Below are 139,935 nucleotides of genomic sequence, written 5' to 3' on the forward strand. Positions count from 1 at the left end.
GGAGGACAAAGTATAAGGGCTTTGCAGGTTTTTATGGGGCACTCCTCCCCAAAAAGGATGGATCCCTGCTCCTTTCTTGGGGGCCTCTAGATACTACTGTACGCTTTCCCCTGCTATCCCACAGGTGTGCAAGCTGATTGGCTTGTAGGTGCATGCAGGGGGCAGATAGGCACTTCAATTGCGCATGGGTGACACCTGACACACAGGCATGCTGGAACCTTGCTTCTACCAACCTGCCCCCATTGCATGCATTGCAATCACACGAGCCTAAAATGCAGGGTGTGTGTGTGAGAGAGAGAGAGAGACAGCGAGAGTGTGACCTGGTCTCTGTGGGAGGCGAAGGCCTCACACAAAACCTCCAGAGGGCAGCGTTCAATCTTTTGCCTCCCTTTTTCAGGGCACTGTTGCTTTAAGCTGCAGCCGGAGAGAGACCCAAGCTAGCCTGTGCTGTAGCCAGTGTGGCGGCCAGGCTAGGCTGGAGGAGGCATTGCGGAACCACTCGATCCTGCCTCTCTCGCTATTTTCATGACCTAGTGATCTGACATTTTATCGGATTGTATTTTTTGCGGTGGCTTTGGCACAGGTTTCTTTCTTCCCCTCTCCTGGTACCCCCTCGGCTAGCCCTGCCCGCCGCTTGCCCAGACACACACAGACACACAACTCAGGAAACAGAAGCAGTTGTCAAGGGGGTGGGAGATCAGCAAACCCGTAGCCGCATCCACGGCGAGGCAGGCCCGCCTCTCCTGCAAACACGCGCGGCGCCTCAGAGAGGAAGGGGAGCCGCTCGCAGAGGAGGCGAAGCTGATCAGAAATAAGGAAGAAGTGGAAGGGGCTGTCGCTGCAAGGCATCATGTGGATCTGTTGGTGAAAGGGGTGGGGGAACAACACCCCCCCTTCTTTCCCACCCCACCCCTCCGGCATCTAGAGGGGCAGAGAGGGGGCTCGGTCGGCAGCTGAGGCCGGAGACGCAAAAATTAATAATCTCTTAAGGTATTTAAAAAAAAGAGAAAAAAAAAAGGAAAGAAGAAGAGACAAGATTGACTGGCAAGATGGCCGACCTGGAAGCGGTGCTAGCGGATGTGAGCTACTTGATGGCTATGGAGAAAAGCAAATCCACCCCTGCAGCCCGGGCCAGCAAGAAGATCCTGTTACCTGAGCCCAGGTGAGCTGGGGGCAGGTGTGGGGCAGCCGGCTGTGCCTTGCTGGCCCTTTGGTTGGAGATGGACCTCTCCCCCAGCTCCCTGCAAGGTGTCTTCACCTAAGCAGAGTGGGCGCCCCAGGTTGGGCATGGGGAGGGTAGCAAAGTGGCATGGTTCTGTGAGTGTGTGTTGGGGGCAGCTGTGTGTTACTGGGGGAGGCTGGCACACTCTGCCCTGTTCAGGTTGTTTCTTCCTGATTGTTTCCCCCCTGTAGCCTGGATAGTTTCCCATTATTCTGTTTTCTTCCTGGCTCCTGTGTCTTGCTCTCCAGTACCAGGGAGATGGGAGAGGAGGGGCTGAGTTGACCTCCCCACCCCCTTTAAAACCCAGAGACCCTTCCCCACACCACCCCCTCCTCCTTTGTATCTGTCAGTTCCCAGTACCAGGGTTGGGATCTCCCTGTGCTTGGGAGGCTCTGAAAAACAGCCCCTTTGTGCCCAACACAATCCTGGCAAATCAGATGCACTGTACCTGCCATAGGCTGATCTATACAGCTGGCGACATGCAGGCATGCATCAGACACAACCGTGCGGTAGGGCTGCACTGGCGCCTGTCTAATGGTTGGGAGACACACGCAACGGGGTTTGAGATGCAATCTGTGCTAAGGAGCATCTGTGCCCAGCACCATACTTCCAGCCCCATGCCCAGTATCCATGCTTTTTAATGAGTTAGTGGCACTTAACCCGTGCCTGGGGGCCAGGGCAACTTGTGGCACAGCAGACATGTACAGCAGCATGCGTGGCACCTTTTTGGCCTTTGCTAATGCTGGGCATCAAGGGGGAATGGGGCAGAGAAAGTCATTGAAATGCAGCTGGCTCTGGGGTGGGAGGGAAAAGCTGCAGAGCGAAGGGCTGACCCCCTCTCCTATTGCATCCATGCCCCTATGGGGTCTGCAGTGCCTATGGTGGACAGACAGGGACACTTGGGTGTCGGAGGGGGTCATGTCAGAACTGGGCTAGGGCTTAGTGTATATAGCTGGGAAGGGAGGGAGCAGGGTTGGGTAGAGGGGAATGGATGAGTAAGGAGGAGGGTGGATGGATGGATGGATGGGGGCAGAATCTGCCTCGCTGGGGCTGCTTTCCTGCTCTCATGGGCTGTTGATAGCACAGCACAAAGCTGGACCCATGGAGGCCCCCATCCCCACCAGTCCCTGCTCTTGAACCCCATCCCTTCCAGAAAAGAGCCCGGCCTTACGGGGGAACAGGGCTGCAGGGTGAGGGAGAGGGGAGCTCAGAGTCAGGGCTCCTCACTGAGGTATTCCCCCCTTCTCCCCCCGGCCACCCAGAGTAGAGGCTGTTGGCTCCAGCCCCCGAGCTCATCTCAGGCCCACAGCGCAATGGCAGACAAGCCCCAGGCTGGGCGGGGTGTGACTTGGCTTGAAGTGACACCTGTGAGTGGAGGGGAAGCCAGGGCAGCACGAGGCCTGGTACTACCTGGCAGTCACACAGGCCCAGGCCACTGGCATGGGGCTGTGGGTTTCCACCCTCGTGAGCGCATGTGTGAGAGCATCCATCCCCTGCCTGCTGAGCCCCCTCTGCTCCCATGGCCTGAGGGGAGCAGGCCCTAGGGCCAGCCAAGCTCCAGTCCCCTGTTTCCAGCTTCTCCACAGGGGCAGGTGCCCACCGGGATGGTAGGGAGACCCTTTTTAGCTAGGAGTCCCTAGAAGCACTGGGGACTTCCTGGACTCCAGATTTCTCTGTGCTGGGCCCATGGAGGGCAATGGCTGGATGGTGCCCCCTTCCCTGCTCCCCGGAGCCAGGCCTGTCTGACCCCAGACTCCTGCTTAACTGAAGATTCCCCCACCCCAACTACGCTGCTCCCCGTCACTGTGTGAGAGCAGGGTAGGCCTTGTGGGGACTGGGCCTGTGTGCTGGGGTTCAGCGGGGGCAGGGAGGGGCCAGGCCTGTGTCCTGGGGTGCAGTGGGGGTGGGGAGGGACTAGGCCTGTGTGCTGGGGGGCATGGGGAGCAGAGGCATTTTCCGTAGCTGTGATAAGATGTCTGGGATGGTAGCCTAGGGCCCCCCCCCCCGTCCTGGAGAGCGGTTACAGCTGGGCCTTACCCAGTTGCCCCCTCTGGGGAGGGCTATGGGCAGAGACTGCTGCTGAGTCTCGGTGCCGCAGGGAGCTGCTCCCTGCACTGCCCTACTCCTACGTGGCCTGTGAGATGGCCATCCCAGCGCTGCGTAGTGCCCTTGCTGTGGGGGATGGACCTGGGGGGGGGTGTTGGGGGCTGACCATCTTTGTGCATGGGGGAGCTTTAAGGGGTGCGGTGGGGAGGGGAATGGATCTCTGGGGGAGATGTAGTGGGGGAGGCATATCTCCTGTGTGGAGGTGACCTTGGGTTTGTAAAGTGGATGGGAGGCTGGATTAGGGGCTGGGGTCCCTCTCCCTTTGATCCCCACAATAACCTCGTCTGTGTTTTCCCTGGGAGCCTCTGATGGCTCACACCTGGGCCAGCCCAGCCCTCATTCCCCCACATCCCACCAGCCAGGCCTGTGGGAAAGGCACTGCCAGCTGCTGCCTCGGGCCGGGACCCTGAGGGGATGGCACAGGGGGCCAGGGACTAGTAGGGGCATGAAGGGCAGGGCCTGGGGTTGGGGTCTGAAGGAAGGGGCATGCCGAGCCAGCTGTGACCCCATGGGGTCAGGAACTTGGTTGAGAGGGACATGCTGCCTTATGTCCGATCTGACTGTGGTGTGGAGAAGGGGGTGCAGGGGCTTCTGTGTCACACACACACACACACACACACCCCTAACCTGCTCCCCCACCCCTGTTGGGTTCGGGTTTACACTGGCCACAGAGGTGGGGACGGGAAGGGTCAAGCATGGGGGGAGGGATAGCTCAGTGGTTTGAGCATTGGCCTGCTAAACCCAGGGTTGTGAGTTCAATCCTTTGAGGGGGCCATTTAGGGATCTGGGGCAAAAATTGGGGATTGGTCCTGCTTTGAGCAGGGGGTTGGACTAGATGATCTCCTGAGGTCCCTTCCAACTCTGATATTCTATGATTCTAAGCCTCCTGGCCCCTAGGCACTCCTCCCCCGCCGTAGGGCCCAACCAGAGGAGTTCCTCTTTTTCGCCTGCCTCTACAGATTGATTTGGGGAGGTTAGAGAATAAAATCCTGGAGCCAGAGCCAATCAGGGAAACAGAACCCTGCGCCATGCCGGCATTGCCCACAGCAGCCATGGGCATGCAGCAAGGCACTGCCAGGTGCGTCTGGGTGGAGGTAGCAGGGGGTCATAGGCTGGGGTTGAGGGACATGGACAGAGCTCAGAGAGGAGCCCAGAGCTGGGATAGCAGAGGGGCTGCAGGGTGGGATGGAGGGGCAGCGGCAGAGCTGTGGGGGGAGCCCAGGGCTGGGCTAGCCCAGGTCTCTGGGTCGGGATTGAGGGAAGATCTGCCAGGAGATTGGCAATGACTGTGAATGACAGATCAAGCCCAGAGCTCCTGCTGCAGGGAGGTATTGAAATATCTTGACAGAGCCAGTCTTTAAGGTTCGGACTGGGGCCAGAACTGAAATGTGGCTCCCAGGGACCCACCACCCCATCGTGCCAAGGCTGAGGCCCTCCTCCATCATCAAGGGAGCCTCTGCCCCCTGGCCCAGCTTTGAGGGAGGTCCCTCCCTTTTTCCCATTGGCCTGTGGGACTAAGGAGAGTTTTTGGTTCCAAGTTTTGGTGAATTCGCCCAAGATCCTGAGACCTGGGAGGCTGGAAAGATGAGAGGTCGAGTCCCTCTGGATGCCCAGTAAGAGGGCGAGGCCAGAGGGCAGAAGTGGAGTTGATTAGGGCTAATCAGTCCTGGGGCCAGGTTTCCATTCTCTTTGGTGACATCGAGAGCAGCCTCAGGGCTTCTCCAGTACCCCGTAGGGCCTTGACACCAGCTCTGGCCACACCCTCAAAAACCCCACAGGAGCAGGTGGGGCAGAGCTGCCTCAGTCCCAGCAGAGACCTCCCCCTCCCAGGCCAAAGGAGCCCTTGGCTGCCCCAGCACGAAAGACCTGGCCCGGGCAAGCACCTGGCCCTAGTTCTTTGGCCCATGGTCTGTTAAAGAATCAGAGCACTGCTGCCCTTGGCAGGGCCAGGAGAGGATGGCACCTTCATGGGCAGGGCTTCACTGGCCAGCAGAAAGGCCTGTAGCCATACGGGCATGTCCAGACCAGGGGCCCATCTAGCCTGGTATCCCGTCTCCGATAATGCTCACATCTGGCTGCTTCATGGGGAGGTGCAAGGAGCCTCCCAGTGGGCAGTTCTGGACCAGAGCTTTCACTTTTATCCCCTTTCCAGTAGCCACTAGGGAGCCCCAACTGCAGCCAGGGCCCTGCTGTGCCAAAAGCTGCACGGACATGTGTTGAGACAGCCCCTGCTCCGAAGAGCTCAGTCTACATAGACCTGGCAGACCATGCCAGGGTTGTCATCCCCGTTGTACCAATGGGGAATTCAGGCACCGAGAGACGATGGTCACATGGAGTGTCTGCCATAGAGCCAGGAATAGGATCCCAGCCCACCCTACTGTAACCTCTAGACCCCAGTCCCCTCCCAGAGCTGGGAGAGAACCCAGGAGTCCTAGCTCCGAGCCCCCCCTGCTCTAATGATGAGACCTCCACACCCTTTCCAGAGAACCCAGGAGTCCTGAACAGCTCAAGTTCTTTTCTTTGCCCTGAAAACTGTCAGGCCCTATTTGTACAGATCCCAGAGGAGGATGTTGCAAACCCCCACCCCTCCCTGTGGGTGGGAATGGAGGCAGCAGCCTCTCTCCATCTCCCCATTATTCACCTGACTTGACTTTCCTGCTGGTCTGAGATGTTCCTTGTGCCACAAGGCCTGGTGTCTTCCTGCTCAGGTCTGCTGGGTGCCAGCTGCTGTCTTGCAATGGCATTCATGCCCCTTGGGGAGCTGCCTATGGATACACTGGGCAGGTGGGATGTTCCCTAGGTTGAGATTTTGGCAGCCTGGTCAAGCATCGTAGAAGCACCAGCTGGATCCCGGTGGGGCTAAAGGACTTGGGTGGGGCTTTTAAGACTTCAGGGCAGAGCTGCTGAGCCCCACAGGACTCCAGCCACTCTGACTGCCCCATGACAGAGGTCTCTGGCCCAAGCCCTGCAGGGACCGGCTGGACTGAAGGACATTACACAGCCTGCAGGCCTGGCTTGGCTGGGCTGGGCCTCGTGTTGAACTCAAGGAGCCCGTCTGGACTCAGTGGCCATGCCACTGAAAGAGGGAGTGGCTCAGGTGTTAAGCTGGGGGGCAGGAGACCTGCTTTCAATTCCTTCCTCCTCCCTGTGTGACCTTGGGCACATCACTCAGCCACTCTGTGCTTCAGTGTCTCCACCTGGAACATGAGGCTACGAGCACTTCCCTCCCTCCCAGGGACATTGGGAGGCTAAATCCATTAAAGATCACGAGGTTCTCACCTGGAGCAGCGTAGGGGCCAGATGAGCCTGAGACAGATGGAAAACAATGGAGTTACGCTGGAGACCTGGACCCAGTTCTGGCACTGCTCAAAAACAAACCATGATTGTTTCACGAACATAAATTGTTGTGCAAAAGTCAACATGGCTTCTGTAAAGGGAGATCATGTCTTACTAATCTATTAGAGTTCTTTGAGGGGGGTCAACAAACATGTGGACAAGGAGGATCTAGTGGACATAGTGTACTTAAATTTCCAGAAAGGCTTTGACAAGGTCCCTCACCAAAGGCTCTTACATAAATTAAGTTGTCATGGGATAAGAGGGAAGATAGTTTCATGGATTGAGAACTGGTTAAAAGACAGGGAACAAAGGGTAGGAATAAATGGTAAAATTTCAGAATGGGGAGGGGTAACTAGTGGTGTTCCCCAAGGCTCAGTCCTAGGACCAATCCTATTCAACTTATTCATAAATGATCTGGAGACAGGGGTAAGCAGTGAGGTGGCAAAGTTTGCAGATGATTCTAAACTGCTCAAGATAGTTAAGACCAAAGCAGACTGTAAAGAATGTCAAAAAGATCTCACAAAACTAAGTGATTGGGCAACAAAATGGTAAATGAAATTTAATGTGGATAAATGTAAAGTAATGCACATTGGAAAAAATAACCCCAACTATACATACAATATGATGGGGGCTAATTTAGCTACAACTAATCAGGAAAGAGATCTTGGAGTCATCGTGGATAGTTCTCTGAAGACGTCCATGCAGTGTGCAGCAGCACTCAAAAAAGCAAACGGGATGTTAAGAATCATTAAAAAAGGGATAGAGAATAAGATGGAGAATATCTTATTGCCCTTATATAAATCCATGGTACGCCCACATCTTGAATACTGTGTACAGATGTGTTCCCCCCATCTCAAAAAAGATACACTGGCATTAGAAAAGGTTCAAGAAAGGGCAACTAAAATGATTAGGGGTTTGGATTGGGTCCCATATGAGGAGAGATTAAAGAGGCAGGACTTTTCAGCTTGGAAAAGAGGAGACTAAGGGGGGATATGATAGAGGTCTATAAAATCATGAGTGATGTGGAGAAAGTGAAGAAGGAAAAGTTATTTACTTGTTCCCAGAATATAAGAACTAGGGGCCACCAAATGAAATTAATGGGCAGCAGGTTTAAAACAAATAAAAGGAAGTTCTTCACTGTGGAGGTTGTGAAGGCTAGGACTATAACAGGGTTTAAAGAGAACTGGATAAATTCATGGAGGTTAAGTCCATTAGTGGCTATGAGCCAGGATGGGTAAGGAATGGTGTCCCTAGCCTCTGTTTGTCAGAGAGTGGAGATGGATGGCAGGAGAGCGATCACTTGATCATTACCTGTTAGATTCACTCCCTCTGGGGCACTTGGCATTGGTCACTGTCGGTAGACAGGATACTGGGCTGGATGGACCTTTGGTCTGACCCAGTATGGCCGTTCTTATGATGTGGCCAGTTCGTGTGTCAGCGTCAAGAGGCAGCAGGGGCTAGTGAGTGGGGCTGGGTGACCTTGGGCCAGTCCCTTCCTGTCTCTGTGATTCAGTTTCTGTTCCTGGCCTTTGTCCTGTGTAGCTGGATTGGGAGATTCTAAGGGTAGAGGCTATTTCTTACAAGCGTGTACTGTGCCCGGTACAGTGGGGTGCTGATCTCAACTGGGGCCTTTGGATGGCTACCTAATGGATGTGCTAGTGAGTGACTAATGCTCCCCCATGGCTGTTGTTTAAACAAACAAACAAGGAAATTCCCACCCAAAAAACTTGGTGAAGCTGCAGCTGGAGGCAGCTACTGAAGGGAGGGAAGGGTCTTAAAGGGAGCTGGAATTTAACAAACTAATAAATATGGGAAAGTCAAGGAAGGTTCGGTTCAGGGGAAAAAGCATATATTAAAATCCACAATATGGGAATGCCTGAGGCTCCGGTGGGGAGATGCCTGTTCAGACACCCCCAGGCGTATAGATGCAGAATCCAAATGGGCCCAGGTGGTTTCTACTGGGGGAGAGAACAGGAGTGAGGGGTGGGTATCTCAATTAACCCCTTGTGTGCTGTGTGTCTCACCAGCATCCGCAGCGTCATGCAGAAATACCTGGAGGACCGGGGCGAAGTGACCTTTGACAAGATCTTTTCTCAGAAGATCGGTAAGTGGAGGGAGTGGGGGTGAAGTGCAGCAGGGGATGCACAGACGCACATGCAGATATACCTATGCACATCCCCCTCCCCCCCGCCCTTGGTATGACTGTGTGTCTGGGAGGGTTGGGATTGAGGGACAACAGCAGAGCTGTGGGAGGGAGCCCAGCGCTGGGCTAACAGGGGGCTGTGGGTTGGGATTGAGGGGCACCAATAAAGCTGGGGGGGGCTCTGTGCTCACACCTGTCTCCAGGCCTGGCCGTGCTCCTCACTGAACAGCTCCAGCCCTGGGGGAGGCAAGAGACCGGCTGTGAACACGGGTGGAGGGTGTTGAAGCACAAGAGGAAATTCTCCTTCCTCTTTGTGTGGCTTGGGCAGCTCCCATCCCCGCGCCTCCTCCCCACCACCCAGGCCCAGATCCCTTTCCCGGGTCTCTGGCTGGGGCAGGGGGCATGGACTGGAATGGGGAGGCGCTTGGTGAGATTTTCCAGTTGGGGGAGAATCCCAGGGTGGGGGTTGGAGGGAAGGGTCAGGTGGTGACTCCAATCAGGTGGTGAGTTGGGAGAAGGGTGGGTTTGGGATCGGGGGGGTGGGGGTGGGTTTGCTGGGTGGGTAGAGGTGTGTGGCAGGAGTGGGGGTGGGGGGAGTGTCATGTTTTGGTGCGGGATGGGAGGAGGCTGGGGTTCCCCAGTGGGTTTGGAGTTTGGGTTGGGGGTTGGGTGGGCGTTAGGAATCCAGAGTCTTCCCAGTCACTTGGGGCTTCCTGGGAGTGGAGGGTACCTGGTGGATTGGGGTCTCTTGGGCAGTGGTGTCAGGATTGGGAGAGGGGAGGAGTCCCTGGTGGGCTGGGTTTGCGATGGGGATTGGAGTCAGGGGCTGGGGTCTCTGGTGGGTGGGGATCCCTGGGGGAAGGTCAGAGATGGGGATTACCAGGGGGCTTGGAGGTAGGGGCTTCTAAGGGGCTGGGGGCCCCCGTGGTCTCTGTCTGGGCCCTCTGGCTGGCGTGGTGGGACACTTCCCCTTTCTGTCATTGGTAGCTAACGGTCTCCAGCAGGAAGCCCCTGTCACTTCCTCCCCCGCCCACGCTTGTGTTTGTGGTTTCCGTGCCAATACGCCCCATGCTCCCCTGCCTCCTCCCCCGCGCTCCCCTGCCTGCTCCACACCACCTGGCCTTTTGCCCAACTAACCCTGTTAACTGCAGCCTATCCAGCAGGGTGGGAGCTGGCAGCACCTGGAGCCATTTAACCGCAGGGCCCCCGGGGGTAGGATTGAGCCATCCGGAGAGCCTTGTGGCCCAGCCTGGCTCTGGGGAGAGGCCTGCTGCTACTGTCACCCTCTCTGGTGGTGACTACAGTAGGGGTGCTGGGCAGAAATAGCCCACTGTTGCTACCACTGGTATAGACAGGAGCTGGGTTTGAGGGAGTCAGGAGGGATTGCATGACTTGGGTGCAGGGAATGGGACATGAGGCCTTTGCCCTCTAGAGGGCACTGGCTGCTATCCAGCCCCAGGAGGTTAGGGGCCAGGTTCAGGGCTCTGGGGCCCTGACTCTCTCCCTGTTTCCCAGGGTACCTGCTGTTCCGGGATTTCTGCCTGAATCAGGTGGAGGAGGCGAAGCCGCTGGTGGAGTTCTATGAAGAGGTGAGGCCCTGGGGGGCTGACCCCCATGCCATCGTAGACACACCGGAGTTTCCCTATCCCCACCCAGCAGGAAGGGGGAGGGGTAAATTCCCACCCTGTGGGTTGTTAGGGTGGCTGCTGGAAGGCTCCCCTGCCCTCTGGGATGTTGGGAGATCACAGCCATGGCTTTGCAGCCTGCCCCAGGGTGACACTGTGCCCCCTGTCCCCAGATTAAGAAATATGAGAAACTGGACTCGGAGGAGGATCGAGCCACCAAGAGCCGCCAGATTTTCGACCAGTACATCATGAAGGAGCTGCTGTCCTGCTCCCATGTGAGTGTGCCACCCCAGAGGGGACCCAGAAACCACCACAGACCTTGCACTGGGGGGGACCTGAAAAACTACCACAGACATTTCCTGGGGGGACTCCAGAAACCAGCACAGAACCTGCCCAGGGGGACCCCAGAAATCTCCAGAAACCCCACTCAGATGGGACCCTGAAACCATCACACCCCTTGCCTCAGAAGGGACCCCCAAGACCTCCAGGAGCTCTGCCTCATGGGTGACCCTGAAGCAGTCACAGACCCTGCCCCAGATAAGAACCCTGCACTGCTCCCCCGGCCCTCCCATCCTGGCCTGAGAGTTGGATTTCTCCTTGTTCACATAGTCCAGAGTCTCCCCTGGTGCCCCTGCCCTGCCCTGTAGGCTACCGTGGGATGGGGGTGGGGATAACCTAGACCCAGATCCACCCTGACCACCTGAGAAGGGGTGTGAGGACCACACAGGCTTTCATTGCTCCACTGCTTTCCCCATAGCCCTTCTCCAAGAGCGCCACAGAGCACGTGCAGAGCCGGCTCAGCAAGAAGCAGGTGCCACCAGACCTATTCCAGGTGTGTCTCCACCCCCCACCTTCTCCCTACTAACCCCACGGGGTCAGCCCCACGGGCCCCTCTAGGCCCGGATCCCCCCTGTGGTGCCGGTCCAACCCCACGGGCCCCTCTAGGCTAGTGCTGCACCAAATCAGTCCAATGAGTCCACCTAGCTCAATATTTCCTCCTCAGCTGCACCAGATCAGAGCAATGAGCCCCTCTAGCCCGGTCAACTGCCCCTTCCTGATGCTGTGTGGGAGGGGGTTGCTGTCGGGGAGGGTAAGGGGGGTGGGGCTGCCCTGGTGGCTGGGGAAGGGAGAGATACGAAGAAGCTCTGTCCCTCCCTCAATGCAGGGTGGGTGGGGTTGACAGTCCCCAAGAGAAGGGTTTCCCATCCCACTTGCCACTGGGGGAGGATGGGGGGAAGGAATTTCCTGGCATGGCCCATCCCACTGGGGGTGGGTGGGGTTCCCTGCTGACCCCTTCTCTTTCCCACCCTGATCCCCATGTCTCCCCCAGCCGTACATTGAGGAGATCTGCCAGAACCTGCATGGAGCCATCTTCCAGAAATTCATCGAGAGGTGAGAGGAGCCATCTGCTGTGGGGACTGGCTGGGGGCCTGGACCTGGGGGGATGTCTGTCGAGGGCTGGAGGTTCTCTTCCTGCAAGGACTTTGGCAGGTGGGGGATGGGGAGGTCTCTGCACAGGGCTGAGGGGGACTCTCTGGTTGCGGGGATGGGCAACCTCTCTTTGCAGGGGTCTCTCTGGGATGTGGTATGGGGTGTCTCTCTGCAGGGCTATGGGGGTCTCTCTGGGTGGTCTTGCTGCAGGGCTATAGGGGCAGGGATCTCTGCATGACTGGGGTGATGTAGTCTCTGCAGGCCCGTGGGGCGGGGGGGTCCTCTCTGTGGGGGCCTCTGTAGTTTTTTCACCTCTTTCTGCTTTGTTGTAGCGACAAATTCACCCGCTTCTGCCAGTGGAAGAACGTGGAGCTGAACATCCATGTGAGTGTCTCCCAGGGCATAAGAACATAAGCACTGCTACAGACTAGGGACCAAGTGGCTAGGCAGCAGTTCTGCAGAAAAGGACCTAGGTGTTACAGTGGACGAGAAGCTGGATATGAGTCATCAGTGTGCCCTTGTTGCCAAGAAGGCTATTAGCATTTGGGCTGTATAGGTAGGAGCATTGCCATCAGATCGAGGGACGTGATCATTCCCCTCTATTAGGCATTGATGAGGCCTCATCTGGAGTACTGTGTCCAGTTTTGGGCCCCACGCTACAAGAAGGATGTGGAAAAATTGGAGAGAGTCCAGCGGAGGGCAACAAAAATGATTAGGGGACTGGAACACATGACTTATGAGGATAGGCTGAGGGAACTGGGATTGTTTAGTCTGCGGAAGAGAAGAATGAGGGGGGATTTGATAGCTGCTTTCAACTACCTGAAAGGGGGTTCCAAAGAGGATGGAGCTTGGCTGTTCTCAGTGGTGGCAGATGACAGAACAAGGAGTAATGGTCTCAAGTTGCAGTGGGGAAGGTTTAAGTTGGATATTAGGAAAAGCTTTTCCACTAGGAGGGTGGTGAAGCACTGAAATGGGTTACTAGGGAGGTGGTGGAATCTCCTTCTTTAGAGGTTTTTAAGGTCAGGCTTGACAAAGTCCTGGCGGGGATGATTTAGTTGGGGATTGGTCCTGCTTTGAGCAGGGGGTTGGACTAGATGACCTCCTGAGGTCCCTTCCAACCCTGATATTCTACGATATAAACGGCCACACTGGGTCAGACCAATGGTCCATCTAGCCCAGTATCATGTCTGCAGACAGTGGCCGGTGCCAGGTGCTTCAGAGGAAATGAACAGAACAGGGCAATTATCCAGTGAGCTATCCTCTGTCATCCAGTCCCATCTTCTGGCAAACAGAGGTTTAGGGACACCCAGAGCAGAGGTTGTGTCTCTGACCGTCTTGGCTAATAACCACTGATGAACCTCTACTGTTGGCTGTCACAACATCCCCTGGCAAAGAGTTCCATGTGCTGACTGTGTGTTGTGTAAAGCACTTCCTTATCTTTGTTTTAAACCTGCTGCCTAGTAATTTCACTGGGTGACCACTGGTTCTTGTGTTATATAAAGGGGTAAATTACGCTTCCTTATTCGCTTTCTCCACACCAGTCATTATTTAATAGGCCACCAGTATATCCCCCCTTAGTTGTCTCTTTTCTAAACTGAACAGTCCCAGTCATTTTAATCTCTTCTCATACGGAAGCTGTTTCAGACCCCTCATCATTTTTGTTGCCCTTCTCTGAACTTTTTCTAGTTCTAACATACAATTTTTGGATTGGGGCAACCAGAACTGCATGCATTATTCAAAGTGTGGGCACACCATGCATTTATAGAGTTGCAGGTTCTATCTGCGGGGAGCCTGGCCTGGGCAAGGGATGGGGCTGTAGTCCATCTTGGGGGGCTTGGCCTGGAAGGGTTGACAGTTTGTATTTGGGGGGTAGACTTGCACGGAACTGTATCCCATTTCCATGTGCCCCTTGCACGGCACAGCGACCCCCTACTGCCCGTACCCCACCTCGCAGCTCCCTATGGAGCCCCTGGGTCCCAACCTAACCCCACTGCGACCGAATCATCCCACCTCCTGGGGCTATGCTCATTGTGGGGGAGACTGTGGGGGGCAGTAGCTGTGGGCAAGGGGTCTCCTCAGCCCTGACTCACTGCGAGCTGGGGCTCCCTGGCTCGTATTGCGCGAGCCCCAACATTCAGATGCAGGTTGAGATCCAAGCCCCTCCCCCCCCGCCCCTCCAGGGCTTAGAGGGAGCATGGCACAGAGAGGAGTTTTCCCCTCAGTTCTACAATGAACGTGCTTGTAGCGGTGGGAATGGCCAGGGAACAGGTGCTGTTGTTCCGATGAATGGTTGTCATTGTGCTGTGTACTGTGCATACATGCACACACAGAGAAAAGTTGGGCCTGCCCTCCCCCGAACATACAGTCCAGACGTAGGACGGATTATTCTCTCTGCTTTGTATCTGTGGAAACCGAGGCACAAACAGGGCCGGGGGGCAGGGGGAGTGACTTCCTCCACATCACCCAGGAAGTCAGTGGCAGAGCTGGGAACTGAATCCAGGAGTTCTAAATCTGAGGCCTTAACGCCAAGCCCAGCCTCTTGCTCCCTGCCTAGGCGTGGTGTGCCCTGAGAGCCCACACTGCACTGTGCACTGTGAGATGTGCCATGAGTTTGCAGCAGTACAATACAATTAATGTGTGGATTTCTCCCCACCCTCACCTGCTCTCCCATTGCCATGGGCCCAGCTGACCATGAACGACTTCAGCGTGCATCGGATCATCGGCCGCGGCGGCTTCGGAGAGGTGTACGGTTGCCGGAAAGCGGACACGGGCAAAATGTAATTAGCCAACACCGGGGGTGGGGCCCCCGGGGAGAAGAACTGTGAGGGATATTATAGCCAGGAGATGGAGGGGTATCTGCTGGGATTCTGGGGTATTATAGCTGGAAGGTGGAGGGATATCTGCTGGGAATCCGGGGGTGAGGGAGTGTGTGTGTATTATAGTCGAGAGGTGGAGGGGTATCTGCTGGAGGTTGGGGGCGGATATTATAGTTGGGAGGTGGACGAATATCTGTTGGGTTTTGGAGTGGGATATATCTGCTGGGATGGGGGGTGCTGGAGCTGAGAGACACCTGTGAGAGCGAGGGAGAGTTGTTGTGGTGCAAGGGAGGATACCAGTAGTGCTGGTGTTGCCCTGGCCGGCAGAGGGATCCCTTCAATGAGGAGGAGGGTACTGTGGAAGTAGGAGAGATGAACGGATACTTGTCATTACAGAGGATACCGGGGTGAGGGAATTTGCTGTGGGAGTGGAGGGATATCAGCAGGGATTATTTTCTCTCTCGGGGCAGGTATGCTATGAAATGTCTGGACAAGAAGCGCATTAAGATGAAGCAGGGGGAGACACTGGCCCTAAATGAGCGCATCATGCTGTCTCTCGTCAGCACCGGGGTGAGGACAGCTCTCCACACACCATGCACTGCAGCCATGGGGCCTGCCTGGCTGGGCCAGCCTCGCCACAGGGCATACAAGGGGTGGTGGGGGGGTGTCAGAACAGGGCAAGCCTGATCTAAGGTAAAGGGGGGGGCCTGTGTCTGAGGACAGCAGTGGAGGCGGTTAGCACAGGGGAGGGCAGGAGTGAGTGTGTTCAGAGAATGGGGGATGCAGGCAAAGGGTGGGGAGCACATGGGGACAGGGAGCTTGAGGGGGCAACATGTAAGGGGTGGGAGCACACGTAGAGAGGATTGAAGAGGGGTGGGGGCAGCACGTGGGGTAATGTGGAGGTTGGTGGGGGGCAGCATGCAGGGGAGCATGCAGTGGGGTGGGGGCAGCACGTGGGGCAGTGTGGAGGGAGTGGGAATCTGTGGGAAGGCAGTGCAAGGGGGAATGTAGAGGGCAGCATGTGGGGGAGAAGGAGAGCCTGCGGTGGCACAGTTTGTGGGGTTCCCTTGATCGGTGGGTGACCCATCTCGACCTCTCACCCCAGGACTGCCCCTTCATCGTGTGTATGTCCTACGCCTTCCATACCCCTGACAAACTCAGCTTCATCCTGGACCTGATGAATGGTGAGAACCCCCTGCTATCCTTGGGGGATACCCCAGCCCCCACACTGCCCACCCCTTACAATTAATAATACACCCTATCTCAAGCTAGGCGCCACTATCCGGTGCTGCACATGCTTAGTGAGATAGTGCCTGTCCTGAAGAGCTTGCTGACCACACAGGCAAAGAGTGGGAGGGGAACCGGGGCACGGAGTGGGGATGTGATTTGCCCAAGGAACCAGTGGTAGGCCTGGGGATTGAACCCCAGAGTTCTAGCGCTCAGCCTGGTGTTCTAGCCACTAGGCCACACTGCCACCCTGTGCATGGCCCACACTGTATTTCCTGTGGGGCAGGGCCTTGTGTTGACCAGGAAGTCGGCTGTCTCTCGTGCAGGGGGCGACTTGCATTACCACCTCTCTCAGCACGGGGTCTTTTCCGAGGCCGAGATGCGCTTCTACGCTGCCGAGATCATCCTGGGCCTGGAGCACATGCACAACCGCTTCGTGGTGTACCGGGACCTCAAGGTAGCCCCACCCCCTCCCACCACGGAGGGGTGTCTCCCACCCTCCCACACCAGGACCTCAAGGTAATCCCATCCCCTCCTGGAGCCCTGCCCTATCCCACCATGGGTGTCCCCTCTTCCCACACTGGGATCTCAAGGTAACCCCTCCTCCTCCCACCACGGGTGTCCATCCTCCCACACCGGAACCTCAGTGACACGCTGGCTGGCGTTGTTCACGACCTCAGGGCAGAGACCCATGGGGGTGGGGGTGTTCTATAATTATGTTTCACCAACCCCATAAACAACTGTGAACTCCTAAAGCACTATACCAGTCTTACCATGGAGTCACAGCCAGTCACCTTGGGCATGCCAGTCTATATTGCCGCCAGGCCAGCTGGACTTAGTGATGATTCGTTGCTATACACCAAAGCTCACAAAATATTCAGGTTGCTTCTAGTCCCGAGAGATCAGACACTTCCCCCAAGTCAATCTGTACCTCAGATCTCACACCAAAGACAACGCCTGTAGCCAGTCCTATAGTAAACAAACTAAGGATATATTAACTAGGAAAAAGAAATGAGCAAGTTACTTACAGATTAAAGCAGGCAAACATGTATACACCAATGAGTTGCAGTCTATGGTTCCAAAAGCTGACAGAGATGTAGTAATCTGTCAGCTCTGAATGTCTTTTAGGGCTAACCCAGGTTGATCCTGGGGATCTCTGCTTCTGTTTCCTGGCTCCAGTCCTGTGAGAGGCCAAACAGCAAAGAGATCAAAAATTTTCATGTTTTCTATCTTTATTTTCTTCTTCCAGAATTCAAGCTGATGGGACAAGCCTTTTGCACATAGCCTGTGCAGGGGCAAGTAGCAGTCTTTGTATTGTGATGTCCCACAGTGGGCCATTTAGTTTTGATAGCCCTTCCCGATGGGCAAGAGGTAATGCCTTTCATAGAGATTTAGCATTTTGCACTAGGCAAAGTTTTGTTCTTGTCTGGTGAGTGACATAGTTCAGAGCAAACATGTTAGAGCTCTATAGCAAACACTTAAGTTTCACCTAACAACGTGGGATACCGACATTATAAGTAGGGTTAATACATGTAGTAATGTACAAGCGTTTCATGAAATCTAAATACATTGTTGTAAGTCTGACACGTCTGACCCATACTGACACACAGGTGAGCTGGACAGGTTTCCAACAATGAATATATCTATGCTCGGCTGAGGCCCAAAGCCTTGGCAATAGCTGGCACCTGGTTTGCCAACATCACACCCTCCTCCTCCTCCTCCCACATCTGGACCTTAAGGTAAACTCACCCCTTCCACCACAGGGTTCCACCATGCCAGGGCCTCAGGGTAACCCTGTCTGCTCCCTCCTGGGGTTCCTACCTGCTCAGATCCCCTTGGGGGGTGGTGCTTGGAGATCTTGGGATGAGAGCAGAGCCCCCATTCCAGGACCCCACTTCCATGGGTAGTAAAGTTAAGGGGAGAAGGGCAGGAGTGAGGGACTGGCTTTGCCCAGCTCCCACCTGCTGGCTTCCCTCCCATTCACAGAGCATTTCAGATGCTGCACTTCACATGGGTATCGCCACCACCTGTGGTATAAATGTTTATGTGGAGCTTAGAATATCAGGGTTGGAAGGGACCTCAGGAGGTCATCTAGTCCAACCCCCTGCTCAAAGCAGGACCAATCCCCAATTAAATCATCCCAGCCAGGGCTTTCTCAAGCCTGACCTTAAAAACTTCTAAGGAAGGAGATTCTACCACCTCCCTAGGTAACACATTCCAGTGTTTCACCACTCTCCTAGTGAAAAAGTTTTTCCTAATATCCAACCTAAACCTCCCACACTGCAACTTGAGACCATTACTCCTTGTCCTGTCCTTTTCTACCACTGAGAATAGTCTAGAACCATCCTCTCTGGAACCACCTCTCAGGTAGTTGAAAGCAGCCATCAAATCCCCCCTCATTCTTCTTTTCTGCAGACTAAACAATCCCAGTTCCCTCAGCCTCTCCTCATAACTCATGTGTTCCAGACCCCTAATCATTTTTGTTGCCCTTCGCTGGACTCTCTCCAATTTATCCACATACTTCCCCTCCATCCCCACCCTGGGTCTCCCCATCCCATCACCCTGGCTCATGGGGCTGCTCTTCTCTCTCTGCAGCCAGCAAATATCCTGCTGGATGAGTTCGGTCACGTCAGGATCTCGGACCTGGGACTGGCTTGTGATTTCTCAAAGAAGAAGCCTCATGCCAGTGTGTGAGTGTCCAGGAGCTCCCTTCATAGTCAGTGCCCCCACCCTGCTCCCTACGAGTGCCCCCATCTGGGAGAGGCTGGGGCTAGAGTAGCCAGGAGCGCCTCCCAAAGCCAGTGCCCCCACTCTGCTCACCGTAGCGCCCCCTTCTGGGAGAGGCTGGGGCTGGAGTAGCTGGGAACGCCCTTCACAGCCAGTATTTCTGTCCCGCCCTCTACAGCGCCCCCTGCTGGGAGAGGCTGGGTGTGTAGTGGTTCTGTGATGGCTCTTTGACGCCCCCTGCAGGGAGAGTGGGGCACTGCAGCTCCTGGGCTGGCCATGGCTGTTGTACTCTGACCCCCTTCTCTATCTCTCTCTCCCCCCACAGTGGCACGCATGGGTACATGGCGCCGGAGGTGCTGCAGAAGGGTGTGGCTTATGACAGCAGTGCCGACTGGTTCTCTCTGGGCTGCATGCTCTTCAAGTTGCTGAGGGGGTGAGTGAGCAAGCAAGCTTGGGGGAGGGAGGGGGCGCATGTGGGACAGAGGCACCCGTGGGGCAGGGGTATGGCATGGGCAGCATCTAACCACCCTCTCCCCTCCCATCACAGGCACAGCCCCTTCCGGCAGCACAAGACCAAGGACAAGCATGAGATCGACCGCATGACCCTGACCATGGTGAGTGGGGGATCTCCGGTGGGGGGATCAGGCGCAGACAGGATCTCTGCTCTCCTCAGGGCTGCGCGGAGAGGGGCCCCGACCCATCTGTCGGTCCAGGCCAGGAACAGCCCTGCTTTTCAGCTCTGAGCCCATTGTACCTGCCGCCCGTCCCACTGGTCCTCAGCCAGGGCCCTGTCTAGCCCAGCCATACACACCCAACTCCATGGACCCGAGTCTGGCCCTGCCCTCCAGCCCCTGAGCAGAGTGGAGCTCCAGTGTGGCTGTGTGGATGAGACTGCCCCTGCAGGCTGGGATTGTGTACGTGTACACAGCTGACCCGTGCTGGCTAGGTTTGGAACCTCAGTGTCCCTCCAGCCCCAAGAAGGGTCTGCCTAGCTCCCAGGGCTGGGGATTGGCTCCTCCCCATAAAATAATCCTATCCCCACCCCCACAGCCTGTAGAGTTGCCCGACTCCTTCTCGCCTCAACTGCGCTCCCTGCTGGAAGGGCTGCTCCAGAGAGACGTCAACCGGAGGCTGGGCTGCATGGGACATGGGTGAGTCTGTGACTGGGGAGCAGGGGGGTTATGCCACATCCTGGGGTGGCACTGGGACCCAGCAAGCATGTGGCGGGACCCAGCAAGCATGTGGCAGGAGCCAGCCCAGGAAGGATGGGTGCATTGGGCTACCATCCCCCAACTGGAAGAGATCCATCCTTCAGCCTGAGTGGTGCTGTTTGCATAGGACCTTCAGATATACAGTCACTGTGTTATTAGAACAGGTAGCTCTGGAGTTCCCCCTGCTGGTGTGGCAGCATCATCTCTCTCTGCCTATACCCCCATGCTCCAGTCCTGCCCCTGCTAGAATTGGACCCCTTGGCTCCCCTCGCCTTTGCCCCTCATGTGGGGGGCCAGAGGGACTCTAAGGCCAGCTCTGCTGATTCACCCCACCCCTGGTCTTCCTCCCCAGGGCACAAGAGGTGAAGGAGGATCCTTTCTTCCAGAGCCTGGACTGGCAGATGGTTTTCCTGCAGAAGGTAAGTGGGGTGGGTAGGGAGAGTAGCTGGGTAAGGAGAGGGACAGGGGCATGTGGCGGGTGCTGCTGTCCTGTCCCCCCAGATTCTCTAACGCCTCCCCTGACCCCGCAGTACCCACCGCCCCTGATCCCGCCACGTGGGGAGGTGAACGCGGCTGACGCCTTCGACATCGGGTCTTTCGATGAAGAGGACACAAAAGGGATCAAGGTACCAGAGGGACCTCACGGGGGTTAAAGGGCAGGGCAGGGCTGGGCCATGCAGGCTCCTCCCCCTCCCTGGTACAGGCTCCCATCCCCTCTCCCAGCACAAGCCCTGAGTTTGAGCATTCCCAGTGCAATGCGCAGGGACTCTGGTCATTAGGGCTTAGTGGGGCTCAGCTCCAACAGTAGCACAGGTGTACAGTGGGGCTGGGGTCCCTCAGGGCACAGTGCCAGCTGCTGCCATTGGAGAGCGCCCCTAATGTGGCTTGGGGGCTGCAGGACACCCAGCTGCCCCTGTGGGAATTCTGACACTGTAGGCAGCAGAGGGAGGAGGCCCTGAGTGGGGTTATGGCATCACACAGTCCCAGCAGCATGGGGAGTAGATCTCAGCTTAGGGGGATGGATCTGTGGGGGTGTCTCTGAGTGGGGGGGGAGGGAGGGGTGGGTCTCACCCCCCATCACCCCACCCAGGGTGTCTCTGAGCGGGTGAGTGGGAACCAGGGGTGGGTCTTGGTATGGGGGGTGTCTGGGAGTGGGTAGGAGGCATGGGTCACAGCCTGGAGTGGGACACACTCTCTCTCTGTGTGAGGGGTGTTTCTGAGTAAGGGGAAGGGGAGGAGAAGTGGGGTTCAGCCTGTGGGTGTCTGAGCTGGGAGAGGTTGCCTAAGCAGTGGGTGGGTGGGGCATGTTGGAGGATCTCAGGGAGGAGGGGACAGGGCTGAGGCTGGAGTCGCTTGGGGTTGGCAGCAGGAACTGGCTGGTGCTGGGATGGAGCTAGGAGGGGTCGCAGGGAAGCATATGCAGCATGCCCCACCTGAGTTTCCTCTAAGCTGTGTGGCTGCCTATTAAGCCCCATGTAGGGGCTCAGGGCTGTGGTGGGGAGGGCTGCCTCTCCCCCAGCATGGACCTGCCCTGGACTTGCTGAGGCTGGGGTAGAGGCGTCTAGCCCCAATCCAGCCCGGTACGGACCTGCCGCGGCTGGGGGAGAGGCGCCTCTCCCTCCACAGCCCAGATGCTGCTGCAGGGAGAGAGAGAGCTGAGGGGGGTCCTCTCTCCATGCTGTAGCCACCAGGCAGCGTGCACCCCAAACCCCTCAGCCCTGGCCCTTCACCTGTCTGTCCCCCCGTACCCCAATCCTCTGACCCAGCCCACCACATGAGTTTTGTTATGTGCACCAATATTCATTCTGCACATGTGTGGGAAAAATTAGAGGGGGAACACTGCCCCCCACCCGGCCCTTTACTCTCTCTGGAGCCCCAGTTCCCAACTGTGGAGGGAGAGGAGGCCCCTTCACCTTGCCACCAGCCTCCCACCACCCAGCCCTTCCCCCAGAGAGCTTGATGCCAGGAGAGGGTGTGGGGGATACCCAGTCACCTGGGTTGGGGGAGCTCCCAGGTGCCCATGCACCTGCCGTCTTTCTGTCCGTTCCCAGCTGTTGGATAGCGACCAGGAGTTGTACCGCAACTTCCCGCTCACCATCTCGGAGCGCTGGCAGCAGGAGGTGACGGAGACGGTCTTCGACGCTGTCAATGCTGAGACTGACAAGCTGGAGGCCCGCAAGAAGGCCAAGAACAAGCAGCTGGGCCACGAGGAGGGTGAGTGGGGGGAGCCCCCTCCCCACGGTGCCCCCTGCTGGGAGATGCCTACTATAGCCGGCCCCCACTCCCCACAGTGACCTTGTTGGGAGATCCATCCTCCACCATGGCCTCCCCTGCTCTCTACAGTGTCCCCTGCAGGCACTTCCCTGTGTGTTGATGGCTGGCTGGTGCTGCGATCTGACTCTCTCTCTCTGTCTCTCCCCGGCACAGACTACGCCCTGGGCAAGGACTGCATCATGCACGGCTACATGTCTAAGATGGGCAACCCCTTCCTGACGCCATGGCAGCGGCGATACTTCTACCTGTTCCCCAACCGGCTGGAGTGGCGAGGGGAGGGCGAGTCCCCGGTAGGGAGCTGAGGGCAGGGCCTGGGGCATTGGGGAGGGGGATTCTTGGTGCGGGGGATGAGCCATGGTCTCTCTCTGACCCCCTGGCGCTCTGTCCTCTGCAGCAATCCCTGCTCACCATGGAGGAGATCCAATCCGTGGAGGACACTCAGATCAAGGAGCGCAAATGCATCCTCCTCAAGACTCGGGAGCACAGGCAGCTCATCCTGCAGTGTGATGTGAGTGTGCCCCAGCACCCCCCTCTACTGCACCAGGGCTGCTCGATGTGTCTGCTCCGCCCCCTCCCCCCTCCGGTTGTCTGCTCCCTAGGGCTGCTCCTTCCACATCTTAGGCTCCCCTGGTTAATAATGCATCCTTTTTGTGACCTCTGACCCCTCCGTGTTGCTCCTGTGGCTGACCCCACCCCTGACTGTGACCCCTGACCCCTCCGTGGTGCCCCCGGCCATCACCTCTGACCCCTCCATGGTGCTCCTGTGCTAACCCCACCTTGTCACCCGGCACAGAGCGACCCTGAGCTGGTGCAGTGGAAGAAGGAGCTGCGCGACGCCTACCACGAGGCCCAGCAGCTGCTGCAGCGGGTGCCCAAGATGAAGAACAAGCCGCGCTCGCCCATAGTGGAGCTCAGCAAGGTGCCGCTGCTGCAGCGCTCCAGTGCCAATGGCCTCTGACCCCCACGCCCCCCTTTTTCCCCTGGCTTTAATTTATTGGGTTGGGTTTTACTCGCACCCCCAGCAGAACCGTAACTGTTAATTTGCTGATCCTTGTGACTCCCGCCCTGCCCCCTACTGGAGGGGGTGGGGCATCTGGAGGGGGTGGGGCAGACTCCGCCCTCTCCCTATTTGGGGATGGTTCCTACATTCTGGATCCATTTCTCCCCTCCTTCCCATCTCAGCTCATGGGGCAGGGGCCATGCTGGCCCTGCCCCCAGCAGGATGCGGGGATCACAGGGAGGAACTTCCTCTTTGGCACTTAACTTCCTCCTTTCTCTCTCCATTATCAAATCGTTGCTGGTGCTGGAGAGCTCTGGGGGGGGGGGGCATGGCCCAGATCCCTGGCACACTGGAGGGCTCTGTCAGCGGGGGGGGGTTATGGCCCAGGGTATGCCCTTCCCAGCCTGTAGAATGCAGTGAGTATTGGCGAGTAGGGGACAGACCTTGCCTCCCGCCCCTTCTCCATGGGTTACCAGCTCTTACTGGAAGGGAATCCAGCCCCAGCAATGCTGTCCCATGGCTGAGGACCTACAGTGCCATCTGAGAGCCTTGGGGCTCAGGATTGGTCCTGCTTTGAGCAGGGGGTTGGACTAGATGACCTCCTGAGGACCCTTCCAACCCTGATATTCTATGATTGGCCAGGGACCCAAAGGGGTGGGGGCTGGGTGTGGGAGGAGCTTCACTGCCTGGCCAGGATCAGGCTGGGGTGGGAGGGGGGACCACCGATTCCAAGAGGAAGAGTTACATTAGGAATGAACAATGAATTATCTAATGGAGGCAAATACCTTCCCCCCACCGCACCCCTTCCCCCGGCAGCCTCTGTCCATGCCGACAGCCCCAGCCCTGGGCTCCTGCCCCCACTGTGCCAATGCCCCTCAGTTCTGACCCCACAGCCCCACCCTCCCCGCTATTGCATTGCTAGGATGCCTGCCTCCCAGGGTATTTATAATAAACTGTGCCAAAGAGCAAGATGCCAGTCCCTGCCCTGGCAGACACGGGCAACTCGTTTCACCCATGAGTGACGCCAAACCCAAACCCAGGTCTGTGCAGGCGGAGCTGCCCCCGTTGTGCCACGTCTCTGCCCTCCCAAGGAGACAGGCGCTTTGCTGGGCCCTAGCCTTAGGGGCACCTGGGCCTTGTGCCAAAGGAGAAGGAAGAGTTGCCTGATGCCAGTGCTGTCCGGCTGGCTGGGGTGGGGGCTGAGCTTTGCGGGGGGAGGGGGGCGGTTGTTGCTCAGCTAGCCGGAGGGCCAGTGCCAACACCAAGTGCTGTGTGTCTGAGTCCGAGGACAGCCAATGTAAATATGTCTGTGCCATGGAGCCCCTGTGCCCAGGGGTGCTGGCCCTGCTGCCCCCTCCCATCCATAGCCCCCTGTATTATTGCTCCAGCCAGCCCCCCAGCTCCTCTCCCCTCCCCCACTCAGTGTTATAACACCTCCCCCCCCCCGGGGCAGGGGGCTCTTGGGGTGACTTAACCCTGGGTCCCTTTCCATCCCCTCCATGTCTGGGTAGGAGAGAGGGCAGGGTATGGGGGGAACATTTGGCAAGGAGACTGGGGGAGAGGTCTCCCTTCCCCTGTTCCCCCACATCTCCATGGTCTCCCAGCCCCCAACCGCATGCGAACCTGGCTGTACTGCATGCGCCCCCCTCCCCCGCCCCGTGTGATGAGTTCTGCCCGTTCTGCCAATGGCTCTTTTTTTCCCCCTTGGGGAGCGATTTCCTTGGGGGGGGGGAGGTTGCCCCTCCCCCCTCGCAGTGTCTGTAAATATTGGTTTCTGGACCGTCTCTTCTCGGGGTTAATTTTTTGGCCGAGTTTTGAATGTGATTTTAACGAGTGGAGAAGAAAAAAAGACAACTGAGTTTTATAATAAAAAAGTGAAAAAACAGGGCTCTGCCTGTGGCAGCCAGTCCATGGGACGGGCTGGGCTGGGGTGACTCAGAGCCAGTGTCCCCACCCCTTCTGGCAGCCTCCTAGACAGGGGTCACTTGGGATCCTGTTCCATGGGGGTGGTACACAATGGGGGGGCTCAGCTGGGAGACCCTGGGCCTTGGGGGGCAGCAAGAGTTGTTGGGGGATCCTGGGCCTTGGGGGGCAGCAAGAGTTGTTGGGGGATCCTGGGCCACAGGGTTGTACATGGATGGGGGTATATGCTAGGGGATCCTTTGCTTTCGATGCTGAGCCGCAGCTCCCCCAGCTCTGCCAATACATCCTCTTCCCCTGTCAGTTTCGGTTCCCCTCTGCTGGGCCTTGTGGCTGTATCAAAGCCACCCCCTCAAGGCAGCTGTTTCTGGGCTACAGGAGCAAACCCCTGCCTACCCAATGTGGGCCCTGCTCCTAGTCCTAGAAAAGGGTCCCTGGTCCTCGCAAAGAGCTCTGCGTTCCTGCCGGGAAGGCTCAAAGTCAGTGGGTCCCAGGGACAGTCCCTCTGTGCCCAGTATCCCTCCCCCAGCATCCCAGAGCCAGCTCCACCCTGGTTTTTAAACCCCTCAGTGGCTAATGAACTGGCAGTGAACTGTTCCCATGGCTCATGCCTGGCTGGAATGGGAACTGCAGGGCTGTGTGTCAGAGATCCTATGCTGCTCCCCACCACTGGAGATTCTCCCTGTTCTCCCCAGGCCTGTGTTCGGTTTCAGAAGCTGCTGGGCCCTTGTCCTGCCACTATTTCCTCCTGAGGGATTCGCTTCAAGGCAAACAGTGGCTCCAAGATGCTGAATGGGGGAGGGACGTTCCAGCTGAGAGGTGGATTTAACCAGCTGTAATAGAACAAGAAAACAACCAGGCAGTGTTATCCCCTTCTCCAGCGCTGGCAGTAGACAGGCAGGGCTGGCACTAGGAGGTGCTGTGCTGTGCTGAAGGGAGCAGGGTGGGGACTCAGTTGAGGGCATTTTGTCCCCTTGCAGTCAGTGCTGACCCCAAAGTACCTGCAGAGTGCCATGCTCTGGGGGAGGGGGGGTGTCTTTCTCATGCCTAACCAATCTGTGCCTTGTGCGCCTTGTGGTGGGTAAAGATCCCTGGCACGTTTGGGGAGAAGCAAGTTCATCATCCTGGCTTCCCGGCCAGCTTGACTGACTCCAGCCTGCCTCCCTGCATTCCTTCGTCGGCATTCCCCATGATTCACCATCACTGCCTTTCCTAACCTCTCATTATCCCTGCAGAACGTGGTGCCCTGTACCCCGTGGGGGGGCACCTCCCCAGATCCAGATGCCCTCGTGCCAAACCAGCTCTGCCTGCAAACAGGAAGCACAGATGGCAGCAGGGCTTGCATCACAGCAACTGACCCAGCCTCCCTAAGATCCTCCAAGCTGGCCTCAAGCAGCCAGGATGCCCAGGGTAGCCAAGTCCCGGGCTTGCCGCGAATGCAGGACCCCAAATTGGGAGATGCCTCAGCAAGCTCCCAGGCTGAGGTGTATGGGTGGGAAGCAACCAGAGCAAAATGTAACCATTCCTGCTAGCCAGATTCTTGTGATGGGGGTTGCTCTGGTCTTTTAAACTGCCACTATGGCTCACCCCAGAGGTGACTGCATCTCATTGTTGGGTAATGCTTATAAATATGGCTGCTGCATCCCACCCCAGAGGTGGCTGCATCTCCATTTTGGGTATTATTTATATATATATATATGGCTGCATCTTAGTGCCTGGTTTTAGTTATATATACAGCCACTGCATCCCACCCCAGGGATGGATACATCACAGTGCCTGGTATTACTTACATATAGAGCAGCTGCATCCCACTCCAGAGGCACCTGCATCTCAGCACCAGGTGAGGGATCCCAGTGTAAACAGCTACTGCACCATGCTCCAGAAGAAGCTGCATCTTAGTGCTGCTGGATTAAGCAATTCCACCCTCATGCTATGTAGCTGGTTAAAGAACTTTCTGGTCGGTTAAGATGAACAGTGCTGCAAAAAGGGGATGAGCCAATTTGAGGCTGATTTCACTGGAAACTACATTCCACCCATAGGGGCAGCGGTAAGGCTGCAGGTATTTATTTGCATGGTAGTAGCATAAGAGCCCAGCAGTGTAGCAGGACCCCTGTTGTGCTAGGTGCTGTACACACAGAACACAGTCCCTGCCTCAGAGAGCTGACAGTCACAGGGTACAGTGTTACAGCCAGTGGAGGTGGCAGATCTGTGCTAGCCCTAAACTAGCCGGGGTAGGGAAGAAAAGCCATAATGATATGGCGGTTTGGGCTAGCCACCCCAATACCAGCCTGTGCTGGAGCCTGAGTAAACAGGCTGCGGGTGCCAAGAGTCCTGCTATGGCCAAGACTCCATGCATCTGAAAAAGTGGGTTTTTTACCCACAAAAGCTTATGCCCAAATCAATCTGTTAGTCTTTAAGGTGCCACCGGACTCCTGGTTGTTTTTGTGGCTACAGACTAACATGGCTACCACTCTGATAAGAGTCCTGGCATTGCTAGTCCTGCCCACATGACAATTGCACCTCCACTTTGGAGTGTAGATGCATACTGTGTGCTTCCACAGTACAATAAGGTATTACTATCAGGGCCTTATCACAGGGGGCGGCTCAGGTGACCTATGGGGCAGGCAGGGCTAAGATGCCACAAGGGGGACAGTTAAGATGCAGGGGAGACAGGTGGCCCATGGAGGGGGGCAGTTAAAATGCAGGAGGCGGGCAGAGCTAAGGTGGCCTCAGTGGAAGGGAACAGGGATCAGATGCCCCAAAGGAGGGCAGTTAAGGTGCAGGGGGCTGGGCTAAAATGCCCCAACGGGGCCAGTTAATCTATGGCTGGGCAGGGCTGAGATGCCCCAAGGGGGTAGTTAGGGTGCAGCGGGGCAGGGCTGAGATGCCCCAAGGGGGGTAGTTGGGGTGCAGCGGGGCAGGGTTGAGACTCCCCCGCGGGCAGTAAGCTGGGGGGCAGGTGCGGGGCGGCCCCCCGGGGCGGTGTAGGGCTCGGGCGGAGCCGGGTCGGGGGCGCCAGGGCCCAGCGAGGCCGCCCGCCGCGCTCCGCCCAGCGACGCGCCGCGCTCCGCCCCGCCGCCCCCGGCCGCTGCAGCGATTCCGGGCCAGGCCCCGCGTCCGCCGCCCGGAGCCGCCAGCGCCGCGCAGGGCAGCCGCAGCCTCGGCCGGGCTGGGGACATGGTGACGGGATGGCCCGGGCCGGAGACGCCTTCCCGCTGCACCTGCTGGCCTGGCACAACCGGCACCAGGCGCTGGAAAGCGAGCTGCGCACTGGGCAGGTGCGGGACCCCCCGGGATTTTCCCCATCCCGCCGGGCACTCGCGGGACCCTCTCCGGTACCCCCCACCCCACCACGCGGGACCCTCTCTGGAACCCCCACCCCGCCGGGCACCCGCGGGAAGCTCCCTGGGACATCCCACCGGACCCCACTGGTACCCCTGGGGATCCCCCCGCTCTGCTGTGCACTCCTGGACCCCCCGGGATCCCCTCACCCCACCAGGCACCCCTAGAACCCCCCTGCTCCACTAGCCCTGGGATACCCCCCACTCTGCTGGGCACCCCTGGGACTCCCTACCCAGCTTTGCCCAGCACCCCTGGAACTCTCCCCAGGACTTATCCCACCCCACCAGGACCCCCCACATCCCTCCAAGCACTATGGGATCCCCTAAGCTCCCAGAATCCCCCTATCCCATTGTGACACCACCAGAACCCCTCACTCCAGCACCCACTACCCTACCAGGCACCCCTGGGCAACACATTGCGGGCACCCACACCCTGCTGGGTGAATCCCTATTCCTCCAACCCCCAACCCCACCCTGGACCCCCTTGCATTCTCCACCCCACCAGGCACCAGCCATTCCTTGACTCCCCAGCACTCTCCACCCCAGGACCTTCATCCCGCGAAGCACTCCCCATTCCACTGACCCCCGTCCCAGCAAGCACCCCGCCAGTCTGCTGGGTACTAGTCACCTGGCAACCCCTATACCCCCAGGACCCCCCATTCTGTTGGGACTCCGCAGAATCCCCCACTCCACTGGGCATCCCTACCCTGCTGCAGCCACCCCTGGGGAACCCCACCCATCAGGCACTTCTGGGACCCCCTAATCCCACCAGGAGCCCCACCCTACCAGGCACCCCTCAGGACCTCTCACCCCACCAGGCGCACTTGGAACTCCACACTGCTGGGACCCCAGGGCACCCCACCCCCCCATGGGTAGCCCCACCACAGGGACCCACTAACTCCTCCCAGGACCCTCACCCCACTGAGCACACCCCTCCCCTGGGGCTCCCTCCATGGGGACCCCTGGGACTTCCCCCACCCCATCAGGAACCCCCACCATAGGTACCCCGTAACCCACTTGGGATATCCCACTCTGGCGTGTGCACACACACACACCACTGAGCATCCCCTACTAACTCCTATTCCTACACTAGGTACCCCCCACCCCAAACCTCAATCCAGCATCCCACTAACCCTGCATCACCACTCCCCAGGTGTCCCCTAATCCCATATGCCCCCACTGGGTACCCCCTAAACCCGGGGACCCCCTAATCCCCATTCCTCTACCCAGGATCCCCACTCTCCATTTCTCCACTCTGGTACCCCAACCCAATACCCTCTCTACTCACCCCTCTGGGTAGCCCCCATCCTCCATCCTTTCATCTGGTACCCCACACCAGGACCTCTATCCTTTCCACTTTGGTACCCTCGCTAGTTACCCCTAATCCCCTCCTTCCGGTACCCCCCAGTACCCCCATCGAGGAGTCACCCCACATCCTCACCCCATTATCTGCACCAGGTACCCTCTTAATCCTACCCCTATCATTGCCCCATTATATACCCCGACCCTGGTACCCCTACCCTCCATTCCTCCACCTGACGCCTCTACCCAGCATCCATCCCACCAGGTACCCCCCACCCCAGGTTCCCCTGGTTCCTCTTTCCCTCCTCCTGCCCCCTCCCTCTCCACCAGCATCACTCCAAATGGCACTAGGTACTGGAGAGCAAGCAGCACCTGGGCAGCCCCTGGCTCTTACTTCCCAATCAGCTCCCCCTGCCCCAATCCCTCTCACTAGGTCCCCACATTCCCCAACTGGTATCAGGCACTGGAGTGTGATCTGCTCACAGGGCAGGTGTGGGATCCACCCCAACCCAACCCATAGCCCAACCAGCACTGGGCTCTGGAGAGTGATCTCGGGGCATAAACCGACATCCCCTGCCCTCAGCACCCCCCATGACCCATATCAGCCTGCAGCCCACTACAACCACAGTCAGGAGCTTGACAAGAAGTTGGGAGGAGCCATAGGGGAAGGGGGCAGGACAAGGCACCCCAACGTCCCCTCACTGCCATGGGAGGGGCACCTCTGTGCATAAGTGAGGCTGAGGAGCTGGGCAGGAGAGTCCCCTTGTGGGGGAAGGGGGCAGGCAGGAATGGGACCCAGGAGTCCGGGATGGCAGTGGGGGTGTTCATCCATAGAGGCCCAACAGCTTCCAGCCCCAGCAGAGAGGCCAGAGCCCAGGATGGTGAATGGGACCCAGGCCTCCAGAACAGCAGTGGTACATTTGGGGCCCTAGCTTAGCCCATTGGGGAGTTGGGGGTGTACAGCTGTTGACCCTGCGGTTCCCGTTCAGCACGATATCGAGTTGATCGACCCACGGGGCCGCACGCCCCTGGAGCTGGCCGTGTCGCTGGGCAACCTTGAGTCGGCCCGGGTGCTGCTGCGGCACAACGCCAACGTGGGCAGGGAGAATGCCAATGGCTGGACAGGTACTGGCAGGGGGAGCACATGGAGCTGGGGGGGCAGATATGGGGAGTCGGGCGGCTCTGGTGCCAGCCCCTCTGCTGCATGGCTCCTGGCCTATGGCACGGAATTTCTCCCCCACCAGCTGCTGGAGGTCTCAGCTGGAGTCTTGGCCTCCCCTCTGCCATGCTCCTCGGGGCTGGTGCCCCTGAACCTGGCATTCAGACCTGGACTTTGCCAGCAAAGGGCCCTGTGTTGTGCCGTTGGGTACCTGGCTTTGCCTGCCCAGGGCAATGGGTTGGTGCTGGCCATGCCCGGGGGGGTGTGCAGGGAAGGGAGCTGGCTTGGATGCCAGTGTGCAGGGGGGACAGGCAGTGCCCTGCACCTGATGGCTCCGTGTTGCTCCCTCTCTACTCCCCCTCTCCTGCCATCCCGCCCCCAGTCCTGCAGGAGGCCGTCAGCACTGGGGACCCTGAGATGGTGCAGCTGGTGCTCCAATATCGTGACTACCAGCGTGCCACTAACCGCCTGGCTGGCATCCCCGAGCTGCTCAACAAACTGCGCAGGGTCAGTATGTGCGTGTGCCCCCAGCCAGCTTTGCCCTGGGGTACAGACACCCACCCGGGACCCCAGCCCCCTGGCACCCCCATTCTGGGGTACAGACACCTCCCCCAGGACCCCAGGCCCTTGGCACTCCTGCCGTGGGGTACAGACCACCCCGGGACCCCCGCTGTGGGGTACAGAGCCCCCGGGACCCCAGCCGCCTGCCAGCCCTGTCCTGGGGTACAGATACACACACCCTGGGAACCCAGCCCCCTTGCACCCCCGCCCTGGAGTACAAGCCCCCCCCGACCCCCACGGGACCCCAGCCTCCTGCCATCCTCACCCTGGAGAATAGACCTCCCCCAGAACCCCAGCCCCCTGGCACTGCTGCCCTGGGGTACAGATGCCCCCTCCCTGGGACCCCATTCCTCTGGCACCCTCGCCCTGCCAGCCCCTAGGTGCTCCCTGAAAGCTAAGCCATGGACACCCACAGTGCAATGGATCCTCCTGCTGCCCCTCTGGGGATGCATCTGGGATCCCCCAGGATCTTGGACAGGAGCACACCTCGGATCTCACCCAGCCCTGGGGATTTCCCAGTCTGAGATCTGTCCCCCAGGATCTCTGCTGGGATCCCCTCACTTCCCCTGGGATCCTGTTCTTACCCCCCACCCCCATCAGGTCAGGGAATTCCCCTCATCTCCAGATCCGGATCTCTCTTCCCCTGCCTCTCCCCGATCTGATCACTGCAGGGAATCCCCCTATGATCTCCCAGACCCCAATCTCTGCAGGGATTCCCCCCTCCCCGCAGACCCTGATCTCCCTCAACCTGATCTCATCCCTTTGCTGTCTCCTCTCTTCTAGGCCCCTGATTTCTACGTAGAGATGAAGTGGGAGTTCACCAGCTGGGGTGAGTCCATCCCTGGGGGCTCACAGCAGGACACCCCCAGTTGCCTTCCCCAGTGCCAGATACCAGGGCTATCCAGCTACATGGAGGGGGGAGACTAGAGCCCCTTGGTCATTGTGCCCACCCAGCCCCTATCCTGCCCTGATCTCCCAGCAGCTGGTGCCTTCCTTTCTGGGAGCGGAGCCCTAGGGTGGGGGTTTGGGGTGAGGGAGCAGTGCCTGGCAGTGTGAAGCCCAGCCCCATACTGAAGTTCCGGGTGGCTGGGAGGAGGAACTGCAGGCACGTGGACACAGACCCTCCCCAGCGGGGCGCAGGGCTGGGCTGTCAGCATGCAGGTGGGGCAGCTGCTTCCACTGCCACGCCCCTCCCCTGCTCACTCTCTGTCCCTCCCCCACAGTGCCCCTGGTCTCCAAGGTGTGCCCAAGCGACGTGTACCGGGTGTGGAAGCGTGGCGAGAGCCTGCGGGTTGACACCACCCTGCTGGGCTTTGAGCACATGACCTGGCAGCGCGGGCGGCGCAGCTATATCTTCAAGGGGGAAGGTCAGAGATGCCCCCAGCCTCCCCGGGTGGCAGGGCCCCCACCCCGTTCCTGTGCCCCTGGGGGAATTGGGCTCTGCTCCCTCTGGATGTCTGTGCAGGATGCACCTCCCCGATCTGGCTGAGTAGTAGAGCTGGGCCTCTTTCCACTCCCCCACATGAGGGGCTCCCAGAGATGGGACTGAGACCCCAGCTGGCCCAGCCCCAGGGAGGGGAATGGGGTCACCGCCAAAGGGAGTTGGTGCTCCATTGGGATATGGCTGCTGGGAAGGGCCAGGGAAGCAGTCCGCCTGCACCTAGAGTCCCAGAGGATCCTGGAGGGAGGCTGAGGCGACATCACCATGGCACCTCCAGCCCAGCCACGGGTGGTGTGCGGCTGTGGCACTGATATGTCCCTTCTCCCCCGGCCAGAGGAGGGCGCCGTGGTGATGGAGGTGGATCACGACAAGCAGGTGGTCTACACAGAGACGCTGTCGCTGGCCCTGCACGAGCCGGAGCTGATGCTGGCTGCCATGCAGCCCACCGAGGAGCATGTGGCCAGCCGGCTGACCTCGCCCATCGTCTCCACCCACCTCGACACCAAGAACATCGCCTTCGAGCGGTGAGCTGGGGAGTATTCATGCAGGCTGACCGCATGGGAGCGGGCCTCTGAGAGGGGAGCGAGTGTGGGAGGCAGGGTGCACGAGGACATCCATGAGGGAGGTGGGGGAGTACATGACTGGGGAGGGAGGCTAGTGAAGGAGGAGCATGCGAGTAGTGCACAGGCGGTGCATGAGATGTGCTTGTGCTAGAGGCTGTGGACAGTGGGGGAGGGGGGATGGGCACGACTGACATTTGTGTGGTCGCAAATGGTGAGCGGGGCAGTGGATCCATGTGTGTGACGGGCCCTTGTACAACCGTGTGTGCTAGTGAGCTGGGCAGGGGATCCACATGTGTGATGGGCCCTTGTACGACCACGTGTGGTAGTGAGCTGGGCAGGGGATCTGCATGTGTGATGGGCCCTTGTACGACCACGTGTGGTAGTGAGCTGGGCAGGGGATCCACATGTGTGACGGGCCCTTGTACGACCACGTGTGGTAGTGAGCTGGGCAGGGGATCCACATGTGTGACGGGCCCTTGTACGACCACGTGTGGTAGTGAGCTGGGCAGGGGATCCACATGTGTGACGGGCCCTTGTACGACCATGTGTCCTAGTGAGCGTGGGGTGGGGGGATAGTCTATGTGTGCGACAGGCCCTTAAACAACCATATTAGTGAGATAGGCAGGGGATCCTCATACAACTGCATGTGCTAGTGAGAGGGACAGAGGAATCCACATGTGCAACAGGCATTCATGTGACCACATGTGCTAGTGAGTGGGATGGGGGTGTCTTCATGTACAACGGACCCTTGTACAACCATGTGTGCTAGTGAGAGAGGCAGGGGGTCCACATGTGCAATGGGCTCTCGTATGACCACACGTGCTAGTGAGCGAGGTGTAATCTGCATGTGTGATGGGCACTATAGTGTGCGCTAGTGAATGGGATGGGGCAGGAGTCCACATGTGCAATGGGCTCTCGTATGACCACACGTGCTAGTGAGTGGGGAAGGGGGGGTCCGCATGTGCAACCGGCCCTTGTATGCAATGGTCCCTCATATGGCTGCATGTGTGAATGAGAGGGGTAGGGGGTCTGTATATGCAACAGGCCTTCATGTGACTGCATGTGCTAGTGAGTGGGGTGGGAGATCTGTGTGTGTGACAGGCACAACTGTGTGTGCTAGTGAGTGGGTCGGGGGGTCCGCATGTGCGATGGGCCCTCATTTGGGTGCGTGTCTGAATGAAGGGGCAGGCAGTCCGTATATGCAATAGGCCTTCATATGATTGTGTGTGCTAGTGAGCAGGGCAGGGGATCTGCGTGTGTGATGGACACAATTGTGTGTGCTAGTGAGTGGGACGGGGGGTCCGCATGTGCGATGGACCCTCATACAACTGCATGTACTAGTAGCAGGGTGGGGGGATGTGCATGTGACAGACCCTCATATGACTGCTCATGCTAGTGAGCAGGGTTGAGGGGTGACCAGGCCTTTCCTTGGGCATCTTGTCCTTCAACACCATGCCTGCCCTTGGGGTTGGAGAGAAGAGCCAGGGCTGGGAGGTGCACGTGCCTGCAGCTCTTGTGCAGCAGCCCTACTCACACCTAGACACTGAAAGGAGGTGCCAGGGAGGAGCAGAGCTGGGCTTGAGCAGCTCCTGACTGGAGGGAGCCTGGGGGAGACGCAGCCAGGCATTGGGGCATATGGGGGAGGGGAGGGGTCTGTCTAGGGCAGGCTGAGGCAGAAGTGGAGGAACGCAGCATCTGACCCAGCCATTCCCATCTTGGCAGGAATAAGTCTGGGATCTGGGGCTGGCGCTCGGAGAAGATGGAAGTGATCAGTGGCTATGAAGCCAAGGTAAATCCCCATCCTGGGGGTGCAGGGGATGGGAACCTTAACTGGGAGGGGAAGACTGGGATGGGGTGGGACCCAGACCTCTGGGATGGCAGTGTGAAGTCCTTGCTTGTAGGGGCTTCACAGCTCACAGTTCCCCGAGGGAGGAGAGACTAGGATGGGGAATGGGACCCAGGTGTCTAGGAGCAGGAGGAGGTGATTACCGATACGGGTCTCGTAGGACCGCATGTACTAGAGACACCAAACCAGCAAATGGGACTCAGGTGTCCAGGATGGCAGCACAAGGTGCTCACCCCTCTGGGGAGTAGCTCATGGGTGGGCCGGGGGGGCTGGGAAAACTGATTTGCGCCCCATGTCCTGGCAGGTTTACAGCGCCAGCAACGTGGAGCTCATCACTAAAACAAGAACCGAGCACCTATCGGACCAGGACAAGTCCCGCACCAAAGGTAACATGCTGTCCCTAGCCAACCAATCAGAACATGCAGTCTGCAATGACCCGCCCCCTTCCCCTCTGACACACCGACCCTGGACATCCAATCACAGTGCTAGATCCATACACATGAACAGCATAGGATTGCCAACTTGCTAATATTCAAAAGCTGGATACTCCAGCAGGAGTGCCGGAACCTCCCCTGCCCTGCCTCTTCCCCTGAGGGGCCCCCCCTACTCCTTCCCCCCCTTCATCCCTGTTGCTTGCTGCTTTTCCCCTCCCACTCCCCGGGTCAGGATGGGCTTGCCTGCGGAGCCAGGGCTGGGAGCTGCAGCTGCCCGATGAAGGCAGGAGGTGGCCGTGGCTGAGTGGGGCTGGAGCAGGTGATGACCCAATGCCTCTCCACCTCCCACACCCGAAGTAACTGGACATTGGGCGTCCAGTCAGTAGATCTGACCAGACACTGTCAGGTCCCCATTTCAGTCGGACTTTCCAGTCGAAAACCGGACATTTTGCCACCCTAGCACAGCACCCCTTCCCCTGTGACTGTCCACCCTGGCCCCAGCCCTCTGTTCAGACGGCCCCCTCCCACTCTGATATACCCACTCTGGACATCCAATCACAGCACCCCAACCCTCCCCCTCTGACATGCCGACCCACTGTGCCCTGTACTTCCCCTTTTGACAGACCTTCCAATCATAGCACCCACCTACAAGGGCCTGGCCCCATGCCCTGATCCTCCCGTTAGAGTACCACACCCATCCTTACCCTCCAGTCACTACCCCACAGACAACAGCCCGTCTCTCCACCTGTCCATCATGGCTCAGGCCCCACCCCCCGAGCACTTGTGTAAGCTGCCCATGCTGAGCATTCTGTATCCACACCCACATCAGATCTGATTGGCCCTAGCCGATTAGCTGATTGGCCCTAGCCTGTACCCCAGGGCACAGAATGAGTGTGGTGGGTGTTTCCTCAGGGGTGGGGGAGGTGTGGGAGGGAATTCATACACTCTAGGGAGGTCTTTGAGTCTAACCTACTCCCACCCACCCCATAGGCTCCAAGACACCCTTCCAGTCCTTCCTGGGGATCGCCCAGCAGCATGCCTCCCACAACGGGGTGAGTGACGGGCCCCCCATCTGCTCTGGGAACTCGAGACACGCGTCTGGTGTGGCAGGGATCAGGGCAGAGGTGTCACGTTCCCAGCCACGAGGGTAGAATCTGGGGATGGGGCTGTTTGAGGGTTAGGGGTGGGGGGAATACAGCAAGCGAGGGGGAATTCAGCACAAGGGGCACAGCTAGAGAGCACGTGAATCGGGGATCTGATTCCCCCTCCTCATGCCTGCCCCCTCCAGGCCCCCGTGCTGCAGTCCGCCACCCTCACCAACCCCACGGCCATCACCCCGGAGGAGTACTTTGACCCCAGCTTCAACCTGGAGGCCCGCAACATTGGCCGCCCTATTGAGATATCCAACAAAGTGCAGAGGTGAGGTGCAGGGTTGGGGTCTGGGATGACAGCAGAGTGGGAGAATGCGCTAGAGGAGCAGAAAGAGTCGCTCTGCACTCTCAGCCAGTGATACTGTGGGGCATGGAAAATCCACCCTAATTCTAGCTCCCCTCTGCCAGAGAATGGGATCCAGGTGTCTGGGATGGCAGGGCAGGTGTTCACCCCTAGAAGTTCCTGCAGCTCCCTGCCCCCAGAGTGAAGGAGAGGCCAGGACAAGGAATGGGACCCAGGTATCTGGGACAACAATGTTGAGTGCTTGCCCCTAAAGGGCGCCAGGCCTGGTCCCTTGCTCTGCGTAGCCAGTGCTGTGCAGGAAGAGGGGCTGGGGCAACTGGTTGTGATACTCCCCCGGCCATGACAGGTTCAAGGCCACGCTGTGGCTATGTGAGGATCACCCCCTGTCACTGGTGGAGCAGGTGACGCCCATAATTGACCTCATGGCCATCAGCAATGCCCACTTCGCCAAGCTGCGTGATTTCATCACCCTCAAGCTGCCGCCTGGATTCCCTGTCAAAATCGGTGAGTGGGGCTTTTGGGGAAGGGGCGGGGCTGCAAACAGGGGAGGGGCAGTGGTGAGGGAGAGAAGGTAGCAGATCTGATGGGGAGTGGCCTGGCTGGATTTGGAGAGTAATAGAGGTGGGCAGGGGATGGATGGAGGGGAAGGAATGGCTAGTATCTGGGGAGTCTGAGGGGCACAGGGATGGCTGGAAATGTGGTGGGAATTGGGGGAAATGAGGGCCAATTGTGGGGGGGATGAGGGTTGGCAGGGGTCCCCCAGAGTAGGGGGGAGTTGGAGTGGAGTGGCAGGGATTGGGGGCAGGGGAGTTGGGAGGGGTGCAAGGACCATGGAGAAGAGTGACTGGCATGATGGGCAAGGAGTGGCAGGGATCATGATGGGGACAGGTGGCTGGGGGCCATGGGGAGCTGGGTTGGGGAGAATGGGGGAGCTGGAGAGGGGTGATTATGGGGCAGGGGAGGGGCAGCAGGGATCACGAGGGAGACTGGAGGATGGGGGAGCTGGGGGGGGTCTGAGGGGCAGAGGAGGTGTGGCAGGGATCATGAGGGGGAGGGGTGGCTGGGGTTGTGAGGAGCTGGACTGGGGTGGCTGGGGGAGGTGGGGAGCGGTGGCAGGGATCATGAGAGCAGTGGGGTCTGGGGGCCAGGGAGGATAGGGCAACTGGGGATGAGGGTCTGAGGGGCGGGGGAGGTGCGGCAGGGATCATGAGCAAGGAGGGGTGTCTGAGGGCTGTAGGGAGCTGGGCCGGAGGGGCTGGGGGCCGGAGAGGATGGGGGAGCTGGGGAGGGGCAGCAGGTATCCTGAGTGGGAGGGAGGCTGGGAGCCAGAGAGAGTGGGGGAGATGGGGAGGGGAGTCTGAGGGGCAGGGGAGGTGTGGCAGGGATCATGAGGGGGAGGCGTGGCTGGGGGCTGTAGGGAACTGGGCTGGGGAGGACAGGGGAGCTGGGGAGGGGTGGTTATGGGGCAAGGGAGGTGCAGCAGGGATCATGACAGGAAGGGGTGGCTGGGGGCCATGGGGAGCTGGGGTGGGGGGGCTGATGGGCGAGGGGCATGCCTGGGGGCTGTACCATCTGTTGCTCCCAGTGTCTCACGCTGTCATGTTCATACACACACACACACACACACACATACACACCAGAGATCCCCCTCTTCCATGTGCTCAATGCACGAATCACCTTCAGCAACCTGTGCGGGTGTGATGAGTCGTTGAGCTCCGTGCGGGTCTGCGGCCCTGCCCCCAGCTCGTCTCCAGGGGACGCCAGAGAGCCAGCTGCAGGGGCAGAGGCGCCCCCCAACCCCAAAGGTAGGGGAACCTGCAAGGGGCTGGGGGGCTGTGCACACCAGGCATCTCACTGCAAATTCCACAGTGACCCCAGTCTCCATGGGGTCGAGGGCCAAAGCAGTGTGTGTGTGGGATGGGTGTCTCTCTGGGCAGGGCAGACTCCTACGGGTGGAGCAGTGTGTCTGTGATCCCAGTAGGGTATGGGACCCCCCACTCTCACCCCTCCCCCTTTCCCCAGTATTCCCGTTCCCCTGCGAGGTGGACCCGGTGGTGTTCGAGGTGCCACAGGGCTACGCTATGCTGGGTGCTGGCCGCAACGAGCCCATGCGGGACGAGGATGACGACCTGCTGCAGTTTGCCATCCAGCAGAGCCTGCTCGATGCTGGCACTGAGACTGACCAGGTGAGATCCGGGCCGGGACTTTTCCCTCTCAGGGCGCCAGCTCTAATCCGGCCTTAGGGTGCGGGGACTGATGGGCTTAGGGGGGGCAGGGAATGGGACATGGGGCCTCTCCCCACGTGGGGCACTGGCTCTGATTCGGCCCCAGGGTGAGGGGACTGGTGGGCTCAGAGGGGCAGCGAATGGGACGCGGGGCCTTTCTCCTCTAGGGGGCACTGGCTGGCTCAGGAGGACCTGGAATGGGGGACAGGGTCTTTCTTCTCCAGGGCATGCCAGCTCCCTACTTTTGTTCCTGTCCAGTTGATGTGGGGGAGCTGTCTGGCTGGTTCAGGGGTGTGGGATTTGGAGTCTCTGATTCAGCCAGGGAGGGGAATATTCCCGTGTTCTGATTGGTGCCCTGGACTGCAGGTGACTATCTGGGAGGCGCTGACCAACACGCGCCCAGGCTCCAACCCCCCTTCCTATGATGAGGAGTTGCAGCTGGAGCGGTAAGTGCTGGGGTGAGACAAGATTCATGCCAGGCCTCCATGGGCAGCAGGCCCCTACCTTCCATCCCTGGCCTCCCACATAGCCATTCTCTGGGCTGGCAGGGTGAGGCAGGGGCTGGTCAGTGTGGGTGGGGCTGTGAGGTGGTCGGAGGTGGGGCTGTGAGAGGCAGGTGTTGGTTGGTGGGGGGTGGGGCTGTGAGGGAGGGGCTAGTTGGTGGCGGCAGGGCTGTGTGGAAGTGGTTGGCAGGTGGGGCTGTGAGATGCAGGTGTTGGTGGGTGGGGACAGGGCTGTGACTGAGGGGCTGGTCGGCAGGTCCGTCCCTAGCTCTTCTGGTGTCTTATGCAGCCACAGGCGGAAGCGGGGCGGGGGAGGCTGTGTGGGCCCCACCCCAGGCCTCCACGGGATGGGGGAGGCTGGCCACTTCCTGCAGGAAGTGGAATGACCTGGCCCCAGCCTGCTCCGCTCCCCTGGCTTTCAGCCGTGCTGCCGGCCAGTGCTGGGGGGGGGTTCCCCCCAAGTCTGGGAGCCAGGGGAGCGGAGCAGGCTGGGGCTGGGTCACTCCACTTCCCGCAGTGGCCAGCCCCTGTCTCCCACAGAGGCCTGGGGCCCCACACAGCCCCCTCCCCCCGTGGAGGCCTAGTGCCAGCTCCCCCTGCTCCCGCCCGCGGAGGCCTGGGGCCCCAAGCTGTCGTCCTCCCCGGCTCGCGGATGCAATCTTCAGGGGAGTGAGGGCAGGACTGGGAGAGGCGGGGTGGAGCAGAGGCGGAGGCCCTGCACAAGAGCCGGAGCAGGGGCTGGAGGAGCACGTAGCTGCGCTGAGCACCAGGAAAGGGATGCAACTGTGAGGGAGAGGCTGGTCTTGGGAGGCAGGACTGTGAGGGCAGTTGCTGACACGCATCTCTCTCCCCCAGCGCCATCCAGGAGAGCATATTCCTGCAGTCGGGGCAGGGCCTGGCTGCAGCTGAGTCTGGTGGCGGAGGCAACGGCAACAACAGCATCGTCCCTCTTGAGGACAGCCTGGCACCTAGCACCAATGGCTCCTCCTCCTCGGCCCTGCCTCCCCCGGCCTACCCCAGCTTCGACGAACAGCTGCGCCTGGCCATGGAGCTGTCATCGCGGGAGCAGGAGGAGCAGGAGCGCCGGCGGCGTGAGGAGGATGAGGAGCTGCAGCGCATCCTCCAGCTCTCCCTGACGGAGAAGTAATGCCCCTCCTACCAGCAGGGGGCCCTGAACCCAGCCTCCCCCAAGACTCCCAGGGGCTCCCCAGTGCCCTGGCTTTGCTGTTGTATTTTTAACCTTGAGGGGGGTACCCGTCCCATTCCCCACCCCCTGTCTTGCAGGGGGCAGGACTGGACTTGACGAGACACCCTCTGCCTTTCCCAGGGCTCTTAGTCCCGCTGCCTCTTGGGTCTTATTTAATTTGACTCTTTTTTTTTTTTTATGGTTATTCTATTCCCCCTGCCTGGTGGAGGAAAGTTTTGTACAGCTAGGAGGAAACTGAAGAATGAGGGAACAGAGGAGAGGAGGAGCAACAGAGTGGCAGAGGCTAAGGAGAACCCTCAGCTATAGAGAAAGCAGTTTCCAACTGGACTCTTAATACATGTTGGTGGAGGTAGTGGGATTCTGAAACTGGGACACACTCACTCTGTCCTGTCAGCCCACGTGGGCAATAGAGGTGAGGGCAATGAACGGGTGGGGTTAGAGATGATGGGGCAGGGCCAGAAACCAGATGACTAGGGTGGGGATGCTACATTCATTGGAGCTGTGGGATGTGGCACTCAAATAGAAGCAGGGCCAATAATTTTCAGTCCTCTGTTTCACCTCCCGAACCCCCTGTGTGTAGCTGCCATGTCCTCTCCTGCCTGTTTAATTTATTTTATTTATATCTCTGCAGCTCTAGAATGGGGAGGGCGAAGGGTGGGTTTTGTTTTTTTAACTCAACTCCAAAGGTTGGAAAGGGAACAGCTGCGTTGAACGGTGGCTCCTGGCACCCGCAGGTGATGGGTGCGGGCCTCTGTGCAGCAGGAACCATGAAATAAAAAGGAGAAACCAACCAACCCCCTGGCTCCAGCTCCCTTCATTCTGCATGTTGCACCCTTCGGCCTGGGCCTTTACTGGTGGATCAGCTGCCTGAGAGAGGGAATGGAGCCAGCATCCTGCTTGGAGCATTCCCTCCGCTCTGGAGTCCCTCTCTGGCCAGCTTCCCCCAATGCAGATGGGATCCCCAAGGGGGCACCGTGTCCTGCTGGCACTGGGAGGCCTTGCTGCTTATCTGGGGGCTTGGTTGCATCTTGCTTCTTTACAGGACAGAAACACCCAGGTGTGCTAGGCCTGGCTATGTGCCCACTGCTGTTCTGGGTGGGTTCTTGTGGTTTCTAAGACAGAGCACAGTGAGCGCTGCTCGAGGGTTCACATGCCAGTGGGCAAGGGAGCGATTTCTGCGCCTGGGAGTCTAGAGAAGGGGCCAAGTGGTTGCACTGGCTTTCATTAACTCCATTAATCCCTGAGCTGCAATTCAATGTCCACCCCCTAGTTTACCCCCTTCTTGTCACTCCCACCCCATTAGTAATGTCTTAGGAAGAAGAATTTCTGCTCTAAATTGTGTGCTCATCAGTTGGAAAGAACAGAGGAGAAAGACTTGCACATACGAGCGGATCACAGGATAACGATGAGCCACCAATGTGATATGGCCGTGCAAAAGGCAAATGGAATCCAAGGATGTGTCAGGTGAGGTATTTTCTGTACCGGTAGGGAAGCATTCGTGCTGTTGTACAAGGCACGGGTGAGACCTCATCTGGAGTAGTGTGCGCAGTTCTGGGCACCTGCGTTCAAGAATTCAGAACTGGTGCAGAGAAAAGGGTCGCTAGGATGTATGACACAGGAGGTAACTGTCCCGCTCTACTTAGCTCTAGTGAGTCCACAGCTGGAGTCCTGTGTCCAGTTCTGGGTGCATGCTTTGGGAGGGATGTGGGCAAACTGGAGAGAGGCCAGAGGGGAGCAACAAAAATGGTCAGAGATTTTAAAAGGAGGAAAGGTTAAAAACAGCACGTTTAGTCTTGAGGGGAGAACCTGATAAGTCTTCAAATATGTAAGGATTGTTATAATGAGGCTGGGGATCAATTGTTCTGTGTGTCCACTGAAGGCATGGTGAGAAGTAACGGGTTTAATCTGCAGCAAGGGAGATCTAGGTTAGATGGAAGGAAAAACTTTCTAACTCTAAGGGGAGTTCAGCTCTGGAACAGGTTACCAAGGGAGGTTGTGAAATCTCCATCATGAAGGTTTTTAAGAACAGGTGGGACAAACCCCTGTCTGGGAATGGTCTAGGTTTACTTGGTCCTGTCCCAGCCTCGGGGGCTGGACCTGATGACCTCTCATGGCACTTTCCAGCTCTACACTTCAATGGCTCTATGAGCAGGGGCCTGTTTGACAAGAAAAGACTTGGGAGAGTTTGGCTTGTTTAGCCCGGCAAAACAAAGCTGGAGTGGGGCTGTCTCTATAAGTACAGCAGGGAGGGAGACGAGCGATTTAAAATAAAGGACAATGTTGGCACAAGAATGGAGGGGGTGAAAGTGGCCAGGAATAAATAGGTTGGAAACTAGAAGGTTTCTATCCACTAGCGGAGTGAGGGGCTGGTTCACCTCCCACTAGGAGTAGTGGGGCAAACATCTGGCCTGGTTTTAAGGTGGATCTTGGTAAATATATGACCAGGATGATGGGGTTACATGGGAGAGCAGGGGACTGGATATGATCACCTAGATGGTCCCTACCAGTTCTGTGTCCCCATGGCAATGTTTCCCATCTCCCCATCAATTTTCCCTATTAGATCCCAAGAGTTGCTGTCAACATGGCCTTGAACTGGATCAATCAAAGCAACCCCCCCCCCCCAGGCAGCTGCTGCCTGGGAGGGAACAGGATGTTATGTCGCAGGGACAGATAGGTGCTGCCCTGGCCCATCCGGCTTCAAATTCCAAAGCACTGTGTTCCCGGGAAATGGGTTTGCTGGGGCTCCAAACCCTGTGCACCTGGGACATGCAGGCCTGGGGAATTGGGAGGGGCAAGTGCCTAGGACAGGAATAGCAGGTTCAGCGGCTACCAGGGATTGAGGTGTATTAACAGAGCGTGGGCTGGGGAGCCTGGGATAGCAGGGGGTGGTGGGGCAGAACAGAGGGGCCCCTGGCAGAGCTGTGGGGGGCAACCCAGGTGGGGTTGTGGGGCAGGACCCAGGGGCACTGGCAAAGCTGTGGGGGCCAAGTCAGGACTGGGAGAGCAGGCGGCTATGGGGCAGGACCCAGGGCGCTGGCAGAGCTGTGGGGTAGGGCCCAGGGCTGGGAGAGCAGGGGGCTGTGGGGCAGGACACAGGGGCACTGGCAGAGCTGTGGGGGTCAGTGCAGGACTGGGAGATCAGCGGCTACGGTGGGGATTGAGGGGCGCCACCCTGGGGAACGCTAGCAGGGGCTCAGCTCAGCCCACGCCGCCTTCTCGGCGGCCCCAGTCGCCCGGGGAAGCCCAGGGGCCGGGCTGTCCCTTTAAGAGCCGCCCCCAGGGGAGGCGCCTGGCGCTGCAGCCTCCCGGCTCTTCCTGGTCCAGGCGGCGGCGGACGGCCGGGGGCGCCCGAAGTTTGTGGCAGGTGGGCCGGGGAGCGCATGGCGCTGGTCACCGTCCGCAGGTCCCCGGCCGGCAGCGGCCACAGCTCCCCCACCGGCCGCAAGGTGAGTGCCTGACCCAGACCAGCCGGGAGCGCTGCCCGGACTTCCCTAGGGACCCCTGCCAGCTGGACTCCCCGAGCCGAGCTCCCCCTTCCCTGATCCACTCCCGGGCCACCCAGCCCCTGCCCCAGCTGGGCTCCCCTTCCTCCCTTCCCATCTTCTCCGTGCCTCGGCGCTAGTTCCTGCGCCGGCTTTGGGGCTGTCTCTGCTCCCTGCCGAGCTCCATGACTGGGGAAAGGAGGGTTGTGGAATGGTTAGTGCTCTGCAGCGCTGCCTGTGGGGTGCGCCCGGCTGCCCCAGCCCCAGCCTCTCGCTGGCTGTGGGGTGCGCCCGGCTGCCCCAGCCCCAGCCTCTCGCTGGCTGTGGGGTGCGCCCGGCTGCCCCAGCCCCAGCCTCTCGCTGGCTGTGGGGTGCGCCCGGCTGCCCCAGCCCCAGCCTCTCGCTGGCTGTGGGGTGCGCCCGGCTGCCCCAGCCCCAGCCTCTCGCTGGCTGTGGGGTGCGCCCGGCTGCCCCAGCCCCAGCCTCTCGCTGGCTGTGGGGTGCGCCCGGCTGCCCCAGCCCCAGCCCCAGCCTCTCGCTGGCTGTGGGGTGCGCCCGGCTGCCCCAGCCCCTCGCAGCAGGGAGCGCTGTAGTGCACGTGTCAAGAGGGCTGCCATCGCACATGGGTGCCTAGTGCCTGTGGCTGGCTCATTCCCCTTGCCTAGCCTGTGTTGCCCTGCGGTTTATCAGGCACCGGTACTGACTTGTCATTAAGTTTCACAAACGGACACTTCCTTAGGAGGCTGCTTCCCCTTCAGTTAGTGTCTTGCAGTCTGCAAAGTCACGCTGAGTGCACCGGGTTCCAGGGCCCCAGCGCCTGGGTTCACCCCCCAGTGCCCCTCCAGCAGGATCCACACCCCAGGCACTAGGGCTAGGATTCACCCCCCCCCCGTCCCCCTCCAGCAGGATCCACACCCCAGGCACTAGGGCTAGGATTCACCCCCCCCCCCGTCCCCTTCCAGCAAGATCCACACCCCAGGCACTAGCATTAGGATTCATACACCCAGCCCCCTTCCCCAAAGCAGGATCTATGCCCCCAAGCAGGATCCATGGCCAGGATTCGGACTCCCAGCTTCCCTTTGTACAGCCATCTCCTGGCTGCGTGGGCTTGTGAGCATCGTGTCTGGTTGCATGCACTCTGCTGGGAGTTGCCGCTCAGGAAGGGTTGGGATGCTGTTAATTTTATTTTCCACACTAAAAAATGTCAGAGGAAATTGTTGCTGGGCTGCTAGACCCGTTCCGGCTCCCAGGAGGGAACGAAAAGATCCTGATACACAGGCTGAGGCTATGGATGATGCCCGAAAGGGCTCATGGCCCAGTCGATGCTCCAAATAGGTGGGAGGTGTCAGGGTGATGCCTGCCCCGAATGTGGCCATTTCCCCGTTGCAGCCTGGCAGTGGGTGGCAAACCCCAGCCAAGGTTTTGGAACTCCAGCTTCCTGTGTTAGCAAATGACCTCAAGCGAGTGCCTTGCAGGCTGCAGGGATCTGCAGTAGCTCCAGGCTCCATTGGAGTAGAGGGCACAGGGTGCAGGAGTCCCTGACCCTGCTGCCAAGCCTGGCTCCTCTGGCACATCAGCCACACTCCCCTGCTGTCCCTTCAGCTCTCTGTGCCCACTCCTGGGAGGAGCAGGAGTCAGGTGACCCCTGCGGGCTGCCAGAGCTGAGCAGGAGTCCTCCTGCAGGATGCTTCTTGGACACGGGGGCACTGCACTGGGGGCAGGGGTTCTCTCCTTTCCCCTCTGCTAGGGCTGCTATCTCTGCTTTGTCCGCAGTTCCCCCCTAGGCTGCCCCTTCCCCACCTACATGCCCCCAGGAGCTCTCCCTCATTGACTTTCCAGGCATCCCTGGCTCCGCTTGCTCTGTTGCTCTCATGGGGGGCTTGGCACACCCCACCCTCTGGAGAAATGCCTGGTACAGGGTGGATTAACCAGGCCTGTGTTTCAGACTCCCAGCACATGCGTGTGCCTGGCAACACTGCTGTTTTGTTTACAGCCTTCACGAAGTTTTTTTGCTGGGGAATTTCAAGAACGGGATACAGGGACTGTGATCCTCCCCTGACTCCAGCTTCTTGTTTTTAGGTCTGGGGCACTAAGGGTGACACAATACAAGGCCACCATCTCTGAACTGAGAGCTCTGCTGGCAGAGTGTGAGACTCCGTCGGCACCACTGGGCCCCTGGCAGGGTGATCAGTTGGCCGGCTTCTATTCAGACATCTGCAGGCACTAGCTGCTGCCCAGCACTGCTGCTCAGAAATCTCCCTGCGGCCCTGCAGTGTCAACTTGTTCCTGGGGGGCTTGAGGTGCCGCTCACACCCCAGAGGGCTGGAGGAGTTGCCCCATCCTCATTCCTTGCTCTGGACCTGCCCACCCTGTGCTGAAGTTTGGGAGATGGGACCACCTCATCTCTGGCCCTAGCTGAGTGCCATGGGGTCATAGCCCACATGCCCACCCCCTGCAGGGGAGCAAGTCCTGCACCCAACCTGGGGCTGATCTATCCGTCTGTGGTTCTTTTGCAGGATGAAGAGCTTTCCAGGAGGAGCCAGCTGCAGCGACGGTGAGGTGCCATCCCTATAACCTCCCCCCCCCCCCCAGCCAAAGGGGAGCTGGTTCCCAACCCCAGCCCCCCTCTACCTGCTCCCTGGTCACTGGCGGGAGATGAGAGGCAGGTAAGGGGGTCCCACCAGGGAGGAGCAATGACCATGCACCCTGCTGTTTGGAAGGAGGAAGTGATGCTGGGATTCCCATGCTGGGCCCTGCCTGTTGCATTTGAAGGTCTTGCCCTATAGTGACTGGATAGGAGAAGGGACTGTGCCCCATATTGGCCCCCCCAAGCATCCAGGCTGCTGAGCGGGTGGGTGTTCCTATCAATCACTCTTCACCTTGCTGACTTTTGAGTCCTGCCCCCATGAATCACCCCAGCCTTTGCATCTGCTCAGAGCCCCAGGGTGAAACTAACCTGCCCCTGGAGAGTTTTACCTCTGTCCCCTGCAGGCATCTGATCACCTGCTCTGAAATTGACCAGGGGCTTGTTAGTGGCCAAGCTCTGAACAGCTGCTGAGGCACAGGAGCCACCTGCCTGCAGACTCAGGCAGACGCCTCACATCTGGGCAGTTGTCTTCACAACCCTAAGGGTTACAACTCATTTCTTTTTCTCAGTGGAAGCTGGCGTGCCCAAATTTGACAGAGTAGGTCCCTCCCCTCCCCTGGGGCCGGCTTCCTTTGTAGGTGCAGGATGTTCCTCTGTCTCATGCCCATGTCCCCTCCCCATCTGCCCCCAGGCACAGCTTCGTCATGGTCAAAGGGGCCGCCCTGCTCCTGCAGGAAGAGGAGAAGCTGGAGACAGTGCAAGAAGCCCCGCCCTCCCCGGACCAAATGCAGAGCCAGCAGGAGCAGCACCTGCAGCTGATGATGGGGCTGCTGCGGCAAGAGGACGCCATCCACCTGGTGAGACGGGGCACAGCTGGCACAAGGTGGCTTCCAGGAGAGACCAGACCAGGGGGCAGAAACAATGGGACAGGGAGCGGAGATGGGTGATGGGGACAGTTGCCACATCAGATCATCAAATCGTTGGGTCCATCCAGCCCAGGATCAACACTTCCCTTCACCTCCCTCCTTGCCAGCTTGCCCCATATCAGCCCCATGGACCCATCCAGTCCAGCATCCCCCCACTGTGCCCCATATCAGCCACATGGGTCCATCCAGTCCAGCATCTCCCCACCATCACCCCTTACCCCAGATTAGCCCAATAGGCCGATCCAGCCCCACAGGCTTCAGTGCTGCAGGAGCAGCTATCTCTGTGTACCCACAATGCATTGCTCCCACCCCACCTCGTCCTGGCACTCCCATTCGGGGGGCCAAGGTCCCCAGCCAGTGCTCTGGGCGTGAGGGTGAGCACAGCTTGGAGCAGCCTAGTGGGTTTGATCCTGGTGTTCAAGGTGGAAGCAACAACAGGATGTATACTGTAGGTGGGGAGGGGAAGGGGCAGACTGCGCCCTCCATGCCTGTGTCTCCCTGCACTCCTACTGCCCCTCTCCTGAGCCCTGTTACTCACTGCCCTGCCCCCTCCCTTCTTCCCAGTCCCAGCTGCAGCTGCCCCTCCCCATCCTGACTGCACTGGCCCAGTTCCTGCAGCACCCCCTCCCCCCCCACCCCCCGCATCCCACTCCCCGCAGCCCTGTGTGCACAGACTCCCTCCCTGGCAGGCTGGCTCAGGGCTGAAGTCCATCCATTGCATGAGCATTATTCATTGTTTGCGATCCCAGGCCTGGTCCCTCCCCCCGCCCCGTCCCTGGCACTGGCCCAGCCTGACTGGAGAATTGTTAACCACTCAGGCACGTGGGCTGCTCCACTGACCGGCAGGGTACAGGATGTCATGCCAGGCTGGAAAGCGCAGGGCTGGGCTGGGCAAAGTAGGCTTCTCCCCCTCCCTGGTGTCACAGCACCCCTTGCTGTGGAGGACGGGGCTGGGCAAAGTAGGCTCCTCCCCCTCCCTGGTGTCACAGTACCCCTTGCTGGGGAGGACAGGGCTGGGCAGGGGAAGGTGGGGTGCTGTCTGTGTGCAGCATGGAGGTTGTTGGGGGAGGGGATCCCTGCCTGTGGAATTTCATTTCTGAGCAGCCAGTTCCCCATTTATGGCTGAAGGGCTCTTGCTCTCACCTCCTGGGCTGGCAGCCAGAGCCAGCTGCACAGTCCAGCCCAGGGGACTCTGCAGGGAGCTTCCCTTGCTTGTAAGGCTGAGTCATGCTGCCTATGCCCCCAGGGGCCCCCCAGCCCTGAGAGCTGTGTGTGGATTGCTGAGCCCCAGTCACACACTGACCCCCAGAGCAGAACAGAGACCCAGAGGTTCATCTCTTAACATCCCCCTTACAGAGCCCTGACACTGAGCTGGGAAACCACTGCCCAGCCCTGCCCTCTGCAGCAGGGGATGCTGGGAAATTGGGGAGAAGGAGGTGCCTTTACTGCCCAGTCCTGCCCTCCCCGAAGGGGGCGCTGGGTCACCACAGAGGGGGCAGAGCCTACTCTGCCTAGCCCCGCCTTCCACAGCAGGGGGCACTGTGACACAGAGGCAGGGGCATATCAGGGGCACCGGGAGGTCACATGAAGAGGCAGGTCTCAGTCTGCCTTTGGCTTCATCTCCAGGCTGTGCGACTGGAGTCAACCCGACCCCACCGGATCCGGTATCTGCTGCTCGTGTCGACGGAGGAGCTGGAGGGCAAGAGCGAGACAGTGCTTCTGGGTGTGGACTTCCCTGAAGAGGGGTGAGGAAATTGCGGGGGGTGCAGTGAGGAGCACGGAGGGATAGGGGATGCAAGGAGTGTGTTGGTGAGTGAGGCATGGGGAGGGGGAGCACAGAGGAGAGGGGAATTAGGGTGGGGGGGAGCAGGACTGAGGAGTGGGGCGTTCATGCCCCATGACCCATGGGGGGAGCCACCTGAGCTCTCAGCACCAGAGTGGCCAAACTCTTTGCTCTGCCCTTGGGCTGCCCCCCAGCACCAGAGCAGAACCCTGGAGAGGCACAGGGAGCTGGAGTCTGTGGGGTCCTTGTTCCAAGTCTTGTCCTTGTTCCAACCTCCCCCATACCCCAGTGGGGACCCCTACACTCACCCCCTAGCTATGCTGTGCGCTTTGACCCCTCTCTCTGCCCCTAGATCAGCCAAATGCACCCTGGGGATGGTGCTGCCCCTCTGGAGCGACACCCAGGTCTTCCTCGATGGCGATGGGTAAGAGATCTCAGTCGTCTGTGCTACCCCACTGGGGAGATCTCCTGTGCGGGGAGAGAGGGAAATTCTGCCTTGTGTGCAATCAGGACTGCGTTTCACCCCCCCACATGCCACACACAGTGCCCCCAGCGAAAGCCTGTCCTGCCCTCTGCTGGACGGAGATGGGAGTACAGGCTCCAGACTCATTGCCTGAACCACTGCCTGGCACACAGCTCCCCCTCCTCTCTCTGAACAGGGTCGTGGGACTCTGAGAGCCATGCCAGCTCCCACAGCAGCACCACCAGCCATGGCCCACGCGAGGTGCTCAAGGTCCCGTGTGCTCTGCTGGGGCAGCTGCATCTTAACCAGCCATCACCAGCCCAGTCAGCAGTGAGAAATTGTACCAAAATGTTTCCTAACGTAGGAAATGTTTATGGGCCACCCTTACATTTCAGAGTCAACATCATAAACTGATACACATTTGTACCTGTCCCAGCTGTTGCTCTGAGCTGCCTGCATACTCAGGCAGATGCCACTGTGGTGATCTAAGCAATAATAACAACACTTGGCTCCTATCTAGGGCTTTTCATCAGTAGATCTCAAAGCACTATACAAAGAAAGTCAGGAGCATTAGCACCATTTTACAGATGAGGAAACTGAGGCACAGAGGGGGAAGTGACTTGCCCAAGATCACCCAGCAGACCAGAATCCAAGCCAGAAATAGAACCCAGGTTTTCTGAGTCCTAGGCCAGTGCTCTACCCAGTAGCCTCACAGACCTCCTTAAACAGGAAGCATGTATTAAAGGAAATAGCCTTCTGTTCTTCAACTTGAGTCCCAGCTTTTACTCTTTTGTTTACCAGGGTCCTCCCAGTATTTGGAGCTCTTTAGTGCACACTGCGACCTCTGGTGGCTGTATGAAGTACTGCAAGGCCCAGATGTCATTTTTTCTAAAGGAAGCTGAGAGTCTGTGTGGGGATGGGCTTCTCAAATGGGCAGGGCTTGGTTTGTGGGGCAGAGGTTGGGAGAATACCAACACACTCTCCTCCCCCTGCAAATGGTGCTGCCGCTGCTGTATGGAGCAGAGAAAGCCCAGCTTGACTCTCAGATCCCAGATGCTGCAACCCACCCCACCTCTGCTCATGCATGTGATCTGGGTTCCAGGGAGCTGCTGGGCTTGCACTGCGCATTTACAGAGCCTCTCAGTCCAGCCCTGTGTGTGAAGGGTGAATGTCCTCCTCTCCTCCTGCATCCAGCCCCCTCTCCCTGCCCAACCCCCCTGTGAAATCCCTGCCTTGCTCTCTGTGTCTAGGGGCTTCAGTGTGACGTCCGGGGGGCAGACGCGCATCTTCAAACCCATCTCTGTGCAGACCATGTGGTGAGTGACCCCCACACTGCCTGTCAAGTGCAGCTGGTCGGAGCTTTGGGATTATGTGGGGGATGGAATATCACTGTGGCTGGGACCCACTAGAACAAGGGTTTAGGGACAGAGTGGGAGAGATGGGATTTGAGCTGGACTGTGAGCTTTCCATTTGTTCCGCCCATCAGACTTGGAAAACAGGGGATATCTCTGGGGATAGCCCCAGGGAGGAGGTGTCATGGCTGCAGAAAGTAGAGGGATACCTCTGGGGTTTCCTTTGGGGGAGCTGTCAGGGCCACTGGGGCAGAGGGATATCTATGGGGATTGTCCTGGGGTGGAGGTGTGGTGGCTGTGGGAGACAGAGGGATGTCTGTGGGGATTACCTTGGGGTGGAGGTGTGGTGGCAGGATATCTGTGGGAATTGCCCTGGGATGGAGATGTGGTGGCCACAGGAGTTGGAGGGATATCTGTGGGGATCTCTTCCCCCTTATGTGTCCCTGTGCCGAAGCCCTGCAATCAATGGAACAGGATGTCAAGACTGATTCCCCACTCTGGCATTTCGAGTGCAGAAGGTGGGGGCCCGCAAGGATTCTAAAAATTAATACTGGCCACTCCAGGCTGGCATTGAACTCCCAAGGTCACGGTTTCTCTCTGACCTTGGATGGGTAGCCACCCAAGTGCAAAAACCTCTTTGGGACCCAGGAAGGCTCACTTGGGAATTCCCTCCTCTGGGATACCCTCAAGCCCTTTCACCCCCACCCCACACCAGGGAAAAGCTGAGAAAGAAAACAAAGGAAATCAGCTGTTGCCACCAGCTAATTAAACAACATCTGCACAAACCTCTTAGGGACACAAAAATCCAATCCTGTTCTTAAAAATGGTAAATTTTATTAAACCCCAAATGAAAGGAAATACATTTGGAACCCAAGCTTTTTGCTAGATCTTAAAAAAACAATTACAAAAATTAAGTATCAAGATAGCTCTCTTGAGGTTCAGCTTAAAGGTTACAAGCAAACAAAAGCATCTGGGGTTAGCACAAAGGAGTCCACAAGCCAATAAGAAATAAAATAAATAACCCTAATAGCGTCTTCCTAGACATTCGCTGATTATTACATATTTGGGGTTTCAGATAAGTAGGGTTGAGGTATGATTTGATGCTTTTTCATACCTGGTTTTAAAGCTGCATACAGCATTGCTGCTCTGCTCTTTTCCGGAGAACCACAACACAGACAAAGAGAAGTTATTTCCCTATTTTAAAAAGTTCTAGCCCTCCCATTGGCTCTTTTGGTCAGGTGCCCACTCCTTTCCTTTTACCTGTGGGCTTGTTAACTCTTTACAGGTAAAGCACAGAATCATAGAATATCAGGGTTGGAAGGGACCTCAGGAGGTCATCAAGTTCAACACCCTGCTCAAAGCAGGACCAATCCCCAACTAAATCATTCCAGCCAGGGCTTTGTCAAGCCTGACCTTAAAAAATATCTAAGGAAGGAGATTCCACGACCTCCCTAGGCAACGCATTCCAGTGTTTCACCACCCTCCTAGTGAAAAAGTTTTTCCTAATATCCAACCTAAACCTCCCCCACTGCAACTTGAGACCATTACTCCTTGTTCTGTGATCAGCTACCACTGAGAACAGCCTAGATCCATCCTCTCTGGAAACCCCTTTCAGGTAGTTGAAAGCAGCTATCAAATCCCCCCTCATTCTTCTCTTCCGCAGACTAAACAATCCCAGATCCCTCAGCCTCTCCTCATAAGTCACGTGTTCTAGTCTCCTAATAATTTTTGTTGCCCTCCGCTGGACTCTTTCCAATTTTTCCACATCCTTCTTGTAGTGCAGGGCCCAAAACTGGACACAGTACTCCAGATGAGGCCTCACCAGTGTCGAATAGAGTGGAACGATCACGTCCCTCGATCTGCTGGCAATGCCCCTACATATACATCCCAAAATGCCATTGGCCTTCTTGGCAACAACAGCACACTGTTGACTCATATCCAGCTTCTCGTACACTGTAACCCCTAGGTCCTTTTCTGCAGAACAGCTGCCAAGCCATTCGGTCCCTAGTCTGTAGGGGTGTATGGGATTCTTCCGTCCTAAGTGCAGGACTCTGCACTTGTCCTTGTTGAACCTTATCAGATTTCTTTTGGCCCAATCCTCTAATTTGTCTAGGGCCCTCTGTATCCTATCCCTACCCTCCAGCGTATCTACCTCTCCTCCCAGTTTAGTGTCATCTGCAAACTTGCTGAGGGTGCAATCCACACCATCTTCCAGATCATTTATGAAGATATTGAACAAAACCGGCCCCAGGACCGACCCTTGGGGCACTCCACTTGATACTGGCTGCCAACTAGACATGGAGCCATTGATCACTACCCGTTGAGCCCGACAATCTAGACAACTATCTATCCATCTTGTAGTCCATTCATCCAATCCATACTTCTTTAACTTGCTGGCAAGAATACTGTGGGAGACCGTGTCAAAAGCTTTGCTAAAGTCAAGGAACAACACGTCCACTGCTTTCCCCTCATCCACAGAGCCAGTTATCTCGTCATAGGAGGTAATTAGTTTAGCCAAGCATGACTTGTCCTTGGTGAATTCATGCTGACTGTTCCTGATCACTTTCCTCTCCTCTAAGTGCTTCAGAATTGATTCCTTGAGGACCTGCTCCATGATTTTTCCAGGGACTAAGGTGAGGCTGACTGGCCTGTAGTTCCCAGGATCATCCTCCTTCCCTTTTTTAAAGATGGGCACTACATTAGCCTTTTTCCAGTCGTCCGGGACTTCCCCGGATCGCCATGAGTTTTCAAAGATAATGGCCAATGGCTCTGCAATCACATCCTCCAACTCCTTTAGCACTCTTGGATGCAGCGCATCCGGCCCCATGGACTTGTGGTCATCCAGTTTTTCTAAATAGTCCCGAACCTCTTCTCTCTCCACAGGGGGCTGGTCACCTCCTCCCCATGCTGTGCTGCTCAGTGCAGTAGTCTGGGAGCTGACCTTGTTCGTGAAGACAGAGGCAAAAAAAGCATTAGCTTTTTCCACATCCTCTGCCACTAGGTTGCCTCTCTCATTCAGTAAGGGGCCCACACTTTCCTTGACTTCCTTCTTGTTGCTAACATACCTGAAGAAACCCTTCTTGTTACTCTTAACATCTCTTGCTAGCTTCAACTCCAGGTGTGATTTGGCCTTCCTGATTTCACTCCTGCATCCCCGAGCAATATTTTTATACTCTTCCCTGGTCATTTGTTCAATCTTCCACTTCTTGTAAGCTTCTTTTTTGTGTTCAAGATCAGCAAGGATTTCACTGTTAAGCCAAGCTGGTCGCCTGCCATATTTACTATTCTTTCTACACATCGGGATAGTTTGTCCCTGTAACCTCATTAAGGAATCTTTAAAATACAGGCAGCTCTCCTGGACTCCCTTGCCCCTTATGTTATATTCTCCCAGGGGATCCTGCCCATCATTTCCCTGAGGTGGTCAAAGTCTGCTTTTCTGAAGTCCAGGGTCCGTATTCTGCTGCTCTCCTTTCTTCCCTGTGTCAGGATCCTGAACTCGACCATCTCATGGTCACTGCCTCCCAGGTTCCCATCCACTTTATCTTCCCTACTAATTCTTCCCAGTTTGTGAGCAGCAGGTCAAGAAGAGCTCTGCCCCTAGTTGGTTCTTCCAGCACTTGCACCAGGAAATTGTCCCCTACCCTTTCCAAAAACTTCCTGGATTGTCTGTGCACCACTGTATTGCTCTCCCAGCAGATATCAGGGTGATTGAAGTCTCCCATGAGAACCAGGGCCTGCGATCTAGTAACTTCCGTGAGTTGCTGGAAAAAAGCTTCGTCCACCTCATCTCCCTGGTCTGGTGGTCTATAGCAGACTCCCACCACGACATCACCCTTGTTGCTCACACTTCTAAACTTAATCCAGAGACACTCAGGTTTTTCCGCAGTTTCATACTTGAGCTCTGAGCAGTCATACTGCTCTCTTACATACAGTGCCACTCCCCAACTTTTCTGCCCTGCCTGTCCTTCCTGAACAGCTTATATCCATCCATGACAGTACTCCAGTCATGTGAGTTATCCCGCCAAGTCTCTGTTATTCCAATCACATCATAATTCCTTGACTGTGCCAGGACTTCCAGTTCTCCCTGCTTGTTTCCCAGGCTTCTTTCATTTGTATATAGGCACTTGAGATAAGGGGGGGGTGGAGGGTGAGAAAACCTGGATTTGTGCTGGAAATGGCCCACCTGATGATCACTTTAGATAAGCTATTACCAGCAGGACAGTGGGGTGGGAGGAGGTATTTTTTCATATTCTCTGTGTATAAATAAAGTCTGCTGCAGTTTCCACGGCATGCATCCGATGAAGTGAGCTGTAGCTCACGAAAGCTCATGCTCAAATAAATTGGTTAGTCTCTAAGGTGCCACAAGTACTCCTTTTCTTTTTGAGATAACTCGGTGATCTTCCCTTTTTCTCAGCATGAGGCAGGACCTGCGTGCTCCTGCTCGTGATTCCTCTCGGTATCCCACTTACCTCAGGGCTTTGGTCTACTTCCCCCGGTGAACCTAGTTTAAAGCCCTCCTCACTAGGTTAGCCAGTCTGCTTGCGAAGATGCTCTTCCCTGTCTTCGTTAGGTGGAGCCCGTCTCTGGCTAGCAGTCCTCCTTCTTGGAACACCATCCCATGGTCAAAGAATCCAAAGCCTTCTCTCCGACACCACCTGCGTAGCCATTTGTTGACTTCCACGATTCGACAGTCTCTACCCAGGCCTTTTCCTTCCATGGGGAGGATGGACGAGAAGACCACTTGCGCCTCAAACTCCTTTATCCTTCTTCCCAGAGCCACGTAGTCTGCAGTGATCTGCTCAAGGTCATTCTTGGCAGTATCATTTGTGCCCACGTGGAGAAGCAGGAAGGGGTAGCAGCCCGAGGGCTTGATGAGTCTCGGCAGTCTCTCTGTCACATCGTGAATCCTAGCTCCTGGCAAGCAGCAGACTTCTCAGTTTTCCCGGTCAGGGTGGCAGATAGATGACTCAGTCGCCCTGAGGAGAGAGTCCCTGACTACCAACACCCACCTCTAAGCAAGTAGAGAATAGCTACAAACGGGGATTTTGCAGCTAACTGGCTGGCTGGGTGCCCACAAAAGGGAGCTCTCCCCCCTCTCATTTGTCTCACAGGGGCTGTGACAGTAAAGTAGTTCTAGTGCAGATGCCCCATTCCCAGGCACTAGCCAAGCAGCAGGGGAGCAGGTGGGGTCCCACATGGGGAGGACCCCCTCTCCTCCCAGTGGGCAGGGGTCTGTGCCTTGCGCTTGTTGTGTCTCCAATCTGATGTCTGTCTGCTCCCCTCCCCCAGGTCGGTGCTGCAGGTGCTGCACAAGGCATGCAATGAAGCTGTCCACAACAACCACTTCCCCGGGGGCAGCGCTCTGGGCTGGGCTGAGTGGTACCAGCGCACCATAGCCTCAGAGCAGAGCTGCATCAATGAGTGGCTGGCCATGTCCGACCTGGAGTCCGTGCGGCCCGACTCCCCTGCTCTCTTCTCTGACCAGTCAGTACCAGCGCTGTGGGCGGGGAGGGGTGGTATCGGCACAGGGTGGGAGGCCAGGGGGGCTCCCCCCACCAGCTTCATTCAGCGAGCCACAGATGTCCCCCTCTCCCTGGGGCAGTCCTCACCTTGGCAGCCAGCGGGGATCTGGACAAGGCAGGGCTCCACATAAGAGCCTCGAACGCTGGATGCTGATTGGCTGGAAAAGAGTTCTCACCCCCTTGCTGGAGCACCAGGTTTGAATCTTCCCTAGAGTGTGTGAATCGGTTGAATCTAAGCCAAACCCTAGTAGGCGGGTGGGGTCTGGGGGCAGAATCCGGGAGCCCTGTGGGCTTTGACACCCTACCTATTTCTGTGCCCCAGGCCAACAGAGCGTGAGCTTATGGAGCGGAAGATCCGGGCCAAACTGCGTGAGCTGATGGCCACGGCTGATCTGGAGAGCATCACCTCCAAGGAGGTGGGGTGCATGGGGAGGAGGGAGAGGTGGAGGAGTGGGTGGTGGAGGAAGGGGTTTGGGGTGGAAGATGGAGATGGGCATGCATTTTTGGGTAAAGATGGGCCTGGGAAGTGATTGGCTGCGGGAACGGGAAGGAAAGAGGGGCAGGATGTATGGGTTAGGGGGAAGTGGGAGTAACCAGCCAACCTTGCTTCCCGCCCTGGGGCCAGAGCGGGATCTTCCCTCTGATGCTCTGTTCCCCTTGCAGATCCGCACGGAGCTGGAGCGCCGCACTAGCTGCAGCCTGAAGGAGTACAAGGAGTTCATTGACAATGAGATGCTGCTCATCATGGCCCAGATGGATCGTCCCTCCAAGATCTTCGATCACCTGTACCTAGTGAGGAGCTGCCAGAGGCTGGGGAAAGCTCTGTCCTGGTCTCTTCCAGCAGGGGGCACTGCAGGGAGTGGAGCAGGAATGCAGGCTGTGGGGAGAGCTCCCACCTATTCCAGTTCTGGCCTCTCCCAGAAGGGGGCACTGTGGGAAGTGGGGCAGAAGCACTGGTTGTTAGGGGAGCTCCCAACTACTCCAGTTCCATCCTCTCCCAGCAGGAGGAGCTCTTGCAGTTACTCAGGGCTGGACGTAGCCCCCTGGGGGTTGGACTTTCCTTGAGAAAGCGCTAAGGGAGCGGCTGCAGTCGCTGCCCCGGATTTCCCCATTCGTCCATTCACCCTGCTGTCCCCCTCTCTGCCTGTCTCTAGGGCTCCGAGTGGAACGCAGCCAACTTGGAGGAGCTGCAGCGCAACAGGTGTGTGCTCCGGCCCTGGGGGAGGGTTGGGGGAAGATTCCTCACCTGGCCCGTGTTGACCCAGGGCATCTTTCCATTGCCCTGCAGTGGCCAGACAGTGTAGAGAGGTTAGTGAGTCTGCTGCTGCTCCTAGGGCAAGGTCTGTCCCCACAGCCATCCTGAAACACTGGAGCCCAGGTGCTGGGGGATGGGTGTCTTGGAGGGCCCCTGCCCCTGCCTGCCTATTGTTCTCCAGGATGCAAGGGGCTGTCTGAGCTGACTTTGAAACCTGCCTCCTGCACTGCCTCACTGCACTGCTGGTGCTCCTAGTGGGGGGGCAGGGCAGCTTGTCTCCAAGGCTGCCTGCTGGGATGGGCACTGGGAGTAGGGTGTTTCGGGGTGCGGTAGTACTGGGGAGCCCCCAGCACCTCCCTCACTCCTCCTCTGTGTCAGAATCAGCCACATCCTCAACGTGACCCGGGAAATCGATAACTTCTTCCCGGCACTTTTCACCTACCTGAATGTGCGGCTCTATGATGAAGAGGCTTCCCAGCTGCTGCCCTACTGGAAGGAGACATATCACTTCATCTCGGCTGTCCGGTAAGCGGGAGGCTTGCGGGGAGGAATCGCACATGTGCTGATAACCAGGCGAATCACCCCTCCCATCTCTGGGGAGCTGCTGCCTTGTCCGCTCCACGCACCCCGGCCTCTGTCACTGGAGCTAAATGAGATCCCCAAGATGGTAGTGGCAATTGGACCTTTGTCCTCTCTGTGCCTGCACTGTGGGCTGCAGCCTCTAGGTCAGGGGTGGGCAAACTTTTTGGCCTGAGGGCCACATCAGGTTTCTGAAATTGTATGGAAGGCCGGTTAGGGGAGGCTGTGCCTCCCCAAACAGCCAGGCATGGCCCAGCCCCCACGGGACTCCTGCCCCATCCAACTGCCCCTGTTCCCTGATGGTCCCCTGGACCCCTGCCCCATCCACCCCTCCTTCTCTCAGTCCCCTGACTGCCCCTGGACCCCCTGCTACCCCCCAGGACCCCTGCCCCATCCAACCACCTCTTCTCCCTGACCGCCCCTGGACCCCCCACCCCTAACAGCCACCCTCCACCCTATTCAACTGCCCCTCTCCTTCCTGAGTGCCCCCTCCCCGGGACCCCTGCCCTGCTCCCTGTCCCCTGACCACCCCCCCGGGACCCCTGCCCCCATTCAACCCCCCTGTTCCCCGCCCTCTGACTTTGCGGATGATACTAAACTGGGAGGAGTGGTAGATACGCTGGAGGGGAGGGATAGGATACAGAAGGACCTAGACAAATTGGAGGATTGGGCCAAAAGAAATCTGATGAGGTTCAATAAGGATAAGTGCAGGGTCCTGCACTTAGGACGGAAGAATCCAATGCACCGCTACAGACTAGGGGCCGATAGGCTAGGCAGCAGTTCTGCGGAAAAGGACCTAGGGGTGACAGTGGACGAGAAGCTGGATATGAGTCAGCAGTGTGCCCTTGTTGCCAAGAAGGCCAATGGCATTTTGGGATGTATAAGTAGGGGCATAGCGAGCAGATCGAGGGACGTGATCGTTCCCCTCTATTCGACATTGGTGAGGCCTCATCTGGAGTACTGTGTCCAGTTTTGGGCCCCACACTACATGAAGGATGTGGATAAATTGGAGAGAGTCCAGCGAAGGGCAACAAAAATGATTAGGGGACTGGAACACATGAGTTATGAGGAGAGGCTGAGGGAGCTGGGATTGTTTAGTCTGCAGAAGAGAAGAATGAGGGGGGATTTGATAGCTGCTTTCAACTACCTAAAAGGGGGTTCCAAAGAGGATGGCTCTAGACTGTTCTCAATGGTAGCAGATGACAGAACGAGGAGTAATAGTCTCAAGTTGCAGTGGGGGAGGTTTAGATTGGATATTAGGAAAAACTTTTTCACTATGAGGGTGGTGAAACACTGGAATGCGTTACCTAGGGAGATGGTAGAACCTCCTTCCTTAGAGGTTTTTAAGGTCAGGCTTGACAAAGCCCTGGCTGGGATGATTTAACTGGGAATTGGTCCTGCTTCGAGCAGGGGGTTGGACTAGATGACCTTCTGAGGTCCCTTCCAACCCTGATATTCTATGATTCTCCTGGGCCAGGAGCTCAGGAGCCGGGCAAGACGGTCCCGTGGACCGGATGTGGCTCGTGGGCCGTAGTTTGCCCACCTCTGCTCTAGGTGGCAACATAAACTGCCTCTTGCAGAGTCCATTACAAAAGGAGTGAGTGTGGGGGAGAGGTCCAAAGACATGCATGGGAACGATCATATGTAACTTGGGTCACGTGTGGGCACTGGAAAAGGAAGTGTGGAGGGCATCTCTGAGATAATCATCATAGCTTATCATTCCAAAACAGCAACCATGACCTGGTGGTGTCTCTAATCTTAAACAGCTCCTCAGGAGGACAGATGTTGACGGGGGAAGCATTCAGATGTTTGCCTAGGCTCTTCACATTCACATCTGGGGCTGTTCCTCAGCTTCCACTTGATCGTATTGTCACCTGTCTCTGCCACCCCAGCTCTCACTCGATTTAGAGTACATCTGTGTGTGACAGAGCAGGAATTTTCTGTAGTATTTTTACGAGCCCTGTGTGTACCTCAGTTTCCCCTATACCTTGCATGGCGACCTGGTGTGGGGAGAAAAGTTTGCTCTCAGTGAAGGCTGAGACATGGTGCGTGTGTGTGTGTGTGTTCGTTCATATGGCCTAGCTGACAGAGCGGACTGAATGGGTTGTTAAAAAAGGGGGGGGGGTAGCTCAGTGGTTTGAGCATTGGCCTGCTAAACCCAGATTTGTGAGTTCAATCCTTGAGGGGGCCATTTAGGGATCTGGGGCAAAAATTGGGGATTGGTCCTGCTTTGAGCAGGGGGTTGGACTAGATGACCTCCTGAGGTCCCTTCCAACCCTCCTATTCTAATACTAGCAGAGGCCAACTCATATCAATGGAACATCTGAGAAGACAATGGAAAGCCCACTCACCAGGACATTGACACCTAGCAACCAATGACCCCAGAGGGCTGGGGATTTCCCTGCCTCTCAGGAGGGAAGCTGAGCAGAGAGCCCCAGAGGTTCAGGCTCAGGTGGCAGGGAGGCCATATGGCCTGCCCTGTGAATCATAGAATATCAGGGTTGGAAGGGACCTCAGGAGGTCCTCTAGTCCAACCCCCTGTTCAAAACAGGACCAATCCGCAATTTTTGCCCCAGATCCCTAAATGGCCCCTCAAGAATTGAACTCATAACCCTGGGTTTAGCAGGCCAATGCTCAAACCACTGAGCTATCCCTTCCCCCAGAAGGAGACTGCTTCAGTGTCTGGCACCACAAAGGGGGTCCCCCAAGAGATTGTTCAAATTTGGGGGTGTTGCACTGCCCTTGGGGATCCGCAACGCAGGGTTTTCGTTCAAGGTCGTGCCTGGAGGGAGTGGTTGTGAAGGAATTTGGTTCTCCAAGTTCTTCTGCCTCTTTATTACTCTGGAGCTTGCCACAGAGGTATTTGGGGTAAAGGGTTTTCAGAGACAAAGCTCTTTCGGGACTTCAGCCTCATCGATGAAGAGAACTGGATAAATTCAAACTTTAAAAGAAAATTGGATAAATTCATGAAGGTTAAGCTATTAACCAGGATGGGTAAGGAATGGTGTCCCTAGCCTCTGTTTGTCAGAGGGTGGAGATGGATGGCAGGAGAGAGATCACTTGATCATTACCTGTTAGGTTCACTCCCTCTGGGGCACCTGGCATTGGCAATGTTGGTAGACAGGATCCTGGGCTGGATGGACCTTTGGTCTGACCCATATGGCCGTTCTTATGATGGTGGAATGTGTCCGTGCAGTGGGTATCTGGGATCATACACCTGTTTTGGTCTCTCCTTTCTACCTCACTGACGATGGTGTAGTCCCTGCAAGGCAGTATAGCTACAGTTTAAAAGTGCCTGTGATGATTCTGCGGGATTGATTGAGTTTCTGTAACAATTTTGTGTGCATAGCTCATGCTGGACCATATGGAGCACAGCACTCTGGAGCTAGTACCACAGGGCAAGACTGGTCAGTTGGTGTGCTTTGGGGTGAGCTCCCCTTTTATGTGGGCCAGTTTTTGGAGTACGCAATTCCTGGAGTTTCACTTTCTTTTTCAGTTTCTTGATGTGCTCTTTGAGTGCCACCGTTCTATCTGAGGGAAGGGAACAGAAGGAGACTCCACTGATTGGAAGGCATGAGATGCACTGTCCTAGGGTTGGGGGTTCAACGACCACCACTCCCAAGAGGCGGAGGCGGGTGGTGGTGGTCGGGGACTCTCTCATCAGGGGGACTGAGTCATCTATCTGCCGCCCCGACCGGGAAAACCGAGAAGTCTGCTGCTTGCCAGGAGCTAGGATTCACGATGTGACGGAGAGACTGCCGAGACTCATCAAGCCCTCTGATTGCTACCCCTTCCTGCTTCTCCACGTGGGCACCAATGATACTGCCAAGAATGACCTTAAGTGGATCACTGCAGACTACGTGGCTCTGGGAAGAAGGATAAAGGAGTTTGAGGCGCAAGTGGTCTTCTCGTCCATCCTCCCCGTGGAAGGAAAAGGCCTGGGTAGAGACTGTCAAATCGTGGAAGTCAACAAATGGCTACGCAGGTGGTGTCGGACAGAAGGCTTTGGATTCTTTGACCATGGGATGGTGTTCCAAGAAGGAGGAGTGCTGGGCAGAGACGGGCTCCACCTAACGAAGAGAGGGAAGAGCAGCTTCGCAAGCAGGCTGGCTAACCTAGTGAGGAGGGCTTTAAACTAGGTTCACTGGGGGAAGGAGACCAAAGCCCTGAGGTAAGTGGAGAAGCGGGATACTGGGAGGAAGCACGAGCAGGAGTGCGTGAGAGGGGAGGGCTTCTGCCTCATACTGAGAAAAAGGGACAATCAGCGGGTTATCTCAAGTGCCTATACACAAATGCAAGAAGCCTGGGAAACAAGCAGGGAGAACTGGAAGTCCTGGCACAGTCAAGGAATTATGATGTGATTGGAATAACAAGAGACTTGGTGGGATAACTCACATAACTGGAGCACTGTCATGGATGGATATAAACTGTTCAGGAAGGAGAGGCAGGGCAGAAAAGGTGGGGGAGTGGCACTGTATGTAAGGGAGCAGTATGACTGCTCAGAGCTCCGCTATGAAACCGCGGAAAAACCTGAGTGTCTCTGGATTAAGTTTAGAAGTGTGAGCAACAAGGGTGATGTCGTGGTGGGAGTCTGGATCAGGGGGATGAGGTGGACAAGGCTTTCTTCTGGCAACTCTCAGAAGTTACTAGATCGCAGGCCCTGGTTCTCATGGGAGACTTCAATCACCCTGATATCTGCTGGGAGAGCAATACAGTGGTGCACAGACAATCCAGGAAGTTTTTGGAAAGGGTAGGGGACAATTTCCTGGTGCAAGTGCTGGAAGAACCAACTAGGGGCAGAGCTCTTCTTGACCTGCTGCTCACAAACTGGGAAGAATTAGTAGGGAAGATAAAGTGGATGGGAACCTGGGAGGCAGTGACCATGAGATGGTCGAGTTCAGGATCCTGACACAGGGAAGAAAGGAGAGCAGCAGAATACGGACCCTGGACTTCAGAAAAGCAGACTTTGACTCCCTCAGGGAACTGATGGGCAGGATCCCCTGGGAGAATAACATGAGGGGGAAAGTAGTCCAGCAGAGCTGGCTGTATTTTAAAGAATCCTTACTGAGGTTACAGTGACAAACCATCCACATGTGTAGAAAGAATAGTAAATATGGCAAGCGACCAGCTTGCTGATCTTAAACACAAAACACAAAAAAGAAGCTTACAAGAAGTGGAAGATTGGACAAATGACCAGGGAGGAGTATAAAAATATTGTTTGGGAATGCAGGAGTGAAATCAGGAAGACCAAATCACACCTGGAGTTGCAGCTAGCAAGAGATGTTAAGAGTAACACGAAGGGTTTCTTCAGGTATGTCAGCAACAAGAAGAAAGTCAAGGAAAATGTGGGCCCCTTACTGAATGAGGGAGGCAACCTAGTGGTAGAGGATATGGAAAAAGCTAATGTACTCAATACTTTCTTTGCCTCTGTCTTCATGAACGAGGTCAGCTCTCAGACTACTGCACTGGGCAGCACAGTATGGGGAGGAGGTGATCAGCCCTCTGTGGAGAAAGAAGTGGTTCGGCACTATTTAGAAAAGCTGGACGACAACAAGTCCATGGGGCCAGATGCGCTGCATCCAAGAGTGCTAAAGGAGTTGGCGGATGTGATTGCGGAGCCATTGGCCAAAATCTTCGAAAACTCAGGGCGATCGTGGGAAGTCCCGGACGACTGGAAAAAGGCTAATGTAGTGCCCATCTTTAAAAAAGGGAAGGAGGAGGTTCCTGGGAACTACAGCCAGTCAGCCTCACCTCAGTCCCTGGAAAAATCATGGAGCAGGTCCTCAAGGAATCAATTCTGAAGGACTTAGAGGAGAGGAAAGTGATCAGGAACAGTCAGCATGGATTCACCAAGGGCAAGTCATGCCTGACTAATGTAATTGCCTTCTATGACAAGATAACCGGCTCTGTGGATGAGGGGAAAGCAGTGGACGTGTTGTTCCTTGACTTTAGCAAAGCTTTTGACACTGTCTCCCACAGTATTCTTGCCAGCAAGTTAAAGAAGTATGGATTGGATGAATGGACTACAAGATGGATAGAAAGTTGTCTAGATTGTCGGGCTCAACGGATAGTGATCAATGGCTCCATGTCTAGTTGGCAGCCAGTATCAAGTGGAGTGCCCCAAGGGTCAGTCCTGGGGCCGGTTTTGTTCAATATCTACATAAATGATCTGGAGGATGGTGTGGATTGCACCCTCAGCAAGTTTGCAGGTGACACTAAACTGGGAGGAGAGGTAGATACGCTGGAGGGTAGGGATAGGATACAGAGGGCCCTAGACAAATTAGAGGATTGGGCCAAAAGAAATCTGATAAGGTTCAACAAGGACAAGTGCAGAGTCCTGCACTTAGGACGGAAGGATCCCATGCACCACTACAGACTAGGGACTGAATGGCTAGGCAGCAGTTCTACAGAAAAGGACCTAGGGGTTACAGTGGACGAGAAGCTGGATATGAGTCAACAGTGTGCTGTTGTTGCCAAGAAGGCCAATGGAATTTTGGGATGTATAAGTAGGGGCATTGCCAGCAGATCGAGGGATGTGATCGTTCCCCTCTATTCGCCATTGGTGAGGCCTCATCTGGAGTACTGTGTCCAGTTTTGGGCCCCACAGTACAAGAAGGATGTGGAAAAATTGGAAAGAGTCCAGCAGAGGGCAACAAGAATGATTAGGGGACTGGAACACATGACTTATGAGGAGAGGCTGAGGGAACTGGGATTGTTTAGTCTGCAGAAGAGAAGAATGAGGGGGGATTTGATAGCTGCTTTCAACTACCTGAAAGGGGGTTCCAAAGAGGATGGATTTAGGCTGTTCTCAGTGGTAGCAGATGACAGAACAAGGAGTAATGGTCTCAAGTTGCAGTGGGGGAGGTTTAGGTTGGATATTAGGAAAAACTTTTTCACTATGAGGGTGGTGAAACACTGGAATGCGTTACCTAGGGAGGTGGTGGAATCTCCTTCCTTAGAAGTTTTAAGGTCAGGCTTGACAAAGCCCTGGCTGGGATGATTTAGTTGGGGATTGGTCCTGCTTTGAGCAGGGGGTTGGACTAGATGACCGCCTGAGGTCCCTTCCAACCCTGATATTCTATGATTCTAATGTGACCCTTAAGTACACTGGATATTCATAGAGCTCAAGGATTGTACCAGCCCACGATAGTTTTGCTTGGCCTGATGGTGTTTCAGGTAGAAGGCATAAGCTGGTGTCTTGGTAGGGCTGGCATTCAGGATCCATGTGTGATAGTACACTCAGGAAGCCAGTTAGAATGTCCTCCAATCTTTCCGACTGGGTAGTGATGCAAAGATCATCTGCCTAAATAAATCTTCACACATCGGGAATTCCAGCTGGTCATTTGTGTAGACATAAACCAGAAAGGGTGACGCCACGGAACCTTGGGGCAAGCCATTCCATTGAGAATGACATTGACTTTTCTGGCCATCCATCACAACAAAAAAAGTCACTTTTTGAGCAGGGAGGTGACTTGGGCCACCTTGCTACTTCAGTAGAAGCACACAACAGTTAACAGGGTTATAAGTAACTGACAGGTCAACAGCACAACTTCTCTTAATTTTACAGGCTTTGAAGACATTTTCGATGTATTGAGTTAGGTTTACAACTTGGCCACAGGCAGGAAGGTCCTGGGCATGGTCATCAGTCAACTGGCCTTCTACTGCTGGTGCTATTCCATCTGCTATTGTCTGTTCATATAGCTTGTAGGGCAGGGGTGGGCAAACTTTTTGGCCCAAGGGCCACATCTGGGAATAGAAATTGTATGGCGGGCCATGAATGCTCACAAAATTGGGGTTGTGTTGCGGGAGGGAGTGAGGGCTCAGGTTGGGGGTGTGGGCTTTGGGATGGGGCCAGAAATGAGGAGTTCAGGTTGTGGGAGGGGGCTCTGGGCTGGGGTGGGGCAGTGGGGTGCCGGGGTGGGTGAGGACTCTGGGGGTGTGGGCTCTGGGGTAGGGCTGAGGATGAAGAGTTTGGGGTGCAGGAGGGTGCTGTAGGCTGGGATCAAGGGGTTTGGAGGGGGATCAGGGCTGGGGTGGGGGATTGGAGTCCCGGGGGGGGGTGAGGACTCCGGTTGGGGGTGTGGGCTCTGGGGTGGGGCTGAGGATGAAGGGTTTGGGGTGCAGGAGGGTGCTCTGGGCTGGGATCAAGGGTTTCAGAGGGTGGGAGAGGGATCAGGGCTGGGGCAAGGGGTTGGGGCAAGGGGTTGGGGCATGGGGAGAGGCTCAGGGGGGCAGGCTCCATGCGGCTTCCAGAAGGAGCAGCATGTCTCATCTCTGGCTCCCATGGGGAGGTGCAGCCAGGCGGCTTTTGCACGCTGCCCCGTCCAAAGGCGCTGCCCCTGCAGCTTCCATTGGCGCGCCGGAGGGGGCCATTGGAGCTGGAGCGTAGGAGCCGGAGCGGGGCCATGCTGCTGCTTCCAAGAGCTGCATGGAGTGGCCCCCGATCCTGCTTCCCGGCCAGAGTGGGGCAAGCCCCAGACCCTGCTTCCCAGCAGGAGCGCAATGGCCAACTTAAAACTGCTGGCGGGCTGTAGTTTGCCCACCCCTGTTGTAGGGTAAGCAGAATAAGGCTCTTGAGTGGTAATGTTACAGAGTTTAGGGTCTTTGTGGCTTGAGTAGTGCGACAGCTTTGGCCTGTCTTCACAGCGTGGGTACCTCCATGCAGGAATCAAAGAAGTCAAACAGCCACTTCTGTTCTCCCACCCTGAAGCAAGGGTACCAGAAAACGGGGGAGCAGGGGCCATGGCCCCATCACATTTTACCGGCTGTAAGGGTGAGTGATGGGGGCGGGGTCTTGGGGGGAAGAGGTGGCACGAGGGCAGAGGCTCAGGAAGAAGGGGTAGTGTGGTGGGAAAGGGTTAAGAGTACATTTGATCTCCCAGAATCCAGCTGTCTCTCCATGTTCCAGCGTTTTTGTGGCTATGTCAGCTCCTGGTGTTGGAGCTGATCATTGTGGACTTTGCTGTCTCCTGCTTGACTTGTTCCATTCAGCACACAGCTGCGTGGGCGGGTTTACGGGTTGTGATGCTTCATGATATGACTGCAGCGGTGCACTTTGGTTGTAGTCCATAGGGGTCAGCTCGCGAATGGTGGCCTGTGCTTTTTTGCTTTCATGGCACAAGTTTGTTGCTAGAGGGATCCAGGTCAAACAGGTCTGAATATCTCCTTGAATTGCTGGTTTGTCTGTTCTGAAGCCCCAGTACAGATAGTGTCCGAAGTCCCTGGGACGCTTCCTGGCGGTACCCAGGATTGTGCAGCACCTAAACTACCACCTGCCCTTAGCATGAGAGAGCCTGGTCTGTGCCTGCCAGAAATCAGCTCCGTGACTCCACCAGCAATACAATCGCCCCACTCTCAGCCTGCACAGACACCGCTGTCCCTCTGCAGATGAGCAACAGGCACGCTTCAACCCCCAAGCATCCCCCTGGAGCATCCAGCCCCTGCTCCACTGGACACTCGCAGTATGTACCGATCCGTCGTTCGTTTGGGACCGTGCCCCGCAGCTTCCCACGTACATCGCAGCTCACTGCACTGCGATACATTTATAGGGAAAACAAGGTGAGGCAAAATACCTTGTTCGCTTCAGCAGGCTCAGTCCTTTTTAGCCTTGGACACTCAGGTCTCGGACAAGGTGAATCCTTACAGGTGGCACAGGGTCCTGCTACTCGTCTCCTCAGTCAGTCCCTTGTGCTGGTTTTCCTTCCCTTCTGGGGAGCGAGTGCAACCTCCCTACTGGGAAGGTCTGGTGTCTTGCTGCAAACAGCCTGCTGGCAGCTTCCCTGCTCCTCTCACTCCCTCACTCTCCCCCTCCTACCACCCAGGGGAGGGTTTAAAAAGGTCCCAAGTAGTTGGAGTCCGCTGACCCTAATTGGTTCCCTAGCAGCCCCTTTTCCAGCTGAACCTTATTGCCCCCTGGTTCTCTCTCCTCAGTGGATAGGGAGGGGCCTTTTAATCTCTTGGGACTAATTACTACCCCCCTTTTGTAGCTGTTTGTCCTGGGTTTACCATATATTCCCCCCCCCCCCCGCTCAACACTACGGGTTTGGGCTGGCAAACAGGGCACTCTCGACAGGCCATCCACATTGTCATGTTGGATTCCAGACCTATGTTGTACTCTGAAGTGGAAGGGTTGAAGCAACAGGAACCATCTCGTCACTCTCGCATTTTTGTCTTTATTTTGGTGCATCCACTGCAGAGGAGCATGGTCCGTGACAAGGGTAAAGCTCCGTCCCAGTAAATAGTAGCAGAGGCTTTCTACAGCCCATTTTACTGCCAGGCATTCTTTTTCGACAACGGCGTATTTCCGTTCCCTAAGCAGGAGCTTCCTACTAAGGAAGAGGATGGGGTGTTCATCATCCCCGACCATTTGTGAAAGTACTGCCCTCAACTCTACATCAGAGGCCTCGGTTTGTAGGATAAACTCCTTCCCCCAGTCTGGGGCCACGAGTACGGGGTCAGTGCAGAGGGCCGTCCGTAGATCTGAAAAAGCGTCTTCAGCTGCGGTCGTCCATCTTACTATGTCTGGGCCCCGAGCTTTCGTTAGGTCCATTAATGGGCATGCCCTGGTGGCAAAGTGGGGAATGAACCATCTAGAGTACCCCACTAGTCCCAGAAATGCTCTGACCTGGTTTTTTCGGAGTGGTTGGGGCCACTTCTGTATAGCTTCTAACTTGTTGAGTTGGGGCCTCATCCACACCCCTCCCCACTATATACCTGAAGTATTTGGCTTCATCTAGCCTGAGTGAACATTTGGAGGGGTTTGCCGTCAGCCCCGCCTTCCTCAGGGTATCCAGCACTGCCTCCACCTTCTCCAAGTGTGTCTCCCAGTTGGTGCTATATATGATAACGTTGTCGGTTAGCTCATCTATCTAGGGTATAGGGTACGCATCAAACTGGGATACCTCCTTCAGCTTTCGGAAGTCGTTGCAGAACCTCACGCTGCCATCCGGCTTAGGCACTGAAACCACTGGGCTTGACCATTGGCTATGAGAGTCTTCAATGACTCCGAAGGCCAGCATTTTCCTGACCACTGTCCTGATCTCCTCGCTTTTGGCCTCTGGGATCCGGTATGGCTTGACGTTCACCTTCACTCCAGGCTCTGTGAGGATGTGATGGTGAACCTCAGTAGTCCTGCCTGGCTTTTCTGAGAACACATCCTGGTTGCGTTTAATCAGGCTGATCACTTCAGTTCGTTGCTCCGGAGTCAACTCCGGGGATATTCGCACTTGGTCGGGCTGGTCGCTTTTAGGGGATGGTGCCCCTAGCACAACCACATGCGCTTCTCTATCCTGCCATGGCTTCAGCAGGTTTATATGGTAGATCTGCTCCAGCTTCCGGCAACCCAGCTGTCAGACCTTATAGTCAACTTCTCCTATGGCTTCTATTATCTCATATGGCCCCTGCCACCTGGCCAGGAGCTTGCTCTCTGCCGTGGGTATGAGCACCATTACCCGGTCTTCCACCTGGAACTTCCGGGTCATTGCTTGGCGATTGTAGTATGTCCATTGGGCCCCTTGAGCCTTCTCCAGGTCTTCGCACACAAGGGGGGCGACTTTGGCTATTAACACATGTTCAACGATGTTTCTCCCGGGGTTCGGCTGTTCTTCCCAGCCCTCTTTGGCCATGTCCAATATGCCCCTGGGGTGGCGACCATATAACAGCTCGAATGGGAAGAATCCAGTGGAAGCTTGGGGAACCTCCCATACAGCAAACAGCAAGTAAGGTAGCAGGGCGTCCCAGTTTTTCCCATCGTGACTAACCACTTTCTGTAGCATGTTCTTCAGTGTTCTATTGAAGAGTTCAACAAGACCATCGGTCTGGGGATGATAGACTGACGTCCTGAGGGTCCATATATGGAGTATTGTACATAGGTCCTTCATTAACTTAGACATGAAGGGGGTCCCTTGGTCCATCAGGATCTCTTTAGGTATCCCTACTCTGGAAAAAATCCGGACTAATTCTTTGGCTATGGTCTTGGACATGGTGTTCCGTAGGGGTACGGCCTCAGGATATCGGGTGGCATAATCTAGTACTACCAGAATGTACTGATGACCCCGGGCTGACTTCTCCAGTGGCCCTACTAGATCCATAGCTATTTGCTTGAATGGGATTTCAATAATTGGTAGAGGTACCAAAGGGGCCCTTAGGTGTGGTCGGGGCTCATGTAACTGACATTCCAGACAGGAGGTACAATATTGCCGGACCGCCGCATAGATGCCAGGCCAAAAAAACCTCTGCAGAATCTGATCAAGGGTCTTATCTACCCCTAGATGGCCCCTGAACAGATGGCTGTGGGCCAGATCCATCATGCCCCTCTGATGCTTCTGTGGGACCAAGAGTTGTTCTATGACTTGCTCTTGGACCTGGACTACTCTGTGTAGCAGATCACCCTTAATCACATAATATGGCCCTGGGCCCTTGACTCTCCCCTCGACAGGGACCCCATTTACCTCAACTACTTCTTTATGAATATTGCTTTATATTGGATCATTGGCCTGATCCTGACCAAAATTCCCGAGTGAGGTCCCCATTTGTCCAAACTCAGGGGGATCTACCTCTGTCTTCCCCTCGGGGAAAACCCCCAGGGAACTAGGTCCAGCTATTAGTTCGTTGACCTCCTGCCCTGCCCCGCTGTCCGTTGAGCCACCTCTTTCCTCTACAAGCATAGATTTCTGGTACTGGGTCAAGATCCTCGTTCCCCTCCTTTTATCTGCCTCCATTCCCTCTGAGTCTTCTGGGGCTTTCCCAGTGGGGAGAACAAATCCTGGCCAAATTCGTGGAAGGCTCGGGGGGCGTTATCTATCTGGGCCACCTCCTGGGTCCCGGGTTCATTATTTTCTTCCACCTTCTCCCCAGGGAGTAGGCTATCAAATCCCAGGAAGTCTCATCCAATAAGGACTGGGTAGGGGAGTTTCGGAACTGCTCCCACTGTCACCTTAGTGGGGTTTCCGAGAACTTCTACTTTTACGGGGATGGTTGGGTAGTAACTGACATCCCCATGCACACAGGATATTCCTGAGCGTTTGGCCCGGGATAGTTGGTCCTGCCCAACCAGCTTTCCTGAGATCAGCATGATTGCACTTCCCAAGTCTTCTAACGCGATGGTCTCTATACCATTCATCTTAACGGGTCTAGTGTATCTATGAGGGACCATCACAACACCTACTAGACTTATTAGATCACATGGTCCCCCTCTATCTCCCAGTTCGTATTTCATGGGCTCTTCTAGATTTGAGCATTGGGCAAAGATGTGCCCCAATTTGCCACATGCATAACATCGGTACTCTGCTCAGGGCAGCCCCCGATTTTTCGGGCTGCTGAGCTTTATCCATAGCTGTTTCTGTGGTCGTGTCGAAATAGGCCTTCTGGGGCTTCCCACACAGAAATGGAGCCAGGATACCTGCCCACAGTGCCATCCTCCCGACTATCGTCCTCCGTTGTCATCTTCTGTAAATAGTTGCTTGTCCGCAGCGGCTGGATCCCCTGGGGCCCATGCGTCAGCATGGTCAGGGCTTTTAACTGGTTCATTACTTCATTCAGGGTGGCTCGATCTTGAGCTGCCTGGTTCATCAGTAATTGGTTCGTCTCCTGTCCTGACTCTTGCTGGGCAGCCATCTGCACCCTGGTAGCCTCTTGTTGGGCCGCAGTGGCCTGTACCAACGCCTTCACTACATCCTCCATTTTGTGATTTACCCTGCCCTGAGATGGCTTGCCACAGAGCCTTACTCACTCACCACATCCCACTTCTGACACCATGTGTGGCAAAATACCTTGTTCGCCTCAGTAGGCTCAGTCCTTTTTAGCCTTGGAGACTCAGGTTTGGGGCAAGGCGAATCCTTACAGGTGGCACAGGGTCCTGCTACTCCTTTCCTCAGTCAGTCCCTTGTGCTTGTTTTCCTTCCCTTCTGGGGAGCGAGTGCAGCCTGCCTACTGGGAAAGTTTGGTGTCTTGCTGCAAACAGCCTGCTGGCAGCTTCCCTGCTCCTCTCACTCCCTCACTGTTCCCCTCCTTCCACCAGGAGAGGGTTTAAAAAGGTCCCAAGTAGTTGGAGCCAGCTGAACCTAATTGGTTCCCTAGCAACCCCTTTTCCAGCTGAACCTTATTGCCCAGTGGTTATCTCTCCTCAGTGGATAGGGAGGGGCCTTTTAATTCCCTGGGACTAATTACTAGTCCCCTTTTTTAGCTGTTTGTCCTGGGTTTACCACAAAGGATAAGGTTATTCATCAAAGAACGGAGATTGAAATAACAGCAAGTAGTTTAGAAGCACTGGAAGCAGCTGGTTACCTCTAAAACAAAATCATAACCTGCCTTCTAGAGCTTAGAAGCTGTCCTGTCTCATACAGGCTTAGCTTACCCAGAGTCATTTTCCCAGCTATTAACCAGGCCAGCTGTTGCCCTCCGTAAGACAAGCCACCCACAGCTTGTCCCCTAGGTGAAGGAATATAGATGTCTTTCTGCATTCTCCCCATATACCAGACTAATTCTTTGATCTTAGTCAGAACCTGGCCGCCTCCCTGCTGGGTGTTCCTTCCTGTGACATTGTGAGAGTTTGTTGCCCTCACGGTCTTGATTAGCTGGTGGCTTCGTACGCAGATTGATTTATATTGTAAGCCACGCACAACACCATGGTCAGTCAGGGAGAGAGAAGCGCCTCCATCTTCCTGAACAGAACCTGTTCCTTCCCTTCATAACTTACATACCTGACAGAACAAGGAGCACTGGTCTCAGGTTGCAGTGGGGGGAGATCTAGGTTGGATATTAGGAAAAACATTTCACTAGGAGGGTGGTGAAGCACTGAATGGGTTGCCTAGGGAGGTGGTGGAATCTCATTCCTGTGAGGTTTTTAAGGCCCAGCTTGACAAAGCCCTGGCTGGGATGATTTAGTTGCGGTTAGTTCTGCTTTGAGCAGAGGGGTGGACTAGATGACCTTCTGAAGTCTCTTCCAACCCTAATCTTCTATGATTCTACCTTAAGAATGCAGTGTCCTGTAGATACATTCACATGTCTCACCATGATTAGGGCAACTGGAACATTACTGGCTGTTGGCAGAGGCCTCACGTGCCTCCCTTCGGTGCACTATTATGTAGACGTTAGACCCAAGGGAATCCCTGTAAAAACCCTGTGCCCCCTTATGCCCTCTGCCAGTTGGCACCAAAGGGTCTCCATGTAGCAGTCCCCAGGGTTGTGCTCTGGGGCAGTCGTCAACACTGGGAGACAAATTCTCCCCAGCGCTCACACATTGGAGTGATACTACTAATGGACTTACCCACTTCCAAGTTAAAGCAGCTGTTCTGTAGGTGAATCTCAGCCAGTACTTAGCTTGCACCACAGCCTCTGTTGTCACTTGCGCGGCCTGTGCTGCAATCTTGGGCTTGCTGCTGTGAGTTCCCTTCAGGAGTTGTCTGCAGACAACTGGGGAAGGGGAGGTGAAGAAAGTGCATTGAGCCCCTTGCGCCTGCCTCACCAGCCCATATCCTGCAACAGGGCCCAGAACTCGCGGGTGTTGGTGCACTGCAAGATGGGTGTAAGCCGCTCAGCCTCCACGGTGATCGCCTACGCCATGAAGGAGTACGGCTGGTCGCTGGAGCGGGCCTACCGGCATGTTCAGGACCAGCGCCCCATCGTGCACCCCAACCCCAGCTTCATGAGGCAGCTGGAGTTCTACCAGGGCATCCTGGATGCCAGGTAACTGCAAGGAGGGGGAGAAGCCTTGCCCCCTAGCAGGGGTTCTGTGACATCAGGGAGGGGGAGGAGACTGCCCAGCCCTGCCTTCCCCAGCAGGGGGCACTGTGACATCCAGGTGGGGAGGAGCCTACACTGCCCAGTCTCGCCTTCCCCAGCAGGGGTTGCTGTGACAACCGCAGTGCCTCGTGTTCAGCTCAGTGTGTCTCTGCACAGCCGACACAGCAGCCTGTGGGAGCAGAAGGCAGGAGATAGCCAGTGGGAGGACACGGTGAATGGGAGTGACACTGGCAGCGACCAATCGGAGAGTGAGGGGAGCCTGTGCCGGGAGATGCTGAGTTTGGAGGAGGAGCCAGGGCAGCAGGAGGAGGAGCCAGTCACGACACCCCAGTATTATTTCCGGCCCCTGCGGGAGCCACCAGAGGAGCCAGCCCAGACCCAGGCCCCAGCAGGGGGCAAGGGGCCCTGGACCATGGTGCAGGAGGCAGAGGAGCCAGGGGGCTCAGACGACTCAGGGGCTGAGGAGGTCCGGGGGCACCTGGCCGTGCTGCAGGTGCCAGAGGTACCCAGGGCACCGCGTGACCGGCGCATCAACCTCTATGCAGTGATGAGGAGCATCAGTGAGATGGACAGCCCTGATGCCCCCACCCCGCTGGGGGGTGCTGCAGAGGGGGAGGTAAGTGGCACAGCCAGCAGGCATCATGGGGGAGGGAGGAAGCCCCAGGTGGTGAGATCCAGGGCTGTGGGAAGGTGACATGCAGCTGGAGGTGGGGCAGGAGAGGAGGATTGGGGCCCAGCAGAGAGAGCGCCTGGGTCTATCAGTGACCCGGGCATACCTGTTCTCTGATCGCTACCTCTCCTCTTTCCTGCAGGTGTTTGCTGCCTCAGGGCATGAGTCCCCTGTGGAGTGCCCCCACCCAGAACCTGCAGCCCCACCATCACCGCCACAGGACCAGGAGGAGCCGGGGGCATCAGCGCCAGGTTCCAAGGCCAAGCAGCACCCACCGCAGGCCCCAACAGACAAGACAGGCAAGCGACGGGGCCGACAGCGCAGCCGGCAGGTCCCTCGGAGCCATACCCAGGCGTGCAAGCAGATCTCCTACCACCCGGTGCCGGGCAAGGTGCACAAAGCCTTGAAGCACGTGGAGGGCCCCAGCCCCAGAGCCACAGCCCCACACCGGGCTCGTGTCATGGAGCACCGCTACTCCGTGGCCCAGCTCATGGATGCTGCCCTGGTACTCAGCCGCACCAGAGAGTTTGAGGAGCGGCTGGAGGCTGCTGGCCGGGAAAGACCCACAAGGGAGGATCCTGCTAGGCCCCTGGCCCCATCACAGGAGCCCCAGCCTGGAGGAGGCGCTCTCCCCCCATCACGACCCAGAAAGATGGTGCGGCAAGCCAACGTGGACCTAGAGCCTGGCTCGGGGTGAGGCTCCACCCCCTTAGCCCCGCCTCTGGCTGTGGCTCTGCCCCCATATCCCAGGGTACTGCCATGGATGGTATTGGGGCCTAGCAGCTGCCCTGTGCTGTTTGGGGGCAGGGCATTTGATACCGGGGACCTCAGTGCAGATCACCCTTGGGGGGCAGGGCCTGAGTGCTGCGGCCAATGGAAGAGAGGGACTCTATGGTGAGGACAGCCCCTCCCCCAAATATGCATCGCTCCCATCCCCCCGCAGATCTGGAGGAAGGATGGAACATTCCCCTGTGGGGATTGCTCTGTCCGCCACTCATGCTGCACAGCCCCATGCTGCCCTGAGGCTCCTGCCCTGCAGTTGAGCAGGTATTACTGGGGGAGGATGGGGGTCATGATGCCCTGTGTTGTCCCTCCCCACTAGCCCTTTGCTTTTGTGCCATTGAGCACTGCTTTGGTCAGTTGGGTCAAAGGGTGCCAACCCCGTTACTGTGCCTGAGGAGAGAGGGGGTGAACCCCTCCTCCCTTTCCCAGCTCTACACACATGGACACCATACCATTTCGCTCTGTGCCAGCCTCACTCCGTCTGTGAATAAAGAGTTAATTCACTTTGCAGTTGGCTCTGGACTCCTCCCTTCCCTTCCCACGGGGGAAATCTGTTATAGAATGTCCAGGGAGATTGAAGTGTTCTCCTACTGGCTTTTGTATGTTACCGTTCCTGATGTCCGATTTGTGTCCATTTATTCTTTTACATAGGGGCTGTCTGGTTTGGCTAATGTACATGGCAGAGGGGCATTGCTGGCACATGATAGCATACATAACATTAGTAGATGTGCAGGTGAATGAGCCTCTGATGGTGTGGCTGATATAATTGGGTCCTCTGATGGTGTCGCTTGAGTAGATATGGGGACAGTAGGCAACGAGGTTTACTACAGGGATTGGTTCCTGAGTTAGTGTTTCTGTGGTGTGTAGATTTAAAAGTAGCTATACTTGAACAAAAAAACTTCAGAAACAGACTTCAAAGAGAAACAACAGAACTAAAATTCATTTGCAAATTTAACACCATTAATTTGGGCTTGAATAGGGACTGGGAGTGGCTGGCTCATTACAAAAACAGCTTTGCCTCTCCTGGAATTGACACCACCTCATCTATTATTGGGAGTGGACTACATCCACCCTGATCGAATTGGCCCTTTCAACACTGGTTCTCCACTTGTGAGGTAACTCCCTTCTCTTCATGTGTCATTATATAATGCCTGCATCTGTAATTTTCATTCCATGCATCTGAAGAAGTGGCTTTTTACCCATGAAAGCTTATGCCCAAAAATAAATCTGTTAGTCTTTAAGGTCCCACCACACTCCTTGTTGGTTTTGTGGATACAGACTAACACGGCTACCCCCTGATACTAGGTGCTATAGTAATACAACAGAGAATATTTGTAGCATGTCAGACACACAAAATGCAGCAGGGCTTGTTATTAGAAATGCCAGCACTGCTCACTTCTTTGCTTTAATGATCTAGTGACTCACCCTTTCTATCCATTTCATTTTTTTTTAAATGTGTCTTATTTACCAATCCAAAAGGAAACAGGAAAAGATGTTTGTTTTTTTTAAAAAAAACCCCACCCACGCACATACCTGGGAAATGCCCAAAACAAAACACTTCGTTTCAAAAACCAGTTATGATCCTTGCTAAGTGTCGCCAATCTACTTCCTTCTCTTTTCATTTGCAAATATTTAAAAGCAAGGCAATTAATGGTTAAAGCCACACCTCACTCTGATGCTACGCACGCACTCCACATCAGCAGTCTCTCTAAGCATGAAGCAATGCATTTTTCAGTACAACCTTAATGTCTAATTAAGGTATTATTAAATATACATAGGCTTGGCCAGCCTTCTGTTTGTATTTTTTTTTGTAATTTTGATGGATAATTGATGTTGATTTTAAGCATTTTTTCTATTTTTATTTATTTAAATTTTCACAGTTGTATAAAATTAGGGGTTTTAAGCATTTTTTTTATTATTTGTATCTATTTACATTTTTATAGTGGTAGGAAATAATCAGGGGGTCAGACAATAATTCAAACATGTTAAAGTTTTATATACAAGGGAGATTTAGGTTAGATAGTAGGGAAAAGTTTTTGACTCCATGTTGTTTGCAGTGTTGTTGTAGCTGGGCTGGTCCCAGGAGCTTAAATTCACAACTTTGCTAGATGCTAAAAATAATGCATTTAATAAAGACTCTGGATTTATGGTTTAGTCCAACAGTCTGTAATCCACTAGCCCTCCCCACCACCCCTGCTTTTTGTCCTATGACTGGAGGGGTGTTAACAGGCCACGTCACCTTGAATGATCTCTTACAATATGTGGTAACTACTTATGCTAAACAATTGGTCTCACCTTGTATTTAGCTGTGACCCTCTGAGTAGCTCGAAAATTTGTCTCTTTCATGAACAGGAGTTGGTCCAATCAAATATATTACCTCACCCGCCTTGTCTTTCTAACTAGGTAATTCAGCTCTGGACTAGGCTTCCAAGTGAGGTTGTAGAATCCCCATCATCAGAGGTGTTCAAGAACAGGTTGGACAAACACCTGTCAGGGATGGTCTAGGTACACTTGGTCCTGCCTCAGCACTGGGGGCTGGACTTGATGACCTCTTGAGGTCCCTTCCAGCCCCACATTTCTATGATTCCATGAAAACAAAAATTGTCAATGTTACATGTTAAAATATATACACTAAATATCCTTAAATCAAACTCTAATCAGGTCTTAAAAGCAACATTTTTCTTACATGGCCTATCTATGAATTTTCATGATTATTGATGGAAATAGTTTTAGTTGGTTTTTGTGTGCATGGTGAAATAGACATTCACTGATAAAAACTTAATCTGTCTAAGCCTAAATATATGTTAGTTTCATTAATAACCTCAAAATATAAATTACAGGTCACCTGGAAATGAAATATAGGTGAATGATAGATGCTAAAGCCAGAAGGAAACCTTGTGATCATATAGTCTGACCTGCATAACACAGGTCATAGGGACTTCTCTAAATTAATGAATGAATCAGTTATAACAGAGGGACACATTAATTATACTGATTGACCATTCTCAGATGTGCACCAACTTATGTACAATATTTTTACCATAAATTGATAGAAATCAGATCTTCTTATAAAACTATATGTACAACATGATTCTTGGGACACAGCAAATGAGCGTATTGTACGAACAATCGATAAGGCTAATGACTGATCATCTGTCCCCATTGAACACATTGAGCAATATCATTTGCAGAGCCATTGGCCATTATCTATGAAAACTCTTGGTGATCAGGGGAGGTCCTGAACAGTTGGAAAAAGGCAAATATAATGACCATCTTTAAAACAGGGAAGAAGGAGAATCCGGGGAACTACAGGTCAGCTTCACCTCAGTCCTTGAAAAAATCATGGAGCAGGTCCTCAAGGAATCCATTTTGAAGCACTTGGAAGAGAGGACGGTGATCAGAAACAGTCAATATGGATTCACCAAGGGCAAGTCATGCCTGCCCAACTTGATTGCCTTCTATGATGAGATAACTGGCTGTGTGGATATGGAGAGAGCGGTGGACATGATATATCTTGACTTTAGCAAAGCTTTTGATATGGTCTCCCAAAGTATTCTTGCCAGTTAAAGAAGTATGGATTGGATGAATGTACTATAAGGTGGATAGAAAGCTAGCTTGATTGTCAGGCTCAACAGGTAGTGATCAATGGCTCGATGTCTAGTTGGCAGCCAGTATCAAATGGAGTGCCCTAGGGGTCGGTCCTAGGGCCAGTTTTGTTCAACGTCTTCATTAATGATTTGGATGATGGGATGGATTGCACCCTCAGCAAGTTTGCAGATGAAACTAAGCTTGGGGGAAGCAGTAGATACGCTGGAGGATAGGGATAGGGTCCAAAGTGACCTACACAAATTGGAGGATTTGGCCAAAGAAGTCTGATGAGGTTCAACAAGGACAAGTGCAGAGTCCTGCACTTAGGATGGAAGAATCCCATGCACTGCTACAGGATGGGGACCAACTGGCTAAGCAGCAGTTCTTCAGAAAAGGACCTGGGCATTACAGTGGATGAGAAGCTGGATATGAGTCAGCAGTGTACCCTTGTTGCCAAGAAGGCTAACGGCATATTGGGCTGCATTAGTAGAAGCATTGCCAGCAGATCGAGGGAAGTGATTATTCCCCTCTATTTGGTGCTGGTGAGGCCACATCTGGAATTTTGCATCCAGTTTTGCCCTCCCCCCCCTCCCCCAAACTACAGAAGGGATGTGGACAAATTGGAGAGAGTCCACCGGAGGGAAACAAAAATGTTTAAGGGGCTGGGGCACATGACTTATGAGGAGAGGCTGAGGGAATTGGGCTTATTTAGTCTGCAGAAGAGAAGAGTGAGGTGGGATTTGATAGTAGCCTTCAACTACCTGAAGGGAGGTTCCAAAGAGGATGGAGCTTGGCTGTTCCCAGTGGTGGCAGATGACAGATCAAGAAGCAATGGTCTCAAGTTGCAGTGGGGGAAGTGTAGGCTGGATATTAGGAAAAACTGTTTCACTAGGAGGGTGGTGAAGCACTGGAATGGGTTACCTCAGGAGGTGGTGGAATCGCCATCCTGAGAGATTTTTAAGGCCCAACTTCACAAAGCCCTGGCTGGGATGATTTAGTTGGTGTTGGTCCTCCTTTGAGCAGGGGGGTTGGACTAGATGACCTCCTGAGGTCTCTTCCAACCCTAATATTCCATGATTCTACGATTTAGATACTGAGATAATTATGTGTTTGTGCAACAGGGTCCTGGCCCATGACTGGCAGGGCTCCTAGCTGCTACGTTAGTACAAGTAATAAATAACAATGCTGCATAGAAATTGTCAGCACTACGCGGGTCAGAGTGAAGGCTCTCATGATGAAATATGAATTTTGTTGCACTTAGTAAGAATTCTGTCTCTCAGAAAGCGACTGTAGGATTTAACGGGTGCTTGATGGTTTCCTAGCTTCGAAGCGCTGGTGCTTTCTAAACGAAGGGGTTGCTGTTTGCATTGTGGCCACATAGCAACATTAGCTGCTTTTGGAGATGAAGCACTCTTTGAATGGAACAGCCATTAGAGGAGCACAAGGAATACACTGGCCTTATAGGGTTGCCAGTTTTGGATGGATGTATTCCTGGAGGTTTCATCACATGACATCTTTAATTAATGATTAATTTTTAATTCCTGGTGACTCCAAGACAATCCTGGAGGGTTAGCAACCCGAACTGGTCTTGTGAATGTGATCATGATGCTGATTCAATAGAGTATATAACTGCTGGACACAGTTACTAATAGCAGAGTAACTCTTTATCTCCAAAACAACGAGGAGTCTGGTGGCACCTTAAAGACTAACAGATTTATTTGGGTATAAGATTTTGTGAGTAAAAAAACCCACTTCAGATGCAGGCATTATTATACTGGCACATTAAGAATACAAAGGGACAAAGCCCAAGATTTTGGTGCTGAAAGCCAAATATTTGACTCCCCACCCCGCCCCGCTTAGTTCCATAGCAAACCAAGGTTTAAATAATAGAGCTAGGCCAGGGTGGAAATTTCCCATCATAACTGTTCTTTAGTAGAAAATTGGGGTTTTTAATAAATGATTTTTTGTGAAAAATGTCTGCAGGAAATGTAGATTTTTCATGGCAAATCTGAGCCCCTAAGCCCCAAAATATTTCATTTCTGAAATGCAACCATGATGCCTCTGGGGAGTTTTAGGTCGGATGCCTCATGTCCCTGTTCTCCTGTACAGACAGGGTTCTCTAGCTTGACTACATTTCCCATGGTGCACTGTGGCTGCCATGTTGTGCCACTTCCTTTACCATGAGGTGCACCATGGGAGATGTAGGCTGGGCTTCCTTCTTGGACTACAACTCCCATGAGGCATGTCTGAACCAAAATATTGGCCATCTAACAAAGCTTTCCCCACCTGCACATTCCCCCTTACTCTTGTCTGCCCAGCCCAGCACCAGCAGGGGGTGTCATGGTGAGACCCCAGTTCCCTGTCCTCCCTGGCCACAGGGAGATTCACCCTATGTGGGGCAGGAACTGTGGTGCGTGGCTGAGCTTGCTCATTTTCATTGGGCTGGGGCAGGGGGTTGGGGTGTAGGAGAGGCTAAGGGCTCCAGCTGGGGGTGTAGGCTCCAGGGTGGGGTCAGAAATGAGTCATTCAGAGTGCAGGATGGGGCTCTGGACTGGGGCAAGGGATTGGGATGGGTGAGGAGGGTGCAGGCTACAGGCAGTGCTTACTTCAGGCAGCTCCCAGGAAGTGGTGACATGTCCCTCCAGCTCCTAGGCAGAGGCACAGCTGCCCTGACAAAGGCATCCAAATGTGAATGCCCTCTGCCCAAACAGCTGTGTTAGTAGCTGTAAACCAGCCCAACTTTTGCCAGTAAAGCTTTCTAGTGTGGACAAGACCTTAGTCATGCAATAATCTTTAGGGCCCAACTCCAATGGGAGGTAAGTGCCTAAGCACCATTGAGGATCTGGGCTTAGGTGCCTTCTGTATGACCCTCTCTTGCCAAAGACCTGCACTCAGCTGCCTGCCTCCCTTTTGTCTCCTTCAGGGCCTCTGCTCAATCTCCCAGGACCAGGACCCATTTTGCAAGATCAACATTTAGCCCATCTGCAGATCACGGGTGTTTCCAGAACTCATAGATTCTGAGGCCTGGTCTACACTATATGGTTGGGTTGACGTAATCTGCCTTGCATCAACCTAGCTGAGGGAGTGTCTTCACTTAAATTTAGTTCCTGCCAATGTAAGTGCCTCTGTATGCCGATTTAGTAACACCACCGCACCTCCCCGAGTGGTATTGAGTCACAGTTGATGTAATTAGATTAATACAGTATCAGCGTATGTTGACCGTTACTGTGTATGTGCACCACTGACACAAGGAGCCACATGTGCACATACACAAATGATTTAACTCCAGTGGCTGTATGCCATCATAAGCTAGGTTGACATAATTTTGTAGTGTCCAGAGAGGAACCACTGATCATCTGCTCTGGTCTGTGTTATACAATTTTCCCAAAACCATTCCTAGAGTAGATCTTTTAGAAAAACATCCAATCTTGATTTAAAGCTTTCCAGTGATGGAGAATCCACCTCCACTCTTGGTAAATTGTTCCAGTGGTTAATTACTCTCACCACTAAAAATTGACATCTTATTTCCACTCAATGTATCTAGCTTCAGTTTCCATCACTAGATCAATCTAGCAGAGAGAGGTATAATATGAAGAGCCATTATTTGATCCCCATGTAGGTACTTACAGACAGTAATCAAGTCACCCCTTAACATTCTCTATATTAAGATAAATAGATTGAGCTCCTAGAGTCTGTCACTACAAGGCATGTTTTCTAAGCCTTTGATCATTCTCGTGGCTCTTCTCTGAGCCATCTCCAATTGATCAGCATCCTTCTTGAACTGTGAACACCAGAACGAGTCACAGTAATCGAGTAGTGGATGCACCAGTGCCAAATACAGAGGTAAAATAATCTCTCTATTTCTACTTAAGATTCCCCAGTTTACGCATCCCAGGATCACATAAGCTCTTTTGGCCACAGCACCACGCTGGGAGCTCATGTTCTGCTGATTATCCACCACAACCCTTAAATCACTTAGTATCACTATAGAGTCTAATGGTTCCTATTATGACCAAGCATGCATTGTTGTTATCGATTTGTATTTATTTGTATTAGTGTAGCACTTAGGAGAGCTAGTGTGACTGGAATTCTGGGGGAGCCAGCTGAGGTCACTCAATTAAGGTGAACTGCAAATAATGGGGCAGACAACTCCCAAAGCTGATGGATATTCCAATACTTAGATTTACCAAACCAGCACAAAACAGCTTCTGTAATACCTCACTGGTTACCCAGAAGTCCAAACAACACAGTTCCCTTAAAGTAACCCAGCCTCAGGCCTCCACTTAGTTACCCAAGTCAGATATGATGAGGATTAATGAAAATCTTATTCACCATAAAAAGAAAAAAGTTCTACCAATCCCAAAGGATCGGACACATCACCTGCCATGTTAATGAATATTCCAGATCTTACCTGAATACATGCTACAGCCAATTCTTATTAACTAAACTAAAATTTATTAAAAAAGAAAAGAGTATGGTTAAAAGAGCAGCATACATACAGACATGAATACAATTTTTGAGATTCAGATTCATAGTAGAGATTGTGAGCTTAGTAGTTGCAAAGAGTTTTTAGAATTTAGTCCATAGGTTATAATCCAATCATAGAATATCAGGGTTGGAAGGGACCTCAGAAGATCTAGTCCAACCCCCTGCTCTAAGCAGGAACAATCCCCAATTTTTGCCCCAGATCCCTAAATGGCCCCCTCAAGGGCTGAACTCACAACCCTGGGTTTAGCAGGCCAATGCTCAAACCACTGAGCTATCCCTCCCCCCAATATCAAATTCATGGTGTTCCAGCTTAACTGGGACCTCAGTCTTACAACTCAAACTTCCCCTGATGAAGCTTAAGCAGATCTGAGATGACAGGATCAGGACCCAAGGGTCTTTTATACTAGTATCCACTTGACTATACAGTCCTGTGGAAACAATGGGCAATCAGGGCAACTTTGAAGTAGGTCTACTTCCTAAGCATCCCTGGTAATTATTCACACAGATTAACATAAGGCAATTGCCTGTTTTTCCACCATTTACAGATGATTGGCTATACATTTCAAAGAGAGATGAATACAGCTATATCCCATTGTTTACAGTTCATTTAAATGGTTCTTTTGCTCTCTGAATTAACAGAATACAACATAGACAGGGACTGCTGATTACATTGTTGACCACTACCAATATAGATGTAAATACAGAAAAACACAAACATTATCTCCCCATATGTCTTTAAGGGTTGAATTTGAGTCAGTGTACAGAAATGTTTGCTGCCTTTCCAATTTCAAAGTCCCATTCCATTAATTTATATTTAAAGTTTGTATAAGTTTGCCTGTTTTTTGCACATTGTTTTTCTGCACTGTTTTTGCACTCAGTACATTTCTGTTTATGGAGCATAAAATTATATTTGTTTTAGTTCATCACACATACTGCCGAATGCACAGTGCTACTCAAAACACATAGTTGTTGTAAATATACAGCAAGCACCACACAACTCATAGGTTTTGGAAAAGTCATATTTATAGATGTACAGCAAGCACTAGATAGTTTCTTCTGCTCCAGGGCCAGAGGACAGCCCAGCACAGAACACTACTTTGGCTGACAGTTAAAGGGCTCTTTCAAAGCCTCCCTCACCTGGCATGGCTCCATGTTGAATTCTTCTAATGGCCTTTGTATCTCGCTGTTTGAAGTCATCAGAGAGCTGCTCCACCACCACCCTTGATTCTGGCAGCAGCTTTTCCCCCTTTGCCTCACAGATAGTGTACAGGACACAATAGACAGCTATAACCATTGGAATATTTTTCTCATTGATATCCAATCTAGTGAGTAAACACCACCAGCATCCTTTCAATCTGCCAAAAGCACATTCAGCTGTTATTCTGCACCTACTGAGTCAATAGCTGAATTTTCCTTGGTGTTGTCAGTGTACAGCTTCTTGAACCAAGGGTACGCTGGGTCCCCCAGGATCACTATTGGCATTTCAGCATCACCAAAGGTAATCCACCAGCTGGGAAAGAAAGTCCCTGCTTACATCTTTCTGAACAGTCCTGTGTTCTTAAAGATGCAGACATCATGCACGTTCCCTGACCAGCCAGCACCGATGTCCATGAAGTATCCCTGTTAATCCACCAATACTTGCAAAACCACAGAAAAGTTGATATATTCTGTTATTATACTCTGTGGTGAGGTGGTCTGGTGCCAAAATAGGGATATGCATGCTGTCTATTGCCCGACTGCAGTCTGGGAACCCCATTGCCGCAAATCCATCCACTGTGTCCTGCACATTGGTGAGAGGTGCAGTCAGGACCAGATTTAGGTGCAAGTGACCCAGGCGACTGTCTAGGCTTAGGGGGTGCCAGGCTTGGGATGCTGTTTTTGTTGTTAGTGACTGTGATGGCGTTCACTCACCACTGTGGTGGCTCCAGCTGGCTGTCCTGGGGATTAGCTCCTCTCGTGGTGCCTCGCTGCCATCACTTTTGTGACGCACCACTCCCAGAACTGCAGCAACCTCTTCAGTGACTCTGTGCTCCCCCCTTCCAGGGACAGTATCGCAGTCCCTCAGTCCAACCACTTCCTCAGTGGGAGTTGGGGCTGGGGGGACCCAGGCCCGCCCTCTACTCCAGGTTTCAGCCCAGGGACCCTGTAGATGGCCACCACTTGCTGTATCCCTTCCAACTCCTCTGTAGGCCTCCCTGGGCCACTTCCCTGCAGCAGCCTCTTTGCCCTTCCCTCAGGGCCTCAGCCTGAAGATTCCTGCAGCCCACCAGGAGCTGCCTTTAGCTCCCTGGGTCTCTGCCTGCAGCACTGCTATGTCCAGGGTGCTTGCTGCCCTCCACCTGCAAGGTAGCCAGTCCTCCTCTCTTTTCAGGCTCCAGGGAGTGACTGAAGCTGCTCTGTACAGCAGCTCTTCTTATATGGGCCTGCCCAGCACTGATTGGCTACTCCTATAAACCCTTCTCTAATTGGCTGCCTCCTGAGCAGCCTCCCTAGGGCTCTATTAAGCCCCTATGGACCAGAGGCCCCATCACAGTGACAAAGGGAAAATAGAATGTTTGAAGTAAAATGTTTCAGGTATTCTGTATGTAGATTAATTTTTCACCAACCTCCTAGAATGTTTTGGACCTTTGTTGAATCTTGTGGAAGCTTTTAGAGTTTCTGAGAACTACATTTTCCTTGAACCTCCTTAAATGTTGTCAGCCATGCCCTTGTGGCTATATAAGGGGCAGAGCGTTGCCTGTCAGTCAATGAGATATAAGAATTAAGTGAAGTGAGAGCCCAGCTGCAAGATTGTGAACCTTGTTTTATTGTGTAAGTGTACTTGTGTTTTGACTTGAAGAATGTAAATAGCAATTAATAAAGGACATATTTAATGAGATGCCAGCACCTCATGTAACAGACCGTGGACCCAGTGGCGCAGCACCTCCTGCTGGTCATCTAGGAATTAGCTCTTTTCCAACCTCAGAGCACCCTCTGCTGGCCAGAGACCCGCTTGCCTCAGGTCCCATGTCCCTCCCAGGCCCCGGTGCCCCTTACCTTGGGGTGCTGCCCCACAACAGTCCCCACACTCTGGGTCTCCCCTCCCAAGGGAACCCCCAACCCTCTACACCCACCTTGTCTCAGTGGCTACTGCCAGTCATCATCATCTAGCCCCCTCTCACTGGGGCAGACTACAGTCTGTAAAGGCCGCTCATCATTGGCAAGGAGGTTGGACCAGCTGTCTCTACCTATTCCCAGGCTGTATCTCTGCAGCCCCAGTACCTCTGTAGGCCCTCAACAATGCCTTCAGCCTGGGGAGTTGCCAGGCTAGAGCTCCCAAGCACTGCTCCAGTTCAGGTACCCTCCTCTCAGGGTATGTCTACACTACGGAATAAGGTCGAATTTATAGAAGTCTTTTTTTTAGAAATCGGTTTTATATATTCGAGTGTGTGTGTCCCCACAGAAAATGCTCTAAGTGCATTAAGTGCAATAACTCGGCGGAGTGCTTCCACAGTACCGAGGCTAGAGTCGACTTCCGGAGCGTTGCACTGTGGATAGCTATCCCACAGTTCCCGCAGTCTCCGCTGCCCATTGGAATTCTGGGTTGAGATCCCAATGCCTGATGGGGCTAAAACATTGTCGCGGGTGGTTCTGGGTACATATCGTCAGGCCCCCGTTCCCTCCCTCCCTCCGTGAAAGCAAGGGCAGACAATCGTTTCGCGCCTTTTTTCCTGAGTTACCTGTGCAGACGCCATACCACGGCAAGCATGGAGCCCACTCAGGTAACCATCACCCTATGTCTCCTGGGTGCTGGCAGACGCGGTACGGCATTGCTACACAGTAGCAGCAACCCCTTGCCTTGTGGCAGCAGACGGTACAGTATGACTGGTAGCTGTCATCGTCATGTCCGAGGTGCTCCTGGCCACGTCGGCTGGGAGCGCCTGGACAGACATGGGCGCAGGGACTACATTTGAAGTGACTTGACCAGGTCATTCTCTTTAGTCCTGCAGTCAATCCTATTGAACCGTCTTATGGTGAGCAGGCAGGCGATACGGATTGCTAGCAGTCGTACTGTACCATTTTCTGCCGGGCAGGCAAGAGATGGGGATGGCTAGCAGTCGTACTGTACCATCTTCTGCCGGGCAGCCATGAGATGTGGATGGCATGCAGTCCTTCTACACCGTCTGCTGCCAGCCAAAGATGTAAAAGATAGATGGAGTGGATCAAAACAAGAAACAGACCAGATTTGTTCTGTATTCATTTACTTCCCCCCCACCCCCGTCTAGGGGACTCATTCTTCTAGGTCACACTGCAGTCACTCACGGAGAAAGTGCAGCGAGGTAAATCTAGCCATATATCAATCAGAGGCCAGGCTAACCTTCTTGTTCCAATAAGAACAATAACTTAGGTGCACCATTTCTTATTGGAACCCTCCGTGAAGTCCTGCCTGAAATACTCCTTGATGTAAAGACACCCGCTTTGTTGATTTTAGCTCCCTGAAGCCAACCCTGTAAGCCGTGTCCTCAGTCGCCCCTCCCTGCGTCAGAGCAACGGCAAACACTCGTGCATCTGAGAGTGCTGTCCAGAGCAGTCACGATGGAGCACTCTGATGGGGGCTAAAACATTGTCGCTGGTGGCTCTGGGTACGTATCGTCAGACCCCCGTTCCCTCCCTCCCTCCGTGAAAGCAAGGGCAGACAATCGTTTCGCGCCTTTTTTCCTGAGTTACCTGTGCAGACGCCATACCATGGCAAGCATGGAGCCCGCTCAGGTAACCGTCACCGTATGTCTCCTGGGTGCTGGCAGATCTGGCTATCTTAGCACCAGAGTACCAAGCCGCCGAGTACATAAACCGCAAGGGGTACTTTTCGATAGTGCTGCAAGCTCTGGTGGATCACAAGGGACGTTTCACCAACATCAACGTGGGATGGCCGGGAAAGGTACATGATGCTCGCATCTTCAGGAACTCTGGTCTGTTTCAAAAGCTGCAGGAAGGGACTTTCTTCCCAGACCAGAAAATAACTGTTGGGGATGTTGAAATGCCTATATGTATCCTTGGGGACCCAGCCTACCCCTTAATGCCATGGCTCATGAAGCCGTACACAGGCAGCCTGGACAGTAGTCAGGAGCTGTTCAACTACAGCTGAGCAAGTGCAGAATGGTGGTAGAATGTGCATTTGGACGTTTAAAGGCACGCTGGCGCAGTTTACTGACTCGCTTAGACCTCAGCGAAACCAATATTCCCACTGTTATTACTGCTTGCTGTGTGCTCCACAATATCTGTGAGAGTAAGGGGGAGACGTTTATGGCAGGGTGGGAGGTTGAGGCAAATCGCCTGGCTGCTGGTTACGCGCAGCCAGATACCAGGGCGGTTAGAAGAGCACAGGAGGGCGTAGTACGCATCAGAGAAGCTTTGAAAACCAGTTTATTGACTGGCCAGGCTATGGTGTGAAAGTTCTGTTTGTTTCTCCTTGATGAAACCCCCCACCCCTTGGTTCACTCTACTTCCCTGTAAGCTAACCACCTGTCCCTCCTCCCTTCAATCACCGCTTGCAGAGGCAATAAAGTCATTGTTGCTTCACATTCATGCATTCTTTATTCATTCATCACACAAATAGGGGGATGACTACCAAGGTAGCCCAGGAGGGGTGGTGGAGGAGGGAAGGAAAATGCCACACAGCACTTTAAGCACAGCACTTTAAAAGTTTACAACTTTAAAATTTATTGAATGACAGCCTTCTTTTTTTTGGGCAATCCTCTGTGGTGGAGTGGCTGGTTGGCCGGAGGCCCCCCCTCCGCGTTCTTGGGCGTCTGGGTGTGGAGGCTATGGAACTTGGGGAGGCGGGCGGTTGGTTACACAGGGGCTGTAGTGGCAGTCTGTGCTGCAGCTGCCTTTGCTGCAGCTCAACCATGCACTGGAGCATACTGGTTTGGTCCTCCAGCAGCCGCAGCATTGAATCCTGCCTCCTCTCATCACGCTGCCGCCACATTTGAGCTTCAGCCCTCTCTTCAGCCTGCCACTTACTCTCTTCAGCCCGCCACCTCTCCTCCCGGTCATTTTGTGCTTTTCTGCACTCTGACATTATTTGCCTCCACGCATTTGTCTGTGTTCTGTCAGTGTGGGAGGACAGCATGAGCTCGGAGAACATTTCATCGCGAGTGCATTTTTTTTTTCTTTCTAAGCTTCACTAGCCTCTGGGAAGGAGAAGATCCTGTGATCATTGAAACACATGCAGCTGATGGAGAAAAAAAAAAGGGACAGCGGTATTTAAAAAGACACATTTTATAAAACAGTGGCTACACTCTTTCAGGGTAAACCTTGCTGTTAACATTACATACATAGCACATGTGCTTTCGTTACAAGGTCGCATTTTGCCTCCCCCCACCGCGTGGCTATCCCCTCAACCTTCCCCCCTCCCTGTGGCTAACAGCGGGGAACATTTCTGTTTAGCCACAGGCAAACAGCCCAGCAGGAATGGGCTCCTCTGAGTGTCCCCTGAAGAAAAGCACTCTATTTCAACCAGGTGACCATGAATTATATCTCACTCTCCTGAGGATAACTCAGAGAGATAAAGAACGGATGTTGTTTGAATGCCAGCAAACATACACTGCAATGCTTTGTTCTACAATGATTCCCGAGTACGTGTTACTGGCCTGGAGTGGTAAAGTGTCCTACCATGAAGGACGCAATAAGGCTGCCCTCCCCAGAAACCTTTTGCAAAGGCTTTAGGAGTACATCTAGGAGAACCGCGAATGCCAGGGCAAAGTAATCCTTTCACATGCTTGCTTTTAAACCATGTATAGTATTTTAAAAGGTACACTCACCAGAGGTCCCTTCTCCACCTGCTGGGTCCAAGAGGCAGCCTTGGGTGGGTTCGGGGGGTACTGGCTCCAGGTCCAGGGTGAGAAACAGTTCCTGGCTGTCGGGAAAACCGGTTTCTCCGCTTGCTTGCTGTGAGCTATCTACAACCTCATCATCATCATCATCTTCTTCGTCCCCAAAACCTGCTTCCGTATTGCCTCCATCTCCATTGAAGGAGTCAAACAACACGGCTGGGGTAGTGGTGGCTGAACCCCCTAAAATGGCATGCAGCTCATCATAGAAGCGGCATGTTTGGGGCTCTGACCCGGAGCGGCCGTTCGCCTCTCTGGTTTTCTGGTAGGCTTGCCTCAGCTCCTTCAGTTTCATGTGGCACTGCTTTGGGTCCCTGTTATGGCCTCTGTCCTTCATGCCCTGGGAGATTTTGACAAAGGTTTTGGCATTTCGAAAACTGGAACGGAGTTCTGATAGCACGGATTCCTCTCCCCAAACAGTGATCAGATCCCGTACCTCCCGTTCGGTCCATGCTGGAGCTCTTTTGCGATTCTGGGACTCCATCATGGTCACCTGTGCTGATGAGCTCTGCATGGTCACCTGCAGCTTGCCACGCTGGCCAAACAGGAAATGAGATTCAAAAGTTCGCGGTTCTTTTCCTGTCTACCTGGCCAGTGCATCTGAGTTGAGAGTGCTGTCCAGAGCGGTCACAATGGAGCACTCTGGGATAGCTCCCGGAGGCCAATACCATCGAATTGTGTCCACAGTACCCCAAATTCGAGCCGGCAAGGCCGATTTAAGCGCTAATCCACTTGTCAGGGGTGGAGTAAGGAAATCGATTTTAAGAGCCCTTTAAGTCGAAATAAAGGGCTTCATCGTGTGGACGGGTGCAGGTTTACATCGATTTAATGCTGCTAAATTCGACCTAAAGTCCTAGTGTAGACCAGGGCTCAGGCAGCTAGATTCTTCTCACTCCAGGGCTAGATTGAGACTCTGCTCACTCCTAGCCCTCTTATCGCGGCCAGCTGGGCCCTGATTGAGCAGGCCACACCTTTGGTCAGCTACTCCCTCAGCTGCTCTCACTCCTTATCCCAGCCACAGCCCTCTCCAGGGCTGCTTTCAACCCCTGTTCTTCAGGAATGGGGCAGCTACCCCACTGCAGGGAGAGGTCAGTCTGCTTGGGCTGCCCTGCTGGCTGGGCCTCCTCTCTGGCTGCTGCTGGCTGGAACCCTCTCCTTCCCTGGGCTGTTGCTGCTTCTGCTGGCTGGAGTCTCCCGCACTCCCCCAGCTGCGTTTGGCTGGTGGGGCCTTTCCCTGCTGTCCTCCCCAGCGTCCCTGTGTTAGTTTGCCTCTCCCACCCTGCACCCTGCCCCTCCCACTACTTGCTTTGACCCTTCGGGAGTTCCCCTTCTGTTAGTTTGTCTCTCCCGCCCCAGCCCTTCTGTGTTTGCTACCTGACCCGCCCCAAACTTTAAATTTTAGTTTGGTTGCCTGCCCCACCCTTCCTGTTGTAGTTCCCATTTGTGATTTGCCTAGCTTTCCCTTTTTCCCACTGTCCTCCCTTGCTCCCTCTGGTTCAGTTCCTTATCCCTGTATGCCCATGCCCCCTCCATAAGCACTTGTGCCCCTTTCAGTTGCCCCCCCACCCACTGTTCACAGCCTTCCTAATAGAATTGTAATCCCTCCCCTTCCCAGTGCAGCCGGAGGAGCCAGTATCCCTGTCCCATAACTGTGCCCCCACCCCCTTTTTTGCCCCTGCCGACACCCTCCTCCCCTGCCTGCAGCCTAGCAGGGAGGAGTGGTTGCTTTTTCCCTTTCCCCTGCCCTTGGGATGCCCTCCTCTCCTGCCTACAGCTCAGCAGGGAGGAGTGGGTGGTCTCTCCCCTCCCACAGGACCCTCCTTCCCTACTTACAGTTTAGCAGGAAGGTGTGGTTACTTGTTCCCTTGCTCCCCCTTCCCCATTCCATCTCCTGCAGTGCCCCCCTTCCCTGAATAGAGTTTAGCAGGGAGGAGTAGTCGCCCACTCCCCACCCCATCCCCCCACCCCTCCTGTTAGCGCTCTCCTCCCCTGCGTGTTGCCTAGCGGGAAGGAGTGGCTGCCCATCGCCCCAACCCCATATTAAGGTCTCCTCCTGTCTTTTGCCATCATGGAGGAGGACCCTGCCCCTGCTGACATCGTGGTTGCCCCCTTGCCACCACCCCTGCCTGCTCCTCAGCCACCACTAGCCCAGACTCCGCTGCTGCCATGACCGCCCCTTCCACTGGCAAAAAGGGCCAGGGGAATAAAAAGGGCAAAGGCCCTGCCTGGAAAACAGAATCTCCTGCCAGCAGGGCTGTCCTTCCTGCCATGGCTCTGACACCTGCCGCGGCCCCTCCTTCCCTAGCCATTCCCTCCACCAGCTCTGGGGGCACTCCATCCCTAGCGCCCAGAGCATATGCCCAGGTGGCCGCCGCCCTGCCACGCACCACTGTGCCATCTGCCCCAACTGCCATCTCCAGTAACATCTCTGGCGGCCGGTCCCTTCCCCTCGCTGACCAGGAGGCAAGGCGTCTGCTGCCTCCTGGTGCCCACCTTGCCCCACGTCAAAACATACATGTGGGCGCTGGCGAGGTTGGAGGGGCCCACGGCCAGCATGGCGGCCTCCAAGATGTATGATAAAGTTGTGTTCTTCCTAGCATTGGAGGCCACCGCTCAGGAGGCGGTAGAGAAGGGCCTGGCAATGGGGGGGCGTATTCGTCCCCCTAGAACACCTGGAGGACTTGGGCATACGGGTGGTATTGACCTCCATCTCACCCTTCCTGCCCAACACTGCCCTGTTGCCTGTCCTGTCCACCCTGGGGAAATCCATCTCCGTCATCAGCCCTCTCCCGCTGGGCTGCAAGGACCCTGCCCTCCGTCATGTCCTGTCTTTTCTCCGGGAGGTGCAGATTCAAGTGCCACTGGTGACGCGTGGCGCTTGAGGGGTCCTTCCTGGTGCCCAATACCGGGTCCATTATTCAACGGGGGAGGCCCGGTGCTTCCTCTACTGGGCGATGGGGCATGTCTGGAGGTACTGCCCTCTGGCCTGGCTGGAGGGACGCCCGGGACCCCCGAGATGCAGGAGGGCACCGGCACAGTCACCGCCGGCAATCCTGTCAGCCTGGCTGCCGCTGCCTATCCTCCCGTGCCCCAGAACCCTTGCCCCCTGGCCCTGCCCACCAGCCCTCCACCTCCACCTTGGAGGGCTCAGTGCTCATCCAGGGGAAGCATGGCGCCCGCAAATCGCGGGCATGATCCCTCCCCTCCGACGAAGAGGGAGAGGAGGCCCCCTGAAAGATGCTGCGGGCGGCTGACGTCACTACGTCTTCCACTGCACCCCTGGAAGGAGCCCAGCAGGAGAGTTTGCCATGGAAGCCATGGCAGCGGACGGAGACGCCACTGCCTCCCTTGCTGAGTCCCCCCCCGAGGATGCCTCTGCAGAAGTTCCCAAAGCCTCTATACCACCTGTGCCCCCTGCTGCCGCCAATACTGGGGCAATCGTTGCCCCTGTGACTGGCGGGAGGTCGCCGGAGCCGCGGGGACTGAATTCACCTCAATATTTGACGAGATTGGGGCCCTGGGTCTGACCCCGGTCACCCAGGGGGAGGATGACCCTCTGCCAGCGGGCCTCGATCTGGGAGGCGGCTTACTCCCTCCGCCCCCTCCTCCCCCCTGCCCCTTACCCCCAACTGTTGTCCCCGCTCTGGTGCTTGGGGCGCCCCTGGCCCTTTCTTTCTTCCTTCCCGGCAGTGGATGGCACCTTGTCCAAGGCCGCCGAGCCCCTCGGGGCAACAGCTGAGGCCGAGTGGCCAGGCCTTAGGCCTGTGGGCACACCCTCCACCGCCCAGACAGAGCGGTTGGCCTCCCCTTCGGAGGGGTGCCCCCACTGTAGATCCCATCGTACCTGGCGCCGTGGCTGCAGGTAACGCTCTTGTCATGATGCCCGTGCCTGGCATCGGAGAAGGCCCACCTTCTGCCCCGACCCTTTAGTCCATAACCCTGGCCGAGAGAAGCCGCACCCTGGCAGCTCGGCTGCCGGGGATCATGAACCCACCTCTGTCCCCGCTCCTGCCCCTATCCCTGCTCCTAATCCTGCTCCAGCCCCCTCTCCTGCCCCAGCCCCAATATCAGTCCTTGTCACTGCTCCCACCCCTTGTTCTGCCCTAGTCCCCGTTCCTGACTTTGATCCAGTTCCTGCCCCTCTCCCGTCCCAGCCCCCACATCGGTCCCTGCCCCTGCTCCCACTCCTTATCCTGACTCAGTCTCTGCTCCTGCCCCTGATCCTTTTTTGCCCCCCTCTCCCGTCCCAACCCCAGGCTCAGCCCCTGCTCCTGCTCCCGCCTCTTCTCCTGCCCTAGCCGTTGTTCCTGCTCCCACCCCTCCTTCTGCCCAACTCTGAGTCCACGTGCTGGCTTTGCCGGGCTTGGGCCACTGCAGCAGCTTGGCAGGGAGGAGCCACCTTCCACAGGCACCGGAGACCCAGAGTGTCCTGCTTGCGGCCGCAGCGAGCCCCAGCCATGGAGGAGCTGGCGTGGCGCAGGGGGGCAGCAGCCCTGCAAAGGCAGCAGCGCCGCTAGTGGGAAGCAGCCACTCCCCCTGCCCCTCCTGCCCAGGCTGTGGCCCGGCACCCCCTCTGGGGGCTCCTGCAGGCTGCAGCGGACACATGCGGGCACCGGCCCCCATGCGCTCTCCCCTCCCCTTGGGTTACCATATTTCAACGATCAAAAAAGAGGACAGGGGAGAGCCCCGCCCCTATTCACTCCCTTGCACTTCCCACCCCATGACTGCATCTCATGCCTTCCAGTCGGCGGAGTCTCCTTCTGCTCCCTTCCCTCAGAGAGCAGAAGGAGACTCCGCTGACTGGAAGGCATGAGATGCACTGTCCTAGGGTTGGGGGTTCCACGACCGCCGCTCCCAAGAGAAGGAGGCGGGTGTTGGTGGTCGGGGACTCTTTCCTCAGTGGGACTGAGTCATCTATCTGCCGCCCCGACCGGGAAAACCGAGAAGTCTGCTGCTTGCCAGGAGCTAAGATTCGTGATGTGACGGAGAGACTGCCGAGACACATCAAGCCCTCGGATCGCTACCCCTTCCTGCTTCTCCACGTGGGCACCAATGATACTGCCAAGAATGACCTTGAGCAGATCACTGCAGACTACGTGGCTCTGGGAAGAAGGAAAAAGGAGTTTGAGGCGCAAGTGGTCTTCTCGTCCATCCTCCCCGTGGAAGGAAAAGTCCTGGGTAGAGACTGTCAAATCGTGGAAGTCAACGAATGGCTACGCAGGTAGTGTCGGAGAGAAGGCTTTGGATTCTTTGACCATGGGATGGTGTTTCAAGGAGGAGTGCTAAGCAGAGACGGGCTCCACCTAACAAAGAGAGGGAAGAGCAGCTTCGCAAGCAGGCTGGCTAACCTAGTGAGGAGGGCTTTAAACTAGGTTCACCAGGGGAAGGAGACCAAAGCCCTGAGGTAAGTGGGGAAGTGGGATACCAGGTGGAACAACGAGCAGGAGCGCGTGAGAGGGGAGGGCTCCTGCCTCATACTGAGAAAGAGGGGTAATCAGCGGGTTATCTCAAGTGCCTATACACAAATGCACGAAGCCTGGGAAACAAGCAGGGAGAATTGGAAGTCCTGGCACAGTCAAGGAATTATGATGTGATTGGAATAACAGAGACTTGGTGGGATAACTCACATGACTGGAGTACTGTCATGGATGGATATAAGCTGTTCAGGAAGGACAGGCAGGGCAGAAAAGGTGGGGGAGTTGCACTGTATGTAAGAGAGCAGTATGACTGCTCAGAGCTCAAATATGAAACTGCAGAAAAACCTGAGTGTCTCTGGATTAAGTTTAGAAGTGTGAGCAACAAGGGTGATGTCGTGGTGGGAGTCTGCTATAGACCACGAGACCAGGGGGATGAGGTGGACGAGGCTTTTTTCCAGCAACTCACGGAAGTTACTAGATCGCAGGCCCTGGTTCTCATGGGAGACTTCAATCACCCTGATATCTGTTGGGAGAGCAATACAGCGGTGCACAGACAATCCAGGAAGGTTTTGGAAAATGTAGGGGACAATTTTCTGGTGCAAGTGCTGGAGGAACCAACTAGGGGCAGAGCTCTTCTTCACCTGCTGCTCACAAACCGGGAAGAATTAGTAGGGGAAGCTAAAGTGGATGGGAACCTGGGAGGCAGTGACCATGAGATGGTCGAGTTCAAGATCCTGACACAAGGAAGAAAGGAAAGCAGCAGAATACGGACCCTGGACTTCAGAAAAGCAGACTTTGACTCCCTCAGGGAACTGATGGGCAAGATCCCCTGGGAGAATAACATGAGGGGGAAAGGAGTCCAGGAGAGCTGGCTGTATTTTAAAGATTCCTTAATGAGGTTACAGGGACAAACCATCCCGATGTGTAGAAAGAATAGTAAATATGGCAGGCAACCAGCTTGGCTTAACAGTGAAATCCTTGCTGATCTCAAATACAAAAAAGAAGCATACAAGAAGTGGAAGATTGGACAAATGACCAGGTATGAGTATAAAAATATTGTTCGGGGATGCAGGAGTGAAATCAGGAAGGCCAAATCACACCTGGAGTTGCAGCTAGCAAGAGATGTTAAGAGTAACAAGAAGGGTTTCTTCAGGTATGTTAGCAACAAGAAGAAAGTCAAGGAAGAAGAAAGTGTGGGCCCCTTACTGAAAGAAGGAGGCAACCTAGTGACAGAGGATGTGGAAAAAGCTAATGTACTCAATGCTTTTTTTGCCTCTGTCTTCACAAACAAGGTCAGCTCCCAGACTGCTGCACTGGGCAGCACAGCATGGGGAGGAGGTGACCAGACCTCTGTGGAGAAAGAAGTGGTTCGGGACTATTTAGAAAAGCTGGATGTGCACAAGTCCATGGGGCCAGATGTGCTGCATCCGAGAGTGCTAAAGGAGTTGGCGGGTGTGATTGCAGAGCCATTGGCCATTATCTTTGAAAACTCATGGCGATCGGGGGAACTCCCGGACGACTGGAAAAAGGGTAATGTAGTGCCCATCTTTAAAAAAGGGAAGAAGGAGGATCCTGGGAACTACAGGTCAGTCAGCCTCACCTCAGTCCCTGGAAAAATCATGGAGCAGGTCCTCAAGGAATCAATTCTGAAGCACTTAGAGGAGAGGAAAGTGATCAGGAACAGTCAGCATGGATTCACCAAGGGCAAGTCATGCTTGACTAATCTAATTGCCTTCTATGACGAGATAACTGGCTCTGTGGATGAAGGGAAAGCAGTAGAGGTGTTGTTCTTTGACTTTAGCAAAGCTTTTGACATGGTCTCCCACAGTATTCTTGCCAGCAAGTTAAAGAAGTATGGGCTGGATGAATGGACTATAAGGTGGATAGAAAGCTGGCTAGATTGTCGGGCTCAACGGGTAGTGATCAATGGCTCCATGACTCGTTGGCGGCCGGTATCAAGTGGAGTGCCCCAGGGGTCGGTCCTGGGGCCGGTTTTGTTCAATATCTTCATAAATGATCTGGAGGATGGTGTGGATTGCACCCTCAGCAAGTTTGCAGATGACAATAAACTGAGAGGAGAGGTAGATACGCTGGAGGGTAGGGATAGGATACAGAGGGACCTAGACAAATTGGAGGATTGGGCTAAAAGAAATCTGATGAGGTTCAACAAGGACAAGTGCAGAGTCCTGCACTTAGGACGGAAGAATCCAATGCACCGCTACAGACTAGGGACTGAATGGCTCATCAGCAGTTCTGCAGAAAAGGACCTAGGGGTTACAGTGGACGAGAAGCTGGATATGAGTCAACAGTGTGCCTTTGTTGCCAAGAAGGCTAATGGCACTTTGGGATGTATAAGTAGGGGCACTGCCAGCAGATCAAGGGACGTGATCATTCCCCTCTATTCGACACTGGTGAGGCCTCATCTGGAGTACTGTGTCCAGTTTTGGGCCCCACACTACAAGAAGGATGTGGAAAAATTGGAAAGAGTCCAGCGGAGGGCAACAAAAATGATTAGGGGACTGGAACACATGACTCATGAGGAGAGGCTGAGGGATCTGGGATTGTTTAGTCTGCGGAAGAGAAGAATGAGGGGCGATTGGATAGCTGCTTTCAACTACCTGAAAGGGGGTTCCAAAGAGGATGGATCTAGGCTGTTCTCAGTGGTAGCAGATGACAGAACAAGGAATAATGGTCTCAAGTTGCTGTGGGGGAGATTTAGGTTGGATGTTAGGAAATACTTTTTCACTAAGAGGGTGGTGAAACACTGGAATGTGTTACCTAGGGAGGTGTTGGAATCTCCTTCCTTAGAAGTTTTTAAGGTCAGGCTTGACAAAGCCCTGGCTGGGATGATTTAGTTGGGGATTGGTCCTGCTTTGAGCAGGGGGTTGGACTAGATGACCTCCTGAGGTCCCTTCCAACCCTGATATTCTTTGATTCTATGATTCTATGACTGCCCCCCTCAGAACCTCCAACCCCGCCCCTTGTCCCCTGACTGCCCCCTCCTGAGACCCTCCCCACCCTAACTGCCCCCCTAGGAACCTACCCCCTACCTGTCCTTTGACTGTCCCTACCCTTATCCACACCCCCGCCCTGTGACAGGAACCCCAGAACTCCCGACCGATCCAACCCTCCCCCTGCTCCCTGACTGCCTCCCCGGCCAGGACTCTCCTTATCATGCCCATGCCGGTCAGACGCTATCTCCACCTGGAGGCAAAACACGCTGCTGGGCTGCTGTGCACACAGCCCCTCCCCTGCAGAGTGCTGAGGCAGTGGGAGGGGCGGCGGCTGCTCACACGCCCGAGAGCTGCAGAACCCGAGCGCCGTGAGGGCGGAGCTGGGGGGCGCATGGGGGCCATCACCTGCATGCATTCGCTGCAGCCTGTAGGAGCCCCTGCGGGGGGTGGCGCTGGGCCGCAGCCTGGGCAGGAGGGGCAGGGGGCATGGCTGCACCCTGCTAGTGGCACCACCGCCTTTGCAGGGCTGCTGCCCCCGTGCGCTGCGCCAGCTCCTCCATGGCTGGAGCTCACCGCCTCCGCAAGCCGATGCCCTGGCTCTCCGGTGCCTCCGAAAGGCGGCTCCTCCCTGCCGAGCCAGGGCACTGCTTTTTGGCAACCCCAACCACTTGGCGCCCTAGGCAACTGCCTAGTTCACCTAGTGGTTGCACCGGCCCTGGGGCCGGGGCAGGGGTTTGGGGTGCAGGAGGGAGTGTGGGGTATGGGAAGGGGTGCGGTGTGCAGGAATGGTCTCAGGGCAAGGGATGGGGCAGAGGAGGGGTGCGGAGTGTATGAGGGGGCTCAGGGAAGGGGGTTGGGGTGCAGGAGCGGTGCAGACTGCAGGAGGGAGCTCAGGGCAGGGGGTTTGGGGTGCAACAGGGAGCTCACAGCAGAGAGTTGGGGTGCACTGGGTGCAGGGTGCAGCAGAGGGCTCAGGGCAGGAGTGCAGGTAGGGGGCTCAGGGCAGGGAGTTGGGGGGCAGAGTGCCGGAAGGGTTCTGGCTCTGGCCCGGTGCCGCTTACCTAACATGGCTCCGGGGTGGCAGTGGCGCGCACCGGGGCCAGGGCAGGCTCCCTGCATGCCTGCCCTGGCCCCACATGGCACCACTCCAGGAAGCCACCAGAACCATGTCCCTGCGCGGCCCCTGGGGGAAGGGGGTGGGCACAGGGATCTGCACACTGCCCTTGCCACGCCTCCAGGTACCTTCCCCGAAGCTCCCATTGGCCACGGTTCCCCCTTCCTGGCCAATGGGAGCTGTGGGGGGTGGTGCCTGAAGGCAAGGGCAATGCACAAAGCCCTCTGCCCCCCTACAGGAGCCCCGGGGATGTGCTGTTGGCTGCTTCTGAGAGTGGCCTGGGGCCTGCGGCACCACGGCAGGCAATCCTGCGGGCCAACCCAAGCTTGCCAACCCCTAGCATGGACAGAAGGGTGAAGGTGCAGGCTGGAAAGGGCAGTGAAAGTGGGAGACCGAGAGAGGGATGACATTTAAAAAGGAAAATTAAAAAAAATCATTTTGTTCTAAGCAAGGAAGGGGGCATTAATCTGCCCCTTATAAGAGGTGAATCTGGGCGTGGCTGGGACTCAGCCCTACTCCCTGTCTAGCCATGCAGGGTCTGCTTCCCTGCAGCCCCTCCTGGCTAGTCAAGGCTGTGGCCCCACTGAAAGCACTCAGGTTTTGGGAGGTGGCCCCGAGTGCCTGAACCCCACCAGCAGGCATGTGCAGATGAGCAGAATACGGGTGGAGAGAAACCGCTAGGCCAAGTGCTCCTGGCCTGGGATTTTGAGAGTCAAGTCACTGCCTATTTGGAAGCTAAGGGTCAGATTGGAGGGAGGGGAATAGTGTGTATGTGGGGGGTCTATTCAAGCTCCACCCACAACTCCAAGCTCCACCCAGTATCCCAGTGTAGCTTTGTCCTCAGCAGTGAAATAATTAACACTGTCACTAGGTTCCAGAGCTAACACTCCATGAACTCTGTCCCTCTTAACTCCCTGCACAAAGGGGCCTGACTCAGGGGTTCTGGGTGGGGGAAGCCTCTTCCATCCCCTAAATCCACTAACCCAGGGGCATGGTGCTGAGTGGACCCTATGCCAGGGCCCCTTGCACGAGGCTGTGGGGCGTGGAAAGGGGCTTTGGTCAGACTGGCCCCTCTCCCCAGCTCCACTGCGTCTCACAGCCTGCAGGGCTCAGGCACACAGAACCCCTTTCCTCCGCCTGCGGCCACAAGGATTAAGCCCCTACCAACAGTCTGGTTGCCTTGGCAACAGGGGCGTGGTGCCTTGGTGATTGTGGCATTGCCAGGTTGTTGCTAGGGGCGTGCCCTGGTTGCCCAGGATGTCGCGACCCCAGGTCATCCACAGTGGCCACTTCATGGTGTCGGAGCCGCATGCTGACCCCGAGCTGGATCCGGGGGGCAGGACTGCGGTGGGGAGCATGGCGGAGCGGGTGGGGGCTGTGGAGCTGGGGGCTAGTGGCCGGCGGGAGAGGGCTGGGGCAGGCAAGGGGACCGCAGTGCCCAGGGACGCCTACGACTTTAACACAGTCAACGCCTGCACGTGCCGGACCTACCGCTATGGCCCTCGTAGCAGCAGTGCCCTCAGCATCGACGCCTCTCTCACCAAGCTCTTTGAATGCATGATGCTCGCCTACAGGTGAGAGGGTGGAAAAACGAACCCTGGTGCTAGTGCCCCGGGGTGTGGATCCTGCTCGGGAGGGCTGGGGGTGTGAATCATGGTATTAGTGCCCCCGGGGCACAGATCCCACTGTGGACAGGAGCTGAGAGGGTGAGTTCTCTCACTGTAGTGCCTCACAGCCTGGATCTCAGTGGGGAGGGGGAGCTGGGAGTGTGACTCTCCAGTAGGAGTAGCAAGGTTATTTTACCTCTGTATTTGACATGGGTGTGACCTTCTGGAATCCTGTGTCCAGTTCTGGGGTCCACAATTCAAGAAGGATGTTGATTAATTGGAGAGCATTCAGAGAAGAGTCACAAGTATGATTAAAATATTAGAAAACATGCCATATAGTGAGAGACTCAAGGAGTTCAGTCTGTTTAGCTTAACAAAGAAAAGGTTAATTGGTGAGTTGATTATTGTCTATAAGTACCTACATGGGGAACAAATATTTAATAATGGGCTCTTCAATCTAGCAGAGAAAGGTAGAACATGATCTAGTGGCTAGATGTTGAAGCTAGACAAATTCAGACTGGAAATAAGGTCTGAATTTTTGCCTGTGAGAATAATTAACCACTGGAACAATTTACCAAGGCTAGTGGTGGATTTTCCATCGCTGGCAATTTGTAAATCAAGATTGGATGTTTTTCTAAAAGCTCTGATCTAGGAGTGATTTTTGGGGCAGTTCTCTGGCCTATATTAAACAGGAGATCAGACTAGAATGATCTGGCCTTGGAATCTATGAATCTATACAGAGGAAGCCATTTGTAAGCGTGACACTTCCTCACTGCTCTAACCTTTGCTCTCTTCATCATGCTAGTGCTGTAATTTCCTGCTCCAGGCCTCTGTGGTTTGTATACACTCAATACATCAGCTTTGCATTAGTATCTGCACTGGCTTGCATATATGGCAGCACATGGCACTGTACTGAAGAAGGGCTGCCTTTGCTCTGCCATTGTCAGATCAGGAAGTGGGAAAGAGCATCTCTTTCACGGGGCTGTATAGGTGGTTGCACAACGCTTGGATAAGTCAGACAGCATTTGTAGGCACTCCTGAGAGGGAAGGAAATCTTTGGTGCAGATGCAAACAGTTCTGTCTGCTAGATTTCTTCAGGGCACCCCCCGTGCTGAGCCTGACTGTACATTTCCACCCTTTCAAAGCTTTTGCTTTAAGTTTAAGCTTAACTCTGAATTTGCTGCAATCGCTATGCTTGGCTTGTGGTTTTTTTATACTACAATATTCCTTATAGGGTGTTTGTTAAGTTACCACTGGAAACCCTCAACCGTAACAGAGATTTTGGTCAGGAAATTTCCATAATTTTATAAATAAGCCTAAGGTACTCAGTGAGAAGCCAGGGGTGTTAATTTTGAAAATAGCAGTAATTTACAGTTAATTAACAGCCCTGAATCCCTCCTCCATCCTCCAGAGCCCGAAGTATTTGATTTTTGTGTACGGTGTCAGTGCAAATTTAGAGGACTGTTTAGCCGGATTATCTCAGTTTGCACTGGGAGCATAGGCACAGTTTGGGATCTGAGAGACAGGGAATGACTTTGCGGGTGTTAATTGACTGTGAATTACAGCTAATTGGCCAGTTAGCACCCCCTGTTTTTCCCTCCCACCCCCCAAAACATCTGAAGTATTTGATCATGCCCTAAGATCCTCTGGATGGGAGGGCTGAAGGGTGGAATATCTCTCTGATCCACTACTTTTTAGCCACCCCCTACACCCCCACAGACTCGCTGCCAGTCACATACTTCCCCCCACCCCCTACACAACGTAACCTACTGCCAGTCAAATACCACCCCCACACCTCCTCCACAGCCTAACCCAGTGCCAGACAAATAACACCCTGACCCTGTGCACAGCCTAACCCCACTGCCAGTCACATACCACCCCCACCCCCTACACGGCCTAACCCACTGCCAGTCACATGCCACCCCCACACGCCTCCACAGCCTAACCCAGTGCCAGACAAATAACACCCCAACCCCGTGCACAGCCTAACCCCACTGCCAGTCACAGTCCACCTCCATCCCCTACAGAGCCTAATCCACTGCCAATCACATACCACGCCCACCCTCCTACACAGGCTAATGCACACTGAGTCACATATCACCCCCCATATCTCTAGATAGCCCAACCCACTGCCAGACACATACCACCCCATCCCATTACACTGCCTAACCTACTCCCAGTCACATACCACCCCCACTGCCTACACAGCCTAACCCACTGCCAGTCACATACCATCCCCACCCCCTACATGGCCTAACCCACTGCCAGTCACATACCACCCCCCACACGCTTCCCCAGCCCAACCCACTGCCAGTCACATAACATCCCCCACATGCTTCCCCAGCCCAACCCACTGCCAATCACATACCACCCCCGCCCGCTAGACAGCCTAACCCACTGCCAGTCACATACCGCCCCCATATCCCTCCACAGCCTTATCCACTGCCATTTACTTTCCACCCTCCACATCCTAGCCCACTGCCAGTCATATATCACCCCTACACAGGCTAACCCCCTGCCAGTCATATACCATGACCAACACTACCACACACAGACAACCTGCAGTCTGCATTCCTGGAGCTGTGAGAGTGTGGAGCTGGCCTGGAGAAGACAGGCTCCATGCCCTGGGAACTCTTACATAGTGCACTGTGGATCTGGTCAAGGGTTTAAGAGGAGGTGGAGGGGTTGGGAGAGAGAAACTTTACTCATCCAGGTCTCCTGCATGAAATTCAGGGAGGTGTCCTCTGGGCCATCTGTTCACTAGCTTCCCGAAGCCAGTAGGAGACCAATGGAGCAACCAGCATGCATGATGCCATTGCCTGAAGTTTTTCTTAACTTCTTGGGGTCCCAGCCACATATCTGCGAGCATCTGTGGCTCCCCTTCCCTACAAACCTCGCTAGGGGGCATGGTGCCAGCTTCCTATTTACAGGTATGACAACTTGGAAAATTTCACAATGGAGTTCAGAAGCTTGGTGCCTCTCAGTTCGTCTCTACTGGGCTCATGTTACAATCCACTGTGCTGTCCCATCCCCCCCCACTTCCTGGACCAGAGAGAGATCAAATCTAAAGCCATACAAGTGCTTTAAGAACAATCAGATGACTTTGATCAGCCTCTGATTTTCCCAGGCATCCTTTTGCCAGCTGCTTAGTGAATCCACTGCAGTTTGGGTGAGGGGAGCCTCATTTAGCCGGAACCCACTCCCCTAGCAGATTGAGAGCTAAAATTCCACTTACAGGGAATTTCCAGCTTGGGAAAGGAAGGTGGGTGAGGAAAGCTTGTCGGTGCCTGCTGTAGAGCAGCTCCCTGAATCCACCAGCCTCTGGCAACGCCTGCAATACCTTCCAGGCATCGGCAGGCCTCACTCTCTCTGCACAGGTTAGATTCACTGTTCCAGAAGGAATAATACACAGCAGCTTGTCAGATTCAACTCAGGATCTCCACTCTACATAACACATAGCACTTAAATATGGTGAAAACAAGAATAAGCTTATTATCATAGAATATCAGGGTTGGAAGGGACCTCAGGAGGTCATCTAGTCCAACCCCCTGCTCAAAGCAGGATCAATCCCCAATTTTTGCCCCAGATCCCTAAATGGCCCCCTCAAGGGTTGAACTCACAAGCCTGGGTTTAGCAGGCCAATGCTCAAACCACTGGGCTATCCCTCAAAGAACTGAGATTCATGTGACAGAGAGAGAATACTGGAAACAAACCGACATATAAAACAAAGTCATAACACATTTTCTAGAGACTGATCTTAACTAACAAGGCGTTTCCCTATCTCCTACATGGTCACTTACCCCGGCGTTTTCAGCTAGTTTGGCTGAGACCCTTTCTCATAAAATCAAACTCACTGGTGGCTTGTCCTCACAGGTTGAAGTAATGCCAGGGTGTCTCTCTGTACCCCCAAGTACATCCAATCAGACCTTCAATGCTCATCTGAAGATAGTGTTCCACCCTTGCTGTTCACCTTTTCCTGTTAATTTCCTGCTCAAATCTCCGTAAACTATGGATTAGCATTTTGTTCAGATTTTAAATGGACATTCATTGCCAATGATACAATCCTCAATTTGAAAACGTCTAGTCAGGGTGAGATAAGCATCTCTTCCCTCCTGCCTGCCATGAGTATGTGGGTTACCTTTTGGTGAACTGTCTTAAGTCGTAGACAACATAATTTTTAGTATATGTACATAGCTCTTCACATATTCTCTGTACATATATCTCACAAATGATTGGCAAGACCACTGTGACACAGGGTTTCATTAGAGACATTATATGACATTCTTTTGATGAACCCAGGGGATCCCTGTATTCCTGGGTGCTCCTGTGCCCCCGACAGTTGGTATGAAGAAGTCTTTGGGTCACACCTCCCCTCTTTCATTGATCCAGTAGGGTCAGCCAACTGCTGATCCATAGGCATCAGTGCAGAATCCTCTTGCCTGGACAGTGTATCTGCCACTGAATTTTCTCTACCTTTAAAGTAATTTTTATCTCTATACCTTTTGCATCATATAAATGTTGACAGGTTTCCACACACCCCCTTTTTTCTTTATGACCTACCCTCTAGCTCTCGTTTTTGGATGCGTGCATTTTTGGCGTGGTTGGCCATTTTGAAAAAAAGGCTTTAATTTTTTTTTAATTTAATTTGTCTTTAATGCATTAGAACAAGTGAAAATATAGCTTTGATGTCTTTTCCTCATTTTTAGAGGAAAAGATGTTTTTTTACACATTTAGTGCAATTCTCAATACTATCAAGTAAACAGGTATACAAAGTCTGAATGACAGATAATAGAGAAGTGTTAACTTGCATTTTGAGAGAAAAATAATTTTAACACTGTATATTTCTAAATAAAGGCACTACATAATTTACAAAAATCTTAGTACAGTAATGACAGAATTCTCTCTCTCTCTCTGTATAACAGGCATTTTTAGAGAAAAATATTTTATAAGCAGTTAGTCAATTTTAAATAAAACCTTAAGGTCAAAGGAATAAAGGGAAAGCTTTATATAGAATAATGCATTTTTAGAGAAAAATATGGTTTTATGCATTTATTGTATTTTTAAAAGTCATTACATAATTTAAAAAATCTCAGTAACAACAGAATAAAGAAGTATGTGTGTATATATAAAAACATGCATTTTTAGAGGAAAATATTCTTTTTATGTTAGTGCATTTCTAAATAAAGTCATTAAATAATTGTACAAAGAGGAATAAAGGAGACGTATTAATACACATAAGCATACATTTTTAAAACAAATAATTGTATGCAGTTAGTACAATTCTAAATAAAGTTGATAAAACAATTGCACAGACATCATAAAGTATTAGCGATAGAGAGAGAAACTATACCCAGATAGCTTGTTACATACTCCAAGGGACAGACACGAGATAACCAAGAAAGTTTTAAAACAGAATGAAAGGAAAGAAGATAGAGAAAAGCATCTCACCCCACAGACTGTTTCTGTCCAAATGGCACAAAAGTTCGTTGGCTGAGCCAATCAAAAGATATTCTTTAATCACGGGGTGTCTTAAGGAAACATATTGCATAAAATATTAAAATGCATCCCATTTTCCAGAATCACGCTGAGCACAGCACTTTATGGATTTATCCACTGATATTTAATTGACCCATATTTTCCTGTCATGGTGAACACAGTACTTTACTGGTTGTAACATATTAAAATGTAAATTAGAGGTAAAATACCAGTCAAAAGAGCATGCGTGTAGATTTCTTTTGCAATTAGCCATAAATTTAGCAATTAGCCTTATTTGGTTTGAACCCTGTACCAGGAATAAAATTTTCTCTTTCTTGGTAATGCCTTTAGCATTTGTCTTTAAAAAATGGAAGACTGAGCCTGTTGACTTAAGTTGAATTAGAGGCCTCTTAAATTTTGTAAACTTTTTGAAGGACTTATTAATAAATAAATAAATAAATAAATAAAATAAAGGGCAAACAACACACAAACACACAGCACCACTCACCCCTCCCTGCCACCCTGCTTCCCAAAAACAATTAAATATACAATGAAGCCAACTTGTGTACGATTTTATAGATAAACTTCTGTAAGCATACTCAAACCAGTTTTATATTTTATAGATAAGTCACCTTCCTACACACATTTTCATACTTGTTTTGTCAGCATTATTTTACACAAAATACACACAGCCTAACGTAAAAGAAATTGAGTGGTCTAAAATTGGTTAATACAGCCCGTGTTGACAAAATGCACAACTAGTTTAAACTATTTTACGTAAAAAGATAACTTTTAGTCAAAGATAAGAACGCTATTTCTCCCCCCACCCCAGCACAGAGCACTTACATCTACCCTTCCCTCCCCTTTCTCAAAACAATTAAGCATAGAATCATAGATTCAAACCAAATTGGAAACTGTTTTATAGATAAACTACCTTAAGCATAATTCCAGTTATGTTTGTTTTATAGATAAGTCACACACATTCATACTTGTTTTTCAGCATTGTTTTAGACAACACACAGACAGAGCTAACTAACAGGAAATCTAATGGCGTTGACAAAATGAAGAACTAGTTTAAACTGTTTTATGTAAAAAGAGTTGATAACACTTCACTACTTTTTCCACAAACTATGCCTTTTTTGTTGTAACTCTTTCAGAATATATGGTATGGAATGTCGATTAAATAAATTGATTAAACTTGGATTTAATAAGTAAAATAAAAGCAGAAACTGGGTATTAGGGAAAACTATTTTTGTATTTGAGAGGCAGTGGATACAAACAAAATATTCTTAAAATACCATGTATGTGACATGCCTTAGCAGTAAATATTTTGTATTATTAACTCATATGACACATTTAGTAAAACAAACAAAATTAAAAGTCACAAAACACACCCACAGAGTAACCCATGTTAACGGTAACATGACAATACGGAGCATTAGGATAAGAGAGGTGGTCTGGATTTTGAGCGACATTTTAACAACTGTTTGAAATCTTTATTTATTGAAACAATTTTGTATCTGGTTTCAGAGTAGCAGCCGTGTTAGTCTGTATTTGCAAAAAGAAAAGGAGTACTTGTAGCACCTTAGAGACTAACAAATTTATTTGAGTATAAGCTTTCGTGAGCTACAGCTCACTCCATAGGTCACGAAAGCTTATGCTCAAATAATTTTGTATCTGTTCATTGTTAGTTGTTGTGCTTTAGCAAGGGTGAACACGTGTCATACAGAAACTCTTCCCAACCTCATGAGGCATTATGTTATCCCTTTTTAAAAAATTTCTAAGTACTTTTCACAGTCAGAAAGAGTAAATAAATAACACTTACAAAAGCCTCAGGAGGAATGAATATCCATACTAGGGCAAAACTGCGAGACTGGTCCTTTCTGACAGAGATGGAAAAACATTAGAACATAATCAATATCCTTGTCTTTACAGCCTTAGTGATATTTTATAGAATTACCTCAAAAGCAGCAAAAACTTTTGTTTGTTAGTACCCCAAGACACACATTGGGGCTCTAAAAGAATTTCAGTACCTAAACATGAAGCATAAAAAGACTGATGGTGAGAGGGAAGCCAATGGCTACACTGTGCAACTACAGAGGTGCAAACTTCAAGTGTAAACTTTTTTCTGATTGATAAAAAAGTCCTCTGATATAATCAAAATGCATCAGTGTCTTCACTTTTGTAGCAATTTTTATAGAACTTTCTGCAAAACAAATACTTTTTTCCCCATTTTATTTATCACATTGAAGTAGCTCCAAATAATTAAATTTTCCTGCCCTTACACAAAACTCTGCATTGTATATACTCCTGGGGGAATTTTGTGCCAAAAAGTTAAAAATTATGTGCCAAAAAATTAATTCTGTGCACAATCACTCGTATGTACTTATGTTTTTATGCACAGTATTTTAACATTCAGCATATTTTATTTGTCAAAATAACACAATCTAATCATGCCAGTTTCAATTATTTTGGTAATTTATTTCAAAATACCTGTCAGCAAGTAAGATTCAAGAAATGTTTTTTGACAAATAAATTCCTTACTAGGCATATTAATACAGAACTCTGAGTAATAATTCATTTAAACTACAATACAGAAACATATTTCTCGCAGCCCTCAGAAGCAGTGCAAAGGTTTGGGGGAATCAGGGATAATGGAGGAGCTGAGGGAGAGGGAAGTAATTGCTGGGAAGGAGCCTGGGAGTGAACATGGAGGTTGTTGGGTGTGGGTGGGAGAAGTATGGAACAGTTTTTTTTTGTTTTTTTTTTTTAGGGGAAACGATTGTTAGGGAGTTGGGGAGCCTTCCCAGGCAGACCCTGGCTGACCCCTAGCCTCCCCCATTCAGTCAGGCACATCTTCCCCTGTCCCCATGTAGCCCTGCACCTCCACCCTATGCCCCGGTATCCCTGCACCCTCACTCAGCCAGGCATAGCTGCCCCTATCATCATGTGTTCCTGCACCCCCACTTCCCATTCATCCAGGCATAGATGCTCCTGTCCCCATGTGTCCCTGCTTCCTCCTGTCCCCATGTGGTCCTGCACCTCCTCTCCCATTCAGCTCCTGGCTCAGTATTGTCACCCCACTAGCTTCTGTGCCCCTGCCCCAGTCTATTCCCCCACTAGCCCTTCTGCATCCCCATCTGTGTGACCCCCCAGCAGCCCTGTGTGCCCCGTTTGGTCTGTCCCCTCATATCCCGTGCCTCCTCACCTGGCCCTGCAGGCAGAGTGCTGTGAGGAAGGCAGCCTCTGCCCTGTCCTTCTCTGCGGCTGGCTGCTCCAGCCTGTGAGTCAGCTGACTTCTCTTCTGGTGCCACATCAGCCCCTGGTGGGTGAAGGGTGTAATTGCAGCTTTCCTTCACCTCCCCATCAGAATCAATTATTCTGTGGGGAAAAATAATCTGCGGGGACATTAATTCTGCGCTTGCGCTTTGCTCTACGAATATGCATAGTGCCTTTAAAACTGTAACCTCTATCAATCCCACCCCTGTCCCCACCTCACCTCTCAAAAACATTTTGCTTTTGTCTTAATCAAAGAGGAAGAGATATAGTGCAATAGAAATTACAGTGTTTAAAATCTACACTGTCCCAAACTTTAAACAATGGTATTTGCTTGGGTTTAAAGTTTTGCCTAAATGAAATGCCCAATATATAGAAAAGCCCAACAGAAGAAAAACATCTCTAAAGGCAGTTTACAAAGATGGGACATAGGCCTATTAATAGGCTCATCACTTGTAAATTGTTAAGAAAGCTCCTGTCAGGGTTCCCTTCCCACTCTGAACTCTAGGGTACAGAAGTGGGGACCCGCATGAAAGACCCCCTAAGCTTATTTCTACCAGTTTAGGTTAAAAACTTCCCCAAGGCATAAATTCTTCCTTATCCTTGGAACAGTATCGCTGCCACCACCAAGTGAGTTAGACAAAGATTTAGGAAAAGGACCACTTGGAGTTCCTGTTTCCCCAAAATATCTCCCCAAGCCTCTTTACCTCCTTTCCTGGGGAGGCTTGAGAGTAAACCAGGTGAGCACAGACCAGACCCTTGGGTTTTTAGGACATAAAAAACCCCAATCAGATTCTTAAAAACAGAACTTTTAATATAAAGAAAAAAAGCAAAAGAAACCTCTGTAAAATCAGGGTGGAAAATAATTTTACAGGGTAATAAGATTTAAAACACAGAGGATTCCCCTCGAGGCAAAACTTTAAAGTTACAAAAACCAGGAATAAACCTTCCTCTTAGCATAGGGAAAATTCACAAGCTAAAATGAAAGATACTCTAACACATTTCCTTGCTATTACTTACTATTTCTGTAATTTTAGATGTATCAGTCAGTAGGAGCTGGACTACTTGCTTGGTCTCTCTGTCTCCAGAGAGAACAACAGAAACACAAAACAAAAACCTTCCCCAACAGATTTGAAAGTATCTTCTCCCCTTATTGGTCCTTTTGGTCAGGTGCCAACCAGTTTATCTGAGCTTCTTAACCCTTTACAGGTAAAGGAGGGATTTTGTGCTACCCTTAGCTGTATGTTTATGACAGCTCCAAATTCCAGTGTACATATAAAACCTCTCCACTAAGGATTTTTAGGCTTGGTCTGTGCCTAAAATTTAGGTTGATCTAGCTGTATTGCTCAGGGGTGTGAAAAAGTCACGCTCCTGAGGGCTTCCCTGTGTTTAAAATACTGCAGTGGCACAGCTGTTGCGCTTCAATGAAGATGATACCTATACCAACTGGGAGAGGTTCTCCCTGTTGATGTAGGTACTCTGCCTTTTCAAGAGGCAGTAGCTAGGAATTCTCCTGTTGACCTAGCACTGTCTACACCGGGGATTAGATCAGTTTAACTTCATTACTCAGGGATGTGTATTTTTCACACTCCTGAGCGACAGAGTTATACCAATAATATTTATTATTATCACAGGTTCTTCCCTTCAGGCAGCTACACAGCCAATTGTTTTTGAGTATGGGATTCATGAGACACACAACAGATATAGATAAATGCTTTATTTAACATCCAAATAAGTCCATTCATTAATATAGCAAAACAACATGAACCTCCAAACAGAGAGATAGCTTTTAGGATTATGAACAAACTCATATATTCCTAAAATGGAGGAAAACAAAGATCGAAAGAATCATCGAGCACATCAGAGAACAGGTCCTGTTTCAGTTGACATCGTTTTGGGAAGCCCATCTATCCAAGGGCTTAGGGATCGAGTAGTCAATAGGCAGACCGTGAGCCAAATCTGGACTGCCAGACATTTATGAACGGACCCCAAAATATTTGTATTTACTTATTATCATCATTATTGTTATTATTTTTTATTATTTTCTCTGGAGGTTGGATCCTGACTATACCTTGACCAAGAAATTTGGACCTTGACAAAAAAATAATTGACTATTGCTGGCTTAGGGTAAATCTTTAGATCTTTATACCCTTAAGTTATATAACCCACATGGATCTTTCCATGACCATAATAAACTTAAACCTGCCTTTTGTCCAGGTGTGGTGGTCTAGGTGACCATAATTAGGTTTCTGATGACTGACCCATTTTGCCGCTTAACGTCATTATAATATAACTTTTAAGCAATATAGCAAAAACATTCAGGACAGGGTTGTAGGTCAACAATCTGTACATGCGTTTCATCATGATATCGTTAACCACTGTGACACCAGCCTTTATTTGAGACGTCACATGACGTTCTTTGGTGAATCAGAACGTACATACCAGACAAAGGAGATTCTTGTAACACCTGTGTACTCCCTTTGTGCCCCATGCCAGTTGGCATGAAGAGGTTCATGGCTCACACCTCTCCTCTTACATTGATGCAGTAGGTTGGTTGGTTCAGAAGCCTCTTGTCTGGACAATGAGTCTGCCACTATATTATCACTATTTATTACCCCACATCTATATTAAGACTGGACTTGTCTTTTAGACTGGGGTATAGGCCAGGCAATGATGGATTCCACTTCCAAGAGATCTGGTGAAATTTGACCCTCCTACCCAATGCCCCAAACGAGGGACTTTGACTGTTCATATTTTGCATTTTGATACTTTCACAGTGAGACGTGCATTTCTGAGTTTTGTTAGCATGATTCCCAAGTGGTTTTTATGATCTGACATTCTTTCAGACTGCTCCCTGTGCTCCTCTCTCTTTCTTGTTCTTCTGCATTGTGAATCCTTCCCTCCACTCTTTTTGCCCTCTGCTGGGATCTAGCAAATGTGTTCTTCCTTGGAGGTTTGCCAGGTGTTTAGCACTGATAGCCCCTCTCTCTGCGAGGGCTGTGCAGTGCCAGGTGCTTGGAGAACAAGCCCAGGGCACTGATCAAACTGGGATTCAAAATATAGTTTCTAATGCTTTCTCATGTTCTGCTGCTGCAGTAAAAACGCCTGCCTCGCAATCTCACAGAGTCCTAGAGTCATAGACTTTAAGGTCAGAAGGGACCATTATGATCATCTAGTCTGACCTCCTGTACAATGCAGGCCACAGAATTTCACCCACCCACTCACTCCTGTAATAAACCCCAAACCTATGTCTGAGCTATTGAAGTCCTCAAATCATTGTTTAAAGACTTCAAGGTACGGAGAATCCTCCAGTAAGTGACCCATGCCCCACGCTGCAGAGGAAGGCAAAGAAACCCCAGAGCCTCTGCCAATCTGCCCTGGAGGAGAATTCCTTCCCGACCCCAAATATGGCAATCAGCTAAACCCTGAGCATGTGGGCTAGACTCACCAGCCAAACATCCAGGAAAGAATTCTCTGTAGTAACTCAGATCCCACCCCATCTAACATCCCATCACAGACCATTGGGCATATTTATCGCTAATAGTCAAAGATCAATTAATTGCCAAAAATTAAGCTATCCTATCATATCATCCCCTCCATAAACTTATCAAGCTTAGTTTTGAAGCCAGATATGTCTTTTGCCTCCTCTGCTCCCCTTGGAAGGCTGGTTTCAGAGTAGCAGCCGTGTTAGTCTGTATTCGCAAAAAGAAAAGGAGTATTTGTGGCACCTTAGAGACTAACAAATTTATTTGAGCATAAACTTTCGTGAGCTACAGCTCACTTCATCGGATGCATTCAGTGGAAAATACAGTGGGGAGATTTATATACATAGAGAACATGAAACAATGGGTGTTACCATACACACTGTAACCATAGTGATCATTTAAGGTGAGCTATTACCAGCAGGAGAGCAGGGGGGAAAAAACCTTTTGTAGTGATAATCAAGGTGGGCCATTTCCAGCAGTTGACAAGAACGTCTGAGGAACAGTGGAGGGTGGGGGTGGGGTGGATAAACATGGGGAAATAGTTTTACTTTGTGTAATGACCCATCCACTCCCAGTCTCTATTCAAGCCTAAGTTAATTGTATCCAGTTTGCAAATTAATTCCAATTCAGCAGTCTCTTGTTGGAGTCTGTTTTTGAAGTTTTTTTGTTGAAGTATTGCCACTTTTAGGTCTGTAATCGAGTGACCAGAGAGACTGAAGTATTCTCCGACTGGTTTTTGAATGTTATAATTCTTGACGTTTGATTTGTGTCCATTTATTCTTTTACGTAGATACTGTCTGGTTTGGCCAATGTACATGGCAGAGGGGCATCGCTGGCCCATGATGGCATATATCACATTGGTAGATGCGCAGATGAACGAGCCTCTGATAGTGTGGCTGATGTGATTAGGCCCTATGATGGTGTCCCCTGAATAGATATGTGGACACAGTTGGCAATGGGCTTTGTTGCAAGGATAGGTTCCTGGGTTAGTGGTTCTGTTGTGTGGTGTGTGGTTGCTTCAGGTTGGGGGGCTGTCTGTAAGCAAGGACTGGCCTGTCTCCCAAGATCTGTGAGAGTGATGGGTCGTCCTTCAGGATAGGTTGTAGATCCTTGATGATGCGTTGGAGAGGTTTTAGTTGGGGGCTGAAGGTGATGGCTAGTGGTGTTCTGTTATTTTCTTTGTTGGGCCTGTCCTGTAGTAGGTGACTTCTGGGTACTCTTCTGTCTCTGTCAATCTGTTTCTTCACTTCAGCAGGTGGGTACTGTAGTTGTAAGAATGCTTGATAGAGATCTTCTAGGTGTTTGTCTCTGTCTGAGGGGTTGGAGCAAATGTGGTTGTATCGTAGAGCTTGGCTGTAGACAATGGATCGTGTGGTGTGGTCTGGATGAAAGCTGGAGGCATGTAGGTAGGAATAGCGGTCAGTAGGTTTCTGGTATAGGAAACTTCACTCCTCTGTTGGTTAGAAACCTTCATCTAATTTCAAGTCTAAACTTCCTGATGGCCAGTTTATATCCATTTGTTCTTGTGTCCACATTGGTACCTCACTGACATACTCAAGTACTTGCTGAATTAAAAATCCTGGATTTGTCACTGAGCTCCATCAAAGTTTGCTGCCACCTTGAACCACATGACACTGGGAGGAGATGGGGGTTGCCCCGGTCCACCAGGAGGGAGCATCAAGCAGCACTGGAAGGGGAGTGGGGACTGGCACGTTTGGGCCATGGATGTGGGATTCATTATTTCAGGACATAAACCCTTGCTAGCTTCAATTTTGTGGTGCTCATGCCATTTTGAGCATGTCAGGAATAAAGCCAAGCAGGCAGAGAACTAAGGATGCTGGCCAGGAATGGACACATCTGTCCTCCCGCAGAACATTGTCTGCCTAACATGGCAGTACCCAGCCAGTACATGGATAGGAGTTGTTTACATCCCCCTATAGAGCCGGAACCTAGACAGATTATTGTAACACAGCACATAACCCTTAATGGTTGAGGCCCGTTCCGCATTGTCAAGCTGGATCTCAGGGGCTATCTCCAGCACTGGCTTTCCGTAGGTCTTTGGTTCAGCGCTTGGTGTGCCAAAGAGATCTTGGCTGTCTGGGGGAATCTCCTGAGAGTCCGTGATAGACAGGGTGCCTCTTGATGGCATGGGCAAACAATCCAGCATACAGGGGTTCCGCAGTGGGTACCCTGGCAAAAATCCAGTCCAGCTCCTCACAGTGAGTGCATGTCCTGGGAGGTCTTGGTTTTGCAATTCTGATGGAGCTCCTGGTGATGGGCCTTATCCCAAGAGTGCCCCTTCTCCTGCATATGCTGCCATAGCCACTCCTAGATCTGCGTTATGGTGATTCTTGGGTAGATGGAACTGGACATGCTTTCCATCCCATAGAAGTCCCAGACCTCTGGATGGCACCACACGGATCCATGGGGTGGTGTATGGGGTGAGCCAGGGTGTCTGATGGGGGATACTGACCTGTTCTGTACGGGATGTATGGAAGTACAGGGCATAGCTTGCTATAATGGATTGGGGGATGTGAGCTTGCCACGAGCTGTGATCGCAAAGGTGCATATTTGATCTGTGATCGCAAAGGTGCTGGTATTTAACCTAGGTGTGTGTGTGTGACATATGGTCAATATGTTCCTGGAGCAGTGGAGGGCATACAAGTCATAGAGTTTAAGGCCAGAAGGGACCATTAGATCATGTGAAGTAATTCATTATGGGAGGGCTATCTGAAGCAGTGTAGATAATCCAAAATTGGGATGCATCCACACAAACCTTACAGCTCATTCTGGAATACAGTTATGTCACTTCCAAAGCAGGGCTCTCCAGGGTCAGTCCAGGAAACTTGTGGCAGTGAAATGTGGGCACTGAGGAAGGCTGAAGAGCAGCAGAAGGATGTTTTTGATTCTTGTTGTCTTCGTCAGCTGTTCCATATCAAGTGGCAGGGCAAGATTAGCAATAGGGAGATTCATAGTTGAACTGTCACCATCAGCGCAGGTTCAGGCTCAGTGGCTTTCTTGATACAGACATATTACTAGGATGGAAGACCAACAAATTATTAAGTGTGTTTACCAAGGAATGTCACTACATGGCCAGCGGTCACATGGACACCAAAAGGTTTGGTGGCGCAGGAAGACCTCTGATGATGGACACAGACTGAACATACAGCTAGACGGTCTTATGGACCTAGGTAGAGACTGAGCTAAGTGGCATGCAGTTTGCCTTTGTGGCTTACCCTTATGATGTGGATGATGATAACTTCCAGCACAGGATAAGACATCAGATAATGATGAAAAAAGAACTTGTGTGTTTGGATGCAAGGCAGTCTGTGCCAAAAAAACTAGATCCATCAAAGAAACATCCCCACGTGGAGAAGCCCTGAGAGTCTTTGCATTTCTTAATGCCCTTCATCTCCTGGGGCATGTCTTCACTGCACAGTTAGCTCTGGGTGATTGGCACCCAGGTTGGCTTGGCCCAGGTGTCATGTCCTAACTGTTTCTGCACTTGCCTGTGTATGTCAGATTGAGTATCCCCTGGTTCTTTGTGCTGAGACACTCAGATTCTTTCCAAGTCAGGTGTGTCAGTTGCAGCAGAATTTGTCTGTCTTTGTGGGGAATTGTGTGAAGGCATTGGAGGACTATCAGCACTCAAATTATTTAGCCTGCATCCTCACTGCAAAATGGGTGGGTTCCAGCCCAAATTATACCAGAGCCTGGGTTCTAACTTATTCCCATAGTTGGATCAGCTAGCCTAGGCTTGAAGCATCTCCAAACGCAGGTCAGAGGTTTTCCTGTGTGTGGATGGGGAGAAATTGGGGTCTGTACGGGATCCATGGGGTGGTATACGGGATGAGCCGGGGTGTCTGGTGGGGGATACTGACCTGTTCTTTACAGGATCCATGGGTGGTGTATAGGGTGAGCGGGGGTGTCCGGTGTGAAATATGGACTTGCTCTGTACGGGATCCATGAGGTGGAGTATGGGGAGAGCGGGGGTATCTGGTGGAGGATACTGACCTGCTCTGTAGGGGATCCATGGGGTGCCTGGTTGGTGGGATACTGACCTGCTCTGTACAGGATTCCTGTCCCTTCTCCATCTCTGTTCTCTTCTGTCATTGGCTCTGCTCTTCTCTGCCCCCGTCCCCCTCTCTCTGGACCTGCATCATTAAAGGATTTTATTCCTTTTGTTTTTCATAGTGGGAAAATCATGTCCCCCAAATGGAAAACGTTCAAAGGCCTGAAGCTGCTGCCACGTGACAAAATTCGGCTCAATAATGCCACCTGGAGGGCATGGTACCTGCAGTGTGAGTGGGGGCTGGGGCTGCCCAGGGGCACACGGGGCTCTGGAGTCTCCCCAGAGTGGGCACAGTGCAGGCAGTGGTAGATTCATAGATATTTAGGTCAGAAGGGACCATTATGATCATCTAGTCTGACCTCCTGCACAATGCAGGCCACAAAATTTCACCCACCACTCCTAAAAAAGACCTCACACCTATATCTGTGCTATTGAAGTCCTCAAATTGTAGTTTGAAGACCTCAAGGAGCAGAGAATCCTCCAGCAAGTGACCCGTGCCCCATGCTACAGAGGAAGGCGAAAAACCTCCAGGGCCTTCCAATCTGCCCTGGAGGAAAATTCCTTCCCGACCCCAAATATGGCGATCAGCTAAACCCTGAGCATATGGGCAAGATTCATCAGCCAGATACTACAGAAAATTCTTTCCCAGGTAACTTGGATCTTACCCCATCTAAAAACCCATCACAGGCCATTGGGCCTATTTACCATGAATATTTAATTACCAAAACCATGTTATCCCATCATACCATCTCCTCCATAAACTTATCGAGTTTAATCTTAAAGCAAGATAGATCTTTTGCCCCCACTACTTCCCTCGGAAGGCTATTCCAAAACTTCACTCCTCTGATGGTTAGAAACCTTCGTCTAATTTCTAATCTAAATTTCCTAGTGGCCAGTTTATATCCATTTGTTCTTGTGTCCACATTGGTACTGAGTTTAAATAATTCCTCTCCCTCTCTGGTATTTATCCCTCTGATATATTTATAGAGAGCAATCATATCTCCCCTCAACCTTCTTTTAGTTAGGCTAAACAAGCCAAGCTCCCTGAGTCTCCTTTCATAAGACAAGTTTTCCATTCCTCGGATCATCCTAGTAGCCCTTCTCTGTACCTGTTCCAGTTTGAATTCATCCTTCTTAAACATGGGAGACCAGAACTGCACACAGTATTCCAGGTGAGGTCTCACCAGTGCCTTATATAACGGTACTAAAACCTCCTTATCCCTACTGGAAATACCTCTCCTGATGCATCCCAAGATGACATTAGCTTTTTTCACAGCCATATCACATTGGCAGCTCATAGTCATCCTATGATCAACCAATACTCCAAGGTCCTTTTCCTCCTCCGTTACTTCTAGTTGATGCGTCCCTAGCTTATAACTAAAATTCTTGTTATTAATCCCTAAATGCATGACCTTACACTTCTCACTATTAAATTTCATCCTATTCCTATTACTCCAGTTTACAAGGTCATCCAGATCCTCCTGTAGGGTATCCCTGTCCTTCTCTAAATTAGCAATACCTCCCAGCTTTGTATCATCTGCAAACTTTATTAGCACACTCCCACTTTTTGTGCCCAGGTCAGTAATAAAAAGATTAAATAAGATTGGTCCCAAAACTGATCCTTGAGGAACTCCACTGGTAACCTCCCTCCAACTTGACAGTTCACCTTTCAGTAGGACCCGTTGTAGTCTCCCCTTTAACCAATTCCCTATCCACCTTTCAATTTTCCTATTGATGCCCATCTTATCCAATTTAACTAATAATTCCCCATGTGGCACAGTATCAAACGCCTTACTAAAATCTAAGTAAATTAGATCCACTGCGTTTCCTTTATCTAAAAAATCTGTTACTCTCTCAAAGAAGATCAGGTTGGTTTGGCACGATCTACCTTTTGTAAAACCATGTTGTATTTTGTCCCATTTACCATTGACTTCAATGTCCTTAACTACCTTCTCCTTCAAAATTTTTTCCAAGACCTTGCATACTACAGATGTCAAACTAACAGGCCTATAATTACTTGGATCACTTTTTTTCCCTTTCTTAAAAATAGGAACTATGTTAGCAATTCTCCAATCATACAGTACAACCCCTGAGTTTACAGATTCATTAAAAATTCTTGCTAATGGGCTTGCAATTTCTTGTGCCAATTCTTTTAATATTCTTGGATGAAGATTATCTGGGCCCCCCGATTTAGTCCCATTAAGCTGTTTGAGTTTCGCTTCTACCTCAGATATGGTGATGTCTACCTCCATATCCTCATTCCCATTTATCATGCTACCATTATCCCTAAGATCCTCTTTAGTCTTATTAAAGACTGAGGCAAAGTATTTGTTTAGATATTGGGCCATGCCTAGATTATCCTTGACCTCCACTCCATCCTCAGTTTTTAGCGGTCCCACTTCTTCTTTCTTTGTTTTCTTCCTATTTATATGACTATAGAACCTTTTACTATTGGTTTTAATTCCCTTTGCAAGGTCCAACTCTACTTGACTTTTAGCCTGTCTCACTTTATCCCTACATATTCTGACCTCAATAAGGTAGCTTTCCTTACTGATCCCTCCCTTCTTCCACTCCCTATATGCTTTCTGCTTTTTCTTAATTACCTCTCTAAGATGCTTGCTCATCCAGCTTTGTCTACAACTCCTGCCTATGAATTTTTTCCCCTTTCTTGGGATGCAGGCTTCCGATAGCTTCTGCAGCTTTAATTTAAAATAATCCCAGGCCTCCTCTACCTTTAAACCCATAAATTCTTCAGTCCAATCCACTTCCCTAACTAATTTCCTTAATTTTTGAAAGTCAGCCCTTTTGAAATCAAAAACCCTAGTTGCAGATTTATTTTTGTTAATCCTTCCATTCAATTTGAACTGAATTAGCTCATGATCACTTGAGCCAAGATTATCCCCTACAACCATTTCCTCTATGAGGTCCTCATTACTCACCAAGACCAAATCTAAAATGGCATCCCCTCTAGTCGGTTCAGCAACTACTTGCTGAAGGAATCCATCAGCTATCGCATCTAGGAAAATCTGAGCCCTATTATTATTACTAGCACTCGTCCTCCAGTCTATATCTGGGAAGTTAAAGTCTCCCATGATCACACAGTTTCCATTAGTATTTACTTTATTAAAAACATTAAAAAGGGCTCTATCCATATCCAAATTAGATCCCGGCGGTCTATAGCACACCCCAAGCACTATCCCAGGGGAGGCTCTAATAGTTTTCTTCCCCAATTTAATTGTTGCCCAGACAGACTCAGTCATATCCATTTCATCGCTTCTTATTTCTTTACATTCTATCTCATCATTGATATACAATGCTACTCCACCACCTTTACCTTTATTTCGGTCTTTCCTAAACAGCACAGACCCTTCAATACCTGTAGCCCAGTCATGACGACTATTCCACCAGGTCTCTGTTATACCTATAATATCTGGTTTCACTTCCTGCACCAGTAACTCTAGTTCCTCCATTTTGTTACCTAGGCTCCTTGCATTAGTGTACAAACATCTTAATTTTTGCTGTTTGGCCTCACTCACATTCTGTACCCTATTAGGCACGGTTATTTTACTACCAGTATAACCTATTAGACTTGTATCTACACTGCCCTTCCTCCTACCTACAGCTGTATCCACTCTTACTTCATTTTCTTTCCACTCTATGCTAAATTCTGGCGTGGAGATTACCTGGACATCTCCCAACCATCTCCCCCAAATTCCTAGTTTAAAGCTCTCTTAATCAGTTGTGCCAGCCTCCATCCTAGAAGTCTATTTCCTTCCCTACTCAGATGAAGTCCATCCCGAGAGAACTGTCCTCTATCCATGAATGCCTCCCAATGGCCATACATCCCAAAGCCCTCCTTATAGCACCACTGCCTAAGCCATCTATTGATAGTCATAATCTTGTCACACCTTTGTTGCCCTTCTCTAGGAACAGGCAGAATCCCACTAAAGATCACCTGAGCCTCAATTTCCTTAAGCGTCCTCCCCAGCCTAGCATAGTCTCCCTAGTAGGGTGTGCTGACCAAGGAGAGCAGCTCATCATACCAGAGGGGCTGCTCAGTCTCCAGGGCTCTGAGCTGAGTGGGCGAGGCAAGAACCTGCTTCACTAGACAGAGCACCACATAAGGAGCTTTCAGCCACTGCCCCACCCTAGAGGGGAAAGGTCCCATGTCCATTTCCCTCCCCCCACCCCCAAGACAGCCAGTCTCCCTGCCCTGGGGCCAGATCAGAGTACGTGGGCCCTTCGAGGGGAAAGGCCCCATGTCCTATTGCATAATCCCCATGGGAGTGCTCCCTGGTCTGTGGCAGAGGAGGCTATAGCAAAGGCAACTGTTGTTTCTTGCCCCCTGCAGATGTGGAGAGGAGGAAGAACCCTGTGTGCAATTTTGTGACGCCGCTGGAGTGCAGTGACGGGGACGATCACCACAAACCAGAAGTGAGCGAATGGGGATGAGGGGCAGGGCTGGCGCAACCACTAGGCAAACTAGGCTGTCGCCTAGGGCGCCAAGTGGTTGGGGGCGGTGGTGGAGCGGAGGTAAGCTGAGGCAAGGGGGCGCGGGGAGGGCTGCCTGCAGCAAGTAACGGGGGCGGCGCACAGGGGAACCGCTCCCTGCCCCAGCTCACCTCTGCTCTGCCTCCTCCCCTGAGCACCGCCCCGCTCTATTTCTCTCCCTCCCAGGCTTGCGTGCCAAACTGCTGATTGGCGCTCCAAGCCTGGGAGGCGGGAGAAGCGGCCACGTGCTCGGGGAGGAGGTGGAGCAGAGATGAGCTGGGGTGGGGAGCTGCTGCACAAGGCTCCCTGGGCCGAGGGGAGGGGGCTGCGGGGAGCTGCCACGGGGGGGCTGCCCGGGTCGAGGGGAGGGAGGGGGTGGAGGGGATCTGCCGCAGGGGGGGGGTGCCTGAGGGCGGGGGGGGGGGGAGCTAGCGCAGGGGTGGTGGGTGGCACAAGGTGGAAGTTTTGCCTAGGGCATGAAACCTCCTTGCACCGGCCCTGATGAGGGGCACTGCAAGGGGCTCCTCTCCTGCAAGAGACTTTATTGCACCAGTGACGCAGACTACTTCATAGGTCCTCCCTGCCCCCTCCCCCGTGAGGGGTGCCCCTCACTTACCCTGCCCCTCCCCTCCAAGAGGACTCTGACCAATAGTCCTAGGGTCACCTCTCCGCTCCACTCTCCCCAGATTGGGTCCTCATAAGGGCTCTCTGACATTTTTCCATCCAAACTACCTTTGGCAGAAGATGGGTTTTCCACTAAACAGAATTTTCCAAAAAAATTCTCTGCTTTGCAGGGAAATTCTGATTTTTTCATTGAAAAATGGAATGCCCAAAAATTAAAATGTGATCTGGCAATGATGCCGCGGTGCCTTGTAGGAATTGTCCGTCAGTCTCCTCCATTGGCTGGACTCCCCAGCTGGCTTACATCTTCCATTATGTACCATGGGCCAGGGACTTCCATGATGCACAGACTCCTGTCTCCAAGAGGTCAGGTTGTGATGCATCATGGGAGTTGTGATTCGGTTTCCTCATGTCCCTAGTCTCCATTCTGGGCTGTGCTCCCCAGCGGGACTACATCTCCCATGATGCACTGTGGTCAGGGATGCCCACAATGCACTGCTTCCTTTGCCAAGAGGGAAGATTTTGGTGTTCATGGGAAATGTAGTCCAACCAGGAAGGCCAGTTGATAAGGGAGAATGGAAGCACGGGGCAATCAAACTACAGCTCTCGTGAGGCATGGTCATAGCATTTATTAATTGAAATATTTAATTTTATATCTGAGATTTTTTTGGTTTTTGAATTTCTGCTGAAAAATCTGAATTTTCTATGGAAACTCCCTCCCACCCCCATTTTCTGATTGGCCCTAGCCCCACCCTGCCCTTGCCTTGCAGGCCGTGATAATGGAAGGGAAATACTGGAAGCGCCAGATTGGAGTGGTCATTCGGGAGTATCACAAGTGGCGGACATACTTCTGCACACGGGTAAGACCCCACCACCACCACCCCTGCATCTCTGGTGTCCTCCCACTGCTCTGAACAGTGCCCTGCTCTGCTAGCAGGCCCAGAAGCTGCTGTCCTGTATGCCAAAGCAGATACAGCCCAGGCAGCAGTAGATGCTGTGGCCCCCAGAGCTGCTCAGTCTTCAGCCTGTCTGCTGCCACTGCCATCGAGGGAAAAGTTGGCAGCAGTGGGGGCTGGGTTCTGTGGCGTGCCCATCAGGAGTAAAACTGAGCCCCCCTCCCTCTCGGGTGTAAAATGCTTTGAGATCTCTATGCCAAGTAAGGGGAAGAGGGCACTGAGCAGTCTCTAGGTAGAGAGAAACTGCCATTACTGCCCTGCAGTCTAGGGGTGACTCAATGCCAAACTCTGGGCTTCCCTGGAATCCGTACTCCATCCATCCATCAGTCCCTTTCCCCATCCCTCCATTACTGGACAGCTGGCTGTCATCTTTGCCAGCAGCCACCCCTGCCTGCCCGCAGCCCTCTGTAGATCTCCCCAACTGCTATAATACTAAGTTGGTGGGACCCCCCGGCTCCTGCACGATTCCCCACTTCCCTCTCAGATCACCCAAATTTACCTCCGTGATTGAGAAAGCAAAGGCTGGCTCAGTGAAATCCCAGCCTGCTGGGGATGGGGAGTGAATGGGCAAACAGCCCCATGCCAGAGGACACGATGCCCTGGACTGGTGGGCAAGGACCATGTGTTGGTTTTAAAGCTCCTGTTTGTTTAATGTTTAGGTCCAGAAGAAGAAAGATAAACCTGAGTCTTTATCCACCCAGGATTCCTTGCTCTGTCCCTATACCTTGCAGCACCTCCTGCTGGGAGAGGCTGGCACTGGAGTAGCCCGGAGTTCCCCCCCTTCCCAGCACTCCTGCCCCGCTCCCTACAGCACCCCCTGCTGGGAGAAGCTAGGACTGAGGTAGCTGGGAGCTCTCCCCCACAGCCCGAGCTCCTGACCCTGCCTTGGTACATGGCATCGGCTGCAGAGCTAGGTGGGGGACCACCTGGGCCATGGCCTAGCCACGAGTGGCACTGCAACCTGGTGCATCAAACTCAGATTTGAAGGTGGTGGATGGACTGGTTCATAGGCCAGGGAGGTCAGGCTGGTGGAGGGGGGGGGCGGGGGAAGCACATGAGAAGGGAAGAGGAGTGGCAGGAGGACCAAATCTGTGCTGCTGCCCCCATCCACTTTAAATGGCACTCCAAAGCCCCAGTGTAAGATGCATCTGCACCTGTGTTTCCCCTCTGTGGTCCTGCAAGGGCACCCACTCTCAGCTGCACGCTTCTCAGATGCCGCCTATCTTGGGTGGAGACACATATCTCCCTTGCCCTGCCTAGGGCATTTCCAGGCTGTGCAGTCCCCTGACTGTGCTGTGATATCCCCCAGCAAAGCAGACTGTCTAAACAGGCCAGCATCTGTGCTGGGCAATCTCATTAGAGACGAATAACAATGACATTGCTAGCAGTTACAAGTGATCACATGGCTTTTCTGAGCAGGCACTTTTATTCTTAAGGTAAAATCATTACAGAGAAAACATGAAAACAATAACACAAGTTACACACTGGTAATAAGCTTACCAGAGATCACCCCAACTCCAGCAAGGGCTCTGGCCGATGATCAGTCCTCTAGACCTCACCCAGGGATATTTCTGTGGTCACCAGTTCATAGCAGCTGTCAATCAGAACTAGCTCCCCCAGGAGTTAGGGAGTCCCTCCTTTATCCCCTTTGAAGAGACCATGAATGGGTATCAGCCAGGCAATGGGTTTCTCCCCAAGGCGCCACTTCAAAATGGTAACTCCGCTAACTTGCATCCCCCCCCACCCAAGTATTTCCTAGGCAACCCACTTAACTAAAAGATCAGTCTAGTCTAGCCCATCATTTTAGAGAGTCCTTTGAGCACGTGCCACTTCCCAGGGTTTGCATTAGTCTTGTGTTCCCCTTAAAGGAGTTACATCCTCCCACAGTAATCCGGACACAGCTTTAATAATACAGCAACCTTCCAAGACACTTCACCTTAACTCAGCAAGGTTTGTTCAGGGTGCTGCCGATTATTGTCCCATCTGTCACAGGATCTGGGTCACCAGTTATCAGTCTGTGTCTCTCTCCCCCCCCCCTGCGGGCAGGGAGTGGCTCATGCTGTCCCGGGTGAGGGGCTTAGCAGTGAGGCCAAGGGCAACTGCCCCATGGAGCTCGACCTGGATACCCTGGACAGCCTCATCTCTGACCTGGCCGACACCATCTTCTACAGCCGCAACCCGTATGTGGGGCCCAACCCCCGCAGCCTTGGTGAGCACTGATCAGCGTTCCTAACACAGGGGATTCCCCTCTCCGTGCCCCATAGGCATTCCCCTCTCCAGGTCTCAGCCCCCTTTCCCCATCTCTCCATAGAAATTCTTGTCTCTGGATCTCTTCCCCTTCCCAGAGGGATTCCCCTCTCTGGATCTCTGCCCTGCCCCCATGCTTCATAGGCGCTTCCTTCTCTCATTTGCATCCCCTGCCCCCCAAGTGCTAAAAGGGGATGGTCCTGAGCTCTGACCCCCCTCACCCCCGTATCCCCCAGGCATTCCTGTCTCCGGATATCTGCCTCTCTCTATCTAGGGGTGTGAATGGGCCCCCCTAGAGTCCTCATTCGCTGCCTGGCAGTCTGGTGCCTGAGGGGAGCGAGGTGGGTTGGGCAGGGCTCTGCTTTGGGCGGGATGGGAGCGGCTGGTGCTGTGTCTGACCCGCATCACCATACTGTGTTCCCCAGCTCACCAAGGCAACGCGGACATGATTCAGCCCACCCTAACCCAGCTGCATCCTAACTTTGGAGAGGATTTCATGGACACCCTGGACCCCATTCATGGTAACTTGCACTGGCCACTGTGCACGGATCCCGTCTGGGGTGAGGTTGGCTATCCTGGCGCACAGCGACGGCGGGGGGTTCCAAACACCATGCTGCCTGGTGATAGAGGGAATCAGCCTGGTGTCCCCTCCCAGGCGCCCTGGGTCAGACCAGGGGCGTCCCTTCCCGGCCGCCCCCCCGGGGCATCCCCTTCCGGCCGCCTTTGGTCAGGCCAGGGGCGTCCCCTCCCCTGCCGCCCTGGGTCAGGCTGGGGGCGTCCCCTCCCCACCATGCTGGAGCACACTGTTAATCTGTTGCTGGGAGGAATTGGTTGTGCAGCTGAGTGCTGGCAGGCTTCGGGGGTGGGGAATGGGGTTTGGCTCTGCAGGCCTGGCATTGTCTGATGGGCTCATCAAAGGGAAGTGGCAGGGAGATTGTGAAGTGACTGTGGACAGAGAGCTGCCCCCGCAGCATGGGACACACCAGTGGAACTTTCTGCTGCAGGGCCTTGGCAGGACACCGGGGCTGTACGCCAAGGAGCCTTATCTCAGTCTTTTTCTGTCTCTCTCCCTGCTCCTCGCTTGGACCCAACAGACAGCCCGGCCAGCTCTCCCTTGGGGGCCGCCAGCCCCAGCCTCCAGGGGCTCAGCTGTGCCTCCTCTGTCACCTCTAGCGCCTCTGACTCCCTGAAACTCCTCCTGTCTGTTGCTCATGTAGCCGCTGCCAAGAAAGGTTCAGAGCAGGCCCTCCAAGTCTGTTTTTCCTGTTTCTGGTCCTGGGGCTGGGCCCAGATGCTGCCCAGGCTAGCTGGATGGCCACGCCCCAACTGCGAACGTCCCTGATGCCAAGGGGCAGCCAGCCGAGACTTTGGGTCCCTGCATGGACCCAGTGAAGTATCTCAGGTCAAATTGAAGCTGTGCATTCTGGGATATGTAGTGTCTCCAGGCCACCTCCCCATATTCAAAATGAGGTAATTGGGCCAGTGAGTCACCATTTCATCAAGGGGTTTGCCCATACGCTCAGAACTACCATGCACACACCACACCAACCCACAGCTGTCACCCTAGTCACCACTGCTACGGCCCCAGCCACTGCGCAGCAGGGAATCCTGTGTACCCTGCAGCCACACAGCTCTGCTGACGCCCCTCAATCCCAACCCGCAGCCCCCTGCTAACCTAGTCCTGAGCTTCCGCCTACCCCCAGCTCTGCCGATGCCCCTCAGTCCTGACCCACAGCTCCCGCAATCCCAGCTCCGGGGTCCCCCAAGTCTGAGCTCTGTAGCTGCCATTTGTACCAAGTGTTGTGATGTAATTATCATTCCTATTATGGTTATTCTGCTCTGATTTATCCAGGTCCTTTGCATTTTCTCTCTCTCTCTTCCCCCTGCCCTGGAGGGATAGCTCAGTGGTTTGAGCATTGGCCTGCTAAACCCAGGGTTGTGAGTTCAATCCTTGAGGGGGCCATTTAAGGATCTGGAGCAAAAATTGGGGATTGGTCCTGCTTTGAGCAGGGGGTTGGACTAGATGATCTCCTGAGGTCCCTTCCAACCCTATTTAGAAAAGCTGGACGTGCACAAGTCCATGGGGCCGGATGAGTTGCATCCGAGAGTGCTGAAGGAATTGGCGGCTGTGATTGCAGAGCCATTGGCCATTATCTTTGAAAACTCGTGGCGAACCGGGGAAGTCCCGGATGACTGGAAAAAGGCGAATGTAGTGCCAATCTTTAAAAAAGGGAAGAAGGAGGATCCTGGGAACTACAGGCCAGTCAGCCTCACCTCAGTCCCTGGAAAAATCATGGAGCAGGTCCTCAAAGAATCAATCCTGAAGCACTTGCATGAGAGGAAAGTGATCAGGAACAGCCAGCATGGATTCACCAAGGGAAGGTCATGCCTGACTAATCTAATCGCCTTTTATGATGAGATTACTGGTTCTGTGGATGAAGGGAAAGCAGTGGATGTATTGTTTCTAGACTTTAGCAAAGCTTTTGACACGGTCTCCCACAGTATTCTTGTCAGCAAGTTAAGGAAGTATGGGCTGGATGAATGCACTATAAGGTGGGTAGAAAGCTGGCTAGATTGTCGGGCTCAACGGGTAGTGATCAATGGCTCCATGTCTAGTTGGCAGCCGGTATCAAGTGGAGTGCCCCAAGGGTCGGTCCTGGGGCCGGTTTTCTTCAATATCTTCATAAATGATCTGGAGGATGGTGTGGATTGCACTCTCAGCAAATTTGCGGATGATACTAAACTGGGAGGAGTGGTAGATACGCTGGAGGGGAGGGATAGGATACAGAAGGACGTAGACAAATTGGAGGATTGGGCCAAAAGAAATCTGATGAGGTTCAATAAGGATAAGTGCAGGGTCCTGCACTTAGGACGGAAGAACCCAATGCACAGCTACAGACTAGGGACCGAATGGCTAGGCAGCAGTTCTGTGGAAAAGGACCTAGGGGTGACAGTGGACGAGAAGCTGGATATGAGTCAGCAGTGTGCCCTTGTTGCCAAGAAGGCCAATGGCATTTTGGGATGTATAAGTAGGGGCATAGCGAGCAGATCGAGGGACGTGATCGTTCCCCTCTATTCGACATTGGTGAGGCCTCGTCTGGAGTACTGTGTCCAGTTTTGGGCCCCACACTTCAAAAAGGATGTGGATAAATTGGAGAGAGTCCAGCGAAGGGCAACAAAAATGATTAGGGGTCTAGAACACATGACTTATGAGGAGAGGCTGAGGGAGCTGGGATTGTTTAATCTGCAGAAGAGAAGAATGAGGGGGGATTTGATAGCTGCTTTCAACTACCTGAAAGGGGGTTCCAAAGAGGATGGCTCTAGACTGTTCTCAATGGTAGCAGATGACAGAACGAGGAGTAATGGTCTCAAGTTGCAGTGGGGGAGGTTTAGATTGGATATTAGGAAAAACTTTTTCACTAAGAGGGTGGTGAAACACTGGAATGCGTTACCTAGGGAGGTGGTAGAATCTCCTTCCTTAGAGGTTTTTAAGGTCAGGCTTGACAAAGCCCTGGCTGGGATGATTTAACTGGGAATTGGTCCTGCTTCAAGCAGGGGGTTGGACTAGATGACCTTCTGGGGTCCCTTCCAACCCTGATATTCTATGATTCTATGATATTCTATGATTCATCTCTCCACCCCCTTTCAGCCTTTCTTCTTTGTCACAAACAGTTCATGCTTTTTCTCTTTCCCTTCACAGATTTCTTTGCTGCCTGTCGCCCCCAGCCTGTGACCCAGGTGAATAGAAGTAGCAGCTGCCCTCTGACTGCTCAGCAATGCCCCCGCCCTCTGTCTGTAGAGATCAGCTGGCACCACATTGCAGCCTATGCTTTGCCTTCACTGCAAGGTCTATGACCTCCTCCCTGGTGTCACAGCACCCCTCCTCTGGGGAGGGCAGGGCTGGGTGGTGCAGACCCCTCCCTGGTGTCACAGCCCCCCCTGCTGGGAGGGCAGGGCTGGGAAGAGCCGGCCCCTCCACCTTGCCTGCTGTCACAGGCCCCCTGCTAGAAGTTCAGGGCTGGGCGGTACAGGCCCCTCCTCCTGGCCTAGTGTTGCAGGCCCCCTGCTGAGGAAGGCAAGGCTGATTTTCTCTCCCTCTTTCCCCCAGGCTTCCACGCTGCTGCCAGCTGCTGCCCCACTGGTCTCTCTGTCCAGCACTTGTGACCCGGACGTGACCACCAGCACTAAGGAGCTGCCTCTCCACAGGAGCTCTCTCACCTCCCTTTCCTTCCCCCTGGATCTGGAGCCCCTCACACCCCTGAACGGGCACCAGACCTTCCTGCCGCTCTTCCCCACCTCCCCGCTGCGGGTCAGCCTGCCCCCGCCCAGCCCTCCCACGCAGCACCCCCAGCCCACCCTTGTCTTCTCCGTCATCACCCACACAGCTGCTGAAAAGCCCCCTTCACCCACCTGACACCCTCCTTCACCTGGGGGCACCTTTGCCATGCCTGCATGCCATGCCCAATAGGGCAAGGTCCCGGCAACTGCAGCCCATTGCCCCAGCGCCTACTGCCACCCACCCCCCAGCAGTCCCCAGTGCCTTCCTTGTGGTATGTGCTTGTGTGGGCAGCGCAGCCTGCCTGCCTGGCACTTGGGGAGGGGCTGTTGTGGTGGGATGAAGGGGAGTGGATGTGGGAAGAGTGGGCACAGGGGCATTGCTTTTAGGGGCAGGCAGGTGGGGATGGGTGCGTGGGGCAGGGGAACTTGGCATGCCTGCGGGTGTTGCTGTCACAGGTCAGTGTGGGGGGAAATTGCTCTGGGGGGCTGGGCACAGAGGGTTGCTGTCGGGGTGCGGGACCAGGCACTGAGTGGGGGGAGTTGGCAGGGGGCTGAACATAAGGGGTATTGCTGGTGTGGGGGTACAGGGGAGGGCTGTTGGGTGGGGGAGAAACAATGGAGTTGCTGGTGGGAGGAGTGGGTGGGGGTGTCCACAGTACAGGGGAGCCTCTCCCCCCGCCCCCCTCAGATGGCCATCGCAAGACCCAGGGCTGGAGAGACACTGCCCTGGGTGGCTACCTAGGAGCTGTGGTCTCTGTGGGTGAGCCTCACTCCTCCTCTACCCACTTTCTTTTCCCCCCAGGCCCATCGCCACAGCCCCTCACTCCAGCCAGGGACTCTTCCCAGGTAAGAGCACCTCTTGCTGGAGAGGGTGGGGCTGGGCAGTGCAGGCTCCTCCCCCTCTCTGGTGTCACAGCACCCCCTGCTGTGGAGGGCTGGGCTGGGCATCTATAAGCTCCTCCCCCTCCCTGATGTCACAGCACCTCCTGATGATGAGTCATACAATTTAAATCCACATAGGAATCACTCCGCTAACGCTTCTGGGTTTAGTGGTGCCTTACTCTCCCCCCCAGTGCTTGTGGCTGAGGCAGATTTCTGTCCTCCCTTGCTGACTCCCTCCTCGTCTCTCCCCTCTAGGTCTGCGCCCCCCTGGAGCTCCCTGCAGGTGTTCTGCTGATGGAGAATCCCATCCACCCTCGCTCTGTCATTGCCTCCTCCAGCACGGGTAAGATGGGGGGTGCTGCTGTCAGGCCCCTCATCACATGGGCTCTCGCTGTGGGTGCTTGGCTCTCAGGGGTGACGGGACAGAGGTGATGGGGCTGGGGAAGAGCATCAGGCTGGGGTGGGTACGAAGAGGGAAGGGGCAGGGTGGTGGTTGGCTCATAAGTATCTAGGGAGTGGGAACTTGGTGGGTTCATAGGTGGCTGAAGAGAGGGCGTGTTGAGGGGATGGCATGATGGGGGGCTGACTGGGGGGATGACAAGATCAGGGACTGGCTGGGGGGGGGACCTGGAGGGATGGCTGGGGGGACCTGGCTGGAGGATCTGTGGGGCTGGCTGGGGGGACCTGGGGTGATGGCAAGGTGGGGGCTAGCTGGAGACTCTGAGGGGACAGGAAGGTTGGTGGGCTGGCTGGGGGGACCTGAAGGGCTGGCAAGGTGGAGGCTGGCTGGGGGATCGGGGGGAATGGCAAAGTGGGGGGCTGGCTGTGGGATCTGGAGTGATGGCAAGGTGTGGGGCTGGCTGTGGGATCTGGAGTAATGGCAAGGTTGGGGGCTGGATGGGGGATCTGGGGTGATGACAAGGTGGGAGCTGGCTGGGGGATCTGGGGGGTTGGCTCGGGGGGGCTGGCTGGGACACCTGTTTGTGTGTGGAGGGGGTTGGCTCCGGGGAATGGGGTGACTAGGGGGTGGCTCACCCTGCATTGCCTGCTGGTGTGGGGCCCGGACTGTCCAAATTTGGGGATGCCAGCTCAGTGGCACTAATGGGTGATCACATCCAAGAAAGCCAGGTCTGTGGGTCAGAGGCTGGTTTGGCCCCAGACTGGCACTGCCTGGGGCTGATCTGGAATGTGCCATTCTGGGGACGAAGTGGGGAGCCTGCAGTTTTAGGCTCCTCCCCATGGCGAGGGTGGCGCTGGGGAGGGTTCACGGCATCACTGATCTGGGGGTGGATCGTGGGAGTGTGGGGCCTAGAGCCTTCTCTCCTCCACATGAACAGACCTCTGCTCCTAGAAGGGGACTGGGAGCTGAACCCACTTGGGCAGTGTCTGACAGGTTCCCTCAATAGCACATGTGCCCAGAAGTGCTGGGGTGGGATGGCTCACCCACGGTGCCCTACTGGGCTCTGGGGAGCAGCATCAGGATCTTGCCCACACGAGCGACCCGAATCATAGAATGTCAGGGTTGGAAAGGACCTCAGGAGGTCATCTAGTCCAGTCCCCTGCTCAAGGTAGGACCAATCCCCAACTAAATCATCCCCACCAGGTCTTAGAATCATAGAATATTAGGGTTGGAAGGGACCTCAGGAGGTCATCTAGTCCAACCCCCTGCTCAAAGCAGGACCAATCCCCAATTTTTTTTGCCTCAGATCCCTAAATGGCCCCCTCAAGGATTGAACTCACAACCCTGGGTTTAGCAGGCCAATGCTCAAACCACTGAGCTATCCCTCCCCCCTTTGTCAAGCCTAACCTTAAGAACCTCTAAGGGTATGTCTACACTACGAAATTAGGTCGAATTTATAGAAGTCGGGTTTTTAGAAATCGTTTTTATATAGTTGATTGTGTGCCGACACAAAATGCTCTAAGTGCATTAAATGCATTAACTTGGCAGAGTGCTTCCATAGTACCGAGGCTAGTGTCGACTTCCGGAGCGTTGCACTGTGGGTAGCTATCCCACAGTTCCCGCAGTCTCCACCACCCATTGGAATTCTGGGTTGAGATCCCAAGGCCTAATGGGGCAAAAACATTGTCGCTGGTGGTTCTGGGTACATGTCATCAGGCCCTCCCTCCCTCCCTCCGTGAAAGCAATGGCAGACAATCGTTTTGTGCCTTTTTTCCTGTGCAGACTCCATATCACGGCAAGCATGGAGCCTGCTCAACTCACTGTCACCATACATCTCCTGGGTGCTGGCAGACACGGTACTGCATTGCTACACAGCAGCAGCCCATTGCCTTGTGGCAGCAGACGGTGCAATAGGCCTGATGACCATCGTCATCATGTCCGAGGTGCTCCTGGCCTCCTCGGTAAGGTCAGTCAGGAGCACCTGGGCAGATATGGGTGCAGGGACTAAAATAGGAGTGACTCGACCAGGTCATTCTCTTTAGTCCTGCCAGCAGTCCTATTGCACTGTCTTCTGCCAAGCAGGCAGGAGATGAGGATGGCTAGAAGTCCTATTGCACCATCTTCTGCTGAGCAGCCAGGAGATGGGGATGGCTAGCAGTCCTACTGCACCGTCTGCTACCAGCCAAAAGTAAAAGATAGATGGAGTGGATCAAAACAAGAAATACACCAGCTTTGTTTTGTATTCATTTGTTCCCCCCTCCCTCCCTCCCTCCGTGAAATCAACGGCCAACAATCGTTTCGGTGAGGTCTGTCAGGGGCACCTTGAAAAGTTGAATGGGGATTCAGTCCTGCCTGAAATACCAGGGGGAAGGATAGCTCAGTGGGTTGAGCATTGGGTTGAGCATTGGCCTGCTAACCCCAGGGTTTTGAGTTCAATCCTTGAGGGGGCCATTCTGTGTGGCAGTTGTTTTTGTTTCTCCTTGATGTGAAGCCACCCCCTTTGTTGATTTTAATTCCCTGTAAGCCAACCCTGTAAGCCATGTCGTCAGTCACCCCTCCCTCCGTCAGAGCAATGGCAGACAATCGTTCCGTGCCTTTTTTCTGTGCAGACGCCATACCATGGAGCCTGCTCAGATCACTTTGGCAGTTAGGAGCACATTAAACACCACGCACATTATCCAGCAGTATATGCAGCACCAGAACCTGGCAAAGCAAAACCGGACAAGTAGGCGATGTCAGCACAGTGACGAGAGTGATGAGGAGATGGACGAAGACTTCTCTCAAAGCACGGGCCCTGGCAATGTGGGCATCATGGTGCTAATGGGGCAGGTTCATGCGGTGGAACGCCGATCCTGGGCCCGGGAAACAAGCACAGACTGGTGGGACCGCATAGTGTTGCGGGTCTGGGACGATTCCCAGTGGCTGCGAAACTTTCGCATGCGTAAGGGCACTTTCATGGAACTTTGTGACTTGCTTTCCCCTGCCCTGAGGCTCAAGAATACCAAGATGAGAGCAGCCCTCACAGCTGAGAAGCGAGTGGCAATAGCCCTGAGGAAGCTTGCAATGCCAGATAGCTACCGGTCAGTCGGGAATCAATTTGGAGTGGGCAAATCTACTGTGGAGGCTGTTGTGATGCAAGTAGCCCATGCAATCAAAGATCTGCTGATATCAAGGGTAGTGACCCTGGGAAATGTGCAGGTTGTACTAGATGGCTTTGCTGCAATGGGATTCCCTAACTGTGGTGGGGCCAAAGACGGAACTCATATCCCTATCTTGGCACTGGAGCACGAAGCTGGCAAGTACATAAACCACAAGGAGTACTTTTCAATAGTGCTGCAAGCACTGGTGGGTTACAAGGAATGTTTCACCAACATCAACGTGGGATGGCCGGGAAAGATACATGACGCTCGTATCTTCAGGTACTCTGGTCTGTTTCAAAAGCTGCAGGAAGGGACTTTCTTCCCAGACTAGAAAATAATTGTTGGGGATGTTGAAATGCCTGTAGTTATCCTTGGGGACCCAGCCTACCCCTTAATGCCATGGCTTATGAAGCCATACACAGGCAGCCTGGACAGAAGTCAGGAGCTGTTCAACTTCAGGCTGAGCAAGTGCAGAATGGTGGTAGAATGTGCATTTGGACGTTTAAAAGTGCGCTGGCGCAGTTTACTGACTCGCTTAGACCTCAGCGAAACCAATATTCTCACTGTTATTACTGCTTGCTGTGCGCTGCACAATATCTGTGAGAGTAAGCGGGAGACGTTTATGGTGGTGTGGGAGGTTGAGGCAAATCGCTGGCCGCTGGTTACATGCAGCCAGACACCAGGGCGGTTAGAAGAGCACAGGAGGGTGCGGTGCGCATCAGAGAAGCTTTGAAAACCAGTTTCATGACTGGCTATACAGTGTGAAAGTTCTGTTTGTTTCTCCTTGATGAACAACCCCCTCCCCCTTGGTTCACTCTACTTCCCTGTAAGCTAACCACCCTCCCCTCCTCCCTTTGATCACAGCTTGCAGAGGCAATAAAGTCATTGTTGCTTCACATTCATGCATTCTTTATTAATTCATCACACAAATAGGGGGATAACTGCCATGGTAGCCCGGGAGGGGTGGTGGAGGGGGGAAGGACAAGGCCACACAGCACTTTAAAAGTTTAAAACTTATTGAATGCCAGCCTTCTGTTGCTTGGGAAATCCTCTGGGGTGGAGTGGCTGGGTGGCCGAAGGCCCCCCCCCCCACCGTGTTCTTGGGCATCTGGGTGAGGAGACTGTGGAACTTGGGGAGGAGGGTGGTTGGTTACACAGGGGCTGTAGTGGCGGTCTGAGCTCCTGCTGCCTTTCCTGCAGCTCAACCATACACTGGAGCATATTTGTTTGATCCTCCAGCAGCCTCAGCATTGAATCCTGCCTCTTCTCATCACGCTGCCGCCACCTATCAGCTTCAGCCCTCTGTTCAGCCCACCACTTACCCTCTTCAGCCCGTCACCTCTCCTCCCGGTCATTTTGTGCTTTCCTGCACTCTGACATTATCTGCCTCCACGCATTCGTCTGTGCTCTGTCAGTGTGGGAGGACAGCATGAGCTCAGAGAACATTTCATCGCAAGTGCGTTTTTTTCACCTTCTAATCTTTGCTAGCCTCTGGGAAGGAGAAGATCCTGTGATCCTTGAAACACATGCAGCTGGTGGAGAAAAAAAAAGGGACAGTAGTATTTAAAAAGACACATTTTATAGAACAATGGGTACACTCTTTCATGGTAAACCTTGCTGTTAATATTACATACATAGCACATGTGCTTTCGTTACAAGGTCGCATTTTGCCTCCCCCGACCACTTGGCTAAACCCTCCCCTATCCCCGTGACTAACAGTGGGGAACAATTCTGTTCAGCTACAGGCAAACAGCCCAGCAGGAACGGGCACCTCTAATATCCCCTTAAGAAAAGCACCCTATTTCAACCAGGTGACCACGAATGATATCACTCTCCTGAGGATAACAGAGAGATAAAGAACGGATGTTGTTTGAAAGCCAGCGAACATACGCTGCAATGCTTTGTTCTGCAGTGATTCTCGACTATGTGCTACTGGCCTGGTGTGGTAAAGTGTCCTACCATGGTGGACGGAATAAGGCTGCCCTTCCCAGAAACCTTTTGCAAAGGCTTTGGGAGTACATCCAGGAGAGCTTTATGGAGATGTCCCTGAAGGATTTCCGCTCCATCCCCAGACATGTGAACAGACTTTTCCAGTAGTTGTACTGGCCACGAATGCCAGGGCAAATTAATCATTAAACACACTTGCTTTTAAACCATGTATACTATTTAAAAAGGTACACTCACCAGAGGTCCCTTCTCCGCCTGGCGGGTCCGGGAGGCAGCCTTGGGTGGGTTCGGGCGGTACTGGCTCCAGGTCCAGGGTGAGAAACAGTTCCTGGCTGTTGGGAAAACCAGTTTCTCCGCTTGCTTGCTGTGAGCTATCTACAACCTCATCATCATCATCTTCCTCATCCCCAAAACCTGCTTCCATGTTGCCTCCATCTCCATTGAAGGAGTCAACACGGTTGGGGTAGTGGTGGCTGAACCCCCTAAAATGGCATGCAGCTCAACATAGAAGCGGCATGTTTGGGGCTCTGACCCAGAGCGGCTGTTTTCCTCTCTGGTTTTCTGGTGGGCTTGCCTCATCTCCTTAAGCTTCATGCGGCACTGCTTCGGGTCCCTGTTATGGCCTCTGTTCTTCATGCCCTGGGAGATTGTGGCAAATGTTTTGGCATTTCGAAAACTGGAACGGAGTTTTGATAGCACGGATTCCTCTCCCCATACAGCAATCAGATCCCATACCTCCCGTTCGGTCCATGCTGGAGCTCTTTTGTGATTTTGGGACTCCATCATGGTCACCTCTGCGATGAGCTCTGCATGGTCACCTCTGCTAATGAGCTCTGCACTCACCTGCAGCTTGCCACGCTGACCAAACAGGAAATGAAATTCAAAAGTTCGCGGGCCTTTTCCTGTCTACCTGGCCAGTGCATCTGAGTTGAGAGTGCTGTCCAGAGCGGTCACAATGGAGCACTCTGGGATAGCTCCTGGAGGCCAATACCATCTAATTGCATCCACAGTACCCCAAATTCGACCCGGCAAGGCCGATTTCAGTGCTAATCCCCTTGTCAGGGGTGGAGTAAAGAAACAGATTTTAAGAGTCCTTTAAGTTGAAAAAAGGGCTTCACCGTGTGGATGGGCGCAGGGTTAAATCGATTTAATGCTGCTAAATTCGACCTCAACTCCAAGTGTAGACCACGGCTAAGGAAGGAGATTCCACCACCTCCCTAGGTAACCCATTCCAGTGCTTCACCACCGTCCTAGTGAAAATGTTTTTCCTAATATCCAACCTAAACCTCCCCCACTGCAACTTGAGACCATTACTCCTTGTTCTGTGATCAGCTACCACTGAGAACAGTCTAGAGCCATCCTTTTTGGATCCACATTTCAGGTAGTTGAAAGCAGCTATCAAATCCCCCCTCATTCTTCTCTTCCGCAGACTAAACATCCCCAGTTCCCTCAGCCTCTCCTCATAACTCATGTGTTCCAGTCCCCTAATAATTTTTGTTGCCCTCTGCTGGACTCTTTCCAATTTTTCCACATCCTTCTTGTAGTGTGGGGCCCAACACTGGACACAGTACTCCAGATGAGGCCTCACCAGTGTCGAATAGAGGGGAACGATCACGTCCCTCGATCTGCTGGCAATGCTTCTACTTATACATCCCAAAATGCCATTGGCCTTCTTGGCAACAAGGGCACACTGTTGACTCATATCCAGCTTCTCGTCCACTGTAACCCCTAGGTCCTTTTCTGCAGAACTGCTGCCGAGCCATTTGGTCCCTAGTCTGTAGGGGTGCATGGGATTCTTCCGTCCTAAGTGCAGGACTCTGCACTTGTCCTTGTTGAACCTCATCAGATTTCTTTTGGCCCAATCCTCCAATTTGTCTAGGTCCCTCTGTATCCTATCCCTACGCTCCAGCATATCTACCTCTCCTCCCAGTTTAGTGTCACCTGCAAACTTGCTGAGGGTGCAATCCACACCATCCTCCAGATCATTTATGAAGATATTGAACAAAACCGGCCCCAGGACCGACCCTTGGGGCACTCCACTTGATACCGGCTGCCAACTAGACATGGAGCCATTGATCACTACCCGTTGAGCCTGATAATCTAGCCAGCTTTCTATCCACCCTATAGTCCATTCATCCAGCCCATACTTTAACTTGCTGGCAAGAATACTGTGGGAGACCATGTCAAATGCTTTGCTAAAGTCAAGGAACAACACGTCTACTGCTTTCCCTTCATCCACAGAGCCAGTTATCTCGTCATAGAAGGCAATTAGATTAGTCAAGCATGACTTGCCCTTGGTGAATCCATGCTGACTGTTCCTGATCACTTTCCTCTCATGCAAGTGCTTCAGGATTGATTCTTTGAGGACCTGCTCCATGATTTTTCCAGGGACTGAGGTGAGGCTGAC

General features: G+C 53.5%; 3 protein-coding genes and 1 pseudogene across 10 annotated transcripts in view; all 4 read left to right on the plus strand.

Annotated features, from left to right (window-relative positions):
• Positions 1-299: 299 nt before the first annotated feature.
• Positions 300-24,252, plus strand: GRK2 (G protein-coupled receptor kinase 2). 2 transcript variants are annotated; one of them, XM_073346829.2, is made up of 21 exons: positions 300-1,162; positions 8,692-8,768; positions 10,323-10,396; positions 10,606-10,707; positions 11,190-11,264; positions 11,763-11,824; positions 12,196-12,247; positions 14,549-14,640; positions 15,150-15,249; positions 15,785-15,863; positions 16,233-16,363; positions 18,502-18,596; positions 18,959-19,066; positions 19,181-19,247; positions 19,684-19,784; positions 20,197-20,263; positions 20,375-20,470; positions 21,896-22,058; positions 22,272-22,408; positions 22,513-22,626; positions 22,912-24,252. In XM_073346829.2, exons 1-21 carry the CDS (start codon positions 1,050-1,052, stop codon positions 23,074-23,076), a joined length of 2,070 nt encoding a protein of 689 aa, XP_073202930.1. In that variant the 5' UTR covers positions 300-1,049; the 3' UTR covers positions 23,077-24,252. The 2 variants fall into 2 exon arrangements, with proteins under 2 accessions (XP_073202930.1, XP_073202931.1); XM_073346830.2 differs by lacking the exons at positions 300-1,162; positions 10,323-10,396 and having other exon boundaries at positions 8,689-8,768.
• Positions 24,253-28,125: 3,873 nt separating this feature from the next.
• On the plus strand, positions 28,126-41,870 carry ANKRD13D (ankyrin repeat domain 13D). 2 transcript variants are annotated; one of them, XM_073346837.1, is made up of 15 exons: positions 28,126-28,316; positions 30,671-30,806; positions 31,223-31,347; positions 32,185-32,230; positions 32,625-32,768; positions 33,177-33,366; positions 35,128-35,194; positions 35,556-35,637; positions 36,676-36,737; positions 36,974-37,104; positions 37,487-37,644; positions 38,781-38,945; positions 39,163-39,326; positions 39,732-39,811; positions 40,724-41,870. In XM_073346837.1, exons 1-15 carry the CDS (start codon positions 28,227-28,229, stop codon positions 41,013-41,015), a joined length of 1,932 nt encoding a protein of 643 aa, XP_073202938.1. In that variant the 5' UTR covers positions 28,126-28,226; the 3' UTR covers positions 41,016-41,870. The 2 variants fall into 2 exon arrangements, with proteins under 2 accessions (XP_073202938.1, XP_073202939.1); XM_073346838.1 differs by lacking the exon at positions 32,625-32,768.
• Positions 41,871-41,954: 84 nt separating this feature from the next.
• Positions 41,955-87,806, plus strand: SSH3 (slingshot protein phosphatase 3). 5 transcript variants are annotated; one of them, XM_073346831.2, is made up of 15 exons: positions 41,955-42,539; positions 47,074-47,111; positions 47,836-48,001; positions 49,697-49,815; positions 50,206-50,277; positions 51,567-51,632; positions 56,958-57,152; positions 57,513-57,606; positions 57,854-57,982; positions 58,345-58,391; positions 58,824-58,970; positions 74,508-74,708; positions 74,922-75,381; positions 75,578-76,128; positions 82,730-87,804. In XM_073346831.2, the coding sequence occupies exons 1-15, from the start codon at positions 42,531-42,533 to the stop codon at positions 82,818-82,820; spliced, it is 2,385 nt and encodes a 794-aa protein (XP_073202932.1). In that variant the 5' UTR covers positions 41,955-42,530; the 3' UTR covers positions 82,821-87,804. The 5 variants fall into 5 exon arrangements, with proteins under 5 accessions (XP_073202932.1, XP_073202936.1, XP_073202934.1 ...); XM_073346836.2 differs by lacking the exon at positions 41,955-42,539 and adding an exon at positions 44,298-44,521; XM_073346835.2 differs by lacking the exons at positions 41,955-42,539; positions 74,508-74,708 and adding an exon at positions 44,290-44,521 and having other exon boundaries at positions 82,730-87,806.
• A 14,102-nt stretch (positions 87,807-101,908) lies between these two features.
• The window catches only part of LOC140912441 (MLX-interacting protein-like), a 47,554-nt pseudogene continuing 9,527 nt past the window's right edge, over positions 101,909-139,935 (plus strand). The window contains exons 1-12 of the transcript XR_013635902.1: positions 101,909-102,225; positions 118,689-118,795; positions 122,918-123,000; positions 124,425-124,538; positions 125,294-125,331; positions 126,677-126,843; positions 127,307-127,402; positions 127,976-128,113; positions 130,582-130,619; positions 130,990-131,447; positions 131,962-132,005; positions 132,297-132,384. The product of XR_013635902.1 is annotated as an MLX-interacting protein-like (transcript). The remainder of the gene's footprint in view (positions 102,226-118,688; positions 118,796-122,917; positions 123,001-124,424; positions 124,539-125,293; positions 125,332-126,676; positions 126,844-127,306; positions 127,403-127,975; positions 128,114-130,581; positions 130,620-130,989; positions 131,448-131,961; positions 132,006-132,296; positions 132,385-139,935) is intronic.

The sequence above is a fragment of the Lepidochelys kempii genome, chromosome 6 (genome assembly GCF_965140285.1).
Source record: "Lepidochelys kempii isolate rLepKem1 chromosome 6, rLepKem1.hap1, whole genome shotgun sequence".
Taxonomy (NCBI): domain Eukaryota; kingdom Metazoa; phylum Chordata; order Testudines; family Cheloniidae; genus Lepidochelys; species Lepidochelys kempii.

What these genes read in the sequence shown, in the direction of transcription:
- GRK2 (XM_073346829.2), top strand. Translation starts at nt 1,050, where the DNA reads ATGGCCGACCTGGAAGCGGTGCTAGCGGATGTGAGCTACTTGATGGCT. An exon ending in AAGAAGCCTCATGCCAGTGT is followed by an intron (nt 18,597 to 18,958) that starts GTGAGTGTCCAG and finishes CTCCCCCCACAG; the next exon opens with TGGCACGCATGGGTACATGG. An exon ending in GAGGGGAGGGCGAGTCCCCG is followed by an intron (nt 22,409 to 22,512) that starts GTAGGGAGCTGA and finishes TGTCCTCTGCAG; the next exon opens with CAATCCCTGCTCACCATGGA.
- ANKRD13D (XM_073346837.1), top strand. Translation starts at nt 28,227, where the DNA reads ATGGCCCGGGCCGGAGACGCCTTCCCGCTGCACCTGCTGGCCTGGCAC. An exon ending in TGCTCAACAAACTGCGCAGG is followed by an intron (nt 31,348 to 32,184) that starts GTCAGTATGTGC and finishes CCTCTCTTCTAG; the next exon opens with GCCCCTGATTTCTACGTAGA. An exon ending in CTATATCTTCAAGGGGGAAG is followed by an intron (nt 32,769 to 33,176) that starts GTCAGAGATGCC and finishes TCCCCCGGCCAG; the next exon opens with AGGAGGGCGCCGTGGTGATG.
- SSH3 (XM_073346836.2), top strand. Translation starts at nt 44,456, where the DNA reads ATGGCGCTGGTCACCGTCCGCAGGTCCCCGGCCGGCAGCGGCCACAGC. An exon ending in AAGAGGACGCCATCCACCTG is followed by an intron (nt 48,002 to 49,696) that starts GTGAGACGGGGC and finishes CTTCATCTCCAG; the next exon opens with GCTGTGCGACTGGAGTCAAC. An exon ending in CCTGCTCTCTTCTCTGACCA is followed by an intron (nt 57,153 to 57,512) that starts GTCAGTACCAGC and finishes TCTGTGCCCCAG; the next exon opens with GCCAACAGAGCGTGAGCTTA.